General features: G+C 45.3%; 2 protein-coding genes across 2 annotated transcripts; one reads left to right on the top strand and one right to left on the bottom strand.

The window, feature by feature from the left end:
- Window positions 1-5,417: 5,417 nt before the first annotated feature.
- On the top strand, window positions 5,418-86,639 carry ADAM19 (ADAM metallopeptidase domain 19). Its single transcript, XM_042948327.1, has 23 exons — window positions 5,418-5,623; window positions 8,619-8,704; window positions 13,216-13,286; window positions 37,878-37,956; window positions 43,841-43,917; window positions 52,897-53,089; window positions 53,847-53,912; window positions 58,435-58,506; window positions 62,050-62,216; window positions 64,608-64,692; window positions 65,820-65,959; window positions 67,940-68,117; window positions 70,582-70,671; window positions 72,838-73,033; window positions 74,223-74,331; window positions 75,646-75,850; window positions 76,588-76,665; window positions 76,800-76,908; window positions 77,986-78,130; window positions 78,953-79,037; window positions 79,358-79,582; window positions 82,079-82,231; window positions 82,999-86,639. The coding sequence occupies exons 1-23, from the start codon at window positions 5,557-5,559 to the stop codon at window positions 83,050-83,052; spliced, it is 2,730 nt and encodes a 909-aa protein (XP_042804261.1). The 5' UTR covers window positions 5,418-5,556; the 3' UTR covers window positions 83,053-86,639.
- Window positions 86,640-88,357: 1,718 nt separating this feature from the next.
- NIPAL4 (NIPA like domain containing 4) lies at window positions 88,358-103,114 on the bottom strand. Its single transcript, XM_042948331.1, has 6 exons — window positions 102,904-103,114; window positions 99,297-99,536; window positions 96,044-96,100; window positions 94,785-94,875; window positions 92,086-92,246; window positions 88,358-91,036 (listed from the first exon to the last, which is right to left on the bottom strand). Exons 1-6 carry the CDS (start codon window positions 102,938-102,940, stop codon window positions 90,408-90,410), a joined length of 1,215 nt encoding a protein of 404 aa, XP_042804265.1. The 5' UTR covers window positions 102,941-103,114; the 3' UTR covers window positions 88,358-90,407.
- Between the last annotated feature and the right edge of the window lie 18,782 nt (window positions 103,115-121,896).

Raw genomic sequence — 121,896 nt, forward strand, 5'->3', positions numbered from 1 at the left:
AAGAATCAGTATATAATTAGACTCTTCACACATCACACAATTAAAAGCACAAGCTAAGCATTATACACTCCTCACCCCTGTACTTAATAGCAGTAGAATGAGGATAATAAAAACTAGCACTTATTGACTGCTTACTACGTGAGAGGTGTTATGGTAAGCAACCATTTAAGCCTCACAAAAATCCTGTGATCTAGGAACCATCATTATCACTGTCCTTTATAGATAAGGCAACAAGTCATAGGAAAGTTTATTTTCCCATGGTCACACAGTTGTAAAGGGTAGCACAGGGATTTAAATCCTGGTATGATGGTCACCTCCTAAACATGACAGTATACCGTAGCTACAGAGAAACAGTGACCTGGGTCACTTGGACTCCCAAAATTTGGAACCGGTTGCTCTAACTTTGCCTCAGTTTCCCTAACATTGGAGGAGAGAGTCAAGCATGCAAAACTCTCTGTGTAAGACACCAGGGTAAACCGCTATTCCTCTTGTGATCCTTTCCTGTGTTTACCATTTAACCCATCCACCCCCATTACTAAAATAATATGTAATTGTAAAAAATGGAAGAAGCAAAAAAAAAAAAAAAAAGATAAACAAAACGCAAAAAACAAACAAATAAACCTTCATCCACCCATAGTCTCACCACCTAGAGGCAATACTCTAGCATTGTAGCACATTTCCTTCTAGTCTTTTTAAGAAATGTCTTTTATTTACATAGCTGAGATCATACTTAAATGTAATTTTGGACCCTGCTTTTTTTCACTTAAAATCAGAGCATAAACTCTTTGTAAACGCTATTTTAAATGAATGTATAATAATCTATCATATAGATACTCTACAATTTATTAACTATTCCTTCACAGTTGGATATTTAGGTTATTTCCAATATTTTCACTATTATAAATAACACCACTATTAACATTCTAGTCCATAAATCTTGCAGATTATTTTTTTAGGATAGTTTCCCAGAAACGTAATTACTAGGTTAAATGTCAAGAATATTTTAAAGATTACATAGAGATGTAGTATTCTTTACAAATACAAACACATTCTTTACAAATAAATGGAAAGGCTTCCGTGGGGTCAAAAGTCATTTGTATGTTTGTTTCTGTGTATAAGTATGGAGTTGAGGGGGTGATGAGAGACAGAATTGGGAACTTTCTCAGTACTTGGTCAGTGCAGTAACCACTTGACTTTTTCTTTTATGAGCTACTTTCCAATTGTCAGGGGCCCATGATGGTTAAATATTGATCACTGAGTGCCAGCAAATGGAAGCAAATTTCATGTACAGAGTTTGTATACCTTTTGCAAGTATATTGTCCATAGAATCAGTGAGACTTGGCACCTCAGTGTTTTTCACTGGGCAGCACCTTCACCACCATTTCGTCAACCGTTCTCATAGCTCCTGGGTGAAATGGGTTGGAACAGCCATTACCATTCTCAGGTCATTGGTTAGAAACTGAGGCCCAGAAAGAAGTGACTTACCCAAAGTTACAGAGCTGGTTGGAGAGAGCTGGGACTAGAATTCTACTCTCATGCTTCTAGGGTAAAAGCCCCTGTTACAAACTGAATTATGTCTCCCCACCCCCCAAACCCACATCACCCATTCATATGTTGGAGCCCTGACCTGCAATGTTACTATATTTGGAGACAGGGCCTATAAGGGGGTAATAAAACCCCCTTATATATATATATAAGGGGGTTAAAAGAAGTCATAAGGGTAGGGCCCTGATCTGCTAGGATTAGTGCCCTTATAAGAAGAGGAAGACCAGAGCTCTCTGCACACACAAGAGAAGTAGCCATGGCAGGACACAGCAGAAGGGGGTTGTCTACAAGCAAGGAAAAGAGACCTCACCAGAAACCAACCTTGCTGACACACTGATTGTGGACTTCCAGCTTCCAGAACTGTGAGAAAATAAATTTGTGTTGTTTAAGTCACTGCATTTGTGGTATTCTGCTATGGCAGCCCTAGCAGACTAATACAGATTCTGGTATCAAGAAGTGTGTGTGTGTGTGTGGTGGGGGGGGGGGGGGGGAAGTGTGGGGAGGGGGGTGGTTTGCCTAAAAAATGTGGAAATTGTTTCTGGAACTGGGTAATAGGGAGAGACTGGATAAGCTGTGGGGTGCATGCTAGAAAAAAAAATCCTAGGTTGTCTTGAAGGGACGGTTGGTAGAAATTGAATGTTAAAGGCAATTCTGGTGAGGGCTGAGGAAGGAACGAGAAGAGCTATTAAAGAAAGCATCTCTTATTTTAGAGAAGACATATCATCATGGACAGAATGTTGGTAGAACTGTGAACATTAAAGGTGATTCTGGTGAGGCTTCAGATGGAAATGCAAAACATGGGAATGGAAACTGGGAGAAAGATGATCCTTATCAGGAAGCAGCAAAGAACTTGGCTAAATCGTGTTCTAGTGTTTCATGGAAAGTAGAAATTGCAAGTGATGAACTTGGAAATTTAGCTAAAGAGATTCCTAAGCAAAGTGTTGAAGGTGTGGCCTGGTTTCTCCTTGCTGTTTATAGTAAAACATGAGGCAAATGAGAGAGGCAAATGGAAGGGATTGGTAAGCAAAAACAAACCAGAGTGTGAAGATTTGCAAAATTCTCAGCCCATCCATGTTGCACAAAACAAGAGTGCATGTTCTAGGGTGTGTCTGGCAAATCACTCTATAAGGAGGTCAACCCATGCAGTGTATCAGCCATCTCAGCAGAAACCAAGAATAGAGATGGATTTATACCAGCACAGACATTGCCAGTTTGGACCAAAGGGAACAGAGATGGGATAAGATAAAGGAAGGCTATTGGATTTCTGGGATTCTACAGGACAGGATAATAAAGCTATTTGGCTGTGAATATGCTTTATCCTTTAAGAAAAGAGGATTGACCCTGAAGGTGATTCACAGATCATCAGGGCTGCCATTCCCACTATATGCCTAAAGCATACAGCCCAGAGAGCAAGACTATTTCCTTCTGGGTTTCAGAGGGTAGGGCCTCCTCTTGGTTTCAGGGCTCTGGGCTGTCCCTGCTTAGTGCCTCAGGGGCAGGGCTACAGCAGAAAGCCACAGGGTGGGGCTCTGCCCCCAGCGGAGGAGGCAAGGCTACTGCCTAGTGAGGATGACACTACTGACCAAGTGGGTCCAGAAGGCAGAGCATTCCTCGAGAGGATTATTCTAGAGCTTTAAGACTTAGTAGAATTTTCCTTGCTAGGTTTTGAATTTGTCTGGGACCTATCACCCCTTCCTTCCTGTTGATTTCTCCCTTTTGGAATGGGAATATCTATCCTATACCTGTATTTTGGAAGCATGTAACTTGTCTGGTATCTAGGTAGAGAAGAATTTTGCCTCAGGATAGGTCATACTTGGAGCCTCACCCATATCTGATTTAGGTGATACTTCGATAAGACTTTGAACTTGGAACTGATGCTTGAATGGGTTAAGACTTTGGGGATTGTTGGGATGGTTTGAATGTATTTTGTGTACAATGAGCACATGGATTTTGGAGGGGTCAAAGGAAAGAATATTAAGGACTGAACTGTGTCTCTGTCAAATTCATATGCTGAAGCCCAACTATCAGAGTGACTGTCTTTGCAGACAGGGCCTATAAAGAGGTAATAAAGATTAAGTGAGATCATAAGGATGGGGCTCTGACCTGATGGGATTAGTGTCCTTATAAGAAGGAGAAGAGAGAAGAGCTTGGTTTCTTCACACAAGGAGAGAAGACACCATGTGAGGACTCAGTGAGAAGGTGGCCTTCTACAGGCTGGGAAGAAAGATCTTATGGAAAACAACCCAGCCAGCACCTTTATCTTGAACTTCTAGCCCCCAGAACTGTTGAAAAAGTGTTAATCCACCCAGTCTGAGGTATTTTGTTACGGCAGCTCAAGCAGATGATTATAGCCTCTAAATACATCAATGGCTGGGGTGCTTGGGTGGCTCAGTCAGTTAAGCATCTGACTCTTGATTTTGGCTTGGGTCCTGATCTGGCCTTTCAGTTCATGGGATCAAGTCTGGAGTGGGGCTCCACACTGACAGTGTAAAGCCTGCTTGGGATTCTCTCTCTCTCCCTCTCTCTCTCTGCCCCTACCCTGCTCTCATTCTCTCTCACTCAATAATTAAATAAACTTAAAAAATACATCAATGGCAAGACCATATACTTTATTTATCCCACGGGTACCTAATGGTTTTGATAGACCTACCTACTCATCACCTTCCCAATACAGAGTATTTTGTTGAGTTGTACAAACCTGGGTCTGAAGAAAGAGGTGCTGTCAAGGAACAGATGACAAGAGGTCTGAGGCTTGGTTTCTAGAACCAGGCTTTGCCAAACCTTGCCAAGGGATCTTGGGCAAGCCACTTCCCTCTGGTTATCAGTTACCCATCTATAAAATAAGGTATGCTGCATCAGACTCTGGAGTTATACTCATGTGGGCTTGAATCCAGACTCTGACATTAGCTGTGTGACCTTGCACACATTACTTGTCCCCTCAGATTTAGTTTTCCCATCTCTAAAACAGGATAAGCATTAGCCCAGGGTATTACTGGGCTAACTGAAAGATGATGTGCAGAGTCCCTGGCACATTTTAAAGGACAATACAAGTAGTTCTCTTCCTAGATTAGTTAATTAATTAATTAAGTTAATGTATGTAAAGTGGTGAGGACAGTGTCTGGCACTTAGTGAGGGCTGTATCCAGTTTAGTTACTTTTTTTTTTTTCTTCTTACTTGAACAGAGAGTAGGTCCTCAGTAAGTGAGGTCCTTATTATTTTGGAGGCTCATCTCCCTTCATTTCCGTCCAAAGGCCTAACTCCTAACTATAGCTAATTTCGGTTTTTCCCCAAATACAGCCTGTGGGCTTTCCCGCCCTAGTACATTTGTCTATTCCGTTTTCTCTGCGTGGTGCTCCATTTCTCCTCCTCCGGAGCTCAGATGTCTTCTCTTCTGGGAATCCTCTCTCCGACACCCGCCTCCTCCCAGTCAGAGGAATGGCTCCTAGATTTGTGTCCTGCTAAGAAAACAACTCCATATAGCACTTAGTTCTTTGTGCTCGGTGATTCGGTTAACTCTTTCAGAGCCTGCCTCCAAGAGTGGCGGCCTCTAGGGCACGGTGCTGGGTGAGTAGCCTCTGGGTGTCACCCAAGACGTCTTAGCACAGTGTGGGACAGAGGAAACGGACCCTTGTGCAGACAGGGGTCCAGTTTTAACTCCTAGAAGCCCGAGCCCCCCGACCCTCCCTAGGCCTTGCGCACCGTGAAGCCTGCCCCTCCTCGGGCTCCGACCCTCCCTCCCCCGGTCCCCATTACCTGAGCCGACTGGGCTGCCCAGGGGTCCCCCAGGCTCCTCCTCCGCGGTCCCTCCGCCCCCTCCTGTTGGGCGCGTCCCCTCCTCCACCCCGCGGCGGAGCCCTGCGGAGCTGAGGGCGGAGCGTCGTCGCCGATGGCTGGGAGCCGGGCTGGGAGGCGCTGGGAGAGCAGTGGGATCCTGACGCGCCGCCGCCTGGCCGGGGGGCTGGCATGGCCGCGTGCTTGTGAGCGCGGAGCGCGCAAGGGGCCGCTGCCACCATGCCCGGGGGCGTGGGCGCCGTCCGGCTCTGCCTGCTGGCGCTCGCCCTGCCGGCGTGGACCAGAAGTAAGTGGCGGGGTGCGAGGGCGCTGGGTGAGGATGGAGATGGGTGGGCTGGGTGGCCGGAGGACGTGGGAGTCGCCCCCTGCAACTCCGCGGGGCTGTTCCCCCGCGGTCCCCCAGCCTGGGAGCCCGGGCTTTGTTCCCACGTTGTGCACCCCGGGAGGTGGTGGGGGTCCGGGAGACCCAGAGCAGGCAGAAAACAGCCGGTCCTCTCCCTGGCTTGCCTCCCTCTCCCTCTTTCTCTTTTCCCACTGTTTTTCTGCTTTTGGCTTCTTTCCGCTGCTTTCCTAGTCTCTCCTCCTTTCTCCAGTCTTTGTGTGTGTGTTCCTATAAATATATATCGATAAAATTGGAACCGTACCATATGCACAGTTTTGTGTCTTGCATTCTTCACTTTACAGTGTGAGCGTTTGCCACATCGTTACATTCTGCAAAAACATGACTTTAATGACTATAGATTAAATCAAGAAATCGCAGAAGTGTAATCTTCAAAAAGTTAAAAACATGACTCATACAAATATAGGATGAATGGGTGGCAAAGATTCCTTCAATTCATTAACGAGGCTGCGAGTAGGGTGGTGTAGCTGGTTGAAAGCATTAGAGGAACAGGGATGGTGCAGGTATCCAGGAATTGTTGAAATTATGTGCTGGGACAGATGTGAAAGTGGTCAGTGCCCCATCCGGGGAAACAACCATAATCCTTAGTTATCTTTCTCCCATACTAAAGTCATTTGCCTCTCTACCAGACAAAAATTTACAGTTAACATGTTAAGTTCACAGAGTATGGTTTTTTAATTCGTTGTAAATTAAAAAAAAAGTCAAACAAATGTACATTCCCCTAGAAAAATTTGGTGATGTATGAGAGGGCTTGTTAAATAGTGCTCCAGTGTGACATTGAAAGGACATCCTGCTTGCTTTTTGCCTCATTTGCAAGTTTTGAACAATTTTTCTTAAGATATACTGTGTTCCTCTATTATTTAGACTTGCTTTCAGCATTTTTTTTTTTTTGCGATCATAAAGATAATTTCATTCCTTTAAATATTCCATTAAATGTCGTATAATTCCTTTTTGTTGCAAAGAATCCAGACTTCTGAGAGCCACTGGAGCAGGGACTATGCCTCTCTGGTTTCCCCATGAATATCAAGCACCTAGCATAGTACTTGGTAAATAGTTAAGCATTCAGAAAACATGAGTAAATGGATGCACTGCTTCTGATTTTTACCAGTATGATGATTCTAATGCTAGTCTAATGAGATTATTTTTTCAGATATATTTTGATTGAGAATACATTATATCAGTAATCTGAAAGGAACATCAATCACTCATAATTTTGCCACTCTAACAGAACAGCTGTGGCTATCTTTCATATCACTCATTGTATTCTATGTGATTGATGTGGTTGGTTTAGAAAGAATAGATTTTTGGAGTCTCCCTAAATCTAGGTCCCCCACCCCAGGAGTCCTATGGATTTAACCTATTCTTGTGGAGACTAATTTGTTTAGGTTTTGGGAAACTACCAGTTTATTGAGGTTATCTGCAAGAGTGAGGTCTGCAGTGCCTAGAACAAATCTCTCCTCAAACAAGTTTCAACTCACCTTTTTTTTGCAAAATGGGAATCCTGCTGCTTATCTTGTCTTGAGGATGAAGGAGAACCAAGTGGTGATAGTGATTTGGAAAGTAGGAAGTGATCTGCAAATGCAAACTTGCCATTAGGAAGCTCAAGGTAATGCCAGGATGCTTTGTGGTTCTGGGAGCACTTTCACTGTGACTCTCCCCAGCAACGCTGTGACATAGGCAGGTGGGTATCATGGTCTTCATTTTACAGATGAGCAAGCTGAAGCTCAGTGGGAATCACCCATGGGCCTGAATCTGACCCATGATTCTGAACATACCCAGAATCCGACCACTTCATTCTTCTCCACTGAGGTCATTTTAGTCTGAGCCACCATCATCACTCACCAGGTCTCCAGCCTGGCCATCTTGCTTCTACTCTCACTCCCACACCCTCCCCCACCATACCCCCCATCTCCACCCAGCCGGCAGGATGATCTTTTAAAAACTGAATACAGAGCATATTGCTCTGTGTCTAAACACTCCAGTGCCTACTGATCTGTTTATTTTGAGAGAGAGACGGACAGAGAGAGAGAGAGAGAGAGCGTGAGTGCACGTGTGAGTTGGGGAGGGGCAGAGAGAGAAGGAGAGAGAGAAATCCCAAGCAGGCTCTGCACTGTCAGTGCAGAGCCCCATTAGGGACTCCATCTTGTGAACCATGAGATCATGATCTGAGCTGAAATCAAGAGTTGGATGCTTAACCCAGGGCCACCCAGGTGCCCCTCCAAGTCTATTTATAATAAAATCCAGACACTTTCCATGGCTTCTGTGATACAGACCTGTGGCTCTCTTGCTGACCACATCTCCTACCAACTTTGCTACTCATTGACTAGATTCTACCTAGTAAATCTCCTACCAATCAACCACATCTCCTACCAACTTCCCCACTCATTTACTAGATTCTACCTCTACCTTCTGCTTGCTCCTTAAATGGGCCAAGTCCACTTCTGCTCACCCATGACCATTGATTGCTCTTGCTAGCGCCTCTCCCTGGGGCACTCTTCCCCCAGATCTTTGCATGGCTACCTTCTGGTCTCTCAGATCTTAAATGCCATCTTTGCTGATCATCCTGTCTAAAATAGGTACTTCCTCTTCAGTGTCTCTTTATTCTATGACCCTGTTGGACCATTTGAGAATATTTGTGGATTGTGCATCTCTCACCTCTAGAAAGTAAACTGTGGGGAGTACAGAGACCTTGGTAAGCCCTGTGTACCACTATATGGCCAACAACTAGCAGAGTGCTTGACTCAGGAAGTGCCAAGAGCCTGGCATCCAGCAGGTCTCCTAATGACCCAATAAGGTGTTCTTTCCAGTTGGCAATGCATGCCTAGCTTAGCTAGGGTGCAAACTCCTGGGATACCAATGGTTGTGCATCCTGTATTGGCAGGAGAAAACGGGGAAGGCAGCCCCCAGCTGCAGCATGAACTAATAATACCTCAGTGGAAGGTTGCAGAAAACCCCACGAAAGAAAAGGTAAGACCCCAAAATATCTTATTTTCAAAGGCAGGAGCTGACAGCTCCATTCTGTGAAGTGGCAGGCCACCTTCTTAATCTTCCTGGAAGCCCAGTTATCATTATAAGTTCTGTTTCTGACTCACTCTACATCCTCTCTGTGTATTAGTTTTGAAAATCCCAGATGGGACTTGCCTTCATTGTATGACAAACTTGTAGAACACTTTCAAATGCTATTAGTTGAGGAAATGAAAATTATTGATGCTGACACAAGCTAAGTGCAAATAGTCACAAAAATCACCATCTCTCAAATGGAATTGATTAAATATTGTCATTGCTATATTTTGTCTATATATACATGCTTTATTTTATTGATGACATAATTTACTTGAAGAGAAAAATAATAATTCAAGCTATTTTTAAGAGTCAGGGAGGGATCTAGTACTGGGAAATACATCTTAAAATGCAGTAGGGCTCCTTGGGCCATAACACCAGAAAAATGCACAGGCTTTCTCAAGGCGATTGGGAGCAAGACAGAAAATATTATCCTGTTATGCAGAGAGGACCTGTACATCTAGGATATTCTTTGTGGTTCTGGTCTTTATAGTTCAAGTGAGTCATGAAAGGGCTAGAAAGTAAGACATGATTGCTGCGTGCCAGTAACCAGCTATGGGACTTTCTACTTTCTGAACTTCGGTTTCCTCATTTATAAAATAGGGCTTAGAGGGGATAGGAAGAAAGAGGACTGTGGAGAAGGGAGAGTTAATAAGGTCCTTTGGGCTCATGATTTATTGGGCAGCATATAAAAGCAGGAAAGACTTCAGACTTTGTGGCTTTTGAGTCTGGAAAGGTAAATGGGGGCTGGGGGTGGAGAAATGCTTGGAATCCTTGAAGTTATGGCTAGAGTAATACAGACATGTCCAAAAATGCTTCAGTTTGAATTTATTAAGGGAACTTCCTGCAAAAATTTTAGGAGAAATGAAAGTAAGTAACATTTTATCCTAAAGACAATAAATGCATGGAATTCATTTCATCAAAAAGTAGGAAAGGCTAAAAATAGCTTCAGGGAAAGTCTAGACAGATTGATGGATGGCTATCCTAGAGCAGGTTATTTTTAAAAAACAGGATCTTGGATAGTCCAATTTATCCATTATTGCTCAAGGAAGGGATCTGATACTTTTTGTAGAGGTTCTGTGTTCCTTTTAGATGTGGGATGCCTAGCATCCTCAGGAAGGGCCTGAGAAACAAAGTGGAGCTCTAGATCCTGTCTTTATTCCTAGCCGTTGTCTGCCCTGAATCTGGGTCAAAATATTTTGTAGGATTAGTCGGCACAGTGCCCTGTGCCATAAGTATCCATTGAATGAACAAATGAATGAATGTCAGAGAGAGAGAGAGTATAAGGTAGGTTTCACTCAGGCCTCTTATTCTCATTTATGTAATTAATTCATTCATCAAACATTCATTGAACATTCACTGTATACTAAATATCGTACCAGATCGTATGGGGGCTGCACATACACAGGACAGATTTCTGATACCCTATGGAGCTGAAGATATATTTACTTATTTATTTATTTGTTTATTTATTTATTTATATTTATTTTATTTATTAAAAAAATTTTTTTTTTAACATTTTATTTATTTTTGAGACAGAGAGAGACAGAGCATGAACGGGGGAGGGGCAGAGAGAGAGGGAGACACAGAATCGGAAGCAGGCTCCAGGCTCTGAGCCATCAGCCCAGAGCCCGACACGGGGCTCGAACTCACGGACTGTGAGATCGTGACCTGAGCCGAAGTCGGACGTTTAACCGACTGAACCACCCAGGCACCCCTATTTTATTTATTTAATCTACCTCTAAAGAGAAAGGAATTTTAACCCTTTCCTGCAGGAAGTATAAATATCAGTGTCTGAGCATCTTCCACACCAGAGGGAAATATTTTTGGAGTGCCCACTTATAAATACTCATACTCATGTTGCAGCTTGTGTCTCTTTGGAGATGTGGCAGTGCTTAGATGTGTGTCAACTTGCCTTTTTTGTCTGGACTGTCACATGGCCGTCTACTCCTTGAATGAGGGAATTGCTACAGCTCTGTTGGTGTGTACTTTTCCTCAAATGCCCACTTGGGACTGTGTCCTGATGCTTAGTGTCATTGGGTAGGGTTCTTGCTCTGGAACATCCCAGAGTAAAGTGGCAAAGGATCAGCAACCAGAATGGGTGTTAACAGAGCTGCATCAGGGCATCAGAAACAGAGATGTGGATCCCGTAGTGAAGTTATTGTGCAAACATCCACCTAGCTTCCTCTCCCCATGATTTTGAAATGTCCCTTTTTAAGAGAAGTCAATAGGATGAATTAGTGCAAAAATAGCAAAGGACAGGGTTGCCCAAGCTTCCTGTATCAGAACGTTCAGATCTCATCAGAGCCCTTGGTGGTGTGACTGTCCCAGGGATGCCCAGGACCCTAACGGCAGATGCAGTTTGGGGCAAATGAGAAGAGGAATGTACTTGGCAGAGGAAGGTCCCCAACCAGAGGTGGCAAAGCAGTTGGCCCACTTTCTCAGATGCTGAAACTAAGCTTTGAGATCAACCTTAAAAGGGACAGAAGCTCCACTCTATCAAGAGCTTCTGTGGATTGAAAAAAGACTTCAAGAGTTTCTCAGTTCCTTGGTCCCAACTTAGAGAATGTGCATTTAAAGCACACCAAAGAATTGATCCTTTTTTTTTTTTTTTTAAGTTTATTTAATTTTGAGAGAGAGAGAGAGCGAGAGCATATGCATGAGTGGGGGAAGGGCAGAAAGAGTGAGAGAGGACAGGGAGAGAGAATCCTAAGCAGGTTCCATGTGGTCAGCGTGAAGCTTGACTCAGGGCTTGATCTCACAACTGTGAGATCGTGAGTTGGACGCTTAACTGCTTAACTGACTGAGCTACTCAGGTGCCCTTGGTCCTGTTTTTGATATGTTTAAATATGTAAATATCTCATTTCAAATAAATAATTTTTTCCTTTGAAATAAGTTCAACCACCTTAAGTTGAATTGTTGAAGCATGGAAGTTTATTATGACTTGAATTTTTAATTTCTTTGAAATTTTCCATGATAATAAGGTAAAAAGAGATTAAAAGCCCATCACGTAAAATATAAAAGCAATTCTAAAAACATAGAAAGATGCGCAAAGAAAATAAAATTAACCCATGATCCTATTGCTGAGAAGTAACTGTGGTAACCTTTTGATACATTTCTCTCTACAAAAGCATATTTAAATAAAATAAAATAAACAGTGTTGTTTTGAGCCTTTGTGTACTTAATAATTATCATGTGTACTTTCTTGATAGTTTAACAATTATTTAAAGTCATTTTTAATGACTGTCTAGTGTTTTGCCATATGATTGATTATAATTTATTTAACCATTCTATTATTGGACATTCAAGTCATATTTCATTAATCATTATTGTAGGTAATGAGCATCCTTGCATATAAAACTTTACTTGTGTTTCCATTTGCTCTTTTAATATAGAATTTTACTGAGTCAGAGGGTCTAAACATTCAAAAACTCTTGGTCCAACTTTCAAATTATTTCCCAGTGAGTTTGTATCAATTTAAATTCTCACTGGTAGGGTATGAGAGTGCCCATTTTTCATTATGCCCCACTGCCTTGTGATTTATGGGTCCTAAAAAATATTTGTCACTGTGATTTTTTAAAATGTATCTTTAAAAAATTTTATTTTTTGGCGGGAGCAGTTACCAGTGATGTTGAACATGTTTGTGTGTGTGTGTGTGTGTGTGTGCGCGCTTATTGGCCATGATATCTCAAATAATTTATTCTGGGTGTGTTGCTAATTTGGCTATCTGTAAGTTCTTATGTGCTTCAAATGTATCTTATAAAACCTTAGTTAGAGGCTCTTCTAGTTGTCTCCTCTGAAATGGGTGGGTGAGTGGGGCATCCAAACCAAGAGCCAAAATAACATAAAATAAGAACTCACTATGAAGAGAGTTCTCCTGGTATTTTAGATAATAGCCAACATGTATCAGGGGCTTTCAGTGTGCCAGGCCCTGAGACAAAGTTTTTACATTTACTATGTCACTTTATCCCTACAAGGTTCCCATAAGGATGACTATTATTATCTCTATTTTATAAATGAGGAAACTGAGCTAGTGGGAGGTTCAGGAACACGCCCAGGTTGGCACAACTACAGTGTCAGAGCTCAGAGCTAGCACTTGAATCCAGATGTGAAGATTGTGAGCCACACTGAAGATTGTGTTGTTGTGTGTTTGCCTTTCCCAGACCTGTACGTGAGCACTTCCATCACATCTCAGCTTGAAGTTTCTTTCCTTTGTGTTTGAAGAGAGGTGGATGGGGGAGGGGAATTGGGTCCTGCGGGGATTGAAGTAATTTCATGTTTGGGCTGGAAGTGCAATTGACCCTTTCTCGTTCACTTCCTGTGGATCAATGTGAGAGCACTGTGCTGGATCTTGTGTCTCTTCCTGGGAGCCTTGTCCCTGCTTTTAGGAACTGACATTCTTTTGTTGTTGCTTCTAGCATCCACTCAAAGCTGAGCTCAGGGTAATGGCTGAGGGGCAAGAATTGATCGTGGACCTAAAGAAGAATGAGTAAGTGGACTCTTCCTTGTCTAAAATGAAACAATTCACTTCCCTGTCAACGCCGGATGCAGGTGCCATTGTTTTGGAAAGAAGCAGTTTGTTAAATGACCCAGGCTCTCAATCTGTGGTTCCTTTGTAGGGAATGTCTTGCAAAGACAGCATATCCACAGTCTCTTGATTTGCTGTGAAATTACTGGACCGTTTAACGTCTTCCTTGAATTTCCTCTGGTTGTATTTCCGGGGCTCTTAGAGTTCACTGCAGGCTCACAGGGGTGTGTGTGTGTGTGTGTGTGTTGTGTGTGTGTGTGTGTGTGTGTGTGTGTGTGTGAGAGAGAGAGAGAGAGAGAGAGAGAGAGAGAGAGACAAAGGGAGGGATGGACTGGAGGACTTTGGCAGCTGTCTTACTAGCTCCAGCACAGCGCATGGCAGGAAGTGAAGGAGATTAGAGGAAAACAGCAGAGAGCAGAGAGGCAGGGTGGAGTGTTCTGGGATTTTGCACCTCACACGCGGGCTGCTCCATCTGTTCTGGGTCAGCTAAGTCTGAGATTCTGCCAATAAGGGCATGGTCAGCAGTCCCCTGGCTTAATCAGGCTGATTCTTCCATCTTCCTAACCTCATTCATCTTGGGTGGCTGCCTGGCTCAGGAGTATTTCCACATTGATTTGCCATCAAGTGCAGTTGTATCTTGATTCATGTTATTGAGCAGGTGAATAGACATAAAGCATGGCTGCTTTTTCACCATTCCCAATCTGCTTGAACACTGGAGAGCTCTGCTCACTTGGCTGGGGGATGCTGAGGCCTTTGGTGTTTTCCCACTAACCAGTTCTGCCTCACAGACCTCACAGATAAGGCTGCATGGCTCAGGGAACTGCCTGCCTCCTCTTGGCAGCCTCTTAAGTCCCCTAGAAGCAGATGAGTAATCAAACGCATCACTGCCAAGAAAGGGATGGATAGGGACCTTCCCGTATCCAGAAGGATGGGAATGGCTGCTGAGCTTGGGTGGAAAGCAAGAATATAAATTATTCCAAATTTGGGCTTTGGACACTTGCAAAGAAGGGTGAGTGGTGTTGGAAGTGTGGCAAATGTATGCCTTAAGCAGCATGTACAGTAATGGACTTCATCCACACCTTTCCTCTGTCTCCAGTATATATATATGGTGGCCTTCGGGAAGCTAAACAGATGGGCATCTCAAACATTTTTGCTACTTTCCTCCTACAGTGAAACCACCCCAAGAATGGGTTCCTTTTGTCCCATTTTCCTGGAGCAGATTTGGCTGGCTGTGTCCTCAGAAGGCATAGGCTCTGCATGACTGGGATTTCTCCTTGCATTGTCTTCCTTTCGTCCTGCAGGAAATGCCTTCAGAGGGTCTGTTCTTGACTGTCTCTCAGGAGCCTGCTTTAGCTTCCCATGACCCCAGCCTTCCAGCTCTAGTCTGAATATTTGCTATTGCCACCTGAGCCTCATCTGTCCTATTTGGCCCCAAGTGAAGCATTTGGGCCTTCAACTTCCTCTGGGTAGTACAAGTGATGGGGGTGATGTCATGGGTAAATGGGATCCCAGGAGTCATCCTTCCCTCATGTTTTGGAACCTGTGCAAGAGGTCATTGGAAGTTAGAGCAGAAAGACATCTTAGAAAAACACCGAGTGCAACCGTCTTATGTGTGGTTGTAGAAACTTTGAATCAGAGAGGGTTAGGCACTTGTCTAAGGTCACACAGCAAGTAAATGAGAGAGGTGAAAGTAGGATAATTTGTGTTCTTGGCTTGGTTCTAGAGTCACAGAAATCCAGGTTCGGCTTACGAGCTGTGTAACCTGGGGCAAATTGTTGCCACTTTTGGAAACTCAGTGCCCTTATCTATAAAATGCAGAATGTGACGCTGACTAACTTCATAGGGTGATTGTGAGGACTGAATGAGGTGGTGCTCGTGAAGTGCTTATAAAACACATGGTGATCAACCACTGTTGTGATTTTTATTGTCCCACACTGAGAGGTTCCAGAGGAGAGCCTGGCACACAGCTCTACTGTCTGCTGCTCCAGGCATCTCTTTGGTTTCCCAGTGAACAGCAGGGGTGGGGGCGGGGGGGGTGCTGGATGTGGTTCCTGGCCTCCTTGAGTTGGCAGAAGGCAGGAGGCTTGACAAAAATGGAAGCAGCAGAGCCAAACAATATGACCTCACCAGGTATCCCTAGGGGACAGCTTCCTGCTATTTTCGTCCAAATTGGGTTTTTTGTTTTTGAACATGTGTTAGCAAGCGGAACTCTAACTGCACACGACTTCCTAGTGTGTTTATTTCCCAAAGCCTTCTCATTCATGGTGCTTGTGAATCTGGATTCAAAACAGCTGGGAGGGGGAGGGGAGCTGGGGGAAGTGGGGGAATGATGCTTTTCTGATTTTTCAAATTGCTGTGTTAAAGTTTTTGTAATCCTGTGATATTTGAGGGGAAGCTAGGCCCTATGCCTGGTGACTTCTCAGTCTCTGGTTCTTCATTTCCCCCACCGATTCATTCACTGTCATGCATCTATTATGTACCTGCAGCATTGCAGGCACCGGTGTTGGTACTGGGGACATGGCTGGGTGAACAGAACAGTTCTGCCCTACGGAGCTTATATTCTAGTGGCAAGAACAGTACACAAGTAAACAAGTAAACTGTGGTATGTCCGATGACAAGTGCTATGGAGGAAACAAAGTTGGGGGAGGCAGGAGGGGTCAGGAGGGAGGTGCTTTTCAGAATGGCGGTCAGAAAAGGCTTTGGTAGTGTTTTGATATTGGGGTGAAGACCTAAAGGAGGTGAGGAAGTGAGCCATGTGGACAGCTAAGAGATGACAATTCCAAGGAGAAGCAACACCCAAGTTTAAATCCTGATAGGTTATGAAGGCTTCCTCCATCCCCATACATTTCCCCACATATTGGATTCTGAGGCCTCCCAGGGCAAGGACTGTGGGCAAGGGCTTCTGGGATTCTGAGGGAAGGGAGAGGACATTTCTAATTTATTTTTCATCATCCTGAGGTGTCTGGCCTTCTCCCATCAAATCAAAGCCCATGTGCTAATGCATGGCCCAAAATAGCAGTGAGCAGGCCTTTAATGGAATTCACACATGGAGAGATTTCCAAGAATGGTGGGGATGGAGGAGCAGGGGGTGGGCCGGGAGAGTCGGGGTGTAGCAAACAGTCTTTCAGCTCAGACACTGCGAGTTGCCTTAGTTCAATAACGTCACAACTGGCAGCCTTTTCCTGCTGTGAAGCAACTCAGGATAAATGGCTGTATGCCCATGGGAGACACACATCTTTTATAGAGTGCAGGTGAAAAGGAGTGACATTGTAGGGCTAACCACAATATGGGTTTCGTGTTCGACAGTTCTGGGTTCAGATCCTGGCTCTGCTACTTAACTAACTGCGTATTCTCTTTAAGTCTCAGTTTCCCTATCCAGGGTATAATGATAGTGCTGTGCCATGAGCCATAGGGAGGATGAAATGAGATGGTATGTGTAAAGGGCCCAGCATTGTGCCTGGCTTATATTCCATACTCAGTAAATGGCAGCTACTATTATTTCTTGCTCATGGTTTTTTAATTGCAAAAGCAATACGTGCTCATTGTAAAACATTTAGCAATACCAAAATATGGTAAGTTAAGGAACGAGAGCCTCACAGGCTCAAGGTGAATCCACTCTTTGGTGGGCCTACCCAGGACCTTTTCTGTGTGTGTGAGAACACGCGCACAGATATGCATAAACACAGTTGCACAGAAGCACATATACCGGCTGCTATTTTTGTTGGGGAGGGAGGAGCAGAAATGAGATTATACTATATACATTGTTCCATGCTTGTTTATTTAGATTTAACTGTATGTCTGAAGTAGTACTCTACTCCAATAAAGTGTATATTATGTTCTTTTACATTAACTCACACATGATTTGCAAATGTTGGTGCATAGCTGTTATTAAGAGAATCTTACTTGCGATTAAGGCATAGTGGTCCGGTGGAGAGAGTACTGAGCTCAGAGACACATGATGTAGAGGTGAACAACAAGCCAATTGGCTCTCCTGGGCCTCAATTTTCTCATCTGTAAAATGGGGATTTTGTCCCCATTGGGCTCTAAGAGCTTTTTCCTTCACTGCATATTTAAAGGATGTGGTGTAAGTAGAAAAATGGAAAATGAGTCCCTTCCTTAGGGAGTTTGCTCTCCAGTTAAAGAAACATCCTTGAAAATAAGGCAGTGGGATAAAAGCAAGTGCCCCAAAACCACAGACCTTGGAGTAGAGTTTGAACTTCTAGCTCAGGACTCACCGTTTAGGCAACATAAACAGGAAAAGGGAAACAACAGGGAAGAAATTATAGGCTGTTATTTTCACAACCCAAAATTTTGAGTCATAAATCCGTAATATTTTTTCTGCATATAATTTCCCCCATACCCTGAGGACTGCCTCATCAACCCAGAAACTGTATTGGACAAAAATCTGTTTGCTGAAATCAAATGGACTCTTCCTTAGCTGTAAGCATCAAGGGAGATGAACACCTCCAGGACATGTAGGCTTTGGTTCACCCCCTTCTCCTTTCTGCACTTTTTCCCAAGAGGAGAGCCCACTGAACTGTTGAATCAGCTTGCAGGATGCTCGATGCTCATTGGGTTGCACCCAAGGGCAAGATCACTAGGTTACAAGGTCACCTTCAAAAACACATGAGTAGCTCAACTAGTGGGCACTCTGCCCAGAGGACCTTTGGCCATGTACGTCTCCCTGCTGGTCTCTTGAGCACATTCTGGAACTCTTAATTTCCTCGGTATACTGTCTTTCCTTGAGTCCAAATGATGATAAGATTTAGATTTTGGCTTGGGAAAGAGGTGACAACCTGGAAAATTAACATTCACTGCTAATGGAGTGATCTAGTGCCCTAGTTTTCTCCTTTTTCCCCTCAATTCTATTTGAATTATATAATACTGGAGGGTTGGAGAAGGGGAGAATTAGCAATCAGGAAAGGAGTTTTTCAGTAAGAGACAGGCTGGATTAGTTAAGAACCTCTTAGTGCCACACTTCCCTTCCAAGGAGGCCTGGGAGAGATATATAGCTGATCCAGACCAAAACCCTGAATACACCTAAGCCACTGTGCTCTCTGCTCTCTCCACCTTCCCAGCTTCCTCTTGAGTTGAGAGTAGACTTTAACATCTTATCTAGGATAAAGGACAGCTCTGTCTGACCCTCTATTGTCATGAGCTTCATTTGTTGTTGGCAAACTTCAATTTCCCTGGATCAAAGACCAGCTTAAGAAAGGCTTAGATGCTATCCCAGTCCGCTTGGTAAACCATGCTTCACTGAGTTGCATTTAAATGAGTCAACAGACATATGGATTACATTTCACTTAAAATACACATGGCTTAAGAAATTAGAGGATATCGTTCTTTAACCAAGTATTTGGCAGATCTAAAGTATTCAAAATGTTTTTCCAAACTCGGCATGCAGCTGGGCTCCCCATTCCCCACAGCTGAGACTGAATAACTGAAGGAAGCTGGTGCCGAGGAAATGGTTGAGTGGATGGGCGGGGACACCAGAATTTGATGAGAGCTGCCTGTAAGTGTCTGCAGTCTTCTTCAAATGTTTTCTGAAGTACCAGGAACTCAATTAACCCTGCTGCGTTGACTCTGAGGCAGCGAAGGCAGAAGCGGATACAAATTCCAAGTACTACACTAGGAACCTTGCCCCAGAGACACCTGTGGTCCTGCTGGAGATGTAGTTTCCAGTTGTAGCTTTGTAGATGGAGATGGATTTCATCTACAAGTCCCACGTTGCCCAGAACCCCTAGAGTTGCAGACCGAATGGATCGCCAGCCAATCTGATGTGATCTTTTTGCAAGCCAAATTCTCACATAAGCAGCGTCTTTATTATTTCTAAATCACTGGAGACTTGATACCGCTTTCTTAGGGTCCGTTGCATAAATTCAGTTTCAGTAATTAGGAGAGCTGATCTGAAGGGAGGTAGCTATACAGTTGCCAGAAGAGAGTATTGGGTAGCATCTGGAATTGAAATAACCTAGAAGTGTTGATTCTGAAGGCCGCGAGTGAGCCCATACACCCAGAACATCATAATCCATAGAGTAGAACAGACTCAGGCTTTGGTGCCACAGAGACCCAGATTCAGTTCCAGGCACTGACACTTCCCGGTTAGGTGGCCTTTGGCAAGTCACCTGCCTTCTGAATATTTTCTTTATCTATATTCATAATAATACTCAGTCCTTGGTGAGCATGTGCTGAGAGCCAGTCACTGTGCAGAGACACTTCACACACTGTTTTATTTAATCCTCATGGCAACCCTTTGAAGGAGGTATTATTGTTATTCATATTTTATGAATAAGGAAACTCAAGTGTAAGGATGTTTAAGTAATTTACCCAATGTCAGGCAGAGCCAGGAACCAAACTCAGAACCATCTGCCTCTTACTATATTCTACCACATGCATAGAAAATAGATATTAATACCTTCATTGCAGGGTGGGGTAAATTGAAAATTGCTCCCCACCCCAAGATATTCACATTCTAATCCTGGGAACGTGAGACTATGTTACTTTATATGGCAAAAAAAGAGTCTTTGTAAATGCGATTAAGTTAAAGATCTTGAGAAGGGGAGATTATCCTGGATTATCTAGGGGGCCCTCAGTGAAATCACAAATACATTTATAAGAGGGAGGCAGAGGGAGACTTGATCGTAGACAGGAGAAGGCAGTGTATAACCATGGAGGTAGAGACTGGAGTAACGTGGCCACAAGCCATGGAATGCAGGCAGCCACTGGAAGCTTGATGGGGCAAGGAATGGAATCTCCCAGGGGGAGTGCAGTCCTGTTGTCACCTTGATTTTGGCTCAGTGGTCCTGTTGGAGATGTTGTTTCCAACTGTAGCTTTGTAGACTGAGATGGATTTCCTCTACAGTTCCCATGTAAGATGCATTTCATTCTTCTGGCCTCCAGAATCGGGAAAGAAAAATTTCCTGTAATGTTTAAAGCCACCAAGTTTATGGTAATATACAGCAACCACAGGAAATGAATACCCAGGGCTCATGAGGTTTAGTGGTAATGTATTAGGAGGTGCTCAATACAGTGCCTAGCACATAACAAGCAGGTTTCAATACACACTAACTTTCATTCATGCAAAATCAAGAACAAATGTTTTCTAAAGTGCCTTGATAAGGCATAGCATTGCACATGGCCCCTGTGACTGTCTTCATGCATGAAGCAACAAGAGAAAAACATATTGAGAAATAGTGTTGTGTGGTTATTACTTATCAGCATTTCCTAAGTTCCAGGTCATGTCCTCTGATGCTCAGTCTGCCTTCAGGTAACTTCTGGCTGAGGAATGATGGTCAGATATTAATAATGGTGTCAACAACCATGGTAATTATAGCTGTTACCATGTAAAAGATGCTTACATAGCAGGCACTGTTCAGAGGTCTCTATATGGTTCATCTAAGTGAATCCTCACAACTCTGAGGTGTAGGTACCTATATTAGCCTTATTTGGCAGATGGAGACCTTGAGACACGGAACAGTGTGACTTGCTCAAGGTCACCTGGGTTGGAAGGGCAGAGCCAGGATGTGAAGCTAGATCTGTTTGATTTCAAAGCCCAGGCTCTTAGCCATGGCCTTGTATTGCTTCTCAGATGCCTTGCCCTTGCTCGATATGCTCTATCTCAGTTAGAACTGGCATTACTTCCCCATTCTACCTTCCCTCTTCCCTTTCCTTCTGTCTGTCCTAGGCCTTGATTAGGATCTGGATTTCAGTGTATGGTATGGATTTAGAGCTTGGCTCTTTGCACCCACTGATGACGTAAGCTTGTTGAGTCTCAGTTTTCTCATCCACTTAATGGGGCTAATAATAGTGGCCACCTCGCTGGATGTTGTGTGAGTTCAATAACGTAATGCTCTTAGAGGATGTGCACAAGGCCTGGTGCACCATGAAAGTGTAATAAATAGTCGCTATTATTTGTAATTCTCAGGGTCGGAAAAACAGTTAAGAATGAAGTAAGAGGGAATTCCCCTGGGTTGGTTTCCAAATGTAATTTGGAGGAGTTGACCTTAGAACCCAGTGCCCCTGAGAGGAAATTCACTTCTGCTCTCCAGGCATGCCCAGTTTGACCTAACTGTGTCTCAAGAATACAGCTTTGTAGGGTTCTCTAGCCAGCCAAACTGTACCTCTTTTCTGTGCCTGCAGAATCAGTGCCCAGCCACTCCCTTGGCAAAACCCTGAACTGTCCGATACGGAGGTCAGGATTTGTTTGCCGGTTCCGGCTCTATCTCCTTCCAGGGATCCACAGCCAGGGCTGCCTGTGTAGCCAGGAAGGATGTCCATGGTTTTCTTTTGTCTCAAGCTTATTTCTCCTGGCGGCCCTTCAGCAGGAGCACGGGGTAAAATGAATGGGAGGAAGCTGTCAGCTGCCCTGTTGGCCTTAGATGGACCCTTGTCAGAGCAAAGGGAAGTACTGCACTTGGAGGAAGTCAGGAGTTGATTCTTGAGTCTAAGGATCCCTTTACCATCAGGCTGTTTACCTTAAGGTCACAACGATAGCCGGCATCCAGCGTGTGCACATTGATGCTGAACTTAGTATCTTACATAGATTTTTTTTAAAGCCCTTTGTAAATTTCCATGTAAATTTACCCAAGTAGGGTTATACGACATCCTCAGTTTTATAAATTTTTTTCAGTTGGAAATATAACATGGACAATCATCAAATCATTAAAAAAATTTACACAAGCAAGTTTTGGAGTGTTTGAAAACGTTGATAATAAAATTCTAGAAAAAAATTACACAAGAAATAGAGTTTCAAAATAAATGAGATCATACTCTATATATTATTCTGTAATTTGCTTTTTTATTATTTATCTTCAGTATCTTTTCATATTAGCATATTTATAGGTCTGTCTCATTCTTTTTAATGGTGACATAGGATTCCACTAAATGGATAGATCAAAATTAATATCCTTATTAATGGACAGTTAGGTTTCCAATTCTTGCTATTTCAAGTAATGCTGCAGTAATTAGCTTACACATTATCTTTAAGAATACTTGCTAGCATTTCTGTAGGATTGATACCTACAGGTAGAGTTGCAAGGTCATTTAGCATATACGTTTAAAATGGTTTGGATTTTGATCAGTTGTACCTCTCACTCCACAGCTTCTACCCCCGAAGGCTGTACCTTTTTATAGTCATGCAGCAGAATATGAGAGCATATTATAGACACATTTCCATGTAAATTTATCAGATGATTTTTTATCAGGTAATTTTTAATGGCTATGTGATATTAAATTGTATATATATGGCGTAATTGTAAATTTCTTATAATGAAAAGTTATCAAATGCATACAGAAGTAGAATAATATAATGAATCCCCATATGCCCATCGTCCAGATTCAATAATGATAAAGATGCCACGATTAATTAATTACCTCATATGGATAGGAGTTCATGCTGTTTCTTCTTTTTTTTCATTTTTACAAACAGTGCTGAAGTGAACGCCCCTGTATTCTTTGGAAGGTACTTCTAGAGGATCACCTTCTAGGTTTCAATCACTGGATCAGGGGACTTTATGTAGAACACGTGGATAAACGCACATTGCCTTTGACTTCCCTCTAAGTTACATCCTACAGCCCTTGTGGAGCCAACTTTTCACACACTGTCACCAGTGGGTCGAGTTTTGAGTTTGGGCACACTCTTCAAACCCAACTCTCCTTCCATTTTTTAAAAAAAGCTTTATTGATAAATAACTCATAAACCATATAGTTTATCTATTTAAAATATACAACTGAATGTTTTTTAGAGTTGTATAACCCCACATGTCCTAGCTTTTGAACATTTCATCACTCCAAAAAGAAGCCATTAGCAGTGTTACGGGTTGAATGTGTCCCCGAAATTCACATGTTGAAGTCCTAGCCCCCAGGACCTCAGAACAACCTTATTTGGAAATACAGTCATTGTGGATTTAATCAGTTAAAATGAAATCATATGGGACAATCCAATATGACTGGTGTCCTTATAAAAATGGGAAATTTGGCCACAGGCATGCACACAGGGAGAACGCTGTGTGAAGATTGAGGTCATGGAATAAACCAAGGAACTACCAGAAGCTGGGAGAGAGGCCTGGAGCAGATCCTTCCTTAAAACTTTCAGAGGAAGCATGGCTCAGCCAACCCCTTGATCTTAGACTTCTAGCCTCCAGAACTGTGAGATAATAAATTTGTTTTTTAAGCCATTCAGTTTGTGGTACTTTGTGAAGGCAGCGCTTGCACACTGATGTGAGCAGGCGCTCCTTTTTCCCCACCCCCCTCAGCAATAGGCAACCACTACTCTGCTCTCTGTCTCTATAGTTTTCTGCTTTTGAGATATTTCATGTAAAGGAGATTATACAACATGTGTTGTTTTGGTGTTTTTGTTTTTTGCTTTTTTTTTTTTTTTGTGACTGGCCTTTTTCACTTAGCATAATATCTGTGAGTTTTATCCATGTTGAATAGCATGTATCAGTACTTTATTCCTTTTTATTCCTATATAGTAGTCCATTGTATGGATATACCACATTTTGTTTATTCATTCATCAGCTGATGGATCTCCTGCATTTAAAAAAAGTGTTCTTTTAATGTTTATTTATTTTTGAGAGAGAGACAGAGACAGAATGCAAGCAGGGGAGGAGCAGAGAGAGAGGGAGACACAGAATCCAAAGCAGGCTCCAGGCTCCAAGCTGTGAACACGGAGCCTGATACGGGACTTAAACTCATGAACTGTGAGATCATGACCAGAGCCGAAGTCAGACGCTTAACCGACGGAGCCACCCACGCGCCCCGGATCTCTTGCATTTTAAGCCAGAACTAACTTGTCTCCATTCCACAAGGTTGATTTCGGCAAATGTTATAGAGCATGTATGTGTAAAATACTATGCAAGTGCTGTAGGGAATAGATGTAAACACAGTGTCCTTGCCCTCTGGCAGTTTACTGTCTGTGGGAGAGAAAACATGCAAACAGCATACATAATTCAAAGCAGATTACAAACTTAATAATAGGGTTGCAAGTACAGTGCTGAGGAAGCAGGTGGGAATAGAGACTTTCTGACTGGGGCATAGAGAAAACTTCCCTAAGGACGGTTACTTGGAGCTCTGTCTTGCAGGAGCAAGGAGAAAAGGCTGTGGGTTGTTGTTGTTGTTGTTTTTTTATTGAAGTATAATTGACAGACAATATCCTATTAATTTCAGGGGTACATGATTTGATACATTTTATACGTTATGAAATGATCCCCATGATAAGTTTAGTTACCATCTGTCACCATGCAAAGTTATGTTGATATTGCTGACTATATTCCCTATGCTGTACCTTACATCCCCATGACTTATTTATTTTGTAACTGGAAGTTTGTACCTCTTAATCCCCTTCACTTATTTCATGCCCCCCGCCCCACTCTGTCCCTCCTCCAATAACCAATAATTTGTTTCTTATATCTATGAGTCTTATCCTGTTTATTCGTTTGTTTTGGTTTTTAGATTCCACATATAAGTGAGATCACACAGTATTTATCTTTCTCTGTCCGATTTATTTCATTTAGCATTATGCTTTCTGGGTCCATCCAAAGGAGGGGAGGCTTTGGATGAGGGAGGGAGGAGAGGTGTGTGGAAAAAATGAGAAAGGAATTCAGACTGAAATTAATATATAAATATTTGGTCTGGATCAAGGGGCACCAGGGCTGTAGTGCTAATAATCTCTTAGGAATTCAGTATTCCAACGAGCCAGATCATTTTGACTCAGATGGGTATTATGTGGGGACTAGGGAAAGGGTTTATTTTCCTTCCACAGCTTGCTACCCCAGGATTTCAGTGCCCTAAAGCTCAATTTTTTATTCTCTCTCTTTTTAATTTTATTGTTATTATTAATTTTTTTTTACTTTGAGTTGGGCTCTCTTCCCTCAGGTAAAACCATGTGGTCAGGGAGGTAGATGGGGTACCTCTAGGAAAGATCCTTGAGGTACACTCCAAAGCTAGGCTGCATTTTTTTTTAACACATCGGATGAGAAGAAGCTCTTGCCCCACCCCTCCCCATTGAAGGGAACTTTGGTCTGAGTCTAGTGGATCAAAGTGTACCTGGTGGAGGGAGCCATAGACTGATTGCAAGAGGCTGAGCATAAGGCAGAGGGTGGCTTCTTCACAACTTAGGGAGGCAAAGAAAGCCTCCTGAGAAGCAGGGCATGCTGGGTGGGATGCAGAAGGATATGTGGATATACTTTTGGATTTGGGAGATGTGTGGAAGTGCCACCTTCAGGACCTCTGTTTTCTCCCTAGCTTCTAGGATGTGTTGAGGCTCTTCATCTAGACTCCCTAGAAGGTGGAGGATGTTTCCACTCCACAGCCTTTGTGTTTGTGCCCTGTTGCATGACTAGCTCAGGAAAAATCTAAGGGAGGAGGAGGTCAATACTAGAGCCTCTGGACTGGTTCTGTTCTGAGAATGAAACTGTGTTTACATTTCACCCAGGAAATATTTTGATTTTAAGAAAATGAGCTTACTCTTTCTCTATGTAGAATTTAGTGCCATACACAGACCTTTAGCTGACACCTTGAATACTAAATAAATAGGCTCTTGGGCACCCTGGAGCACATCATAGATCTTGTTCAAACTCAGCTGGAGGTGGACATTGGGTCAGAGAATCCCTGGCTTTTTTTTCTTTTTTCTTTTTTTTAAGTAGGCTCTATGCCCAGCTTGGGGCTTGAACGCATGACCCTGAGATCAAGAGTCACATGTTCTACTGACTGAGCCAGCCAGGCACCCTGAATCTCTGGCTTTACTGATGGGAATCTCTATTGTATTGGGCCTGAGCTCTGGTCTACTCATTGGTAACTCTTCACTTCTTGTCTTTCCTTCCTTCTCTTCTTTCATTCAACAGATATTGCGAGTGCCAACCACGTGGCAGGTACTGGGCTAGGTCCTGGGTGTTCCTTGGAGAGCAGTGGCAGGCAAAGCACAGTCTCTGCCATGGTGGGGCTTAGAGCTTAGTGAAGGAGCCAGGGAATGAAACTTTTCTGGAACAACGTAGGGCTGTAATGGAGGACGTAGAGGCTACTGTGGGAGCATGGGGAGGGGGAGCCTACCCTGGACTGGAGGTAAGGGAAGGCTTCTGGGAGGAAGTGAAGGAAGGAAGGAAGGAGTAGGAGGAGGGTGGTAGAGATGGCCTATTCAAGCTGCAGTGGTAGAAGAAACAAAGTCCTGAAGGTAAGAGTAACATGTGGAGATGAAAACAAGTTCTTTGTGGTTATAGCAGAGGGAGGAGGGCAGGAGGAAATGGTGAGAGAGGAAGTTGGCTAGGTAAGCAGGGGTGAATCTTTGAAGAGCCTTTTAGGCTCCTTAAGGGGGTTGGCCATTTATCTTTAGGGCAATGGGGAGCTGAGGAAGAATATTTTAAAAGCCAGATAGTAACAGCCTCCCACATGCATTTGACAAGGACTACTTCAACTGAAGTGTAGGATGGGTTGGAAGGGGCAAGACCAGAGAGGTACTAAGACCCATTCAAGAGTTTTATTATAACTGAGTGAGAAATTAAGGTGATTGAATTTAGGGAAGAAGTAGCTGATAAGGAGAGAAGGGGATGCGTTACAGGCATGTTTATAGGGTGGAATCGTGGAGACTGGGAGGTGGGTAGACTAAGCGCTGAGGAAGGGGATGGAGTCAAAGACCAATGTGAGTTTCCTGCATGTGTAGGTAGTGGGACAGGGCTGCCGGCCCCTGGGTTTGTCCTTAGCTTGCAATAGGACCTCAGACAAGTCACTTCTTTTTTCAATCTTTAGTTTTCTCATTAGATGAAGGTAATAATCCCCAGGCACCAACTTGGCAGGATCATGGTGGAGATTCACTGATAAAATCCAAGTGTAAAGTAGTGTCCTGTTCTCTTTCCATGACCCTAAAAGGCTGGGCAGAAGCAAAGTCTGTCCTTACCCTGGTTATCTTTGTAATTTGGGCTTTTACATGGTTTCCCCCCTTATCTGCAATTCTAAGTACTTAATCTCCCAGGAACTGGTGAGCCTTCTGCCTGGTCCAGCAGCTGAGGCCTCACTCGGAGCCTCTCTGGGGGGGTTGGGGGGGGTGGTCTCAAACCAGCTTTTGTTGAAAACAATGATATCATTGAGTGGGTGGAGCTGGGTTAGGCTTTTCTTAGCCAGTTTCAGGAGAAATGGGGTCTTTATGACTTCTGTACTTATGGCTCTTTTCCAGTCCCTTCCATAGCTCCCATGTACCCCACTGCCCCCTTTTCTTCTCTCTCCCCTGAGGTTACAGATTTGTGGAAAACTGGCAGCCTCCACATTTTCTCCTCTTGCATCAGCCTCCCTGGAGAGAAGTCCAGATGGGCCAAGGGGCTATAATGGCTGCATTATATCAGGCATGGTTTCTTTTTCCAAGCCCCCTCCTCCACTGAAAGGAAAGGCAAGTCACACAGAAAGGAAGGGATTCTTTTGAAGGGAGACTGGAATGCTAGGGAAAAAAGGTGATCTAAGTGTTGGGAAAGATATCAGGCTCCTGGTATGCTAGAAGCACTTTATCTCCTGACTTCTTGATGCTAAATATGGGGCTTGGGTAAGAGTGCAAAGATTAAGCAAGCCTTTCAGTTATGCGGTGATAGGAATATGGCTGGGGAAAAGGAGATCAGCAATGTTGAGTAAGGACCCTTAGTTCCTATTCTCTACGCCATTCTTCCTGTTTGTCCTCAACACACACACACACACACACACACACACACACACACACTCACACATATGCACACACACACCTAAATACTGATGCACCCTTCCTCCATAGCTATGTAAGCAGCTTGTTACGGGTACTTGCTAGTTGTTGCCTGACTGGTTTGCAAAAGTTCTAGGAAGGAAGGAAGATGGGCTGTTTAACAGTGATTTGGCCTCCTGGGACCAGATGGTCATACCCGCCTTCTGTGTGGCCTGGTTTGCAAAGTGCTTTCACAGCTGACCTTGTAGGGGAGGAAAAATAATTTACCCTCTACCTTTCTAAGTTCTCAGCTGGGAACCCTGTAAACAAAGGCAGATTAACAAGAGGAAAACAGACAGAAGTTTATTAACATGTATACATAAGAGATAGCCAGGGAAAAATGAGGAGTAACTCAAAGAGTTAGAATTCAGGCTTATGTAGCATCTTTCCCAAAGAACAATAAATTTGTAGAGAAATGACAGGACAGAGGAAAACAGTTACACTTCCAAAGATGGCAAGCTGTGGGAAGGTAATATATGGCAAACTAATGGGAGACAAAAGCTAGTCAGTAAAAGTTGTTGTGTAGATTCCTCTGGTGCCTTCACCAGGTGGATAGGGTCTGAAGTTGTCTCCGGTGATTAACTTTTGTCCTTCCTGGTAGAGAGGGGAGGAGGGACGCCTTTGAAAATTTTTGTCCTGATTTTAGGCAAATAGGTAGAGGGCAGAGAGCATGTTTTTTGTATCTGTTTCTTTTCAATTGCCTTTGGTGCAAAATTATCTGTATGCTTACTTGGCACATTCCGCCACCCTTCAGCCTACTCTGATCTTCATAATAGAGATGCAGGTGCTGGGGAGGGCAGGAAAACTGTGCTTGTGCCACTCACTCAACTCCCTTAGCATCCTAGCACAGTGCCTGGCACACCACGGTCTCAGTCAATATTTGTGGAATGAGTAAACAGGTTTGCAGAGGCAGAGCCTGAGCTTCAGAAGAGGTACTGCAGCTTGGCTGAGGACCCAGAACAAATACATGATGGATTCAAGCCAGGAGGAACTTGGTCTCCCTGATGCCATGTGCCCCACAGTTTGTACTATATGATGCTGCTTAATAAGCAGTTATTGACAAGATTACACGAACATCCTTCCTCTCTGCCTTCTGGGAGTATCTGGATGGCCTAACTCTTGGATTATCTACCACTGACATTTAGCTTATTTTTGTTTATTTAGACTGATGAGTTTAGAAGCAAAATATAACTATGTGATGTTGGGTAAGTTGCTTTTGCTCTTTTTCAAATTTTTCATCTATAAAAGTGGATTGAGGGGCTTCTGGGTGGCTCAGTCAGTTAAGTGTCTGACTCTTGATTTTGGCTCAGGTCATGATCTCATGGTTTGTGAGATCGAGACCCATGTCGGGCTCTGCACTGACAGTGTGGAGCCTGCTTGGGATACTCTCTTTCTCTCTCTGCCCCTCCTCCACCTTCCCCTCAAAATAAATACATAAACATTAAAAAAATATAAAAGTGGATCAAGGGTTGGTGTGCCTGGGTGGCTCAGTCGGTTAAGCGTCTGTCTTTGACTCAGGCCATGATCTCACAGTTTGTGGGTTTGAGCCCTACATCAGGCTCTGTGCTGACAGCTCAGAGCTTGGAGCCTGCTTGACATTCTGTGTCTCCCTCTCTCTCTGCCCCTCCCCCACTCACGCTCTACCTGTCTCTCTCTCTCAAAAATAAATAAACTTAAAAAAAGTGGATTGAGGAGAAGCATTAGACAGATAGGGTGGCATAAAAAGATTCTTTTGTTGCAGTCAACTCTGCAATTTGTATACTGATCTCCCCCCCTGCCCCCCCCCCAAAAAAAAAAAACTTTACGGAAGGATATGGGACAACAGATAGAATGTGTTGGGGAAAACAAAACAAAAAAAAAAACAGCTGAAGAACTAGGGCTTGAACAGGAAGGATTTAGGAATTCATAGTTAGTCTTTTCAGGTGCCACCACTGGGGTGACTCTGCTCCAGCCATTTTCACCAGATGTCACCCATCATGGAATTTGGCGAAATGAGATTTGATTGTCTTGGCTTGTCACTACTGACTCCAGGTGCCCACAGTCAGTATGCAGGGACAGGGGAGCATTTGTCTGAATGCAAATCAGGGCAATCTTACTCCAAGAAGGTGGCAAAGATGCTAGAGGCTGGGACAGTTGTTGTCCATTACGATCTAGAAGGGCTCGCCAACATCCGACCTTCTTGACTGCGTCATAGCTGTGATTTGTGCTTTAGGATGTTAAAAAACCTGGGGCAGAGTTATTGGGATATTTAATCAGAGTCTAAAAGGGACGAAGCACCCACATTTAAGGTGGGTTGGTTTCTTGTCTTCACCCACCTGCTTTTTGTTTGTATGTTTTTTTTCATAGGAAAAATGAAATGGTCCTCTTTCCTAACATATTTTTGTAGGCCCAGTGATCTTAGAGGTTCCTTTTCTTCCCTTCCCCTTTGTCTTATTCACCAAGTAGATCTCTGAAATATGCCTGGTACCTCTTGTTTTGGCCCTTCCCTTCAGGTTGATCTGTTAAACAAACACTGTGGTTGTTTATCAAAATCTGGTTGCCAGAGAGACTGCTATCAGGTAATGTTTTCATTTTTAAAAATTTTCTGAGAAGTGGTAGAGATAGTACCCCATTTCTTTTAACTATTCTTATCCAGCTCCAATAAATACTCATAACAGGCTCTTCAGGACACTGTAGAACAAATCTCTAGACTCTTGGGTGACACATTTTGAGGTCCCTTATCTCAGGTCTCTAACACTTAAGCTCCCTGATCTCAAGAAATCAGCCATGTTTGCACAGAGAAGTTACTCGTTTTTGTGGAGTTAGCCAAGAGGGAGGCATGGAGAGGATTAAAGAAATACCCTGCTGGTCAAAGGAGTAAACAGTGCTCATCCAAACATCCTTTGGTATATAAAAGCAAAACATAGAACCAGGAGCTGGTGGGAAGGATGCCAGGTCTTATAGGGACTGGGAGAAGATGTAATGGGAAGTGGTTGGTGAAAAAGAGTGTTGATTTAATGCATTGTTGGGAAACTTCCTTAATAAAAGGCTAAAGAAAACATGCCATGTAGCTTTGGCTTTTTGCCAGGATTATGGGTAGCGCCATCTTGCTTCAAAGTGTTGCTTCTGGAGCTGGTCCTCTGGCAGTAATGATACTTGTTCAAGAAAGTCCTTGGGGTAGGAGGGGATCCCCACTCTTTAGATTAGGAATGATGTTTAAAGTCCCTCCTTCCTTGGCCTTTCTGTTCCCTCAAAAAGGAATGCCTCTGCCTGTGGGCCCCTGGACTTGTCAATCCTTATTTGGCTTTAGGGCCGTGCCTTTGGCATGTTGGTTTGTTTCCATTCCTTTGGAGTCAGAGGTGGAATGAGCACTGGTTTAGAAATCTTGGTTCTGAGACAGCTGTCTCTTCTCCCCTTTACTTTCTCCTTCTTCGAAAACAAAAGAAAACAAAACAATACTTACTGAGTTTGTTATTTTGTCCCAAATATGGGTAAACATAGGCTATTACATTAGAATAGCACTCTCTGCTTTTCAGAAACCCTTCCAGTGTCTGCCTGTCCTGGGCATCACTATTTCCATTTGGTAGAAAGGGAGACTAAGGCCAAGTAGCTTGTAACTGGCATAATGTCCCCTTGCTAGTTAAAAAATATTAATACCCGAAAAGAGTATTATGAACCCTCAGATACTCATTATCTGGATTTACCAATTATCAAGATTTTGCCACATGTGCACATAGCTGTTCCCAGAGAAAATTATAACAGTGAATTGTAGAACACAAAACGGTATACTTTAAGAAGAGTTCTTTCACATTTGTTGATTTTACTTAACAAAATTTCATAGGCATTTGACAACAGCCCTGTGAAGTAGATTCTAAAATTCTTCCCATTTTATAGATAAGAAAACAGGCACAGAGAGTTTAACTGACTTGCCCAAGCTCACCGGAACTTGAAGTATCAGTGTTTGAATGTATGTTTCTCATTTGGTCCTTTCAGTGATGCTGTGAGGTAGTAATTATTACTCTGTTATTTGTGGTCTAGGAAACGGAGGGTAAAGGTTTCGGTGGCTCAAGTGAAGTAGTTCTCATACAAATACTGGTGAGCACATGTCAAAGTTCGATTTATCTCATTAATGTATTAATGGGGGAACCAGCAAGATGATAACTGGCTTAAAAGTTGGATAAGGGAAATATGTATGTATGTATTTTTTTAATAGTGAAAAAAATGAATGTTGAGATAAGATTGCTAAGTTAGACATAAAACTGGTTAATATCATCCTAGGGATGATGAAACCATAACGTTTGGAGTTATCTTTTCTACTGGGTGGAAATCATTTGCATTTCCTCTATTGTATCTTATTAGCATTTTACAAGTTAACATCTCATTTTACAGACTTGTACAAGAGCTGCCTTAATTAATTGTAAATAGTCTTTCAAAGCTACATCTCCCCCCTACAGAGTCCGAAGACCCTTAGCCTGGCCTCCCCGAGCCTGCCACGCCATGGTGCTCTTGTACGAAATTGAAAAAAAAACATACTCATCTTTTTCCTCATTTCTGGGGTTTGAAAGAACAGTTACCTAGAGAGTAGTGCAGCTGGTACTTGAAGTGAAGCTTTCTGAGCCCTGGCCTTTTCTTCTGTGCTGTGCTGTGCATCTTTAGGTTTGGGAGGGTGATTAGGAGGCTAGAAATGAGAAAAAGAATTTAAAATGTTAAAATTGATCCAGTGGAATAGGAGAATTCCCAGAACCTGAAAATCCCAGTATCACCTGGAAAAACTATTTAAAATACAGATTTCTTAGTCCTTCTCTAGAGAATATAATTCTCATTGGGGCTGGGCTGGGGCTTGAGATTTTATATTTTTTCAGTGTTTCCGGGTGTTGTGCAGTTACTCGGCTAAGTCCCATGGCTACGGCATTGGGAATATGAGCGAGAAATGACAGAGGCTTGCATGATCATCAGCATGGGTGGGCATGGTGAAGGTCTTCCAGGGGAAATAAGAGGGCTCAGCAAGGCTATACCTCCCCAAGCATCACTGGTGCTTAAGAGCTAGGATACTCTTTCTTGAAGGACCTAGAGGGAGCAAGATCTGGGGGAGGAGGTGTCAGTAAAAATAGCCACTGTGGCATGAGCTAAGTAACGTTTACTTATACTGAGCATGGCTGCATTGGTTGTTTTTCAAGGTAGTTTGGAAATTATTATCACTTTATCTTCACCACGTGCTTATCTGAAGCAGAGGAAGGAGGACTGAACTCAGAGACGTTTTGCAAATTTGTTTTAGCCCGGCTGCTTCTCTTTCCAGAGGGAGTTTTAGAGATTGAAGTTTAGAGAGGCATTTGAAATTTGTCTGATAGTAAATAGTCCTTAAAGGGATTGTTCCGGTTTTGAAGGCACTAGGCTCTAGCAGAGGTGGGTCAGGGCTGTTTCAGACTGCAGTGTGCTTTTGGGGTCTGGCTGCACGTACAAACAGGGCCCTGGCCACCACAGGCAGCTCTATTGTCCTTCCCTGGAGAGCGGCCTTATGTCTAGTATTTGAGAAAAAGCTTATTTTCCCAGGTGGGATTCAGTAGATGCAGGTTTTGGTAGAGGACATGGGGGTCTGAGCGACCTGGGTTTTGCCCACAGTGAGCATTTCTGTGCTAGCTGCTGTTAGTATAGGAATACTGTCTACCTGCTTTGTGGGCTTGTGAGCCTGGACGGTGTGTGTATGGGGTGGGGGAACACTTTGTAGAAACTGCTTTTCCATCAAAGCCAGTAAAAGGAGGGGGTGGGGTGGGAAATCTTGGACAGTCCTTCTCTCTTCCTGGACTCACATCACTCACAACTTGTTTCCTGAAAATCCTAATACACTCCAGTGGTGAGAGATGGCTTCCTGCTGATATGCTGAGCCAGCCCCTTGTCAGGGAGGAGATGAGAACAAGATGTGGCTGAAGAAGGGGCGGGTGGGCCAAGCCATGCTGCTCAGTGGCCCTGTGGCCCTCTCTCTGAGTCCTGAGAACACTGCCAGGGCACCCCATGGGCACGCAGGCATAGATAGGCCTGGCTCGGGGCAATGGAGAGGATTTGGAAGTTGTGTTTTGTCTATCGGTAGAATTGCACAGATGGTGGTGATGAAACATGACCCTTCCTTTTGCTTCTAGAAAGAAAGACCTTCCTGGCCAACATCTGTAACCCTATTTGGAGAAAAGGTTGTTGTTTCAAAAAACTAGCCCTGAAGTTCTTAACATACCCATCCCCTTTCTCCTGCCATGTGCTTTGCTTACTATATTTTTCTTGCATATATTCGCATCTAACAGTTCATGACATTTTTGTGACATCCCGTGTGTCTGCAAGGCAACTATCATTACCATCAAATTGTGGTTTGGACTGCTGGTTCTTGGAAGCGCTTTATTTTTATGCTTCTGCCTTCTAAGGGAGACAGAGCAGAAAAGTGCTTAAGAAGCATAGTCAGGGCCAACAGACCTGGGTCTGAAACCTGGCCCTGACATCATGCCATGAGAACTTGGACAAGTTAAATGTCTGAATTCCCAGTGTCCTCAATTACAAAACGGGGAAACAATTAGGACCTACCTCATAGGCATGTTGTACATAGGTGTGTTAAATGGTTTAACACTTCAATATGTGTGAACTGTTGTGATGCAACTTATCTGGTTTTTTCAAACTCAGAATGATCCAGGATGTGGTAGAGGCAGGAAGGTGATAGGGGCTTGGAGAATGAGACACTTTGATGTTTCTGAAGTTCTCCTACCTTAAAAATATTTTGAGGACTTGTGGTCTAGGGCGGTGGTTCTGCATCAGAATCACTGAGAGTTATTACAATGGATAGTTGGGCCCTAACCCCAGAGTTTCTATCCGCCCCAGTACATTTGGGCTGGGGTCCAGCAGTCTGCATTTTTAACGAATTCCTAGGTGATGCTGATGCTGCTGGTCTTGAAATGGCAGTTAGGTAGAAGAGGAAGCAGATTGTTCCATGTAGATTCAGAAGACGGAATGAAGCCAGTGGGTGCCAGTGACAGAGATAGATTTTGGTTCATTGTAAGAATGTTAACTGTTGTATGTAGTCTAAAATGGAGTGGGTGGTCTCATGAGTTCCCTGTCACTGGAGATGTCCAATCCTGAAGGGCCATCTGGCAGATTCCTACGCTAGGTAGAAGGTTCATTTGTTCATTCGTTCCTTCGCTTATTCCTTCTCCCACTTACTCACAGAATAAACATGTACTGCCTGCCTGGTACGTGCTGGGAGCTGGGGAGAAGCCCTGAATGAAGCACTTGTGCCCTTGCTCTTAGGGAGCCCACAGTTTAGTGAGTTTGGCTAAATGATTACGAAAGTCCCTTTCAACCCTGAGGCTCTGGGAGTCCTATGATAATGGTGTCAGATCCTCAGAATAAGAAGCTGCAGAAAGATGCTTACCCTTCTGAAGGTATGGCTGGGGACTGACCATAATGTGGACACCTATGAGGTTCAATCTGGAATGTTCTCTTTGGAGCATCTTAATGTCACTGAATGAATGATTTTTTTTTCCCCCTGAGACCCAGACTAGGCTGAGAATGTATTTACCAGGGGTGCATTTCCTCTGGGAAAATTCACATCTCCCCACTGGCACTGGGAACGGACCATTAAACTCTGAACCCTTTTCTAGCTGTCCATGATGCCATCTGTGAAGGCAGATCTAGGGAGTGGGCCTGCGAGAATAAGCTAATTGCCTTTTCATCTCTCTCAAGTGATAAACTGGAACATTAATGGCTGGGGAGAGTTAGGGGAAAATGGGTAGATTATATCAGTTTTTCTGGGTTCTTCCATCATAATCCCTGGTGAAAGCAATAATGATAATTGCTGACCTTTACAGAGCTTACTCTATGCCAGGCCTGGTGTTAAGCCCTTTTTGTGCATTTTGTTATGATACTCTTAATATAGCCCTATCAAGTAGGCATATTATCCTCATATTTGCAGGAGAGGAAACAAAGGTTCAGAGAGGTAAAGTAACTCACTCATGGCCATGGAGACAGTAGATGTCAGAGCTGGAATGTAAACTTCATTCTCTCAGACTCCAGACCATGCTCCAAGCTCCTAATGCTGAAAACAACTCATTCATTCAATTACTAGTTAAGTCATTCTTTCATTAAATAAATGTTAAGCACTGGTATGTACTGGTGCACTAAACAGCTTGGCCTCAGTGCTCCTGGGACCTATGGTTTATCTCCCGCAGACAAATGGGTGACTCCTTCCTTGGATCCTTGGCTTATTAGGTGCTAAGGAGAAAGACATAGGGCTGGGAGACAGACCCTGCCAAGTGAGCTACAGACCCAGAGTTTTCATGTGAATGAGAGTTTCTCTACACAAGCTGGGTTTTGTACTTCGCTTTATTTTTACATTTTTCTGTTGGGTTTCTTTTCTTCTTGTCCAAGCCTTGATGTTGAAGGGCTTGATGTAGTAGAAGAGACAGTTCTTGTGACATTTGCCTTCTGGCTGCACTCTGGGAGTGGAGAGGAATCTCAGTCAGGAGTCCCAGAACTTACAGCCAGAAGTGACTCTGGAGACCCTCTTCAACGGACCTCGTCTTGCTGGGAAATGTCCCCTCTTCCAAAACCAGGGTTGTCTCTGCACATTCCTTTGGCTCTCTGTGCTGGCCTCAGTCTGTACTTCCTTCTTCTTAAAAGCAGTTTCAAATTAGGTTTTCAGGTTTCAAAATAAATAATTATTTTTAAAAAAAATCAACCAGTTTTTAGAAATATGCAACTTAGATTGTGAACATCTGCAATGCCCTGAGATAACCACCATTAACAATGGGCATTTGCTTCTCCATGTGTTCTCAATGCCTACACTTGTGTGTATTGTTATCAGTTTTTCATTAGGAGGGATTTTTAAAATGTGTATTTTCCTGAAATATATTGTTTTGATCTAACTCCATTTTTAAACACTTTTTTCCATGTTAGTACATCTAGATCCTCTTAATTCTTGTTTTGTTAGACTTCAATTTCTCTTCCATGAGACACCTTTTTGCCCTTAGACTTCAAGATGCATTTTGCTTTTAATGTGGCTGAGCTAGTTGAAATGTCCATTTGGCTCTTTTATTTTTCTTTTAACTTTTAGAGAAATGCTAAGAACCTTGTTTGGTGTTGCCTTGCCTTTGATGAGGGATTCTTAACTTCAGCTTCAAGGGGTCTGTGGCAAGAGAGAAACCAATGTGAAGTTTTAGAAAAGAAAAGAAAATAAGAATTTGTTGTAAGGGTAACACAGAACTACCAGGTCTCAGGACATCTGAACCACTAGGTCTCAGCAAAGGCAGACAAAGGCAACTCTGGGAATCGAGGCAGCAGGAACAAAGGAACAGATGAATTGCTTCCATCTGTTTGGTTTTTGCAACATCACTCCATTGGCTTAGCTTGGAACATGGGCCACTCTTGGCCAGGGCCAGGTAGGACACCTTGATTGGCAGTCTCAGCAGAACATGCAACAGGAAGGAAGGATTCCCATGAAGAAAAATTGGCGAGCCAATACTGCAAGTTGGTGGATGCAGTGCTGGCATAATTATAGGTACAAAAGAGTGTCCAAAGACCCTGGGAAATTTTAATATGGGTTTGCTTGTGTGTATTCCCAGGACCCAGAAAAAGTTGCGACCACTGCTGTCGTTTTGTCTCCTTCATCTGGTTGTGTTCATACTAAGTGATGATCCCATTAAGAACAAAATTAATAAACTTCCTCCTGGTTTTCTTTTTGTTCCGTAGGCCCTTAGGGCTGCTCATTTTCTTCTGCACAGAGATGCTTGGGTGGTTCTTCCTGGGTCATTTAGAATGACTGGCCACTGTTTCCAGGAGGGTGGAGGCCAACACCTAAAGAGACAAATGTCTATGTTTATTCTTTGCAGGTACCTTTTTGCTCCAGCCTACACAGAAACCCATTATACTCCAAGTGGCAACGCTCAAACCACCATGCTGAAATCTGAGGTGAGTTCAGGTCAGCAGGAATCTGTCAAGCAGCTGGCCTGTCCTCGTGCCACCCCCGGGAAGTGAGGAGATATGTGGTGGGCACAGTCCCTCCTCTGGAGGGATTGTTTGCCCTGACCCCAGACCCAGGGCATGAGCAGGAAAAGCAAAATGTGAATTTGTTGTTTCATAAGGGCTCCCTCTCCTCTGCTGACTAAAATGATCAGGCAAACAGAATATTTTAGGGTAAGTGCCTCTGACTACAATTGGCATAAATCATTACAAAGCATACATTTTCTCTGTTGTATGTTAATCACCCACATATTAACAAAAGTTTAAGTAAAAGGAATGATTTACTGGTAATCCTGCCATTGCACTTAATTAGATGTTTAATTGAGACTTTTCCATATGGATGTATAAGGTTTTGTAGTCTGCCTTTTTTAATGGGATTTTAGGTTTCATAGATTTTCTTGTTTTGCTGCCATCTTCATATTGGATATTTTCCCCCTCAAAAGTGTTTTTGAGTTTGGCTATTTGCAAAAAGATTTGTCACTTAAAAAATGGTCTTTCAAATGGTTTCTCAGAAGGATGAATTTTAGTCTGCTTCACCACACCCCACTGGTGGGCACTTAAGGTAGTGAATTGTCCACGTTTCATGGTCTGCTAGCTTTTCCTACTGAGGTACCTGCTAATATTCATGGGGTCAGATCAGTGGTTCTCAGCTGGGAGTGATTTTGTTTAAAGTGTTTCTTTTATTTAAACTTTTGTTAACATGTGGGCAACTCACATAATGCAAAGAAAATAGGATTCGGGATGATTTATATCAATTTTAATCAGATGCAGTTACCCTAAAATATTCTATTTGTTTCTTTGACCATTTTGGCCAGCAAAGGCTTGGGGGACACTTGGCAATGTCTGGAGCCAGTTTTTGACTGTCATGACTGGGAGGTGGACGCTACCAGCATCTGGTGGGTAGAAGCCAGGGATCCTGCTAAGTGTCCTACAGTGCATAAGGCAGCCTCTCCACAACAGAGGATTATCTGGCCCCAAATGTCAACAGTGCCCAAGGTGAGACACTCTGGATTAGAGTGACCCTTCTCAGACCGTGCAGATGAGATGGGGTGAAGAAGGGAAGATGGAACCAGTGGTCTTCTGCCTTTGGGGCAGGACATCACACACTTTTGTGGCATATAGATGTGGAGGTGTGGTGTATAGGGCCAGAGGGTAGGTCCCTCTGCCTCAGTGCTCCTCTGGCAGCTTCCCGTGGAATCTTAGATTCCTGCATGGCTCATCTTTAAAATATCGCTGTTAGAGTGTAGATGTCCAAAAGGCCATGGCAGCCACCATCAGTCAGTAAAAGCTCAGATTAGTTTATCAGCTTAGCCTTGGATGGGGAAAGGGACTCAGGACAGCTAAGTTTTAATAGATCTAAGAGGTCTGGAGCACAGTAATCAGGTGGCTGAGGTGCTGTGTTGGATTGCTGCATGTGAAGATTAATGCAATCTTACTCACCAAGACCTTCCTGGATAGGGAAGGAATTGGCAGTGTGGCCACTACCCGCAACAGGCAAGTTGGCTATGTCTTCTCATCTCTGGGGAGGCTATCCAGCTGTGGCTCCCCACCTTCTTCAGTATCCCTGGTCAAAACCTCTTCCATCATTGAGACTAAAGTTCTGTGCCTCCAGGGAGGGAGGGAGAGGGCAGGCACGCCTCGAAAGCCCCTACACATAAGGACCTCACAAAGCACGGTCCTCTCAGTTTGGCTCCTGCACTTCTCTACCCACAGCTCAAGAATGGGTCTCAGTGCACAAGTTTGCCATGAGCTCATACTTCCTGCTATGAAAGCCCCCTTGGGTGGCCCCCTCAGGCCGAGAAGCTGAGAAGGAATGCGATGACTTCATGACTGTTCATTTACTTGTTCTTTGTGCTCTCAGAGTCAGGCAGAGATGCTGTGAGGGCCTTTCAGATGGAAGAGAACTTCCCCTCATTCCCAGAACTCTCCTTCTTACGGAAGGTCTTGTTGACCAAAGCACATCCTAGCTGAAGTATGGGATAACCCATTGTTTTCTTATATCCCCTCCTGCAGGACTCTTGCAAAGCCCCCACCCGGCCTCAGGGAGCTCCTAGTCAGCTTTCTTATCTGGGAGCTGAGGGCTTCAAAGAGAAATGAGAACAGAATAAACCATTTGGCTGTGCTTGACCCCAGTGTTGAGAGCCATGCCCTGCTACCAGCCTGGGCCTGGGATAGTGGGAGCTCTGGAGCTCTGGGAACTTCCTCAAACTCATCAGCCAGGCCTGTAGGAGTTAGAGTTTGGGGTCTAAAGCCAGGGTTGTAGCCTTGGCTTTAACTAGCTATGTGACCTTCAGCAACCCTTTTGACCACACTAGTATTGAGTTTCTTCATCAGAAAACTGGATACGCTAACATCTGACTCTCAGAGCTGTAGAAGGGTACAATGAATCACTGGTTTTATGAGAATTTATAAACATCTCTCCCAACACCACATTTTATTCATGAGGAAATGGAGAGAAGAGAAAAAGTTAACATGCTTACCTTCAGATAACCAGTAAATGGCAAGGCTTAGACTAGAGCTCAGTCCTCCTTGGTGCTAGAAGAGAGAAGAGCTATAACAAATGAAGCCCTGTGCACTTTCCTGGGGCTGCTTTTGCCAGGGGTGGCTATGGAGTCTGGAGTCAGGCTGCTATCATTCCAGTCTCCACCTGGGTGTGTGACCTTGGGAAAGACTTGAAACCTCTCCAACCTTTAGTTTCCCCCCACCTCCTTTTTTTTTTTTTTTTAAATTAATTTATTTATTTTGAGAGAGACAGAGCATGAGTGGGAGAGGGGCAGAGAGGGAGAGAGAGAGAATACCAAGCAAGCTCCACACTGTCAGCACAGAGCCTGACGTGGGGCTTGAACCCACAAAACCGTGAAATCATGACCCGAGCTGAAATCAGGACTCAGGTGCTTAACTGACTGAGCTACCCAGGTGCCCCTAGTTTCCCTTTTTAGAAAATGGGAATAATAATATCTACCTCCTAAGGCTGTGAGATTGTCAGAATTAAAAGGAAAAAATCGACATCAGTTTTTTTATCCAGTAGTAAGGGCTGGATAGATGTTAGCCCTTATTGTTTGTAACAGGAAATGGTGGGATCATTATCACACACGATGATGTGTGTGAAAGCCCCTGGTAAATTTAAAGCATGTTACAAAAGTCAGTTGTTAATGCTATTTCAGAGAGCACTCAGTGAACACATCAGTCCAAAGATGTACAAAGAGGTACAGGGATCCTTCACTCCTCTCCCTGGATCTGAATTCTCTTTATCTGTAGAGGTACTTAGATTTTTGAAACTAGCTGACCCCCATTCTGAACTTCTTGACTCCCCGTCATTCCAACATCTGCTAACCCCTTTTACTCCGTAAAAGCCAGGCCCCCTCTTCCACTTGTGAATGATCCTGGGCCGTGGAGTTCATGGCCCTGTAGCTTCTAAGGATCAGGTTCAGAATCTGAGCATTTGATGATGCGTCTCCAGGTCTTGGAATCTGGGGATGGGGGGAGAAACCATGTGATAGTCTGGCATTTGCAAGCAGATGTAATCATGGCTGGAAAAAAAGGTTGTCCCTGCCTCACCTTGTCTCATAGGTGCAACACAGTGGCTTTCCTTTGTGCACCTCTGGTCAGGATCTGACTTGTTTGATGTTCAGGAGAGTTTGATGCAGAGAGGGGCTGCTGCCTGTCCCTCCTCCAGAGGGCCTGAGCCCAAATGGGTGGAGGAGCCGCACTGCTGGCCAGTGGGTTGTCGCCAGGTGGAAGGGCATCCACCAGTGGTCTGGGGACTGACCCTGAACTGAGTGCCAGCCTGGCCCATGTCCTGTGATCTGACGGCATGGCTCAGCTGCATGGGACATAGAATTGGTGTGGCGATGACTGAGGATTCAGGCTCTTGGTTGGCTTCCAGCTCTCTCGAGGCCACATTTTGCCTTTGACAAGGAGAATTTAACGCCTATAACATGATCACTAAGGTTTATTGCCGGCCACTCTGGGCCAGGCACCCTGCACTAGGTCCTTGATGTACTGTATTCTCACAGCCACCTCGTGAGGTAGAGACTGAAGACACTGGAGGTCTGAGAGACGTTGTGAACTGTTTGCATCGCTGGCAGGTGTGGGAGCTTGTGTTTAAATCTGGCCTGGCTGTGCCAAAATGCTTGAATTTAATTATTGGGCTGTCCTGCCTCGAGGTGGGTGGAAGGTGGAGCCAGAGAATATGCAGGAATGGGTTAGCTGTCTCCTGGGTCACATCCTTGCCAGCTGGGGATCAAAGAACAACTACAAGCAAGTGTGGTCCTGGTGATGGATCACTTGGATTGTTCTATAGGCTGATGCCCGAGATTTCTTTTTTTTTAAAGATTCTATCTACGCCCAACGTGGGGCTCAAACCCACAACCCCAAGATCAAATGTCACGCGCTTCACTGACTGAGTCAGCATGGCATCCCGTGATGCCCGAGATTTCTGATTGGCCCCGCTCTGCTTTGGGGGGGAAAGAGAGAGCTCCTGGGTCTGCAGCTACATAGCTTATACCCTTCCTAAGACCTTTGTGGAACCTGGCTCTGCCCTGGGGATTTTCCCTTCTCTCTGTTCTGACCAGCTTCTCTCTCTTGAACTATCGGGGAAGAGGCTTGGAGGAGCGCGTCCCTCGTTATCACCCTGTAGGGGAAAGTCGTGGTTTGTGCTTCAGTGCTCCCACAGCTGTGTTGGCCTCGTAGATGCTCTGGTGCGCCTACTTATGAAACACTCTGCTGGCACCTCCCAACTTTTACTTCAAGCCTCTCTTCACAGTTTGTAATTAAATCTTTGTATGGCTTTTTAATTAAGATTGGCTATCACAAGCCTGTAAGCCCCAGGAAGGCTGGAGCTGTGTCTGTTCACTCCTTGCTGTGTCTCCCGGGCCTGGCTGGGGGGCCTGGCGCATGGCGCGGTGCTCAGCAGCTGTCTGTAGTCACGAGGAGTCCAGCCAGGTCGGGACGGCCAGATGGCTGTGAGACACAGCAGTGAGAGAAGAGCATCAGAGCTCCATGCATCCATGGATACAGGTGCCAAGTCAAGTCTGATCCAGACACACAGGGACTCAGGGGAGGTGGGGAAGAAGGGGGGCTGTTGGATTCCCAGGGCTGCCATAGCAAAGCAGTGTGAACCCGGGAGTGTAAAACGCAGTTCCGGAGGCTGCAAGTCCAAAATCACAGTGTCAGCAGGGGCCAGGCTTCCGCTGTAGTCCCTTGGGAGGAATGCTTCCTTGCCTTTTCTAGCTTCTGGTGGCTCCTGGCAGAGTCTGTGGTGCTGCTTGGCTTATAGCTGCATCTCTCTAATCTCTGCCACTGTCTTCCAATGGCCTCTTCTCTGTCTGTCTGTCTGTCTGTCTCTCTGTGTCCTCTCCTCTTTTTCTAATAAAGAAAAATGATAAAGTCCAGTGTGACTTCATCTTAATTTAATGACATCTATAAAGACCCCATTCCAAATAAGATCACACTCAGGTTCTGGGTGGACACACATTTCAACTCTGCGGGGCAGCCACGTGACCCCAGCCAGTGTTTCCTGTGGTCACATGTCCTGGAAAGAGCTCTGAACTAGACCTGAAGTCCTGGCTTCTCTGACTAGCAGGGAAACCTTTGGAAAATCTTTTTGCTTCTCTGAATCTCAGCTGCTTCATCTGTTCAGTCGGGATGATGACATCTGCCCTGTCCCACCTCCCAGGACTATTATGAGGATCAAATAAAATTGTGGCTTGGAAAGCTCTTTGCAGAGTGTAAGTTAAGATCTATATAATCATCCCTGACCTTCACGAGACATTAACATCGCCATGCTCATCAGTGTCCTTTGGCCTGACCACCCCCCTTTTCTCCTTGCTAGGACCACTGCTTTTACCACGGGACAGTGAGGAAGGCAGAACAGTCCAGTGTCACACTCAGCACCTGCCGGGGAATAAGGTAAGAGGCCCTGACAGTGCTGGCGGAGCACCTGGCACTCTCTCTAGAAATGTGGTAGGGCTGGCCCTGGGCAGGGTCCTTGAGAAGCTGTCCGTTGAGAGTGTATGCCAGCCAGTTCTAAGAAGGGCTGAGCTTGGGAGAGAAGAGGGGAATCCTTGATGATCCACATTTTCACTTGGATTGAGCTCTCTCTTTCTTGAGGAACTTGAATTTATTATTATTTAGGGATGGTGAAGCCAACAGGCCAGGAGATGACTGCCATTGAAAAAATAGTTTATTGTACTCAAGATCCCAAGAGGAGGGGCACACCACATAGGGAAGCATACGGGTCAGTCAGGGGGCAGGGTGTGGGAGATGGGAGGATGTGGGCAAGAGTCTTTACTGTGGTTTCTACAGGAAGAAACAGGCAAAGCAGGGTAAGTATGTTTAGCATTGGCTACTTGGAATAATTCAGTGGGATCTGAGGCACAGGGGCTCTTCCCAGTTGTCTGGAACCTGGCCCTGGGGTGACCAGGGTAGGGGGACAGGGGCCCAGAGGGTGAGAGCCTGAATTTGAAACTTGTTTACCATCCTGGGAATGGGCCGATCCTGAGAAGGGCAAGTCCTCAGCTGTCAAAGAATCAGAATATGGAAAATAAAAGACAGGGTTCATACACTTGAAATGAGTGTGAGCACTTATTCCCACTTCTCCTTTGCTCTTCTCTGGTAGAAGTACTTGTAGGCGGTAAGAAAGGAAATGGAAGAGGAGAGGAGAAGAGAAAGGGAAAACAAGGTCATTTTCAAGAAGGTCCAACTAGGTCCTTGTAAAGGTCCACTGGAAAGAGAATGGCTCTTCATTCTCTGAGCCAGACTCCCTGGGTTTGAGCCAGGAGCAGTTGACCAGCTGGGTGACCCTGGGCCTCAGTGGTCTCCTGTGTAACATGTGGATAAGGGGGAAATGTCCCTAGTGTCACAAGGATTGAATGTGTTAATAGATCTCTAACGTTCAGAACTGGCTGGCATAAAGTAGCACTCAACAGCCTCCTGGCCCCTTGCTTCCTAGGTGCCCCGTTAGAGGGGCGATATTGACACCACCTGGGAGCCTCTTCAAAATGCAGTATCTCAGGTCCCACCCAGAACAAGTGGATCACAATCTACATTTTACCAAGATCCCCAGGGGATTCGTGTTCACATTACAGTTTGTACCTGAGAATACATGTTTCATAAATACTTGTTTCTCTCCTCCAGCCTATGCTAGTGCTTTGCATATAGCAGGATCTACACATGTATGTTGAAGTAATAAATATCATTCATTTAGACTCTTCCCACTCTCTCCTTCTTTTTGGAAAAGAGATGAGGATCTGAAAAACCTGTATTCTAATTGCCAATACTACGGGTTTTACAATTGGGTTTTAATTGCCTATACTACGTGGCACCTATACCCAATGTGTTGATGAATTGGCACTATGGGGGAAAAAGGGGGCAAAAAAGCCCTGAGTTGTAGTATCTGCCAATATGCTGGTAGAACTACTCCCACCATAACCAATTTAAAGCTATGAACGTGACGTTACTGAAGGCAGCTTTGGGAGGTATGCACACGATGGGCTCCCATGAATTAGTAGGAGGTGTTTCCACTGTGTACCCTTCCTCTCTGTTGGTCAGTTCATTCAGTGACTGTTTCTTTCATTCAAATTAATATCGGGTGCCTACTCTAAGCCCATGTCCTACACAGGTAGAGGAAAGACAGACATTGAAAAGTAATTTTCTGGGCCCTCAGTTTCCTAATCTGTAAAATGGGCGTTGATGATAGGCATGGTAGACCATGTTAAGTGCTATGTTAGCTCTATAGCACTCTACAGACATACGGGATTATTATCATTTTATAACAGGGAAGCCATGCTAACTAAGACTTAACCCAGGCTCACATGCAAGTGCAAGGCCCCTCATGCTGCAGATCCCATGTGTTTGTTTATAAATTGGACCATGTCTCCTCTGTAAGGCCTCGTGTTGAGTCTGCCGGAGGGAATTAGGCAGGAAACAAGCTTTGGCTGGGAGACCATAACTGTGGCTCCAGATCCCCTGCTCAGATGACCTGGTTGAGCCAAACCAACTGGTCTCCCAGTGGTGTTTACAGGCCCAGCCACCACCACCTGCAGTCTGCAAGTAAACAATGTGTCTCCCAAGAAGGAAGAAAGGGAACATGCAGGTGTGACTTGCTTCTCTCTTCCTCTGTCTCCATGGTCTGGAGCAGTGGGAACTTGGCTTGGACTCTTGCAAATCATTCCCGCAGCCGTGCTGACAGGGGGAAACCGGGTGAGCCGTCCATGTGTTTCTATTTTGCATGCTTCCCTCTGGTGCAGTCCACCCATCTGACTTTTCCAGCCTTCTCACTACGCACCTTAAGAACTTATGGGTGTCTGTGGGCCCGGCTGACCTCAGAGCCAGAGACACATGCCAGATGTCTCGATTCAGACTCTAGAGAAGGAGAGGCTGCAGCAGCCTTCTAACCCACGTAACCCCCAAGTCACTCCCCAGGCTCATAAAACGATGCTGCCATGGAAAAAATCTCCATCGTGATTGTGCTTCCCTCCCGGGAACATGCCCCTCGTGATTGGAGAAAATAGGTAGGACTTATACCAAATGGAACCTTCAGGCTGATAATAGAAATACAGAGGAGTTCACCTGAGTTTCCAGATTGTTGCTGGGCCCCCTCGTCTCTCCAAAACAGTACTTCGGGTGACTTTAATTGAAGCAGTAATACATGATCATAGTAAAAACAAATTCGAATAGTACAAAAGAGGGTATAATGAAGGACAGGTTTCTTTTTCACCCAGGATTTTCAGGTTCCTCCCTCCCCAGAGGCAGCCATTGTTACCAGTTATCTTATTTATCCTTTTAGAAATACTTTTTTCAAAAAAAGAACATTGATATGTAATATAGTGTTTTGTAATCCCATTTGGGCCACTGACACCTTTGAGAATCACGTGGCAGCTGTGGATACTCATAAAATACACAAGTGAAATACCATTTCACTAGGGATGCTGGGTGTCCATGCCCCCGAAGCCTGTCTCTGATCAACGACTCATCCTCTAGATGTCTACCTGACTTTTCACATGTACAAATGCTTTGCAAAGTAACACAGTATAAATGTGAGGAGGGATGATTATTTGTGAAGAAATCTAGAGAGTACTGAGATGAAGTGATCATGAGTGAGTCTGTGGGTTCTGGGAGATACACTGTGTGTGTATGTGTGTGTGTGTGTGTGTGTGTGTGTGTGTGTGTGTGTGTCCCTAGCTCACTGTCATCAAGAGAGGTATTGATTGCAAAAAAACATTTTTTTAAGTTTATTTATTTATTTTGAGAGTGAAAGCGAGGGGTGCAGAGAGCGAGGGAGAGTCTTAAGCAGGCTCCGTGTGGGGCTCGATCACACCAATTGTGAGATCACGACCAGAGCCAAGATCAGGAGTTGGACACTCAATCGACTGAGTCACCCAGGCACCCCAAAACAATTTTTTTCCTCAGTGGTAAGTTATTTCTTTTTAAAGAAAATGCTTATTAAAAATTATTATTGTACAACTAGTGTGTTAAACATTCAAACAATCCAGAAGTATCAAGTTAAAAGAACTGCAAGTTCTGTATCCTGTTCCACGGTTCCATCCAATTGCATCTCCATGTATAATCACTGTTGGGGGTGTACATAAATGCAAGGCACACCCGTGTGCATACCTGGTGTTTCTTAATCCAAATGAGGTTACCCGTGTGCATAACATTCTGTAATTGTTTTCCAACTTAACATTATATCTTAGACACATATAGATCTACCTCATTCTTTGCATGGCTGCATAGTGTCTTATGTACGTGTGTCTGGCAAGTTCATATACAGAGAAGGATATACAATAAATCATCTGTGGTTTTTATTTGATGCTTCACTCCTACAGTGGCTCTGTCCTCAAAACTCTGGGGCCCCCACTGACTGTGGTTATACCTTACTCCTGCCCAGGACTCAAGTCTGTGAGAGAGGCCAGGGAGAAAGAATATGAGATTAAAAGTGAATGCAAGATTATGTGTGCATGATGGCCTGGAAGGAGCTCAGAACTTAGAGTCAAGGAACCTGTGTTTGAGACCTACCTCCATGCCTCCTGGCTGTGTGATCTCAAGCTTTCCCCTCCCCAAATCATTTTCTCCTTGGCTTTACCTTGGCTGGGCTGGCACCTCCCATGGGCCTTACTCAGTTTTACAGACGTTGCTCATGGTGCAAGGGCTGCGGGTGGGCGGTGGGGGTGGGGGCTGGTGTCAGGATCCCACTGGGGAGTGAGGAGCCTGTTGATCACAAGACTGGGCTCTTCCCCCTGGCTTTAGCTACTGACCTTGACAAGTTCCTTCTCCTCTGGGCTTTGGTTCCTCTCATCTGAAAAAGGAAGGTAGATCAGATTACGCAAAGGGCTCTTCCGTGTTGGAAGTTCTGTGTTGCAGAGAGAGTGGACAGTCTCAGGGAGCTGGGCACCTGGGGCAGGAGGAGGTGGCTCATAAGTACATGGCAGTCCATCCTTGTCTTCGCTTTGCCAAGGAGTGGCATGGCCTTTCCCTTTTGAATATCTGGCCTTCCTTCTGAAGAACAGACAATAAATGCTACCTGTGTATCAGGCACAGAGTAAGTCTTCACAGGGCAGTACCGTTCAGTCATGACAGGTGTAGATTCCGGACTCAAGCCATTCCTGTTTTAAAACCTGACAACTCGGGGGACCTGGGTGACTCAGTCAGTTAAGTGTCCAACTTTGGCTCAGGTCATGATCTCACGGTTTGTGAGTTCAAGCTCTGCATTGGGCTCTCTGCTGTCAGCACGGAGTCTGCTTCAGATCCTCTGTCTCCCTCTCTGTCTGCCCTTCCCCCACTATCTTTCTCTCTTGATCTCTCTCTCTCAAAAATAAATAAACATTAAAAAATTTTTTTTAAAAACCTGACAACTCACTTTAATTCTCTAGTGTCAGTTTTCTCGCTTATAAAATGGGAATAATCATGACATCATTGGTGGATTTACATTAGGTGATGAGTGCAAGCTCCTTGAGAGCAGGGACTCTCTGATCATGTTGCATCCTCAGCACCTAAAACAGCTCCTGGCACATAGTAGGTTCAATATACCTGCGTTGAAGGGCTACCGAATGGCTGCCTATTCGTTCAGTCAATTATCCCAGCCACAGTGTGAGCCAGCCAGCATTATTGACTTAGCATAATGCTAGTAGACAGCAGAGCCAGAATTCAAATCCAGATGTGTCTCCCTCCTGAGCCCACACTCTCCACTTGTGCCTTGCCACCCTATCCCGGAGGGCGCACGTCACCTATATGCCTTCTGCCTCCTGTGCTGCCTTTGATGTTCCCAGTAACTTTTTCTCCTTGGACGGAGACTGGGGAGGGAAGAAGGAAAGCAGGGTAACAGGGTGGTTACCTCTTAGAGCAGCTCTGGATGTAAGGACATGGGATGTGTCCCCTTGGGTTTAGCTCCGAATGGACACGTTCCCAGGAAGCAGTTTGTGCCTGGTTCCTTCAAGGGTGCATTTGGGTAAGTCCTGTGGTTGTTCAGGAGTTAAACATGAATCGTTCGCTGCTGCCTGCCTGTCCTGCCCTGCCTGGGTTCCTCTGTATAATTTCATTTATATCAAGCTCCTAACAATGAGAAATAGGCTGGAGAATGGAATGGAGGATAGCGTGTGAGGTCCCAGCCACCCAGCCTCCTGGGCCCCCCTCCCGTGCCCTCTGGCTAAGCTCTGCTAGTGCTTACATTTAGCAAATTAGATCAACTGAGGCTCCTGGAAAGATAAATGACCCATAGGTGCTCAGGGGAGAGCAGCTAGCAGGATTTGAGGGTGGTGATAGGGGAGGCCCCAGAAACTAGAGTCTCAGAACCCACCCCCCCCCCCCCCCCCACCATCTTCAAAGCTGGTGCTCACTATAAAGTGCTCGGGCTTGGGCCAGCTTCTCCTCCAAACCAGGCAGTCTGGGAGGATTGCAACCGTGCCACAGGGTGAGTTACCAAGGAACACAGTAGGGAGGGGAGGGAAGTGGCCTGGAGTCTTACTGCTGGAAGGACCTTTGGTGTCCTTCTGAGCCTGTGTTTCTCAAAGTGTAATCTGCTCACTCCCTGAAGCAGAATCGCCTGGGGCTTTGTGAAAAGACAGGCTCCTGCCCCCAAGCCTGGGCTGCGGGCCAAACTTCCTGAGTGTAACTGCACAGGGAATTACCGGGGGACTTGTTTACAGTGCAGAAGCTCTGGCCTACAGAATCTGAGTCTCCTCCATCTGTATTTTTAATACACTCTGTAGAATATTCTAGTAGATAGCTCTGAGAGCTCTGATCCTTGAGGTCTCTGACCCATAGGTTTGGAACTTGCTGATGGAGGCAGACGATGGAGGCAGACGGCATAGAGGTTAAGGGCATGGGGTCCAGAGTCTGCCAGACCTGGCTATCTAACTTCCCTGGGACTCAGTTTCCTCATCTATAAAATGGGACTCATGATGGTACCTTATAACACTGATGAAATGAAAGTGATGATTGTATGCACAATGCCTGGCATATGGTTAACTCTCAAAAAATGGCATCTAAAAATGAAAACTAGACTAAATGCCTCCTTTGTCTTCTTATCTCCCAGCAGACTGATATCTTACTTCAGACAGGCCAAGCACACCTCAGGGAGAGTTTCTGGTGCCTGTTACTTAACTGGGAATATCTTTCTGATCCACTCTACAAGGCTGTTGTGACAGAGGCAGTGTGAGATTATGGTTAAGGTTGTGGGAACCAGACTGCTTAGGTTCTTACTACCTGTGTGACTTTGGGTCGGTTTATTATCCTCACCTAGCCTTAGTTTCTTATTTGTACAACAGGGATAACATTTGTAAAGATCAGAAATGTTGGTGTGAATAATAAAATACTCAGCACAGTGCCTGGACTATAGCAAAGCCTCTATATAGCCACCATGATTATTATTATTCACCATGCACCAATCTTTGACTTGATCTCTGTTCTATTTGGCCCAGAGACTTGTTCAAATGATGCCTGGTCAACTACACTGGAACTTTCACTGGTTCCTGTGTGGAACTTTCCACTCACTGGGTATTATCTTCATAGCCACAAACTGATGCACACAAAACCATCATCTGATTTGCGGTCAAGCCCTCTGTTTCCAATGTTTGGAGCCATTGGGAGAAACTGAGGTGACGGGAGGGGCCTTGGTCAGTTGAGATGAGAAGAAAGCTTGGGAACAGGATGCCCGCAGTGGCTCTGCCCTCTGCCCTTTCCTGTCTGGACTCAAGAGCGGATGTGACCCTTGCTCTTCACCCCACTCCCACCCCCAGCTGTTCAGGGGGCACCTTGGGTGTCCTGCTGTGGGGCTGGTCCAGGATTGCTGCGTCAGCCTGGGTGAGGCCGACGGGAAGTCATCAGGCTCCCTGGCACCGGAGTGAGGTCAGCCAGGGATGGATTCCAGGAAGGCTGCTGCTGATCAGAGGCTGGCTCTATCTCTCCCACAAGCATCGCGGGCTCTTCCCAAAGGGCAAGACCTGGGCAGGGCTTTGATGGGGTGGAGGCGGAGGTGGAAGCCAGGACAGCCAGAGAGAGGTCCTGCCAGTTTGGAGTGGCAAAGACTGACTTGGAGATACTTTAGCTTTTGAACATTCTGGAGAGAGGAGGGCCTGAGGTTTTGGAGCTCGTGAAATGCTGCTGATGCCTCAGGACCTCTTGCTGAGCTTCTTCCTCCCCCAGAGTCCTGACGGAGTGCATTCTCTTGCTATAGTAGTCATCTCACTGCATCAAGGATAGCAAATACCTGCTATGTGGGCCTCTACTCACCCTTCCATTGATTATTTGTGATAGTGATTGATAATAAGTCATGGCACTCTTTCTCCCCTTGTGGAGATAAAGCTCTCAGAAGCCTCATTGACGTAGCAGTCCCAGGCAGCTGTGTCTAATCCATCAGTGTTAGGAACGATGAAATCTTTTTGCGCTCTCTGTTATATACTCTAGTGATTTATTCCCATGTTTAGAATCTAAGCTCCGTGGGGGCAAGCACTTTGTCTGTCTTGTTCACTTTTCCATCCTCATCAACTAGTCTGATGCCTGGCACATAGCAGGAGCTCAGGAAATACTTGTGGAATGAATGACTGCCCTCCAGTGAGCTGTGAATTACTCAAGGACAGGGATTATATCCAAATCACATCTAGTACAGATTAAGGATTCATTGAGTGAAAGAATATAATGAATGAACACATGTCCTTATTCTGAGTTCAATCGTTGTTTCTCTAACCAAGAGAAAAGAGTAATCACATGTCCTTGGTTGTGGACATCACTTCACTAAAGAGTGGCTTTGTTGTGGCTAGTAGGAATGCCATTGGTAATGCCTCTAGCTTTGGTTTCTGTACACAGAAATTTAATCCATTTAATCATCTGGAGTCCTGTTAAATTAGTAAATTATTTGCATTTACACATGGGGAAACTGAGGCTTGGAGTGATTTTATTTTTTTAAGAGGTTTGTTGAAGTCCATCTGACAGCTTAATGTTGGTGCTGAGACCAGAACTTGGGCCTCCTCACCCCTAGACCAGTGTTTCTTTTCCGGTCACCATACCATTTTTTTCTGAGTCTATAAAGTTTTGACTTTTGATTTGTCATATGCCATGTTTGAGTTTGGGAGGCTTTTGGGAATCCTGGTCTCACCATCCTTTCTATTATTAACTGTCCCAGGTGAGCCTTTTTGGAATCTTTGAGCTTTTTCATAATAAGCTTTTAAAACCTGAAATTGTGTGCCACCTTTCATATGCATGTGCATTTCTCTGGAGAGGAAGTCTAAGTTTGCATCAGATTCTCACCAGAAGTCATTATGCATGACCCATAATAAGGTTAAAAACCAACGATCAAAACCAACATGTCATTTTGCATATGGGGAAACAGGCCTGAGCAAGAGACTTTTCCAGACCATAATCTTTGACCAGAGATTCTATTTCTCCCATTGACAGAGGACTGATTATGGTGAGAAGTAACCTCAGCTACATCATCGAGCCCCTTCCTGGCAGTGAGGGCCACCACCTCATTTACAGATCTGAACATCTCAAGCTGCCCCTGGGGAACTGTGGGTTTGAGCACTACAAGTCCACCACCAGGGACTGGGTCCTTGAGTTTACGAACCAGACCAAGAAAAGACCTCGCAGGGTGAGTCTCAGTGCAAGAGTCAACCTGGGGGTAGGCTTGTCCCCTCTGAGGATCCTTACTTTGGATCCAGGGGTATTTCTAAATTAAAAGAGATGGCCAAGAAGGAGGAAATTACCTTTCTTTTATAGTCTAAGTTATCATCTTGTTCACTGCTGTGAGATACTCTTGTATTGGATGGGATGAATTGGATGGGAAAAACACTATGACATTTAAAATACCCTGAGATGCTGATTTCAGAAACTTTAAAATGTGAGAAAAGAATTTATGCCTCCCTTTTTGGAATAGCCACTTAACCATATGCACAAAATGCTTGTATTTATGTATACTGAAAATAGAGCTATGTGGTTTAAATGCTTTTTGGGAACTTGACTTTCAGCATGTTCCCTCACAGTATGTTGGCCTATGTACTAGCAAGCCCAGCTCATTACTTTTTGAATATAAAGGACTGGACTGATAGTCTCAGAGCAGCCCCAATGATAACCAAGATGGCAGGCAGAAGGTGTAGTGAGAGTAATGGCGACTGCAGCCAGAATGGCTCTAGTGCCAGGTGTAAAGTTAGTAACCAGCACTGCTTATTAACTAGCACTATTTCTTAGTAGTTTTTTTTTCAATATATGAGATTTATTGTCAAATTGGTTTCCATACAACACCCAGTGCTCATCCCAAAAGGTGCCCTCCTCAATATCTTAGTAGTTTTTCAAAATGAGGAAACGCTCATCATTTCTACAGCTCTGATCTGCATATATCTCTTTCTTAGATGAAAAGGGAAGATTTACACTCCATGAAGTACGTGGAACTTTACCTTGTGGCTGATTATGCAGAGGTAAGGGGGAGACAGGGGTTTTTGTTTTTGTTTTTGTTTTTTTACAGAAAAGCACTCTTTTGATAGCTTCCATTCCAGGCTTCAAACTACTTTGGGGGAAATGCTGAAACATTGATCTTTCCCCAGTTTGTCATGTGATTTTGGCCTTAAATCTGACCAACGGCTGTTTTCGCTATTTTGAACAGTTGGGGGGCTGGGGGGAAACAAGGAAAAATCTCTTCTGGCTCCATACATTAATCAGATAGAAAATCAGGCAACTAGTGTTATTTAGATAAACATTTCTTAAACTGAGTCTGAAGATCTTTAGGTTTTGGTGCTTAATCTTAGGGAGTCCATAAATTCTCTATAGAAATTAAAAAAAAAATTTTTTTTTTTTGCAAAGACAAAAAGTGTATTTGCAATCATCTGATTGAATATAATTTTCCAGCCCATGTGTGGGTCCGTTTTTGTAATCGTGTTCGTGCCAAATGAGAACCATGGTTCTCAAAGCATCAGCAGCATCTGGGAACTTGTGAGGTGCTAATTCTTGGGCCCCACCCCAGACCTGCTGAGTCCTAATCTATGGGACTGGGGTCCAGGAATCCAATGTTTTAACAAGCCCCCTGGGTGACTCTGTACACAGGCAAGTTTGAGAACTACTGACCTAAGGAAAAGCTGTCTGCCTAATTCTATATTTCTCAAATCATGCCAGGTTTTCATGAGCCTTGGCTTCTAAGATTTGGTGAACACTTGTCTCTCTCACTCTTTCATTTCATTTGTTCATCAGCGATATCATGATTTTCTCTTATATGTCAAGCACAGTGCTTGGCCCCAGGAGATTAAGACAGACCTGCCCCTGACATCAGAGTTTATGGTAGGAGCACAAGAACTCTATAGTTTCAAGTGTGGTAACTGCCAGGATCGGTCTTTATAGTGGATCAGAGCCAAGATAATGAGAAGTGCCCCATGGTGTGGGAATTGGGGTAAGCTCCCACGTGGTGATGTTGAAGCTGACACCTGAAGAGTGGTTTTCAGGTTTTAGAACCCATATTTGCCTAAATTCGTCATATTTCACCCCCAGTTCTCAGTTCATGTAGTGACTCACCCACAACTAAGCACATCTGGGTATGGAAAGGCACGACGAGCTGAGTACTCCCCATGTTCTAACACTGCCGCCTTGCCTGGGGATCCCCCAGAGCTCTGTCTGTCTCATTCCCCATCCAGATGGTACAGTTACCAGCTCCCCGGAAAGAACTCATCCCAAGGTGGCTTTACCTAGTCCATAATCCCAGAGCACAGATTGTGGAGCAGTGCAGGTTATGGGAAGAACACTAGGCTTCGGGCCTGAAGAGCCACCTTCAAGAGTATTAGTGGCAGGAGCAGGTGGCCTTGCACTGCCTTAAAGGACAAGGAGTTGTTAATGGGGCAGACAAGTGGAGGTGAAGGGCATTCCAGGCCAAGGGGACATCATGTTCTGCTTTGAGAAGAATTTAGCTTTGTAACTGATGTCAGTATTGGTTTCTCCAGCAGCCTTTCCTTTTTTTTTTTTTTTTTTTCTTTTCTTTTTGTTTTCCTTTCCAAAGACTGGTGTATGTGTAGGGTAGGAGAGCAGTGTGGGGAGAAAAATCTAAAGCTGATTTAAAAACCGAGGCTCCGCCGTCATGGGGAGAGGTAACAGATGCTGGCCCCTGCCCAGCAGGACTGCCTTATAGTGAGAGGGCTGCTGGAAAAGAGCTGAGTTCCTCTGACTCCAGGACATTTTTCCATTTAAGCTTTTATTAGATGATCTGAGATCATCTAATACAGTGGTCTTGAAACTTTTTTTTTTTTAGCCACAGAATCTTTTGTTCAGATGAAAGCTCCTGGTACCCTGCTGCTCTAATGTAAAGGTGGGGTGATCCTCCCCTCTGGCCCTGCACTCGCCACAGTGGAATCTTGCTTCAGGGTTCTAAAACCTACTAGGTGCGAAACTCTGGAAGCTGAAGAAGTGGGGGTGGGGTAGGTATTGGGTGGGCACCTTTAGTCTCTTGACCTTCAGGGTCACAGCAAACCCCCAAGAGGAAAAGTGGCTCCCAAGGTGCATCTAGGACTGGGGTGTGGTCTAGAGCCATCTTCCTGTTCCAGAGTAGAGAGCCTCCAGCACCAGCCTCATAGGCATTGATGATAGGCGGTGATTCGTGCAGCCTGTGGATCGGGAATATGCTCATTTCTCAGCGTCCTGGGCTTTGAATGATTCACTGGAGTGGGACGTAATCAGCCAGGCTGGGTTCACAGCCTCACAAACCCCCCGCCTCCCCACACCACTCCTTCCTGACTCCCTTTTCAAGTGATCTCTCACCCTCTGCAGGCAGAAATGTATCCCTGACAATTAATTAATCTGAGAGGTTGGGAAGACAAGGCAGGGCAGGGCTGCCTTATCTGTGATTTACAACCTGATGCTGAGACAGGCCAGGCTCCTTCTCTGGGCTCTGAACTCAGTGCAGGGAGCAGAGCCGCAGAGAGAGAGAGTTGTTGCAGTAAAAATGACCAGGCAGCTGCTCACTCCCTGGGCCTAGGTGGGAGGGCCTGGGGTGGTTCTCTGTTTATTCAGTCCTCAAGTGAAATGGGAAATCTAGGCGGGGAAAGTGCAAGATAGGATGTTGCAAGATGATGCAGGATAGTTGTAAAAACAGGCATGCAAAGTGCTTTCATATTCTGGTCAGAATGTGGGGTAGTTGGGAAAGGCCAAGTGATGATCCTGTTTTACTTCCTGTGTCACCCTAGAAAGTATTGAGATATTTCTTTCTTTAGATCAGGGGTCCGCAAATTATAGCCTATTGCCAAAACCAGCCCACCACATATTTTTGTAAATAGAGTTCTACTGGAGCAAATGCTCCCTGCTGTGTGTATTGTCCATGGCTGCTTTTGAACTGCAGTGGCACAATGGAGTAGTTGAGATGACACAGTGTGTCTGCAAAGCCTCAAATATTTACAATCTGGCCATTTGCAAAAAGTTTGCTATTCCTGCTTGAGACTTTTAGACAACATGGTACATTACTTAAACTACCGTGGTAACATCAGGCAGCTGTTTGAAGATAGGATTAATATATTTGAATATTAATATATGTGAAAAACAATGAAATCTGATGTTCAAATAAATATTCGGTAAATGCTACAACACTTTCTCTGCAGGAAGACCAATTTAGAAATGGGAAGACTCCATAAAGAGAAACTTCAGGATTCACAAGTCATAGGTCCAAGTCATGGGGCTTTGCATTAAATTTATCTCTGTAGAAGGCAACGGTGAGGTGAGATGATTGACTGTTCTGATGAGTAACAGTCCTAAGGAAGCCCAGGAAAGTCCAAAAGCAGTGGGAGAATAAGAAATGGTGGGTTTCTCCCCTGTATCATGGCTGGGACACACGCCCGTGCCAAGAAATACCCCAGAGTGTTTTATCTGGCTGTTCTTTGTGTTTTTTGCTTGGATATTTTTGCAGGATGGGGTGGAGGAAGGATGTGAAGGGTTGGAATTGAAGTAACGTATATAAGTGTGTATATAAGATAAATCACATAGGTTTTTATACAACAATAGCAGTGTACAGGACATGCCCATAATTTGCAAATTTAGGTTGCAATTGTAGCAAATTTTATCTTTACACTGTGAAGCTTTCCTTCATCATTGCAGCTGAAAGAGATCTATCCCATTCAGGCAGGAATGATAAATGCGAGGCTACACACTGAAATGTCTCCCTCCTGGTACCCATGGCAGACATTTATAATCGAGCACAGCACTCTTTCCTACTGAACCCCATGCAGTCTCAGAATTTTTGTAGAAAGGCACTGCCATCAGTCTGAGTGGCATGCCAGATGAAACCTGTTTTCCAAGGGCTTATAGTCCTGGTTGCCAGCACCCATGTGTGTCGTTCATGTGGCCTCATGCAGTATTTATGTACCCATTTTAATTGTGTACTCCTTAAATACAGAATCTGCCATTGTTGTTATTTCTGGCTCTCTTTCTGTTTTAATTTAAGGTCCTCTAGACCAGTACCAGGATCTCACACACTGTGTCCTACCTCATCCCAAACACAATGCCTTGTCATCAAAGACATTCAGCAGCTATTTGATCAGTGTTGATTGATCACATGTAGGGAGCCCTCATGAGATCCCTGTGATGGTGGCTTCATGTTGGGGTGATGACCAAAGCAAGGATCAGATTGGTCCCACTTCTAAGCCCCAATGAGAGTTTGCAGGAGACCTGGTAATTTGGAGGACAGAAGAACAGATTTGATTTCAAGGGCTGGAGGAAGATAATTCAGTTCACTACACAACTATTACATGCCTACTGTGTGCCTGGCACTGAACTGATAGTTGGGGATACCAAGATGAATGTGACCCAGGTTCTACCATCCCTGAGCTGAAACTGTATGTAGGGGCAGGGAGGAGGAAGTCATATAAAAATAACTGCTCATAGAAGACTGGAGAAAATAAAAGCTAATTGAAAGACAAGAAATGGGGCACAGGAAGGGGTCCTGGGGTCTCACCTAGCTCTGCTTATTCCATTTAGTTTCAGAAGAATCGCCGAGACCAGGATGCCACCAAACACAAGCTCATGGAGATCGCCAATTACGTTGATAAGGTGAGACCAGGTGTGTACTTTGTGGGAAAGGTGCCAGCACCTTAGAGGTGCTGCAGGGTAGGAGATCACACGGCCCCTGAGCTGCCTCGTGGATTGGTCACCCAGCCAGTTTCTGAGAGGCAATAGCAATGGTATAGAGGCTCAGGGTGGTCATGACAAAGCCCTCAACTATGTGACCTTAGCCAGGTAACTTACCTTCTTTGGTTTGCAGTTTTGTTTTGTTATGTTTTTAATTTGCAAAGTAGAGGGCGTGGCTTAAACCAATGGCCTGCAATTATTTTTGTTTTTCTGGTGGAATCCTTCTTTTAAATGAAATCTTAGGACGATGTCTAATATAAAAGTCAGACGAAAACAGACTGCTCTAAACCAAAGCAAGGGTGAGGATCTGAAGTGATGTCCTCTCGATTCTTCCCCTCACCCCTGCAATGGTTGCTGGGTAACCTAGTTTAAGAATGCTTTAAGGTTCAAAAAAAAAAAAAAAAAAAAAAAAAAAGACTGCTTTAAGGTTCTCTGAGGTTCCTTCCAGGTATAAAGCCCAGAAATTTTCTGACTTAGGGGGAGAATTGAGGTAGGTCAGCATGGGAAAAGTACAGGGCCTTAAAAGTTGAGTGGGTTGTTTTGGGCAAGCTGTATAGTCTCCATCTGTAAAATGATTCTAAAATTATTTGTCTCTTAGAAAGTCTTTGTGAATGGTTAACTTTCCTTGATCAGGCCCTTTTAAACATGTCCTTAGGAAATACCCAAATTCTTGAATTTTCCTAGAGCAGTCTGGTCGGGGACTTGGAAATACTTTATGTGAAACTGCAAACTGCAGTGGAAAAGATAAACCTCTTGATAGGCTAGTAGTAAATAGTTTTTAAAAGTAGATTTTAATATGTTTGAGGTCACAGGTCTCTCGAGAATCTGAAAACATTTATTGTATGGTTTCAGGGCACTCATAGCACTTCTGAAGCTTAATTCTGAGCCTGTTAGGGATTCATGGATCCCAAGTCTACAGGGGAAATTATTATTACTATTTTTTTGCCCACTAATAGATAAAGAAGATAACTTAAATTTTTTTTATGGATTTTCAAGCAAATTTGCTAGTGTTCTGAAGTCATCAGGTGAGAGGGTCTGGGGTCTGTGTTTTTGTTTTGGCCTAGATGGCTCCAAAAACACTGGTCAGTGACAGGTGAAAGTCAAACATCAGCATTTCCTGGAAGGAAGGACTCCAGGGACACAGTTCAGTCCTCTTTCTAGCTCTTAATTCACTCAACAATAACATTCAAGTGATTCTACATCCCAAACACTCAACATCTGGGAAAACAAGAAAAGCTTGTTTCCTGGGGGGGATACCAAGGAGGCAGATCCTGCTGTCACTCACATGACATCTATTGTTCTGGAGACTCAGCAGGTGGGAGGCCTGGCTGGGTCTCCCCTTCATGGACTCCAGCTGGTCTGGGTGGTAGAACCAGGGTTGCAGATGAAAAGTGGAAGAGAGGGGACACCAAGCCCCAGCCCTTACTCAAAGCCCCTAGCCTTGCTAGCTGGTCCCTTCCGTTGAGCACTCTTGGTTTTCTCCTCAGCAGCTGACTTTAGTCACTCCAACTGGGGTGAGGGAAGGCAAACCTACTTCTCTGAGGCTTGCTGACCCAGCTACTTGAACTGAACTGTTGTTGAACTAAAACTGGAATGAATCACACTAATTTGCTGAATCATGAACCCAGTCCAAAATGTTTTTTCCTTAACTGTGAAAAAGCCAAGTTTAAGTCCTTAAAAGCTCCCTCACGAAGCAAGTTCAAATTGGAATCCAAACCCTTTGTTTTCTGTAATGATCAACCTGGCACAAAACTGGAAAATCAAAATTTCCTTTGAAATCTACTGATATTTCACTGAATCTGGAGCCCATCTTACAGCACAACTTCCGGCGGGGGGCAAGATGATTCTCTGGATGTGTTAATATGCCAGCACTTAACCAGTGAGGGTCTTGAGTGACTCTGAGACCTGATCTGATAACCTGGGCCTTAATCCTGGCTCCACCGTCCTCCCTCTGAGACTTTGGGCAAGTTACTGACTTTTTCTAAGCTTCTGTGCTTGGTACATAGAATGTGCTTGATAAACATTGGTGTTAGGATTGTTTTTAGTTGCTGCAGCCCCCACGGGTTTTGGATTAAGATAGTATCTTCTGTTCATGTGATCCGGGTTTACATGCATTGTTTTTATTTTTTTCAAAGTTACTGCCTCAAGTGATCTCTAGGGTAGGCCAAAGAATCCCTTGAACATACGCCTTCCAGTAGCGCTTAGCTTTAAAGAAAACCCTCTTCCTGTTTACGTACGTGAGATGAAAGACACTGTGTCACAAAGGTAAGGTGTAGCTCTAATCTGAAGGATCCTGAGAGTCAGGTCTCATTTATAGACTCTCAGGCTCTTTGGGTTGGTCAGAACTCTGAAGGTTATCTGGACTTTTGCGGACCAATGCTGGCAACCTGTTTGTGGTATTGTTGACAAAGCCTGAACACCTCCAGTGATGGGAAAGGAAACTTTTGAGAATAAGCGTTCTCTCTCTACTTGTATATCATTTATACCCATTCACTTCCAAAAGGAGTGGGAGACATCACACAATAATCCATATACAATTTGGCATATCCATACAGCGAAATACTATTTAGCAATTTAAAAGAATGATAAACTGATACAGGCCATGAGATGGATGAATCTCAAAAACATGCTAAGCGAAAGAAGCCGCAGACACAAAAGACCACATATTCTGTAATTCTGTTTATAGGAAATGTCTAGAAAAGGTAGATCTATAGAGACAGAAAATAGGTTTGTGATTGTTTGGTTCTGAGGGTGAAAATGGGAAATTACTATAAATAGGCATGAGGGGCCTTATTGGTATGATGAAAATACTCTCAAATTGGATTATGGTAATCACTTTACTTCTTGGTAAATAAACTAAAAATATTGAGCTGTATACCCCCAAATGGGTGGATTTGATGGTATTTAAATTATACCTCTGCATACAAGAGGAATTTGGTATGAGAGAACTTTCTAGACACATATAAAACAGGTAAGTACCAAGTAAGGAATTGGGAGAGATGACTCCCAGGCAGCTGGACCATAGGTGCTTATTTACAGACAATGGCAGAGCTTAGCTCTGAGCTTACTCGTGACTAACTTCATTTAAAAGCTTTTTTCCTATTTTAAAATGAAAGGGGTCTTACGTGTTTTACCTACTGGATGAGCCCCACTGTAGGACTGAGTGAAACAGCGCTGATCCTATCTGTGCGTGAAAGCCCTGTACATGTTTGAAAGCAAGTCTGTGTCCTGTCCTGTCTCTAAGCTAAGTCACCCCAGCTCTGCCACCAGAATGTTGCGCATTGTGCTCGGGATCTCACTAATCCCTCCTGAAAAAATGTGAATAGCCACACCTGTTGCCTCCCTGTCCTTAGAGGAATGTGCAGAAGAGGAATCTGGTATCTGAGTGCTTAGGCTAGGAAGGGGCTTATAAATCTCAGGTGGTGCTGACGGAGGAGGCTGTGGCTTTTCTGTGTGTGTTTTCAGTTTTACCGATCCTTGAACATCCGGATTGCCCTTGTGGGCTTGGAAGTATGGACTCATGGGAATATGTGTGAAGTTTCGGAGAACCCCTACTCTACTCTCTGGTCATTTCTCAGTTGGAGGCGCAAGCTGCTCGCCCAGAAGAACCACGACAATGCACAGTTAATCACGTGAGTAGCCCTTTTCCATATAGGTTGCCTCAGCCCCGGCTGCACCCCCCTGCCTGCGGGGTGTGTGTGTGTGTGTGTGTGTGTGTGTGTGTGTGTGTGTGTATGCTGTCTGCCCTCCCCCTCCCCCCAGTGCTGAGTACTGGGAGTACTGGCCATTTTGCGTCTCTGGTCCAAATAATTACTTATTTCTCAGACCTGTGCTCTGCCCCCAGCACACCCAGCAAAATATTAAAACCCTGAGAGGCATAACAACCCCAAGAAGTGTTTACAATCTAGATGAAAAAAATTAGATTTACACATATTCAGTTGAACATCAGAACCGATTGGGTGTGTATTTGGGAGGTGACTGACTCTCATTGGCTGCTCTCAAACAGATTTTCTAAGGGGCTCACTGTGGTCTTCTTGGTGCTTTGTTTTAGTATGCATACTAATCTCCCAAAGCAGTAGCAGGAGGGAGCCTTCCTTAGGTCGTCCTACACTTTGTTCCCAGTGGCCCAGGGCTGACAGCCTGAACTCATGCAAGTGGCAGACAGTGCAGGAGCTGTGCGATTGGTGGGAGGGAGACATTGGGGTGGGGTGGGGGAGTTGTGTCAGAATATCTTCAATCCCCGAAAGAATAGACACTGTACAGGGGTCGTGGTGATACCTGATGTCCCCCTGGGGGTGATTATACGGTATTTTTAGTGTTGGCATCCAAAGGTATTCTGACACCATTATAACAAAAGGCACATACATAATAAAACTATTTTCCTTTCGTTCCCTAAAAAATCTCTCTGAATCAACAATCATTTAAACATTTGTTCACTCTTAAAAAGAAATGGAGAAATAACTACCAAAAATCTGGACTCTGATTATTCACAATGATACATTCACCTAGGAAGTTTTTGGGTTTTGCCTGAATTTTGGAAGCCTGATGTCCTGCTTTGGGAAAGATCTTGAATCCAGTAGGACTTCCTTAGAGCTATGTCTAAGTTTATAAAATAACCTGTGGGGTTTCATATAAATTTGCATGTATTTTATGTATTCTTTTCTTATAATCTTTATTTTTAATTTTTTAAGTTTATTTATTTATTGTAAGAGAGAGACAGAAAGAGGGAGAGAGAGAGGGAGACAGAGGATTCAAAGCAGGCTTTGCTCTGACAGCAGAGAGCCCAATGTGGGGCTTGAACTCACAAACAGTGAGGTCATGACCTGAGCTGAAATGGGATGCTCAACTGACTGAGCCACCGAGGCACCCCTCTTTAATTTTGTTTAATGTGTATTTATTTTGAGAGAGAGAGTGGCTGGAGGGGTAGAGAGAGGGAGAGAATCCCAAGCAGGCTTCATGCTGTCAGCTCAAAGTCCAAGTTGGGGCTTGATCCCACAAACCATGGGATCATGACCTGAGCCAAGACCAAGAGTGGGATGCTCAACCAACTGAGCCACCCAGGCACCCCTATTTTATGTATTCTTTTGCAGATTGTTTCTCTGAAGAAGAATTTGGCTTCAATACAGCAGACAGTTATTAAGTACACCCTATGTGTCAGATTCTATGCTAAGTTCTGGTGACCCCAAAATAAATAAGGCCATCTTGGCTCTCAAAGATATCATGGTCTAGATGAGAAGACAAACATGACAATATGAAAGTACCACATAATGAATTTCTCTGTAGACCTTTAAATAAATTACATATTTATAGCATGCATGAGAATACCAGTGTTTTATTCATCCCTTCTCCCCTGCCCTGGATGGATACAGCTGAGAGAGGGATGTATTGAACTGGGGGAATGTAGCTGGCTGTTGGAAGATTAGGATCACAAATTGCAAAACAAAGGCAGAAACAGCTCATCTTTGCACCCAGCTGCACTTTGTGAGGCTCCTGATGGGACACATCTGTTTCCTTGGCTCGAAGTGATGTGGAAATGAAGCATCAGCCCCCACAGCTGCTGCCCAATCCCCCCACCCTACCCCCATATGCATACCACAGAGCCGGGGATATGGCACAGGACCCTGGCAGCTGGCGGAAGTGGTCATGAGTCACTTCAGCATCAGAACCTGTGCCACTCTTCCTTCAACCCCTCCCTCTGACCTTTTCCTCTGCAGCAGGAATGGGATGCAGCTTTACAAGACCTGCCCATTTCCTTCCAGGGAATGGGCATATTTGTGGGAAAAAGGGACCTTTTGCTCTTTCCACTTCTCTAGAGCAGTAAGAGAATAGGTGAGAGGAAGCAAGAGGTGTGGTGACCTGGAAGTTGTCCAGTTGGCTTAGAATACCAGGATCTCTCTCCTTGGGAGTGATCTGGAGATGTCAGCAGGGCCAAGGAACAACCGTGATGGCCACCTGCTCCTGGGCACAGTGGAACAGCCCTCTCAACTCCCATCTGAATGGCCTTCTCTTGTTCCCTCGTCCAGGGGTATGTCCTTCCACGGCACCACCATTGGGCTGGCCCCCCTCATGGCCATGTGCTCCGTGTACCAGTCTGGAGGAGTCAACATGGTGAGTTGATCAGCCAATATATTGATGCTGCAGAAGGCAGAAAACTGCCTCATAGGATAGGAGGTCATCTTGTGAAAAAAAATTTATATTTATTATTTCAGGAAAAACAGTTGATCAAGTAGGGAAGTTACTTAAAATTTTTTTAAAATGTTTTATTTATTTTTGAGAGAAAGAGAGAGACAAACTATGAGCAGGGGAGGGGGAGAGAGAGACACACACAGAATCCGAAGCAGGCTCCAGGCTCCGAGCTGTCAGCCTAGAGCCTGACACGGGACTCAAACTCATGAACTGTGAGATCATGACCTGAGCCAAAGTCGGACGCTTAAGTGACTGAGCCACCTAGGTGCCCCTAGTAAGGCAATTGTTTAAAATGAAGTCATTAAGTTCTAAGAGATGGAGGTACCCAAGGATGAATTTTCATTTACTTATTTTTTTTAGTCAATTTTTTATTAGAGTGAGAGTGGGGTGTGAGTGGTGGAAGGGAACAGAGGGAGAGAGAGAACCCCAAGCAGGCTCCACACTGTCAGCAGAGCCTGCATGAGACTTGATCTCACAACCCTGAGATCATAACCTCAGGTGAAATCAAGGGTCAGATGTTTAACCAACTGAGCCACCCTTGTGCCCCTGAATTTTCGTTTATTATACTTTATCCCCAATTTTCAAACTCAAGAAAAAACTGTAAGTGATTATGTTACATCCGGTGATGTCACTAGATCCCTCATGTGTTCCAAACCAGGGGCTGGAGAATAGTAAGATAATGGAGATAAATATTATTTATCCTAGGTCTTGTGTTTTTATGCCTGTCATTATGAAACAAGAGCTTGTCTCAAAGTCCTGGTTAGGAAATTACTGCCTTCTTTTGAAATTCCCTCTGGCTTTGTGGGACTGTTTTGAATATTCATTTCTAACCTGTGGGGAGTTTGTCCACCCATCTGTTTGTCCACCCCTTTATCCATCCCGTATTTATACACAGATGTAGCATGACAGTTAAAAGCACAGGCTTTCATAACCAAGCTTGTATGTGCTGATCGTGGCATCAGTGGAGAGCTTTGAGGCCCGGCTAAGAAAAGACAGGAATAGGGAGTAAGGAGAGCTGTCTTCTTGACCTGAACTCTCCCCTTGGGCAGGACCACTCTGAGAATGCCATTGGCGTGGCTGCCACCATGGCCCACGAGATGGGCCACAACTTCGGCATGAGCCATGATTCTGCGGATTGCTGCTCGGCCAGCGCAGCTGATGGCGGGTGCATCATGGCAGCTGCCACTGGGTGAGTCAAGCAGCAAGGTGAGGAGAGCAAGAGCGTGTGAGGATGGTACAACACAAGTGTTCCTCCCAGTTGGCCCTAAGAGCCTCTGTTATACCTCTTGTGGGGGCCTTGGAGAGAAGTGCGGTTGACAACAAAGACCTTGGAAGAGAACCAGGAAAGTAAATGTGTGCGAGGAGCACTAGGTCTGTAGCAGGCGATTTGGTGCTGGTGAAACCCTAGACAGACTTCATTTCTGTCTTAGGGTCTTTAGCTGTAAAATTGGCTCGACCACATGTGTCTTTTTCACTTCATGAATTTTTGAAGAGGACCCATTTTGAACAGCCCCAAAACTTAAGTCCCTCTGTCCCAAGGGAATTTGGGCAGTGGTGACTGAAAGTTCTGAGGTAGCCTCCACAACAAGAGAAAGGAAGGGGAGCATCCATGCCCACATAATGACTCCTCAGGGAATTTACAGACTGCATGTACCATGAGGAAGAAGAACAAGCCAGCTCTGTCTCCCTGTATTTTACAGTGAAGGATTTTTTTAACCCAAGCCTTTGAGAGAGAATTCTGGTAGCAGCCACAACTCTTAGTCACAACTCTTAATATTTAGTATCTGGGCTCATACGATGGAGAGCACTGGGTTCTTCTAAGACCTGAGTCACTCTTTGGAAGGCATCATGATGGGAGTTTGTGCTCTCTGTACCCCAAACCATTAGAGCCTGCTTGTGCTTCTTAGAGAACGGTGTTCCAGTGTCTCCAAGAGGAAATGCAGTTTTCTTGGAGTTTCATTGCCAGTGTTTGTCCGTCACTTCTTAGCTGTGACATACAAAGGATGATGTTGACATGCAGGATACAACTCCATGGGTCATGCTCAAATCCCTAAGAGCTCATGGTTAAGTTTATCCCGTTCTCAATCTAAAAAGCATATTTGTAGTCATATGGTTGAGAGTTATATTAATTATGACTCTAATTCATTTTTAAACTATATGCAAATATACTACTAAAGTAGTTTAAAAACTACTAAAGTAGTTTAAAAACTGTTGGCAACAAATTCCTTGTGACACAGCTGACAACTGAAGGGGACCCTCCACTGTTTAACTTTTTTTTTTTTTTTTTTAATGTTTTTATTTATTTTGAGACAGAGAGAGGCAGAGCATGAACAGGCGAGGGTCAGAGAGAGAGGGAGACACAGAATCCAAAGCAGGCTCCAGGCTCTGAGCTGTCAGCACAGAGCCTGACGCGGGGCTCGAACTCACAGACCGTGAGATCATGACCTGAGCCAAAGTCGGACGCCTAACTGACTGAGCCACCCAGGCGCCCCAAGCTTTTAATTGGTTTGGAGAATTAGATAACTCTTCCTTTAGACTCACATTGCGGTACTGACCTGCCACTAGAGAATATATGACTTCTGATTCTTTTTTTCCAATAGCAGGACTCAGAACCTTTCATGATCTTGTGGTAAAAACTATCCATTTGTGGATTGGCTGGTTGAGTTTGGAGTGTTGCCCTGCATCCTTAGAATAGAGGTCATCAGATCACTGACCTAATGAAGAAATCTAACCCATGATCTTGGCCTTTTTTGGTTTGGTCTTTTGTCCCAAGAAAATCTCCGGTTAATATCAGCTTTAGGAAAAATTTGAGTTGGCTAGTATTTTATTCAGCTCTAAGGCTCGGACCTATTGTAACACATTCATAACCCTTTATTTATTTCAACCCCTTCCTACAAAGGGCAGAAATCGCTGCTTCTGATTCTCAAATACCTCCTCCATGCACAGTGAGGGGGAAAAAAAAGAACATTATGGGGTGGTTAATATTTCTTAATGCTTAGAAAAAATTGTAAGATAATGTATCAGTGATGTTCTGAGGGAACAGAATGCATGTAGGAGACTATAGGGGTCTGAGTCTAGGTGGAATCAGCCTTATGGGCAGCAGGATTAACACTGTTCTGGCTGCTTGATGCCCAGATTCCCAACTAACTCCACCCTTATTCTCTGCCAGGCACCCCTTTCCAAGAGTGTTCAATAGATGCAACAGGAAGGAGCTGGACAGGTATCTACAGTCAGGCGGTGGGATGTGTCTCTCCAATATGCCAGACACCAGGACGCTGTATGGAGGCCGGAGGTGTGGGAATGGGTACCTGGAAGATGGGGAAGAATGTGACTGTGGGGAGGAAGAGGTAAGGTGTCTTCGTAGTGCTAGTGGGAAGGGAAGAATGTTCATTGGTTTTAAATCTTAAAGTCAAAGAGAATGCAACTGAACACTTCTTAGTCATAGGCATCTCCCACATACACATGGCTATCAAAGACCCTATCACAAATAAGATGTGGAAAGTAAGCTTTCAATAGGGACCATTTATGTAGACTCTCTCAGTTTGAGGTTGGCACTGTTGGTGTCCAAGTCAGGGTGGAGTTCTTCCTGTGAGAGTGTGGTCTAACCAAAACCCATAATCTCCCCAGTAGAGTTACAGATGGCCTCCTTGGTCCTCCAGCTGCACGGAATTTCTTCTGGAGGCCACATAGCTGGATATATGAACTTGAACCTGGGCTTTGAGGTTGCTTAAAATAACAAGCTTGCACTTGCTAAATTCTCATTATGTACTGTGTATCCTGAAGAAGAGGTAATTGAAAGGAGCTGTAGGAAGTACCGTTAGGTCTGGAAAGGGCTTCTAGGAGGAAGAAGGAACAGAACTGTTTGTGTATGGGCTCGTTCCTTCCTTCTGATCTTCCAGATGAGTCGAGGGCATGCAGCATAGCTCTATCATTTTTGGCAGATGTGTGTTGTTCTGCAAAAAGCAGAACTGGATACTTTCATGTCTATTTTTTGAAGGATGAAATATGTACGTTAACATATGCAAAACAGTAAAGTGTGGAGGGGAGACTGAGGGTGTGTGTAAGACTGATTTTATAGCCTTCTCTATGGTTTGATTTTTGTTCTTAACGTCAGCACGTAACTTTCATAATAAATCAAGAATTATTTAAAGGCTCTGCCACTTTCACCACCATAGTTCAAAGAGATCAGTCCAGACCCATCAGAAAGGAGGGAGTTGCCCCTCTCCATCATCATGGAGGGTCTAGTGGGGTTGAGGAACAGTCCATGAGTGTGCTCAGCCACTTGGCTTATATTCAGAGCAGCTGCTTATTCAGCAAATATTTACTGAGTGTGGGATACTATGTTGGGTGCTAGGGATAGGATGGATAGCAAAAATAGATGTGGTTCCTGTCCTTGTGGAACACATCGTCTATTGGAGGAAACACACACTGACCAAATAATTGCGAAAGTGTATGAGTACAATCCGTGCTAAGGGCTTAGGAGGGCCAATGCCATTGTGCTGTGAGCACTTGCAGTATGAGAGGAGCTGCTCTACTCAGGTAGGAGTGTGACTTCTGGAGTTACTAAGGAGGACAAGGAGAGAAGGCACATTTCAGCTAGAGGAGGAAGCATGCCCTGAAGCGGGAGAAGCACAGTCTGCCTGGGGCCCAGGATGGTAGGAGATTAATGGAAGGAAAGTGTCCTTATTCCTTCTCCTAGGGAAACAAGCAGATGGGCCTTGTAGTCAGGCATGGGATGCATGCCTCCAACATGCTACACCTGGACCATTATGGTTATGATATGGTTCATAAGCATGGGACAAACCCCAGGCAGACATGGCTTGAATTCAGCTTCAGCACTTGCCGGGTGTGTGCCTTGACCAGCCATAGGACCTGTCTGAGCTGCATTTCCCCGTCTATGAATTGGGAGCAATCCTGCCTCACAAGGCTGTGATGGACCTGTGCATATGGAGCCTGGCACATTGTCAAGAAATGGTTTAGAATAGGCCTATGAACATAGTAGGAGTGGGATAAGGACACTTAGAGTCATTGGGGTGTCTCATCATCTTTTTAAGTCTCATGCTATACATCAGCAAATCAGGACCCATAAGGCAAGAAGGAAGAGAGGAGAACATGGAACCCCTGGAGATCTTCTTTCCCAGAAAGGTCTGGGCCAGTGCGGGTTGAGGAAGAGCTGCAGATAGTGAGAGAAGTCTGAGGAAGCAGGCCCCAGGACTGACATAAACTGTGTTCGGAAGTTGTTCCCGCATGCCCTTGCTTTTGATGGCCATTTTTTAAATGGGATTAAAGCCCCTGGGAATGTGTGGGGACACAGGGGGCAGCAATAGAAGACAGGGTCTCTGACTGTTCTATTGGGGATGAGAAAAATCTCAGTATTCCTATGTAGTATAAGTTTATGCTACAAATCATGTTTTTGAAGATTATAGGATTTTAGGAAGAAATGTACATATTGTATTACGTTAAAAAGCAGTATGGATACTAGGATTTTGCAAAATAAGTATGTATCTATATATGTGAAAGGGAAAAGGCCTGGGTAAATATTCACACTCAAAATGTAGTTGTGTCTGAGTTGTGATGTTATTGATGATTATGCATTTGTGTATTTTCTGTGATCAGTATACATTGCCTTAATGATAAACTTATAAAGTGAAATTATTGGTAAAGACTTTCTGGGGAGCTTGGGCCCCAGGGGCATATGGGGGAGGGGTGAGGAAATGTGGGAGGTGGGTGAGAGGCCTCACCCCACCCTGACCCCTGTTTCCCTGCCCTGCTGTCCCCGAGGCTCATGGCCACTCCCCTTTGCCTCCTTAGGAATGTAACAACCCTTGCTGCAATGCCTCTAATTGCACCCTGAGAGAAGGCGCGGAGTGTGCCCACGGTGCCTGCTGTCACCAGTGTAAGGTAGGAGGTCCTCCCCACTGCCCCCTGCCCGGGGTTCTGACCGGACAGCCCAGTGCTCTGCTGGGAGCTGGTGGCCAGAATTCAGCCTCCATGGTGGGGAAGTGATGGCATCAAAGTTTCAGAAACATGGAGCTGGGATGCCACTTGGTCCAAGTTTACCATTTCCTATGCCATGCCTCACTGGGTTCAAATCAGCTCAGAGGGCTGTACCACCTGGAAGATGGGAGATTTTTCTTCAAAAAATAAGTGTCCAGGGGGTACCTGCGTGGCTCAGTTGGTTAAGTGTCTGACCCTTGATTTCAGCTCAGGTCATGATCTCTCGGTGAGATCAAGCCCTGGCTCAAGCTCTGCACTGGCAATGTGGAGCCTGCTTGGGATTGTCTATCTCCCTCTCTCTCTGCCTCTCTCTCTCAAAATAAGTAAACTTAAGAAAAAAGACACACTTAATATTTATAATGTCGCAGAAATATTAATGTGTTTGGTTATAAAGTATAACCCCAGGCCCTGCTGGAGGTTATATAATATACATATGTAATGAAGGCATGTATATACATATACTTACATGTGTATGTACATATGTGTTATGTCTGCTTTCTGAAATCTGAGGAGTCTGAGCCCATCTGGCCCCAAAGTTTTGGCTAGGAATTGTGGACTTAATGTTTCCACTTACCAGTTGCTAAGTGCTCATTATGTGCTAGATGCTGTTCAAGTGCTCTATTTGAATGCATTCATTCTAACAATCCCATGAGAAAGTTATTATCCCCATTTACTCTGTCCTAGCCCAGAGAGGTTAAGTAGCTGCCCCAGGTCCCACTGCTGATTAAGGAGCTGGTATTTGAATCTAGGCAGGCTGGCTCCAGGTGGGTCCTCTCCATCTCCATCCTGCTCCTTGGTGGTAGAGATTTGTCCTGCGTCTTCCTCCTCCACACACGGCCAGTGCCGACCCTTGCAGCTGAGGCTCCATGCTTTTGCCAAGCTGCTCAGCTGGGCCCATTCTCTGCCTTCTCTCTCCCCTGTGTGGGGTCGCCTGGAAGTAGGGAGGGCATTATTCTCAGATGCACCTTTCCTTGCAGGCCTGGGGAAACTCACCATTAGGTTTGACTCTAGAGTAGACCTGGTGTCTCCCCATGGAGGTTGTGCTGGGCGGGGCCCTTTGAGTCTTGGACGTTGGCTTGAAGAATAAGTATGTATGGACAGTGCCCATTCAGTTTGAGTCTCAGAAAGGATTCTCTGGAGAGAAGCGTGTGCAGAAAGATGAGGCTTAGAGTCTGAGACCTTCAGTCCAAGCTCTGGTAATGCAATTTGGTGGCAGCCTACTAACCATCTGAGTCTAGGCACATTATCTGACCACCCAGTGGAAGGGAAGCTGAAAAATTCAAAGGGAAGCTGGAAACTTAGTCTTTACCATTTGCCCAAGGTGTGCTATTGATTGGGTTATTTTATCTTCAGAAAGAGGCAAATAGCAGCTTCTGCCTCATGGATATTGTGAGGATCACATAGGATAAGTATGTGTAACTTAGCCCAGTGCTTGGCTCCATAATGGGGATATATTATTGCTAAAGTGCTTTGTAAACTCAGAGATGTTGTGAATACTAGCTTAGTGTATGTATGTGCATGTGTGGACACACATTTGTGTGTATATATTAGTGGGCCTGGCTCTTCAGCCACTTACTACCCATGAGACTTTTGATACATTGCTTAACCTCATCTGCCTCAGGTTTCATCATCTGTAAAATAGGGATAATTATATCATATTACCTAGGACTCTCATGAAAAGTAAATGAGGGAATATTTGTACTGGGCACTTACATGGGAGCTCCATAAAAGTAGCTGTTATTAGTAAAGCAGTTTACTTAGTAAACTGTAAATTGTCGCATATATATTATTCTTATCTACTTCTTTTTTTTTTTCTTACCTACTTCTTAAAACTTAGAAGAGAAAATGAGCTAGCATTTGTGAAAACACCATGAAAACTCTGAGTCGTTATTCATATTGTAAGGCTGATGATGATGATTTGAGCTAACGAGGTCATGCAAAATAACGGTCTCTGGAATAATGGAAATGGGGAATTGTGTTCCACAAAAGTGATGCTCACGAATCCTTTGCTGTAGGGTTGAGGGCCTGTGGGAAATTGACTGTTTTTTCCCCTCTCCTTCCTCGGTCCAGCTGCTGGCCCCTGGGACCCTGTGCCGTGAACAGGCACGGCAGTGTGATCTCCCAGAATTCTGCACGGGCAAGTCTCCCCAATGCCCCACCAACTTCTACCAGATGGACGGCACTCCCTGTGAGGGCGGCCAGGCCTACTGCTACAATGGCATGTGCCTCACCTACCAGGAGCAGTGCCAGCAGTTGTGGGGGCCTGGTAAGGACTCTCCTACAGAGAATGTCCCTCCTCCTGCCTCACCACTTCCAAGCCAGCCTCCCCCTTCATGCCCTCAGCATAGCTTAGATCCTTGGTTTCAAAATCGCATCTCTAGATACTCCCTTTTTATTTCCCCTTGACTCAGGGTAGGCTTTCAGAGAGAGACAGTGGACAGTGTTCTTCCTAGTTCCTTGATGCTTTAAATTCTCATAGTGGGTAAATGCGTAAGAACAAACCAACAGAAGAATGCGCAGATCATGGAGACAGAAAAGGAAATGCAAATGACCCTTAGCTATGAAAAGATATTTAACCTCACTCATATTAAGCAGATTATAACTACTATGAAATGAGATTTTTCATATATCAGATTGACAAAGACTGAAAAATTAACATAATTATTTAATTAATTAAATTAATTTAATAATTATTATGTACCATACAACCGGACCAATCTATTCTGCTACTTAAGAGTATATCCTACACTTCTATTTGCACATGTATGTGAAGATAAGTTTATAAGGATATTCACTGCAACATTGTTAGTAATAGCAATAGCAACCTATATATCCTCCAGTAGGGACCAATTAAGTCTGGTACATCCCTGTAGTGGAACCCTATGCAGCTGAATGAAAGAAAGAGGCAACTCTGTATGTACTGAATAAACCCATTTCGTACAATAGGTTAAGTGAAAAAAACATTGCTGCCATTTTTAATTAGATAGATATCTCTGGAAGATACACAAGATAGATACAAGATAGAAGATACATTGTTAATTGTGATGGCTTCTCCAGGTTGTGGGGAAGTAGGAGCTGGAATGGCTAGTTAGAAATATCAAGACATGCTTTATTTCTTTATAATTTTGTACGTATATTACCTATTTTAAAATCTAAAATGGAACAGGGCTTTTTAATTAGTCAGTAGGTTTAGCACACAAACCGCCCACAGGTATACAATCTCAGTAAGGTATAAAGAATTGATATAACATCCTTTTCTATGAGTAGGTCTTGATGAGAAGTTGGGGGTGGAATAATCTGATGGGGATACAGGAAGAAAAAGCTCAACATTCCCTCCCCCCCAAAAAATGTTCTTAACTTCATGATTTTACCAAGGGCTAGCTTTTTACCTTAAGGGGCTTCTGACTTCTCCTAAAGTTGGCTAGTGTGCTGATAAATGTTTCTTGCCCACCCAGGAGCCCGGCCCGCTCCCGATCTCTGCTTTGAGAAGGTGAATGTGGCAGGGGACACCTTTGGAAACTGCGGGAAGGACATGAATGGGGAACACAAGAAGTGCAACATGAGGTGATGACCATAGGGCTGACCCCATAAGATGAGGAGTGACAGAGCAGTTTCTGTTCTGTCCTCACTCCTGTCCACCTCAGCCACTTGGGTCTTTAAGTAAATTGTCAGAGTCAGACAGCTGTTCCAGGCCTGTTCTTGGATGATATACCATTCAGCCTAAGGAAGTCAAAGGGAGGGTATCAATGGCAGTGCTTCCTAGAAAGCTGGTCAGACTTCCTTTTGGGTCCTTCTTACAGTTGAGCAGGGAATCAGCTCTCTTGGGTCATTTCTGTGGAATGCTAATAATACCCTCATCTGAATACCCTGTCATTCATTTCCTTCCTTCCTTCCTTCCTTCCTTCCTTCCTTCCTTCCTTCCACCAACTATCCACCCAATCCTCCATCCATCCATCCATCCATCTGTTGAAGGTTTGCTGTGTACCAGATACTATGCTGAGTACATGGAACTTTTAATAAATGATACTGTATGATAATGGAATGTGGAGAGAGCCACCCAATCTGGTCTTAGTAGGTCAAGGTGGTGTCCCAAGGGAAACTGTGCTTAAGCTGAGATCTGGAGAAATTATCCAGTTGAACAAGATAAGGATTTGTGCTGGTACGAGGGAGAGTAGATAGATGAGTAGAGGAAAACTGGTGTGAAAAGCAGCTGATAACAGTTTGTTATAGTTCAAGTACAATGTTGGGGTACAGTGGAGAGGGAGCTACTGAGAAACAAACCTGGACAGTTGAGCAGGGAGACCAGATCATGAAAAGCCTTGAATGCATGACTAGGGGAATTTGTGGACTTTAGCTTGAGAGGAGTTTGGAAATTAGACACCAGTGGAGGCAAGGCTGAAAGCAGGGAGATCAGTTTCTTGCTGTCCAGGTGACAAAAGGATGGAGGTGTGATTTGGGGTAAATAAATATGAGGGAGGATTGACAGGGCTTGGGAATTACTTGAATGCAGGAGTGAGGGAGAATGGGGAGTGGGAATGACACCAGGCTTCTGGCTGTAGCTCCTGGATGCAGGGGGGTGGGTGGAGCATAAGGGGCAGGTTGCTCAGGTAAGGCAGTTGTCCTTGCAGTAAAGAGGACTTCCCAAGGCCAGCTCTCTGGCACAGATCTGCTTGGGGACAAGGATCTAATTTTCTATCCTTAGTCTAAGTTCACATGCGATCTCTCCTGCTGGGTCCCTAGGGCACACTCATTGCTCCTCGGCCCCTCCCCTATCCATACCTGCTCTCCTGAGCAATGAAAGATTGAAGCTCTTCTGTCCCCCAGTTCTTCCCCTCCTCTGATTCTACCTCCTTCCCTCCCCCTCTCTCTTGGGCTCAGAGATGCCAAGTGTGGGAAGATCCAGTGTCAGAGTTCTGAGGCCCGGCCCCTGGAGTCCAATGCAGTGCCCATTGACACCACCATCATCTTGAACGGGAGGCAGATCCGATGCCGGGGCACCCATGTCTACCGTGGTCCTGAGGAGGAGGGGGACATGCTGGACCCGGGCCTGGTGATGACCGGGACCAAGTGTGGCTACAACCATGTGAGTCCCAGTCTCACTCAAGGGAGAGGGGAGTGACTGAGAGATGTGAGCTCTGGAGGAAAGGTGCCTGGGCTCAAATCCCAGCTTCCCAGCCTCTCTGTGTCTCCATGGCTTCCATTATAAGACATGTCAGTAATAGCATGACCCACCCCAGAGAACTGTTGTAAGGATTAAATGAGATAATCCCTGTAAACCACTTAGAAGGGCTAGCTGTTATCACTTTTGTCCTCATCATGAATTATTATATGACTTAAGAAATGGACTTGACTCTAATCCAGGAGCCTTGGGAAGATAAAGGCACCTATCTCAGAGTTAACTGAGAAGGAAATTAGAAAAAACACGTGAAGCATTTATTTGGTATAGCACAGAGTAGACTGCTGTCACCATCATTATTTTTAAGGACAATACTAAAATTAATGCATATTAATATACACTTAAGTAATTAACATATAACCAACATATTAATATAGAATGTAATAACATCTATTTGTTATATTAAATATAATGTCTTAATATAATGTTTATTATTTTCTCCCTCATCATAAAACTAATAGCAGAATTTAGTTAACTATCATCCTGTCCTTGGTTTTTAGGTCATTTTCAATTTTTCAGTGTAATAACCTAAAGTGAGTTGCATTTTCGAGTCCCATATGTCCTAAGTGTAAAACCCCCATCTCCTGATTGCTAACCAGTGTCCCTTCTGTGGCACTGACAGTTTGGTTTCCTCCTCAATACAGATTTGCTTCGAGGGGCAGTGCAGGAACACCTCCTTCTTTGAAACGGAAGGCTGTGGGAAGAAGTGCAATGGCCATGGGGTGCGTGTGCCCCGGGGGATTCCTGGGTTCCCCTGCACTGATGTCCACTGGGGCGGGGTGGGGGTGGGGGGCAGGCCCTAGGGGAGGCTGAACCTCTCCAGGGTGCTGACACCTGTGCCCTTCCCTCGCTTCAGGTTTGCAACAACAACCAGAACTGCCACTGCTTCCGAGGCTGGGCCCCACCCTTCTGCAACACCCCCGGCCAGGGGGGCAGCATCGACAGTGGGCCCATGCCCCCTGAGAGTGAGTGCCTGGCCTGCTCAGAGCCTCTGCCCATTTTTGTGAGGTTGGGTGGGTGGCCTGTTGTAGAGAAAGAATGAGTCAGCTCCATTATCCTGATTTTGTAGACGAAGGAACACAAAAGAAGAGCCAAGTGGGAGAGTGGCTGAGGCTGGCAGCCTGCTGTCTCTCATGTCAGGGGCTCATGTCAGTTGCTCTTTCTCTATCATTTCTACTGAGGAGAGCAACACTGCTTGGTTGAAAGAGAGATTGAGACAGATCAGAGGTTATTGAATGATCTCATCTAGTTTTGGATAGTGGAGTGACAACCTGTCCTTCTCAGCCACATAAAAACAATCATGAACCTGGGGCACATTATAATGGTTCAGATTCCCTGGATGAATAAGCTTCAAATGGAGAAACAGACAACCAGAAAAATGTACTACAGTTTTTAGTGTAAACCACAGAGATTCTAGCCCTTTGGTTTTCAAGCTTTTTTTTTTTTTTTTTTTTTTAATACCAAAGTACTTTTGTGTGAACAAAATCTCTTAGAGAAGAAACTCTAGTTTATAAAACAGACAAAAGTAGTGTGTCTGTACATTTAAATTGTACATTTAAATGTACATTGTACATTTAAATTTGTAATTTGTGACAATTGAGGCAGCTTTGATGAAACCAAATATGAAATTGTGGATTATCCATGAGACTTTTAGTCCTAGGTTGGTCTCAGCTTCTCAGCATCTGGGGTTGGTTGCTTTGTGTCCAGAAAAACCATGATTCAGGCTAAAAGCTAGTGGTAAATAATAATAGAACTTGAACTCCTTGCCTCAAAAGGAACTTTTAAATTAAACAGAAGTGTCTGGAGAAGCTTCACTATGAGGTCTGCACAAAGCAAGTTGACCTGGCTGTTTAAGCTAATATTAGCGGTTTCCTAGGGGTACATAATGTGTGTGTGTTTATTATACTTCTTAAGTTAAAATAAATAATACAAATTAAGTGCAAATAAAATATCTGAAGAAGAATCAGGAATACAGTGTTTGAATTCCACTGCTGCAGCCCAAATAGCTTCTAAATTTCTAATTTGGGTTCTCTTTCTGGAAGGTGCTGGTCCTGTGATAGCCGGAGTGTTCACGGCCGTATTTGTGCTGGCATTCCTTATGCTGATGTACCACTACTGTAAACAGAACAACAAACTGGGCCAGCTCAAGCCTCTAGCCCTCCCTTCCAAGTTGAGGCAACAGTTCAGGTATGATGGGGTGCCATGAAGGACTTGGGTCCATTGATGGACCATAAAGCTTTCTGTAAGCAGAACCAGGTAAAAACAACTGGTGGTAGTGGGTCTAAATCAGGGAAGGCAAATGAGCAGTACATGCCGCCATCTTCCCTTCTGCCTTGCTTCGCCAATGTGGCAAACATTACTAATTGATCTTACTCTAAGTATTCTCTACTGGTTGTCACTTCAGAATCCTTTTCATCAGACTGCCCCTAACCAATTCAAGTTGAAATGTAAAATGAAGTCTGTTTGCCATCTTTTTTTTAATTGATTTGATTTCCATTTTAAAGAGCAGGAAACTGAGGCAATACAGGTGGACTAACCTAAGTCAGTCCCGGCGGGAGGGGGGGGCGGTGCTGGATATCGACTCAAGACAAAGGCTTTCTTTTCCTCCCAGTGATTCATTCTTTTGGATCCTGGGGATGTGTAGTTTTTGAGTCCCCTATTAAATTATACTTTTCATGGAAGGATTTAAAATCCCAAGTCTTTCTGGATCTATGCCTGAAGGGAATTGGTTGATGGCTGGTGACATCCTTGTGTCTCCTTGAGGGAGCAAGTTCTTAAAAGGGTAAAGAGAAGGTGATGAGGAAAACTCTGTTTTGTAAGGGGCAACTCTTTACATGAGAGTTCTCCACTGGCCACACAGTGTCTCCATATGTAGGGAGTCTTCACTTCTCCAGAGAAGACTTGGGGAGATTTAGCTGCTTGCTGGACTATTCTGGGCCAGAGGGAACTCAGGCAGTGACCCTTGATGAACATTTCCCCTTTTCCTTCTCCCCCATTCCTTGTTACCAGTTGTCCCTTCAGGGTGTCTCAGAACAGTGGAACTGGCCATGCTAACCCAACGTTTAAGTTGCAGACTCCCCAGGGCAAGCGAAAGGTAAGGGCTCTGTACCATTGAATTTTGCCGCTTTTCCTTTATCCTTCAGTACCCTGCTGGATTTTCCTAAGGCTCTGTGGGCCTGTGGGATTGGTAAAAAAGCCAAACTTGGCTTGAGAGAGATTCAGTTGGTTCCGACATCCCCTAATGACTTTAAAGATTGTACCTGACCTCTGGGAACCTGGAGATTTGGCAGGTCAGCATGTCCTTCCTTTGGTCTCTGGTCTTCTCAGTGAGACACACAGGGACACCCTTCCTTGAGTTTTTTCAGTATCTTGAGGGCTCCTGTTTCTCAGACATTCCTTGTCTTATGCATACAGGTGACCAACACCCCTGAAACCCCACGGAAGCCCTCCCAACCTCCTCCTCGGCCCCCTCCAGACTATCTTCATGGTGGATCCCCACCTGCACCATTGCCAATGCACCTCAGCAGGGCTGCTAGGAGCTCCCCAGGGGCCGGGTCCCAAGTAGAGAGGAAAGAGTCATCCAGGAGGCCTCCTCCCAGCCGGCCAGTTCCCCCGGCACCAAATTGCATCCTCTCCCAGGTAAGCAGATTCTCAGCAATGCTGTTTTCAAGGCCACCGGCAGCAAGGAATGACAGAGGCTGTGAAGACGGAGCTCACTGAGTCGTGAGCGACCACTTCCCCTGCATCCTGGTGAATGCAGGGGCACACAGAGGGTGAGAGAGGTGACCTTGGGGAAGTTTACTCCTCAGGAAGCCCCTGAACTGCAGAGGATTTCCTTCCTGGTTGGCTTGTTTTCTGACACGCCACTACCTACCCAATGCCCTCAATGAACTTCTTTCAGTTTGCTGTGCTTTTTCTCTCCTCTAGGCCTTTGGGAATGCTTTGTCTTCTGACTGGCACACTCTTTCCTCCTTTTGCATGGCCAGCCCTGTTCATCCTCAGATCTCCTCCTACTTGTCACTCCCCCTCCCCAGAAGCCCTCTCTGACCCCCAAGCCTGAGTTTCGTGCCCCTGTACCTCTCTCATCACAGTACTTATTCCACCAAATTGAACTTTCCACTAGTCGGGAAGTCTTAACTGAGGGATGCTAATTCGAGGGCAGTCAAGGACAGAGGCCCCTGGAAGGTGTGAGTCATCCTGCCAGCAGCCTGTTCACCTGGCCTGTCTGTGCCTGTCTTACAGGAGTTCCCACGGCATAGGCACAAATCTTTCCCAGGCAGTGTCCCAGCACGGTACCTTCCAGAGCTGTCCTGTGTGTTCTGGTGTGACCCTTCAAGTGGGGCAGAGGACCTGTTTATTTTCCTTCTGGGACTGCTTTCCTTGGGCTTCACTGGGACCCCGGCTGACCCCATCCGTGGGTTTGGCACCAGCTCTGGGAGGTTCCCTGGAACACAGGGCAGGATCATGGTTCGGCAGAGTTGAGAGCATCAGGTTTGGGTCGCCAATGATGTGAATCTGCCTGTCTCCCATTTTTCTCATCTGAGTCAAGGGTGGGATGGAAAATATACATGCAGAAAGGGAGGGGGAGGACAGGCAGCAAGAGGAGAGGGAAGAAGGGAGAAGAGCCAGAGGTCAGAAATCACGAGCAGAGGCGGCAAGTGCATTCGTCAGCTGGAGAGACCCTGAGTCCCACTGACCCCCTGAGCAAGGGCTTAAACAGCCGAAAGTTATTTTCCCACAGTTCTGGAGGCTAGAAATCCAAGATCGGGGGTCTGTAGGGTTGGTTGGTTCTGGTCTGCAGATGACCCCCTTCTCCCATGCCCTCTATTGGTCCTTCCTTTGGGCCCCAGTGTCTCTGTGTCCAAATTTCCTCTTGTCACAAGGACACCAGTCAGATTGGATTAGGTCCCATACTAACAGCTTCATTTTAACTTAATTGCCTCTTTAAAGTTCCTGTCTCCAAATATAGTCACATTCTGAGGTCCTGGGGCTTAGGGCTGCAACATATGAATTTGTAAGTGGAAGAGCCAGGCTTCAAACCCGGTTCTAACTCCAAACCCTTCACCACCCTGTGTGCCAGGTCCTGGCTTAGGCCCTGGGATCCCCCAAGCTGAAGGGAGCATCATCTTTTCTTGGGGGCATTCGCAGTCCAGATCTCAGCTGCACCATTCCTAGCTAGGTAATCACCCTGGAGGTCTCTAGGGACCACCCTTTGAGAGGTAGTGGTGAAACTTTGTAGCCTCCTCTATCCCCTACAAATATTTAGGAGCTTCTAATCTATACCAGGCCCTGGAGGGCAAAACAGATGCCATCCGTGCCTCCCAGGGCCCATATTCTGCTAGGGAAGAGACTCAGACATGTGTAGTTACAGTGGTGATCAGTGCTATAAAGGAGAGCTCCAGGGTGCTCAGAAGGAACTACAGCAAGAGTTGATCTACTCTAAGAAATCTAGGAAAGTTTCCCTGAGGAGGTGACATTTGAAGTGAGAGCTGAAGGATGAGCAGGAGTTGGCAGACCGTGAGGGTTGAGAGAGGAGAGAGTTTTCCTGGTCCAAGGACCTGCTGATAGGAGGTTTTATGATGGCAGAGAGTCCCGCAGAAGGAAGGAGCATCAAGGTCATGGCTCTGGGGCCTGAGGAGTTAGATGAGGCTAGAGAATCAGGAGGGGCCAGACTGTGCCACAGGCTTTGGTCAAGGCTTTGCTCTGCATTCCGTGGGAAGGGGGCAGTGGTGGAGGCATGGTGACATGATCCACTTTGCCATTTACAAGGATTCCCTTTGGGCTACCTTTAGGCAGGAGGGGAGTGCAATGCCTGGGAGGGGCCTGTAGATGCTTCTGGGGCTGTTAATCTTCTATTTCATGCCCCAGGTAGGGATTATAAAAGTGTGCTCACTTTGTGATTATTCATCTAGTTGTATATTTATGATTCACATTTTTGTATGTATATTACACTCCACTTTACAAAACTGGTTTAAGAAAATGAAAGGTTTAATATTTTAAAAAATTAAAAAAAAAATAAGACCATAAAGTATATCCTTTTTTTCTCATCTGATTTTGATCTGTAATATATCGGGAGCATTTTCTTTCAAACAGGCCCCTCCGGCCTTTGAGTAAGACTTGTGACTTTCTCCCCAGGATGTTTCTAGGCCGCGGCCGCCGCAGAAGGCACTGCCGGCTAACCCTGTGCCAGGCCGTAAGAGCCTCCCCAGGCCAGGTGGCGCCTCCGTGCTGCGGCCCACTGCCACTACCCCTCTTCAGTCCCGGCCTCTGGCAGCACCTGTCCCAAAGGTGAGTCTGTGGAAACCCTCAAGGTATCAGCTGGAGTCAGAGGGCTCCAAGAGGCAAGAATGTGGTTGAGAAAACAGACCAATTCATGCTCCTTTTTGCAGGGATGAATTTCCGGAGCAAAAGCCAAGGACCAAACCTTAGTGTTTCCTGGTGCCTGCATGACTATCCCTTAAATTAGGGTTAGAGTTTTTTTCTTTCATATGAAAGGTGATGCTTAGGAGTCTGAACTGTGGTGCCTTCAAACCTGGATCTGCAACTGGCCAGCCAAATAGCCCTGAGCAAATCATTCTTGAGTCTCAGCTTCCTTCTCTGGAAAGAGGCAATAAGAAGCAGCAGTAGTCTGCCCCATCAGGCTGCTGCGAAGGTCAAGGCAGTTAGTTTATATACACTGCTGGCTAGTGAAAGGCTATTTACAAATGGCCCATCTTCTTCCCTCTCCCCTGGGGCTGACATGTTCTCAGGCTGCCAGTCCTGGAAGTTGGGGCAAAGGGGAGGAGGCGAGGAAGCTGGCCGACTGCCCTCTGTTCCCACCAGGCCTGGGAAATGTGTAAACTGAACTGCAGCTCAGGTTGGGGGCATCACCTCACCTCTCACTGGAGGGTTGATAGTCTGGATGCACAGGCACGGCGACACATTTCTACGGGAAACCATTCCTAGCTGACGGTCTATCCTCCTGACCTGTCAAAAGCAAGAGGACAGATCCCATTGACCCCATTGGTCAACATTTAGCTGATCTCTCTCTCCCTCCCCTTTCTTTGTTTCCACAGTTTCCTGAATACAGATCACAGAGGGCTGGGGGGATGATTGGCCCGAAGATCTAACCCCTCTAAAGGGGTTTCTGCCTTTCCTTGAGGACTCTGAACCCCACCTCATCCCAAAGGATCCGTGGCCATGGAACCTGGAAAAAGCATGTCTGGCCACCTCCAAGCTCCTCCTCCCCTCTTTCCTTCCTCCCAGAACCACCGCATCTCCAAAAATCTCCTTCTTGACTCAGTGCCTCCTTGGCTTCCTGGGAGGCCCAGAGAGACTACTGTCCAGTGGCATCAAAATGTTGTTTTGTGCAATATACTGCCCCAGGGAAGGGAGGAGAGAACACAGATGAAGACAAATGGAAGCTTCTCCTCCAACTTCCCTTGGGTTGGCCTGTCACCTCAGAGGTGCCAGTGGGGATGGTCTGGGCTGTATCACCATACAGGCCCAGCTGGGAAAAGTCCTGTTCAGCCCTTCAGCCCACAACTTGGCTTGGAGAAGCCATTCATCCACATCCTGTGGTGGAGGGTATACATGAGAGCTTTCCATTTCTTCTATCTCTCTTAAAGGTCCCAGGCTTGACAGAGGCTGGGCAGTTACTCATCCCTTTTAGCTCTGAGATCGAGAGGGGTCAGGCCAGCCTCCACCGTGGCCCTGTTCAGGGCCTGGTCGAGGCCACCACTCCTGGCTCTGTGGCCACATGTGAGCAAGTGAAGTTTGCTCCCCTCCCACCCCTCTAAACCCCCACCTCCCCTTATTCACACGGGTCGCCCTGACTCCAACAGGTACTATTTGTGGGCAGTATAGACAGCAGAGGGAGCACCAGGCTTGGGCCTCCTCTGAGCCAATGCCAAAGTTGTGGCTCTCACCTCGGGATCATTCTTGGTTGCCTTTTGTTTCCTTGTCTTAATAAGTGCCCAGCGCTTTTGATTTCTCCCTTCAGAAATTTCTCCTTCCCCACTCAGATCTACCTAAGGTGTGGTGCTGCGGTGAGTGGGTCTTCAGCAGTCCCAGCCTCCCAGAGACCTGGTGCTTGTGAGTTACAAGTGAGGGTCCTGCTGCAAGGGTTGGCCACTGGATTTCCTATGTGGTTCTCACGGCTCTTGACCAGAGGACACTCAGGCCATGGCTGTGGGGGTCGAAGCTTTTTTTTCCCATTGGGTTTTGTGACCTCAGCAGAGTGAGGGTGTCTTACCCTCTACTCCCTGGTGGAAATCTAAGTAAGGTCCTCAGGGAGGGCAGCAAAGGGGGCAGAACCCCAGCCTCTCCCTAGGTCTGGTTACTGATTGGAGTCATGGTTGTTGCCCTCTAAGCAAAGAGCTGACCTGTCCCTAGAGATCTGTAGAGAAGTAGCAGTCAGCAGTCTTGATGGAACAGAGTCAGAGCTGGAGCCACCAGGCTTTTTATCACCCACTTCCTCGTGTTCTTTCTTCTGGTCACTGCCTTTATCTGACTTTTATAAAAAGAACTCGAAGCAGCTGGGAAAATGCCACTGCATTGGGTACTGCCCTCCCCAGAGCAGGAAAGGAAGGCTTTGTGGTGCTCTGCTAAATTGGACAACTTGTCACTGGAGATGTTCTCTGGTGGCGGTCTCCACCCCCAGAAGGGTGCTGTGCTGTCCCCACCTCCTGCAGTGAGCCGTTGTTCACGCTTGAAAACCTCAGTACAAGGAAGAAGCTTGAGCTTTTACTCCCCAGCCACCAACCCAGGGCCCCCTTACAGTTCTCTGCACACAACAGGTGCTCGATATGTGTTCTCGGGTTTTAGACAAGTGGGAGATTTGGAATGTACCCCTGGGACACACATGAGGTAGATTTAGAAAGATCTCAGGAAAATGAGTTTCCTTTCCCTCAGGTAGTCTGATATTCATGCGTCTGTCTCCCAGACAAGGGCCCTGGTTGATCCCCATAGCCAGTTTCCACCTTCCTTGCTGCCTGATTAGGTCAGGGGACAGCCTTCCATGTAATTGTGCTACTCCAAATGCCCCAGGCCTCAAGGTTGGGTCCCAGAAAAGTAAAGGTGAAGACACTCTGGCAAAAAAAAAAAAAAAAAAAAAAAAAAAAAGTCACCCTTATGCCCACCTGCATGCTTCACAGACGTTCCTGTGGTATGTCTAGCTTTTTTTCCCACATACCAGGAGGTCGAAGGCTCTGAAGTGAAAATGCCACAGCCATTGTGGCTGCATGAGCCTTTTGAACCTGAAATCCACTCTCCCTGGAGCCATACCAGAAAGAGTCCTGGGTTGTGTTTTCTTTTTTTTCTGTTTTTGTTTTCCGTTATTTTAATACCACCTCTATCCCATAAAATTGTACTGTGAACTGGAAGAAGGTCGAATTTTTTATATTTGATGGAGACTTTTGGTGGCCGGTTCTATTTACTGTTTCACTTCTGGCTGTGTCCAGGGACTGGGAGTCACCGTATTGGCAGGCTGAGCAGGCTGCCCAAGAGTGAGACTGACCACTGCGTGCTCCCTTTTCCTTCCTGTGCCCTGTGCTGCTTTGAGGTGACAAATAAAAACAAATATGGCCTTAGGTTAAAAGGGATTTTATTTGAAAGGATTACTGCAAGACAAGGAAAGGGAACTTGCATTCGGGGCAGGGTGCTGGCAGTGGGGGGAATGCTCAAGTGAGCTCTTGTAAGATCTGCAAGTATCTCAAAGCTCATAAAGGGGCCTTTTATTTGATAGGATGGAGTGGATGTGACTAGAAAGAACTGCAGTAGGAGCATCCTTGCACTCAGCCTCCTTGTGGGGGGCTGCTACAGAAGGGCCGTAGGTTGGCTCAGGCTGAGGGTGGGCCCAAGTTCAGAGTCTGGTGGGGAGACGAGCCTAGGTAAAGCTGGTGGAGTTAACCAGTCCTTTGTTCAGATGGAGCTGTATGGAAATCTTTTTAAAAGCTAACTTAACCTGCCAGTTTTATAGCCCTGTAAATGTTTTTCTTAAGAACCTGGGAGCCATCTCTGAAAAGTAAACCTCAAGGGACCGCAAGGGAGCTAGCATCCCCATCCGCCTGTCTCAGTGGGAGTTTTACCCAGGGACCGACTTGCTGTCGGTTGTTTTTAGCGTTGTTTACTTCTCCCTGTAAAAGCCCTTTTCTGCCCCAGCTCTGAGATGCCTGCAGATCCTATAGTATTGTGAGAGCCCCTTCTCCATACTACAGTAGCTCCTTGCTGTCTCTTGCCATAATCCTTTTGAATAAAACCTCCCCTTACCTATGTTCAAATTTGTTCTTTTTTGGCAAAGGGTATGGAAGACTTGTGTATTTTAAATGGGGGACCAGCTCTAAAGTCAGGATTGTGTTAAATGTGTATATAACAGCTCTGCTGGCCACCCAAGAAAGCCAAGGGAACGCCAACTGGAAAGGTGCCCCATCCCTAGGGAAGCTTGCTAAGAGGGGTTCTGCAGAATCCAAGCCAGTGTCCCCAGAGCCACCCTTCTGCTCATCCTCTCACACCATCTGCTGTGTGTATGTGTCTGGGATCTAGGGCATGTGAATTTTCTTTTTATTTGGAGATTGTTCACGGAAAACAGATCCTCTTCTCTCTTGTCCACCTATTAATTGTTTACAATATTTGTACATCTATGCAAAATACTTGAATGGGCCATGGTGCCTTTTCCCCCCCTTGTTTGTATTTAATTAAAATAAATTGTCATTCGAAATGTCTGGTTTGGCAGTTCTTTTTTTTTGGTGTTAATCTCCCACTGCTCAGCCTGGATAGGGTCCATCTCATGAGGACTCCTCAGAAGAGTTCCCACAGAGACAACCAGTCCATCTGTGAGGCCACAATGAAAGACCCCAAGCCACAGCAAAGGGTTTTCCCATGACCAGTTGAGAAGGGCTGCTTACCTTTGTACCTGGACACAGGCTAGTCTAGTTTAATTAGGTTTGGGGTCACTAGAGGCACGAAAGAATGATCCTGGGATCGTCTGCTGTGTTTCTCCTCAGGCTACACTATTGTGCTTGGAGACAGCGAGGACCCTTGGTCAGCCTCCACATCTTATTGCTAGGTAACACGCACTTCCAAATGGGGAGAGTCTTGCTCAAGGTCTGTTGGGCTGGGTGGGCAGGTGCAGAGCCAAGGCTAGGGTTGAGTATGCTTTCTGATTCCAGAGCCCTATGTGATAACAACTGCCATCCATTAGTGCCCCTGAGTCCGCAGAAAGATCCCACCCTTATTCTCTCATTTGATCCCTGCCTTGGTTTTGAGGTTCTCTAAGAGAGAATCATAATAACCATGCTAGGAGGTAACATTTACCGAGTACTTAAATTATGCTAGGCATTGTATGTTACTGTCTTTCTGTACATTACCTCATTTAATCTTCACAAAAGCCCTGGGAGGTCTTTGGTATCTGATATTTTTCTAACTTCTCAGGATTTTGAGACTGTCTGAGGATATCAAATGCTTTGACTACTAAAATGCTTCCTCATGAAATCAGCCCCCACCCAAACACCCCTGCCTGTTTAACATCCATCATCTAAACTACCCACTGTGTCTACTCTGCCAGCCGATCTCTGGGTTGATAGTCATAGATTGATAAGCAATGCAATACGCAAAGCCTGGTTGGACAGACCTGGTTCAAATCCCAGCTCTGCTGCTTACTAGATGTGTGGAAATGGATAAATTCCAGAACCCGGGGCCTTTTTTTGCTACATGGCGGGAGTAATACATACCTCAAAAGTGTGATCATACGCGAAGTGCTCCGTGTGAAAGCACCCACCTGTGCCTAGCCTGGGCTAAGTGCTCAGAGACTGCTGACTACATCAGTTTTTGAGTTGCCCTGATGAACATGCCAGGGTTTTATTTATATCTGCTCTGGATTGAGAGTTGGCTCCCAAGACAGTTTGGGCAAAGGAACAGTATTGCTCCTTTATTCAACAGATGATTTTTATGAGTGCCAACTATGTGTTCGGCATTGAAAACAAGCAGCAAATAAAGACCAGCTCCCATGAGGCTTATACCCAGACAGGGGAAACAGCACGGATCACAGGAAAAGGAATGAGCAAAGTAGTGCCAGACTTAGTTTAGTGCTTCGGAGAGACGCATTGCCTGGTGGGTAAGACTATAGACCCAGAGCCAGATATCAACTTGGACTCTTCCTGGCTGTGTGACCTTGGGTGATTACATAACCTCCCTGAGACACTTTCCTCAAAAATGGGGCTTAAAAATATATCTACCTTGGGGTGCCTGGGTGGCTCAGTCGGCAAAGCGTCTGACTTCGGCTCAGGTCATGATCTCACGGTTCGTGGGTTTGATCCCCGCATTGGGCTCCATGCTAACAGCGCAGGGCCTGGAGTGTGCTTCAGATTCTGGGTCTCCTCCTCTCTCTCTGCCCCTCTCTGTTCATGCTCTCTCTCTCTCTCTCTCTCCCTCTCTCTCTCTCAAAAATAAATAAACATTAAAAGTTAAAAAAAAAATCTACCTGGGGGATTTGTGAGGACTTAATCCACATAAAGCTGTTCATACTGTGCCTGGCTCCCAGTATGGGCTCAGGTATTAACAAGGGATAAATATTTTCAACCGACTATTGCCCAAACAGCCTTTCCCACTGTAGTGAGTGTGCCTGTGAAAGTTACTGTAGGGACTTACTTGGCAGTCACAACCCTCCAGAGATCAGAGACCAGCCCCCCAGCATTAGACAAACCAATTTAATTGTTCTGTGTCCGATGAAGGCCAAGACACAAGTATCAAGTAAACATACCCAGAGGTCTTTTTTCTTGACCCTGTAAACCACGCTCTCAGGGCCCTTAGATTACTGCCACTCTCAAGATCCAACATGTTGCACTGATTTTAGTTACAGAAATCCACATTCATTGAAAACTGGAGATTTGAGCCTGGAGGTGCAGGAAGCTAGTATATTGGTCAGCCGAGCCTTTAGAGCTTCAAGGCCAGCAAGAGTCTGGGCCAGGCTTGGCTGTGCTTAGGGCATGGGACATCAACGCAGGACACAGGTACGGGGTTATACAGGGGAGGCTCTGCACCCACTTGGGGGCTGAGGATCAAGCCTTCCCTCTGTATAGATATACTGGCTCTCTTACTTCCCTTTCAATGGCCCTTCTACCAACTCCCACACTCTTGCAGCTAGAAAGAAGACAGGAAGAGAATTATCTCTCTCCCTCTCTCCAGCTGCTCTTGTTTTTTAAATGCGTCTGGCCAAATGCAAGGGGATCAAAGGCAGTCCCCAAAGTAGATGGTGTTGGAGCAGCCACGACCTGCTGCTTCCCAAGGTGGGTAGCTCATCAATGGCATTGAGGACTTGGTGGCCATCTGATCAACAGCCAGAAAACACCCATGCCAAGCCTACACCCCACTCGGTCACGGAAGTTCAAAGCTGATCCCACTGCTCAAGCCTCTAAGGCTGTAGCCCAGAAAGTACTCAGAGCCCTTTCCATCGGGGTTCTTGGTTGGGCACCAGAGTAAACACAAAAGTCATCCCTGGTTTCTAGAGGGCCTGTGGCCGCTTTCTGCCAAATTCTGACATTGCTCCTAATTCTCCCCATCTCCCCAAATCATATTTTGGTTTACTCCTTGAGGAAAAGGAAAGTGCATTCTGCCAAATGCTATTTTGACAGCCAGACTACTTTTAAGAGCAGTGCAAATGCTGTTCTCTTTCCAGAGGGAGGCAAAATGAAACACTGGGTTGGGCCAGCAGAGCTTGGCTGTAGAGGATCATTGTCCTTGTCATTTTGTTTTTTGAGTTCTAAGGTAATTGCCTGAATGTCTCAGTGACAACTCCTTAGGACAGAGAGAGAGACGGAAGGGGCAGGGATGGGGGTAGAGTGGACGGAAGCGAAGATGCTGACCTCCCGGCTGGAGTGCTCCGGGAATGGGGCTGGTGGAAATGTTCCCTGAGACATCAGGTGGTTTTCACAGTAAGAAGGTCAGCTGAGGTCATGCTGTTGTCTCCGAAGAGGAAGTAGCAAAAGCAGCAAGACGTCTCACATTAGTTGTCAGCTCTGGATGGGAGGCATGACGAATTGCTCTCGGGGCCTCCAGGAGCCAGCTGCACTTTGTCCTTGGGCTGAGGAATGGGATTCAGTCTCAGGAGAACCAGTGCTAAGTATTTCCTGATGACCAGCATCTCAGGGAAGTTCTTGGCCTGTGCTACATTCAACGGGTCAAATTCTATCTTCTTCCCAACAACACAGAGATGACACTGAGGAAACAAGTGGGAAGGGAGGTCCAGGGGACCTGCTGGCACCAACATCAAGTAGGGTATTTGGTCACTGAGGCTGTTTCCACGAAGTTCTGCAACCACCGCTCACTGGGTAGGGATTTTCCTTCTGGAAACAATGATGAGGTATAAGTGAACATCTCAAGAAAAGAGAGCCCATCGGTAACAGTTGTTCTGAAAATAACCAGGTGGCTCTGGAATTGAGAAGTCAGGCTGTACTGTAGTGCTCATCTTCTCACTCTCGTATTCCACACTTTAAGAATGGATTATAAATACTTTGGGCTTCTCTTCTGGTGATGGGGTGCTGGAGAGTTCTATATTGTCCACAAGGACATTCTTGTCTTCTAGTCTAATGACAGTGGGCTCAGGGGTGGGAGATGGGGTTGGGTTTTTGTGCATGTGGGGCAAGCTGGTCTGGCTGATGTCCAGGTCTTTGAAAGCATGAAGCATGAACACACCCAGAATGATGGTGACAAAGCCAGAGAGGGTGCCCACAATGTCCACTACAGACATGCTGTACCATTCCTTGAAGAGGATGACGGAGGAAGTAACCACCACCGTCGTGAAGAACACATAGTAGATGGGGAACACCAGGGAAGTATTAAAAATGTCCAGTGCCCTGTTCAGGAAGTTGACCTGAGTGCTGAGAGAAAGTGCCAGGATGAGGGACAGGATGTAGGGGAGGGGATGCCTCACAACTGGCATCCCCTGGAAGAAGTTCTTAATGGTGATGCCCAGACCCTTGACGGCAGACACGGAGAAGGACCCAATCACAGAGCAGATGATGATGTAAACGAGGATGTTCCTTTGTCCATAGCGTGGGGCGATGACGAAGATGAGGACGAGGCAGAACACCAGCAGAAGCACAGCAAACACGATGTACCCTTCAGGAGGGGAAGAGATAGATAATCTGAGCTACAGAGGATGCAATTAGTATCTAGAGCCCCTAACCATGGTGATGGGATGTAACACAGTAGGGTTCCAGTCCCATGACACAACTTTTGAATAATTTGGACAAGTTATTAATTAAACCGCAAGACCTCCATTTCCTCATTTGTAAAACAGGGCTAAGAATAGGACCTTTCTCGGGGTACCTGGGTGGCTCAGTCAGTTGAGTATCCGACTTTTGATTTTGGCTCAGGTCATGATCCCAGGGTCGTGGGATCAAGCACCATGATGGGCTCCATGCTAAGCATGGAGCCTGCTTGGGATTTGCTCTCTCTCTTTCTCTCCCTCCCTCTGCCCCTTTCCCCTGCTCTTGCTCTTTCTCTCAAATAAAATAAAATAAAATAAAATAAAATAAAATAAAATAAGATAAAATAAAATAAAATAATAAAAGAATGGGACCTTTCTCATAGAGCTTTTTTGGTGGGATTTAATAAGATAATGCATGCTACAAGACTATGTCCCTCCAAGTTCCTATGTTGAAACTTAATTCCCAGTGTGATGGTATTTGGACATTGGGCCTTTGGGAGGTGATTAGGTCATGAGGGTGGCAATTTCATAAATGGGATTAGTGTCCCTATAAAAGAGACCCCAGAGAGATCCTTCACCCCTTCCACCATGTAAGGGCACAGAGAGAAGATGGCCATTTATGAATCAAAATCTACCAGGGCTTTGATCTTGGATTTTCCAGCCTCCAGAACTGTGAGAAATAGATCTCCGTTGTTTATAAGCCACCCAGTCCATGACATTCTGTTACAGCAGCCTGAACATACTAAGACAATGCATGGAAAATATTTAGAACCATGCCCGGCACATAATAAACACATGATAAATGGCATCAGTACACATCAGGCTGGGAAGCCTGTGAGCTAACCCTAGGACCAGCCCCCCAGCTTTCTTTCTTTAGCTTCCCTCTCCTCCAGGTGGCAGCACCTGGCATGGTCAGCACTCAGCCAGACCTTCCCACTCACTGGGGCTCGGAGCCTACCTGTGTCTTTCATCTTGGCAGCCATCTCAATGACGGTGGAGACCTTCTCTTCCTCAGGAGCATGTATCACCATCACTGTGCTGCCGGCCACACAGATCACACAGCCCAGCTTCCCCAGCAGATTCAGACTCTCTCCCAGGAAGTATGAGGACAGGACAGCACTGCACATGGAAATGGGAGACAGAGATTAGAAGCCATACTTGTCCCAGTGTCCTGAAGGAAAATGGGGCCTGAGCAAGCGCTCATGGAGAACAGATCAGGGCTCACTGATCTCCTCCAAAAACATTTGAAATAGAAACTTATTTAGGGGAGGCTTATGGTGTGTGCTGGAGGAATCGACGTATGTGTGGAGTTCTTTCATTTTAGAGACTAAAAGATCCCCAAACACAAGAGTCGGAAAAGTCCTTCAAAGCACTCTTGTCTAACTTCCTACCAATGAGCACATCTTCTCTTAACATTACAGACTGCTTTCAGACATGGCTTGTAAACCACTGGTGGCAAGCAGCTCGCCCCTGCACAAGGCAAATGGATCTACTGTAGGTTCATTCTAATTGTCAAAAATATGGTAATTTCTACTCATTGTCCTATTCTATTCCATGAGCTATACAGAACAAATCTATTCCTTCTTCCGTTTGTATATGCCAATATAAACAACCACAATGACAATTATAGGCACTGTGTCTTGGGCATATATAATATGTACTAAGTATTAGGCTAGGAATTTTCTACTTATTATATCTCACTCACATCTCACAACTCTTTGAGAAGTAAAATATATTATCCCCATTTTATAGATAAGAAACTGAGTCTTATAGAAATTAAAATAACTTGGCAAGGTCATGCAACCGGTAAGTAGCAAGGCCAGGATTTTAGCTGAATTTCTGTCTAATTACAAAGCCTATGGTTTTTCCTCTATACTTCATTGAAGAGAATTCTTGTGACTTCCCTGAAGTGGGTAAAACACCTCCAGTTCCTTGCTATTCCTTGGTGATGTGATTTTCATTCCCCTCACATCCTCAGATGGCAGAGGTGAGGGAAGAAGGGAGGGAAATGGGGCAAGACAGGTATGATCTCATGGTAGGTTTCTATTTCCTTACAAAGGTAACATTAACTTAGGGTAAAAATCAGTGGCTGATCTAGGAATGAATTCCTCCCCCCAAATCCTAGTTAAAGATATGAAGGGAGAGGAGATTAATGTCCAAGCTCCTTTGAATGTCTTCTGTCTCTCCTTTAAAACTGCCCATAACATTTTACCCAGAATGTGTGTTCAAGAGAGTCTGGTGGCATTAGCACAGGCAGACGTCACGCGATGGAGTATTCCCCTCCTCCCCCAACTTCCTGGGAGTGGGAATTTGTAAGTTAATCAGATACGCAATAGAAGTATCACAACTACATCAGCCAACTGTACCATGTGAGTCACGGTTCTGTTTGTTTTTGATTGTGTAAACGTTACAAAATTGTCATCAAGATGGTAAAACAAAACAGGAAACTATGGGTGCTGGGTGTGGTCGGCAGGGCTCCCAGGTTAAGCCAATAATCACAGCCAGCTTCAAATGGGGCTTCAAGACCCCCACAGAGGAACTATGCTTATAGTTCAGGAGGAATGAGGCAATGCGAAGCACACATACTTAGTATCAGTTATTTTAAAAACTATTGGATGTCTGTCAGGCAACACGGCTTAGTGGCTTGAGCACATGGCCTTTGAAATCAGACTGCTTGGGTGGGAATCCTGGCCTAGCCCCTTAGGACCTGGCTGATCTTGACCAAATTGCTTAACCTGTCTTGGCTTCAGGTGTCTTCTACTTTCTAGTTAGTAGGGAGGCTGTGAGGATTAAATGAGTTAATACATGGGAAACATTTAGAACATTTAGCACATAGTAAGCCCTCATATGTGCTGGCTATGGTGATTCTTCACTGCCAGTTCTGTACTATGCTCTTTCTTTCTTTCTTTCTTTCTTTCTTTCTTTCTTTCTTTGTTTTTCTTTCTTTCTTTCGTAACATTTATTTTTGAGAGACAGAGCACGAGCTGGGGAGGGGCAGAGAGAGATGGAGACACAGAATCCGAATCAGGCTCCAGGCTCTGAGCTGTCACCACACAGCCTGACTCGACGTGGGGCTTGAACCCACACACCGTGAGATTGTGACCTGAGCCGCAGTTGGATGCTGAGCCAGCCAGGCGCCCCTGCACTATGTGCTTTCTGTGCATCATCTCATTTAGTCCTTGAAGCAATGCCTTCAGGTAGGTAGTATTAGCATCCCCACTGAGCAGACAGGGAAATTGAGGCTTAGAGAAGTTAAATGACTTGCCCATGGTAATGTAGTTACTACATTAGGCAGAGCTAAGGTCAGAACTCAGGGACAGCTAATACAGAGCTTATGCTTTTTAACTTGTATGCTGCTCCTACTGGAGCACGAAAGCATTGACATGAGACAGTCAGCTTGGTGGCAGTGGGAGCCCTTCCAGCTGATCTGGGTTTGGCCTGCCCTTCTATTGCCCCATCGTTCGAGGAGATGCTAGAGCAATCAGCAGCAAACAATCTACAGATCAGGAGCTCTGAACAGCACAGTGCCTCTTTCTGGGAGCTAATATCGACCCACGTCCCTGACTGCAAGTGGCAGTTGACCCCACTAGACAGTTCCAGACCTCAACAAACTGAAAATAGGAAGGAGGCAGAGACAGCAAGAGAGGAGACAATAACCTTATGAGGACGCTCAGTGCTCCCAGAGGCGTGACAACTGTTGCAGGAGCAAATGCGTAGGCCCCGAAGTTGGCAACCTCTCCAGCAGCCACTAGGAAATGAAGGGAGAAAACACGGTAGTGTGGCTTCGATGCATCCTCTCCAGCCCAACTGAACCTGGGCAGAGACAGCTTCATTCAGTGGTCAACCATTCACAGGATCCCAGACCATCATTCCTTAATGTCTTGATCCTTATGCTCTCCTCATGGCCAATCTGATCAGAAGGTCAGGCCCAGATTATCCTGATCAAATCCTTCCATCTTAGATGGGCAAGCTAGGCCCAGAGTCCAAGGTCACAGGACATGTTTGTGGAAGGATGCTTTCTTGTTCTTGAGGTCTCTTGGCTTCTAGTCCAGGCACAGCTAAATGTATCTCAGGGACTGTTGATGTTTCATCTGTATATATGAGGTGAGTTCTAGAAAATGTTAATCTATCAAATAAAGAAACATTTAATTATTGGTTCTCTAGGTACCTGTTGGTCATGAGGCCATCTCTCCCAGATTGACAGGCAGGTGGTTAGAAAGTCTGACATTCCCAAAGGGCCTAATTCTCTGCATTTGAGTTTCTAGTTTGCAGACTCCTGAAAGTGCCCTTTCTGTCTCTGCTGGTAGAGAATGACCTGGGTCTGCCCTTTGAAAGCAGATGATGAATGTTATAGCCCTGGCTATGACTAGGGTCAAAACCTGACTTATAAATGGAAAGCTGGATAATTTTCCATTCAAAAGAATTAGGGTTTGAAAGCCAGAGAGAGGGTGGGTGGAAAGCGGGGGAAACGTGTGAATGTGCAAATCTGGGCAAACTGCAAGTGGCAGACCAGCCATGTTCTAAAGTGAGCCAACACACGGCCTGTGGAATGGGAAAATTGGCTGAGGAGCCCCAGCCTCCCATGTAGAGATCCAACAGACTCCAGCCAGGAGTGATAACTCTCTATGTTTCAAGGGAAGTTGAGAAAAGACACCTTTATCATTACCAGCTCTCTACAAACCTCTCTGGGGTTAAATGTTTCATGGATGAAGGACTGACTTTGGGTTGAGAAAGAGATCTGAAATACAGGTAAAATGTTCAACCTGCAAAGATGGTCAAGATGTTCCCCTTGGGAATCTGGGTCTCAGATTCACACTTTGCACAATGGAGACAGAAAGGCCCCCCTCCGCCCCTCCTTTCATCTCCGCCTCTGCCATCAAAGGGTCACTGTTGTTAGTAAGAAAGAACCCACTTACTCGTGAGAAATCCAGCCCACCACATGGCATCCTTCAGGTAGCCATACCCTCCGTCCACTGTAGAAAGGAATGGACACAAAGTTAGCTTGGCCATGCTCTTTCAGGCACCTTTCCTATCTCTACCTTCACTCCCCAGTCTTGAAGGGTTCAATATATGTTAGCTGGTTAGTTCTCTGGGCTTGCTTCTGGGTGAACTTATCCATTCCCCAAGTTTTAAATACCATCTTTATGCAGGCATCCTTATTTCATACACGTATACTGATCCTTTCTTTGGATGTATGTATGTTCAATTGCTTAGTTGACATCTCTTGGATCTCCTATAGGCATCCCAAACTCTGTCTTAAATAGAACTCTTAATTTTAAATGCTCCCCACCCACCCACCTACCAAATGAAAGTCAGTAAATGGCACCTCTATGCACCCAGTTGCTTAAGCCACAAACCAGAGAATCACCCTTGACCCTCCCATTCCTCCACCTTCTGCATTCCATCCATTCTGCTAATTCCCTCTCCAAAGAGCATCGCACATATGTCCACTCCACTGCCACCACTCAACTCCAAGGCACTACCACCTCTGGCCTGGGCTGAGGCAATAGCCCTCTATGTTCATCTGATTCCACTGTCATCATCCCTTTATAACCCACTGCCTTCATAGCAGCCAATGAATTTTAAGAATGTAAATCATACAGTCACCCCTCAGCTTGAAGCAGGCCAATGGCTTCCAAATACTCAGAGGATAAAGCCCCAAATCCTAAATAAGCCAGTTTGTAGTTTTGTCCCTGTTCACCTCTCCAAAGGCATCTCCTACCACTCTTCTTACTAGTATCTACTCATTCAGGCTTTCTTTTAGTTCGTCCAAAATCACGAGCTCTTTTTGGCTTTAAAACCTTTGCATGTGCTTTTCCATGTTGGAAACAGTTTTCTTAACGATATTTGCTTACATATATTTGCTCACTCTACAGGACGTTGCTTGAATGTTTCTTCCTCTAAGATGTCCTCTGTGACCGCCTTATCTCTATTATTTCTCCTTGGGATTCTCTTTCATCACACCCAGCTTTTCTCCTTCATGACATTTATTTATAAATTGAATTAATGTATTTATTTTTTGGCATATCTCCCACTAAAATGGAAACACCAGGAAGTCAGGAATTGTGTCTGCCTTGTTCACATGGTGGACTCAGAGCCTGGCACATAGTCAATACTCAATAATAATAGTTATGATGATGATGGTTATGATGGTAATAGATGGGTTTTAGACAGTTATGTGAAAATCCAGAGATTGTGTATCGCTTTTTGTAAATGTCTATTTTTCTAAGAAGATCTTTAGATCTCATCAGGTTCCTAAAGGACTCAGGATCTTCCATAAAAGGAGCACTGAGAGCATTTTATGCTAAGGGTTGAAATCTCATTAGATAAGGAAATAGCAGATTGGAGGGAAAAAAGGATTCCAGAGAAGCTACCTTTCTGAATGGTATCAGTGATATTTACCCTGCTTTCTCCTGGCACACGCAAATCTTTTCCTGGCACTTTGGGAGGTCTCTGGCCTTCTGAACACTTGTCAGGAAGTGAAGGAGAGAGCAACAAAGACCATTGCTCCTGACTTCCTCCCCACATCTCACAGCTTTCCATTTCAGAGGGCACCTGGCTCTAGCTCTGGATATCCAACTGTCTGCCGGGCCGTCCCACTTAGAGAAGAGTAATACCAATACTCGTGCCAAGCATTTTTGTAAACACACTACCTATCTTCACAACAATACTAGAGGTTGGAACTGCTCTTATCCCCATTTTACAGATAAGGAAACTGAGGCACAGAGAAAGCACTTTCCTTGCCCAGGATCACATCACCAGGAACTGAAGAGCTGGAATTAGAGCCCCAGGAGTCTGCTTCCAAAGCACAGTGTCTTACAGAACACTAAACTGAACATGCCCAGACTTGAACCATCGTCTTCCCATAAACCCGCTCTTCCTGCCTTCTTTATCACAGAAAACAGCACCCTCATCTCCTCAGTTGCTCAAGTCAGAAAGCTGAGTCAGCCTCGACTCTGTTTTCACCATCCCCTGGGAGCCAGTTGACACCAAACCCAGAAAGCTCTCTTGGGACTCTACCACTGTCTCCATTCCCAGGCCCAAGTTATGCTGTCCCTCTCCCCTAACTGGTCTCCTGGGCACCAGTCTTGTCCCTAATCCACTGTCCACCCAGCAACCAGGAATTTTTTCAAATCGTAAATCGAACTATGTCATTCCCCTGCCCAAAACCTTTGTCACTTACAATTGCACCCAAACTCTGTAGCCCGGTTTGCAAGACCCTTCGCGATCTGGCCCTTCCCCCGTCTCTTACCCCTCAGTGCTCCAGCCATCCTGAACTACTTTCGGCTTCCAATGTCACTCATCCTCTCTCGCCTCTGAGCCTTTGCACTTGCTGTCCTTTCTGCCTGCATCACCATGTCTTCTTCTCTTCTCCTCCACCTTGCCATCTCATCGTTTAGGCCCCAGCTTCCAGATCACCTCTTGTAGAAAACCTCCCCTAACCTTCCAAGCCTGGGCTTTACATGCTCCTCCAAAATAGTCCCAAAGGATTCTGTATTTTCCCCATGACAGATAGCAAGTAACCTACTATGGAACGATTGCTTATTGACTTGCCTGTGTCTCCCACTCAACTCAATGCCCCACAGGGCACTGTGTCCCCGTGTCCAGCATGGTATCTGGCACCCAGCAGGTTTGCGGTGGATCATGAGCAAATAAATGAATTCCTTGACACATGATTCCTTTTCTCCAGAATGTTTTCACAGTAAGTCCCTTGTGGACAGAGATCCAGTAATTTTTCTGTAGCCTGTAGCGGGTTCAGTGTGAAGTTAATAGGGCACACCAGTGTGCGGCAATGCTCTGGGCAGAGGTATTTGTATGCCCATTTTGCATAGGGAAGTTGAGGGAAGTTGAGACTTGCCTATGATGACCTAGCTGGTAAGAAATAAAACTGGACTAGATCTGGGGTTCCTGATTCTCGGCTGTGAGACTTTTCCTTATCTGTACCCCCAATTAACTTATCTTGAAATTCTCCAGAAATGTTGGATTTTAAAGGAACGTCTCCTGCTGGTGGACTGGATTCCTGGTGGAGTTGACAATGAATCTTTTGTGACCATTTAAGCCAGGCTCTGAAACTGCTACAGTGGCCCCCCTATGAAGGGAGGTGCACAGGCCTGGCCCAGGGCCCAGTTGCCCGGCACCCCATGCCCACCCTCCCCCTCAGGACCCTACCAGCCCGTGTGGCCCCCGAGGCCACCAGTCGTTGAAGGCCTTTCTTCTTGAGGATGACACTGCTGCCGACGAGGAAGCTGGACAAGAAGGCCAGGCCCAGACCAATGTAGAAGCCGTAGCTCTGCCTGAACCTCTCCTTCCAGCTGGTAGAGGTGACATTGCTGGGCACCTGGGGGCTGAGGTCACTGACGATCTGGCACAGGACTTGTTGGGAGGAGCAGTAAAGGCTGATCAGGGAACCTGGACAGGAAGACCATGGTAAGTGAGTCACGCCGGGTACATTTGGGTGCTTTCAAGATACTGGAATTGGCGGCTCTTTCAGACCCCATACTTCAGCTTCCAAGGCCCACACAATGGGCCTGAACCTAACAATAATAATTAACATTCACTAAGTGCTTACTCCAGGCTAGGGGCTTTATTTGCATGAACTCATTCAATTTTCATAACCATCTGTCAGGTAAGTGCTGCTTTGAATTCCCATTTCATAGATGTAGAAATGGAGGCCATGAGAGGTCAGGCACCTTGCCTAAGAACACAGACTGTCTGACTCCAGAAGTCCAGCACATAACCCCTAAGGTGTACTGATGCTCCCCACACCCAGCAGGGTTCTCAGGCTCTCAAGCTGTCAGGCATCATTGACTCCAACTTCCCACCCTCCACAGGAATCTCCTCCCAGCCTCTGGACTTCCAATAGCTCAGGATCACACAGGGATTTTCTCCTCCAAGAGGCCTCTTCACTTCCATATCCCTACCTCCAGCCGCAGCAGAGATTCCTGACAGGTAACATGAGGGAGTGAGGCCTGCAGGTCCATAGCCCCTTCTAGGCCTGAAGATAACTAAATATAAGCACCCCGTTTGTTAGAACGGCCCATTTCCAAGCCAGATTTTAAGACCTCTGGTGCTGACAGTCAGTGGCTTGGGCCTCCTTCAGGCCTCAGAGACATTGGTGTCCCTGTCACTCCATGTGGAATCTCTTCAGTTTGCTTTCCAAGTGCTTGAGATCCTGAGAGTCTGAATCAGCCCTCATGCCCCAGAACCGGCCAACCCTTGCTTGCCTTTCTGGCACAAACACCAAGGACAATAGGACAAACTTGGGTGAGGGGCAGACCCTCAGTCAGAAGAGCTAAGCTGCCTAAGTTCAGTGAAACAATATAAAGCACAGCCAATAATCCTCCAGTTCCAGTGCCCACATGGTCCTCTACTCTGAGGCTTTTCAGGAACATTCCTACCACAGAAATGACACAGTGATCATGTGCAGGGTTTTGGCTGGAGAAACTGGGACCCTGATAAGTTTGGTAACCTGAGTAAGACTACACTCGTGGTAAGAAGAGAAGCCAAATTGTTCCCCAAGTCCCTGTGATGCCAAAGCCATGCTCTTAACCGCCACATGTACCCCACAGAGCAGGCAGCAAGGGTGGGGTGGGGTTTCCTTTGGCCTCTTGAGGGTTATTTTAAAATATGAACTTATTGCTAACATTTAAAAATCCTATTTCCCCGGGTGCCTGGGTGGCTCAGTCAGTTAAGTGTCTGACTTCACTCAGGTCATGATCTCGCAGTCTATGGGTTCGAGCCCCGTGTCAGGCTCTGTGCTGACAGCTCAGAACCTGGAGTCTCCTTCGGATTCTGTGACTCCCTCTCTCTCTCTCTCTGCCCCTCTCCTGCCTGCTTTTTCTCTCTCACTTTCTCTGTTTCTCAAAAGTAAATAAACATTAAAAAATTTTAATAAAAATCTGATTTCCCAAGAAAATTCAGCTTTTGAGCTGCCTGTGTTTACCTTGTTGAGTACACCGTCCCAACCGACAACTGGCTGCAGTTGAGAGTGGTTCCCCCTTAGGAAATGCACCTTGCAATTCCTCAGAGTCCATACCTGGCTCCCTTCAGTCATTCTGGTTATGTGCTCAGCCCCTGTAGGCATCTGAGTTTGTGACCTCTGGTGGTCAAAGGTCTTTTTCAAACCGTGGGTCACAAAGCTCCAGGCTGCTGTGCCAAGGATGTAAGCCTGGGCCGGGTTCTTCTCATACCAATTAGAACTACAGGCGAGCCACTAGATGGGCCCCAAAGCCCAAGGTCATGCAGCTCTGGCTTTGGTGTATCTGGAGGATAGAGCAGCATCTTGGTGGAATAAAATAAGGGCAATGTTGATCTTTCTTCCATGGCACAGAATGGCCTGTCTAACCCTCTTACTTGCAGCTGGGAAAACTGGGGCCTAGAGAAGGGGAAGGACTTGCTTGAGTCTCACAAAAACCTAGTGGCAGAGCTGGGCCTGGAACCCACCAGGGGACATCCATGTGTCTTTCACAGTGGGAGATCTCTCTTCCTGACACCTGTGTTGCAATCAAGAGAAGATGAGACATGAAGCCATTTCCATCCTTAATGAAATTTGGTCTGACCTCTTGCTCCTGTTCCTCAGCTCAGACAGTCTAGTCTGGAGAGTTCCCTGAACTCAGGAAATGAGCCAGAGCCTGGGAGGACATGGGCCAAGGAAGGTGACTCCCAAGAGGAAGGCCAAGCCCATCCCCACGCCCTTCACCTGCCCTCCTGAAGGTGCATCTCCAGGAGGTGGAGCCACGGGGTGAGCTTGCCTGTTCTGGGAAGCACCCTCTGCTGAATGAAGTTTTCCCAGGGGGACGAAAAGAAAATGAAAGAGGCTGAAGGCCAAAGGACATCCAGTTCTGAGAAGGATGCTCATTAGACAAGCGGGTGCTGGGCCCGGTGATTCTGGGTTCTTTTCCAGAATATGCTAGGACTGGGGAACATATTCTTCCCCAGGGGAAGGTGAGGCTGAAAATGGACTGCATTGTTGGTCAGGAGACCAAAGCCAGCCAACACCCAAAGAGCTGGCTTTGAACACTCACTGGAGAAGAGAAATTAGAGAAACAGGGCTATCGGACAAGTTACAATTGCAAGAGGCGGTAGGAAAATGGAGACATAGCAGGAAGAGAGCACAGTAGTCTGAGTACAGGTTGTAGGATCCAAGGGCTCTAGCTTTATATTCCACTTCCCCCAGCGGATTAGTTTGAGCAAATCATCAGGCTTTTCAGAACTTCAGTTTCTTTCTCTCCAGAAAGGAGACGGCGAGATGATCATATCTACCTGCCCTCTAGAGTTAAGGATAAATGAAGTAATGCAGGTAAAGGGCCTAGTCTACCACCCAGTTCCCAGCAAGAACTTAACATAAAGCTAAAGGTCTTTCCTATCCCTTCCTGGGTAGCTCTTTCCCTCCTTTCCTAAAAGGTGTGTGTGGGTTTGGGGGTGAAGAGTCTCTGCGCCCCTCTCCCTTGCCCCAGGGAGACAGGCAGACCCGGGCAGGTAGTAGAATCTGAAGCAACTGTATATGAGAAACAACCACGAGCCCCCCCTCCCCCTCTGGTTGACCAGTTGCAATCAGTGCTGCCCGCCTCCCGCCTCCGTCCCCACGCGTCCCCTTTCCTCCCAACCCCCCTCTCAGCTACCAGCTCCGAAGACGGGGAAGTCGGCCGGAACCCCGCTTCTCCCCAAGACTGGCCAGAGCGCGATCCACCCTTCCTCGGTTTGGGCCCCGGCCAGAGAGGACGCGAAGGAAAGGAGCGGCGGCGAAGGGAAGGCGCGAAGCGCGGCCCGCACGCACCGTTCTGGCAGCTGGTGTTGCTGGCCCGCAGCTCCATGGGCCCTGCGCGCACGGACCGACGCGCGGGCTGCTGGCGCCCCGGGTTCCCCGGTGCCGGAGCAGGTGGCCGAGACTCGTCCCCCGCGTGGCCGGCCTGCCAGAGGCTGCCGGGGTCGGCCCCAGGGGTGGAGAGAATGACGCGCCCCAGAGGGGGACGGTCCTCGGGGAGGAGTCACCCAGAGTCTTGGGCAACTCGTTGGGCCGGGGGCCCAGCGCTCGAGCAGCCGGCAGAGGGGCGCACGCCCTCCCGGGGTGCGGAGGCTGCAGCGCTCCCGGAGAGGGAGTCACCGCGTCGCGCCCCCGGCGGGAGGCAAGGGGGGCGGGTCCCCGGGCGCCGCCCCTCTGCGACGCCGGGACTGCACCCGGTGGTGTCCCCAGTGTCAGAGAGATGAGGGATCCTCAGACGGTGGGAGAGGGGGAAATTTTTCGGGCGGAGGAAGAAGTGGGGAAAGTGGTGGTTGGAAGAGGCACCGCTGCCAGATGGAGTCCTCCCGGGTCGGGAGGGGGTCCAAGACCCTGGGTTTCTCCCTTCCTGTCTGCCTTCTTGGCTTCCTCCTTCCCTGCCTCCCTGCCTGGTTCATTCATTCAACATAGGTCTGATCTGTGCTGGGCACTAGCACGCAATAGGCACACAATAAGTAGGTGCCCGATAAATGACCCATACTTGTCTGTGGAATGAATGGATGATAGAAGCTTGGTAAATTCAATGAAAGAAGTATATCTCTTCCTCCAAGTGACTGGGAACCAAAAGGAGGCAGACATATTCTCTGTCCCTGGAGAACCGTATGTATTAATGAGAGAAACAAAACGGGACTTACTACTACCTAGAAACTGGTGTCTTCCAAATCAGCATTTAAAAAAAACAAACTGGATGGGGTGCCTGGGGTAGCTTATTCGGTTGAGTGTCTGGCTCTCGATTTTGCTCAAGTCATGATCTCCCTGCTCCTGAGTTGGGGCTCCAAGCTGGGCTCTGTGCTGGCAGTGCAGAGCCTGCCTGGAATTCTTTCCCCCTCGGAATAAATAAATAAGCTTAAAAAAAAAAAAACCTCAAAAAACTGTGGTTATGGAAAGTATGCTTGTCATCCATGGGTAATAGTAAACATAAATTAGAGAAACACTGATTTGAACCATAAGAACACTTGTGCAGTGTTTGCCGCAGGGCAGGCAATGTTAATGCTGAAAAACTCCTGTTCATTCAGTCCTCATGACAGCCATATACAGGACATACTTTTATCACTTTCAGAAAGGAAACTGAAGCACAGAGTGATCAAGGAACTTGCTGGGGTTCCCAGCTAGAAAGTGGAAGAGCCCAGATCAAATACATGCTCCCAGTGGCCGCACGGACATGCTTGGCATTTTAGACTCAAATACACTCTGGCTCCTGAGAACTGAAGACGTGGGACCTCCAAGAAAGCAGGTGGTCAGTTCTGGCAATGTTGGTCACTGGCCTCCTGGAGTTGGTAGCTTTTAAAAATAGTTATGGAGTCTTCGCTATGGGACAGACCTCGGGGCTAATCCCTATCCAGATAATATCTTATTTGAGCCTCTTGTAAGGTAGGTATCATTACTATCTCCATGGTACAGATGAGAGAAAACTGTACTTAAAAATTTTTTTTTGGTTATAAGATAATTTTAGATTTACAGAAGAATTACAAAAATAGTCCAGAAAGTTCCCATATACCTGTCACCAGCTTCCCTTAATGTTAATATTTTGTATAGGAATAGAAGAAGCCATATTTTAAATACTGTGAGAAACTTGCCCCCAAGGTCCCACAACTAGTGAAGGCACCAGGAGTAAACAGAGCTGCCCCCCAGCCTGTCCTCTCCAACATCATTTTCTATATTCTACACGTGACCTTCTAGCTGGGCCCCAAGGGATGGGTTCTCCCAGCATGTGGCTTCCCCTAACTTTCAGGTGATTTTAAACAAATCACTTACTCTTGAGGAGAAATGGTTTCCTCATCTGTCAAATAAGACAGTCCTTCCAGCTTTCTGTGTGTGTGTGTGTGTGTGTGTGTGTGTGTGTGTGTCTGTATCATCATGGGGTTGGGGGCAAGGTGGTTAAGGTAGAGTGTAGAAGGGAGTGGGAAATCACAGGTATTGGTAACATTACACATCCGAGTTCAAGGTAATGCACCCAGACCTACCCCTCACCTTGGAGGGATGCGGCATCAGAGTTCAAATGGAGGTGAGTACCTCCAAGTCGAGAATAAATTGGAACACAGAGAAGCTGGAAACTGGATGATTGGTCCTACTAGGAAATGATAGTTCATTATACCAACATCTACACTACCTGAGAGGGAGGATTGGACAAGAAAATTTAACTGGTCTTTTCTCTTAGCTAAGCATTTCTGCTGCTTAGATTTAACGTGTGCTACTAAACAGTGCCCATTTCTGAGGCTGGTATAAATATGACCCTCAAACTCTCACTGCCTTCAAACCCTGATTGCATTTGTTCCAAGGACATGGAACAAGAGATTTGTGGTCTTTCTTTCTGACCTGGGCTTTTTTAATCACAAGAGAGGATATTTCAGTTATGGTCTCATTGTGCCAGAGCTGAACCCAGATCTTGAGAGGTAGGTACACACATATGTTCCCTAATACATATATTTTTGGATATGTTTGTGATTTGTGGAGCTGCTAAATTTTGTGGTCCAGGGCAGGGGCTCCCTTGCCCTGTGTTCACCCTGTGCTTTGAGACAAGGCTTTTCAGAGTTAGGTGAGTTTCATGTCTTAGGGCAGTGGGCTGAGGTGGAGGGAGCTGGGATCTACTGATGGTTCTTCTAAACCCTGTCAGGGCCTCAGGCTCCCCATTTGTTCTAGAAGGAGGCGTGGCTTCCCCAGGGCTGGCATCAGCATCCCGGGAGTGCAGATATAATGAGCCCCATTGAACCGCAGTCTCCCCGCCTGCTGTCCTGACAAAGCCCTTTTCTCCCTGAGCCACAATAGCACTGTCAGGCAGGTAGCAGGGCCTGTAGCATTGTCTCCCCAGAAAAGAACAACAGGGCTCACTGTCTGTCCCAGGCTCGTCTACCAGGGAAGGGCGGTGACTTTGGAAGGGTCTGACCAGCCAGAGACAGATGGGCTCTGTCCTTAGCCAGCCAGGCACTAGTGAACCAGTCACATCTCATTTGGCCAGTTATTCCAGGATGAACAGGAAGACTAATTTACGAAAACCCAAATCCCTAAAAATTTGGACCTTCTCAGTGCATGTCCAAATGTTCTGTTACAGAGCTGCACTGTCCAGTATGGTAGGCCCCAGCTCCATGTGACTATTGAGAATGTGGAAAGGGGCTAATGTGAAGTAGTCATGAAGTAGACACGTAAAACAGACACTGTTAACATTTCGGGACACATAATTGTTTGGCAGGGGAGGCCGTCCTACGCACTGTAGGATTTTCGGTAGTATCCTTGGTCTCATGCCAGTTGTATACACTGCTGCCCATCTCCGGGCTCCCCTAGTTGTGACAACCGGTTGCCAAAATCTCCCCAGGTTGCACCCCATCCAGATTTCAAAGACTCAGTAAGAAAAAAATGTAAACTATTAATAACTTTTGTTATTAGTTACATGTTGAAATGATAATATCTTGGATACGTTGGGTTAAATAAAATACGTTATCAAAATTAATTTTCTCTACTTCTTTTTGCTTTTTGTAAAGGTGGCTACAAAACGATTTAAAATGTAGTGGCTCACATTATATTTCTGCTGGACATTGTGATTTATAGAGGGCTTGCTATATGTTATATGCATGTTAGTTACCTATATGCATATATGTATATGCATGCTCGTTTAATCTTTGCAGCAATTCTGGGAAACAGGTTTTATTATTATCCCCATTTTCCAGATGAGGAATGAAGTTCAGTGAGGTCACTGAGCCTGTAAGTCAAGAAGCCAAGAATCAAAGACAGATACGCTTTCCAATACTGCATATACTAAGTGCCTTAGGTTTAGTAACATGCCATGACACTTGGGTAGGTCACTTCCCCTCCTGGCATCTTACCCCAGGTAGAAGGGTTGGGCAAGATGTAGCTTGTGGTCCTTTCTAACCCTGCAGAGCTGGTCTTCTTGGCAGGGTGGGGAAGGACTGATGGCTGTCGCTTCCTTCAGGCTGACCTGGAATCACGGGAATCTCAACTGTCGTCATGCAGAAACCGGCCAACTCCTCTTCTTTAGGTGGGTCCCCAGGATGGCTTCTATTCTCATAAAAAGATTTAATGCCACTAGAAATAATACTTGGAATGGACACAGGTGCACTCAGACTGGCTCTAAGAAGAGCGCCATGCCCAGGGATGAGTCCAATTGATGCAACTGGCATCAATAATGATTATTAAACAACACACCATTACTGACTTCTTGTGTGCCAAGCACTTTGTAGGCTTTGGCTCACATGGTCATTGAAGTCCCTTACTCTGGGTACCATTTCAGGTCCCATTTTACAGATGAAGGAACTAAGGCTCAGAGAGTGAAGTGACTTTACCAAGGTCACACACAATGGTAAGGACAGAACTTCAAGCTGGGCTTGTGTGTCCCCAGGGCAGCTCTCATAACCAAGGCCCTGGTTTGGGAAGGACAAAGCATTCTTTCCAGTAGTCTTCTTGGTCCTTCTCCATATGGGTATCTTGGAAGACTGAGACCATCCAGAAACCACATGGACAGCCATGCCACCTTCTCATCAGCTCTCCTTCGGAGTTAGAGCTGAACTAATCCAACCCTCTTAGTCTGCAGGTGGGGAAACTGAGGCCTGAAGAGGGGAAAGGTGCTAACTTGTGGCAGAATCAGAACTTTACCAATAGTCACTCAAACCCGGATCCACCACTTTTATCTCCTACAACACTTTCTTCATGAGCAGAAAAGGCTAAGCCTAGGGAATATAATACGAGCTATTATTTTTTGGCCACTTTTTAAGGACGAGCCAGGATTTCATATACATTGTCCCATTTGCTCCTCTCAATAAGCCTATGAGTCAGGTGCTGCTATGATTCCTGTTTTAGAGATGAGAAAATGGAGGCTCAGAAAGGCCAAGTTGTCTGCAGTTAAACAGTGGGGCCAAGATGAAACCCAGCATGCTGATTCTAGAGCCATTTCTTGACTGCTCTTCTCAGTCAAGGCTGGTCACACTGTGTTTATGGGATCCCATCTCAGCATATGCCTACAGGTGGAAGAGGTTTCAAATTCCTATATAGGGCAGAGCTCCCCATGAAGAATATATGTCGGAGTGCAGCATTGCTTGGCCTTGGTGTGGGTGCGCAGAGAGCATACTGCACTTAATTCATGGCAAAGAACTGCAGATCTTATCAAAATATAGTTAACATAATAATACTGAAATGAACTATTACTTGCTGCACAACTTCTATGTTGCAGGTTCTTTTCACGTATTTTTTTTATGTTACGCCTTGATTTTATTTTTATTTATTTGTTTGTTTGTTTTCTTATAATGTAATTTATTGTCAAGTTAGCCAACATACAGTGTATACAGTGTGCTCTTGGTTTCAGGGGTAGATTCCTGTGATTCATTGCTTACCTGCAACACCCAGTGCTCATCCCAACAAGTGCCCTCCTCAATGCCCATCACCCATTTTCCCCTTTCCCTCATTCCCCATCAACCCTCAGTTTGTTCTCTGTATTTAAGAGTCTCTTATGGTTTGCCTCCCTCTTTGTTTGAAACTATTTTTTCCCTTCCCTTCCCCCATGGTCTTCTGTTAAGTTTCTCAAGTTCCACATATGAGTGAAAACATATGGTGTCTGTCTTTCTCTGACTGACTTATTTCATTTAGCATAATACCCTCCAGTTCCATCTACATTGTTGCAAATGGCAGAATTTCATTCTTTCTCATTGCCAAGTAGAATTCCATTGCACGTATAAAGCACATCTTCTTTATACATTCATCAGTTGATGGACATTTGGGCTCTTTCCATAATTTGGCTATTGTTGATAGTGCTGCTATAAACATTGGGGTACAAGTGCCCCTATGCACCAGCACTCCTGTATCCCTTGGGTAAATTCCTAGTAATGCAATTTCTGGGTTGTAGGGTAGATCTATTTTTAATTTTTTGAGGAATCTCCACGCTGTTTTGCAGAGTGGCTGTACCAGTTTGCATTCCCACCAACAGTGCAAGAGGATTCCCACTTCTCCACATCCTCACCAACATCTGTTGTACAAATTAAGTCTAATCCTCATGGCAGCCCCACGAGGCAATGGAGCTATTGTAGTTTTGCACCTGATGACAGTGAGACACTGGGAGGTTTGGTAACTTGCTCAAGGTCATGCAGATAATAAGTGGCTAGGCTGGGATTTGAGCAGGTCCTCAAAGCTCTACTTCAGTCTCTTCCTCGTTCTCTGCCTTTTGATCCTCTGAGTCACTGCTCAGGCCAGCAACTCAAGGTAGGGGATGGGGGCAGGGGGACTGTAGTGATGCTTCTCTCCTGTGCCTGTTTGGACCCGCAGTGTTCGGTATGAGGGAACAGGGAGGACAAGGGCACAGAGGGAAAACTGCTTTTAAAGTGGGAAGAGCCAACTTGAAAAGGAAGGACAGACAGCCTCTGTTTTTCCTTTTGAGTTTTAATAAATTAACCCATCTCAGACTTTGATATCTGAGAGGTTAGGATTAAAGGGTCAGGTGATGTGAGTTCTAGACCCCATTCTGCCATGAATACACTGGGACCAGAGGCAGGTCCTTCCAATCTGGGTCTCCGTTTCCCCAATATGTGCAATGAAAATGATGGACTAGATCAGTGGTTTTTAAAGCTTTCATTTAGGGGTGCCTGGGTGACTCAGTCAGTTAAGTGTCCAAATTTGGCTCAGGTCATGATCTGAGTCTGAGGCCTGCATCAGGCTCTGTGCTGACAGCTCAGAGCCTGGAGCCTGCTTCGGATTCTGTGTCTCCCTCTCTCTCTGTCCCTTCCCCACTTGTGCTTGTGCTCACTCTCCCAAAATAAATAAATAAACTTAAAAAAATAAAAAAAAATGTAAAGCTTTTATTTAAAAGCTTATTTTTTTTTTAAACGAGATGGGGTGGGTACCAAACTTTTTTCCCCAACAGAAAGTTACATGGAAGGACAATATAAAAATGTCTCTCAAGAGGTGTTTCTTTCATTGATTCAGGGCAGGAGCCTGGAAACTTGTCACCTTGGCCTCTGTGTTGTCTCCCTGCTGCCCCCTCCCCTGTAGCAGCCACTGGGACACCCTCCACCCACGATAGGACTTGGAAGATCCCAGGTTGATGGGGGGGGGGGGAGGGGTGGCTGTGTGGCCTCTTGAGCACACAACGTTCACATCAGTCATTCTTCTCACGGAGGCTCCCACAGAACTGGTTTGGGGTTCAGAAGAAAGGCCAGAAGAGGCTCTTGTATGGGGAGGCTGTTGAAGGGATGCCTGTGGGCTCAGGACCCTAGTTCTCCAGGCTCCTTTGTAAGGATCCTGAGGCATAGTCACACTGTTGCAAGTGGGTCTGAATACTCCTGCATGGTGATACCATCTGTGTCCAAGGGGGAAACTCCCACACACTCCCGAGTGGCACTCCACGTGAGACGGCTGGCGGGAGAATGTTTTATTTGCAAGCCTGTGACTAGCTCAGCCTCTTTCAGGGGTTCTGGGGAGGAAAAGCAGATTTGGGCTGTATATGGGTCTCAACTTCCCCACACACAATGGTTGTGTGGCCTTAGGCAAGTTACTTACCTATCCTGGGCCTCATCTGTCTTATTTGTGAAACAGGGATAATGATGATGACAATGATAATAAAATTACCTCCTACTGAATACTTGCTATGTGCAGATACTATGTAAGTGCTTCTGTATGCTATAACAGCAGATCTTCACATTACCATATGAGGTAGGTGCTGTATTATCCGTTTTACAGCTACAGAAAGTGAGGCACAGAAAAGTTAGGTGGCTTGCACAAGTTTGCACAGCTCCAGCTATCAAATGGCAGAGCTAAGACACAAACTCTTGTTTATCCAAGCCCAAAGCCAACATTTTCACTTGCAACATTATACTGCCTTTAAAACAAAATTATTTATCTTGAGAGGGACAGCAAGAACAAGTGGAGAAGAGGCAGAGAGAGGAGGGGGACAGAAAATCTGAAGTGGGCTCTATGTTGACAGCAGAGAGCCCGATGTGGGGCTCGAACTCATGAACTACAAGATGGTGACCTGAGCCAAAGTCAGATACTTAGCTGACGGAGCCACCCAGATGCCCTTGCCTTCTTAAATTAAACTTACCTCGAAGGTCTGTTTTGAGAATCACAAGAGACAACCTAAGTCATAATCCCAGAGCTGACGTGTTGTAGGTGCTCAGTAAATGGGTTCATCTCCTGCTAAATGCCCCAAAGCTTCTCTACCAGCCTGAAGGAGTTGGTGAGTGTCTGTCTATAAGTCGCTTTCTTCCCACCTAGTACAAGTAGGGAAAGGAAAGAGAATTCTACCTTTCAGGAAAAATTACTTTTCTCCTGAAAAAATCTTCTTTAATCAGTGTTTCCCAAACTGTGATCCATGAAACACCACTCCACATTGTCTCGTGTTCAATAAACTTTGGGAAATGCCACATTCTCAACCCTCCTCTTGGAGATACTCATTGCATATTGACATGTTAAAGGCACTGAGAAGTCCTGCTGTAAAGAATCCTGCTCAATTTAGTTTAACCCATAGTGTTCCAAATCCCACTGATCATAGAATTCCCATGCCCCACCCCACATAACACCTGTTAACATCTAGTTCTAAAGAACACACTTGGGAAGGAAGCTGATTCTTTTCCATTTGTGCAGATAAGGTAACTGAAGACCAGAGACCTTATGTGGATTATGCAAAATCATACAGCTGTAAGGGTAGAAGCCTTATTCTCAAACTCCCCACTGAGACATAGGCAAGGTAGAGTGGTTAAAAGCAGAACCTGGAGTTGGGCAGACTGGGCTTATTTCCTGCCTCTACCATTCCCTAGTCAAGTGTCCTTGAGCAGGTTACTTAACCTCCCTGGGCCTCAATTTCCTCATCAGTATATGGGGACAACATGGCATATACCTCATCAGGCAAACTGGGGGATTCAGTGGGTTAATGTAAGAAAAGCATCTGGCATAAAGCAGGTAGTTAATTACCACTGTTCCTACTAGAATTTGCATAAATTGAGTTCACCCGGGTATTCATTGCACTGCAGGTGGGGTCTGCTACTTTAGAGAGACTGTTTCTGGCTGCCAGGACTGACCAGGGCCTTGCAGGAGGGAGGCCAGGGGTTGCAGCTCTTGGGAGCCCTTTCTCCAACTGAAGTTCCCAGAAGGTGTGAGTTGGGGTGGGGGGGTGCTCCTACCCACCTTCCCCTGAGGACAGTCCTCTTAGTGCTGCCCGACCCAACAGTCTCCACATGTCTGCCTTCTCTCCCTGTCTCATGTCTAAGCTCAGAGGAATCCTTGCTGGAATTGTCACTTTGGAAAGCTAAGACAGGTCCAGGAAGAAAAGCTGGGGTAAGCAGCAAGCTTCGTGCAATGGACACCGGCTTTTGAGCCAGATGATCCTTTTGAGTCAGGCTCTGACCCTTTCTACTTTCCTGATTTTAGCCACTTAACTCCTCTCAGACTGCATTTCTTCATTTGTAACATGGAGATAATAAGGGTGCCTACTTTCTGACTCTGTTGTGAGGTAGCAAGTAGTAATAACTAATGTTTGACAGGTGCTTACTACATATCAGGCATTGTTCTCACAGCCTGGGATAACTAATGTCATAATAGACAAGGTCCTGCTCTCGTGGAGCCTCCATTCCAGAAGGGCTAGACTTGCTACAAACAAGCAAACAAATAAATAACGAATCAGAGTATGATAATCAATATAAAGAAAATAGAGTAAGGGGCTGAGAATGATTGATAAAATGGTTGGGGAAGGCTTTACTGAGGTGGTGATATTTAAACTGAGATCCAATTGACAAAGAGTGAACCATTAAAAAATCTGGGGGAAGAGCCTTCCAGAGAGGGGTAACAGCTAGTGCAAAGGCCCCGAGGTGCAAGCAAGCTTGGCTTGTTTGAGGGACAGAAGGAAAGCCCTTTTGATGAGGAGGGGGGAGTGATACAAGATGAAATCATCCACTCCTGGTATATACCCAAGAGAAGTGAAAACACAAAAACTTGTCCCACAAAACTTGCCCCACAAAAACTTGTACACAGATGTTCATAGCAGCATTGTTCACAATGTCCCCAAAGTGGAAACACCCTATATGTCCACCAACTGATAAATAGACACAGTTTGGCACATTCATTCAATGGAGTATTATTTGGCCATACAGAGGAATAAGGTCATTAATCATGCCACAACATACATTAACTTTGAAAACGTTATGCTCAAACAGGTCAGACATAAAAGGCCACATAAGATATGAAAGATCCAGAATGGGTAAATCTATAGAAGCAAAAAGTATATTAATGGCTTCCAGAGGCTGGAGTGGTGGGGACTGAGTGGGGGCGGGTGGGGAGACAGAAATGTTGAGTGATTGTTAATGGATATGGGGTTTCTTTTTGGTGTGATGAAAATGTTCTAGAATTAGATGATGATTGTCACACAAATTTGTGAGTATAAGAAAAACTGCTAAATTGTATACTTGTAAAGGATGAATTTTATGGTAAATGGATTGTATCTCAATTTTCTAAAAAATCAGAAGTCTGGATAGGGGCTAGCTTGAAGCTACACTTGAGTTTAGGGTTGGTACTGCTGTTAAGCCCATTATTACAGAGGAGGGTCTTAACACATCCTGAAAGAGTACACAACTGGCCCAGGGCAACACAGCTACAACATGGCCAACCTGCTACTCACACCTCAGTTTTCTGGTTCAGATCCCAGTCTTTTATGTAAAGCTTTTGCATAGCCTAAGGCCTGGTAACATCCTATAAGCACTCAATATAGGCAACTGATGAATATATTTAGGGACTGAGGTTTCAGTTTCCAAATTCTTGCCACTTCAGGGCTCTCATTGCTGGCCTCCACTTACTGAGCCGCACCTCTCCCATCTGTCTCCTTCCAAGAGAAAGACCAATGACCAGGAGACTTGGCCTGTCCCCGTGGGCAGATCCATTGCAGTGAGCACCCAGGCCTCTGCCTCGGCTGCATGTTAACTTTCTGCCAACATAGTCACACTGGAAATTCTGGTTTGTGAGCCGGGACTGGATGAAGAGCCCTAAAGGAATCCAGAGCGTGGGTTAAGGTTTCTTCACTGCTTGTAAGGGGTCGGGGGTTGGAGGCTAAGTTACCCCTCCACCAGAGGACCTCTGCCCCATGGGGATGGGGATGGGGATGGGGATGGGGCTGGGGGTTGGGGCGTGGGCAGAGCCACTCGCCTCCGGATTGGCTGCAGACCAACGCGCTGGGCCAATAAAAAGCCACGCCTTTTTTTTTTTTTTTTTTCCCAGTTGAGCTAAAGATCTACTGGTGATAATTACCTGTATTTAGTTCCACAAAGAAATATGTAGATGTTTGTTTTGCGATCAATCCAATAAATATGTGTCTCTCCATCTCATGTCCTGCGTTCCCAGAAAACCTGGTCTGTACAGAGTGGTCAGACCTTTAGTCACACACCCTAGCAGAACCACCAGTGAGTGGTCCTCATTTTAGGGAAGGTTCTGACTGGTGATTTTTAACTTTTTAAAGGCCCCCACATCCTTTTAAGAATCTGACAAAAATTGTGAACACTTGCCTCAGAAAGACGCCCCCACCTATCTATACATACTCTTCACTGAATTTCACGGGGACTCAGGTTAATAAACCTTAGTTTTTGACTAAAGGGGGAAAAATCCTATTTTTTTTAATTGTACACTTTTATTGAGGCTGCCCTTCATAAAGAATAGTGAGCAAATGCTAAAATGTTGTGTGAAGATCAATGGATTTTTACATGTGCGTACAACCTTGAAGCTGTCATCCAGATACCACATAGAACGTTTCCAGCCTTCACAATGACCCAGGGAAATTTTGCCAAGACTCTCTGGAGTTCTTCACAATACCTTTCCTAACCAAGGCAGAGATAACTGCTCTCAATGTTACCACCATTGCGGACACACAATGTGGTCACACCTATTGCTTTGTATGGGAGCTATTTGTTTAGGTGGCCATCTCTCATACCACATGCAGGCAACTTGGAAACAGTCTTGTTTTATTAATTCTGGCACCCCCAATGCTGATGACATGAGGCACCAAGACACACAAGATGGGCACGCTGAACTAAACTGACGTCCCAGGGCTCCTGGGTATATCCGTTGGTTAAGCCTCCGACTCCTGATTTTGGTTCAAGTCATGATCTTGCGGTGGTGGGATTGTGCCCGGTGTCAGGCTCTATGCTAGCATGGAGCCTGCTCAAGGTTTTCTTTCTCTTTCCCTCTGACCCTCTCCCCTGCTCTCGCTCTCTCTCTTAAAAAAAAAAAAAAAGTCAAAAGATAAATTGAAGTCCTTTCTCTGGCTCTTACTGCCTTCTCTGATTAAGTCAGTCTTACTAATAATCACAGCTTCAAGTCTTTGAGTGCTAATCCCTGTGCTGCACTTAAAGACCTAACTTAACCTCTCGCATCAGCTCTATGAGGTTATTGGTACTAACATTGCACACAGAGGTTTACTTAGGCTAAGACCAAGACCACAAAGTTGGTCAGTGGAGGCACTGGAATGCAACCCTGGGCCTGTGTGACACCAAGGCTCCACCATTGTATACTAACTTTCCTTTTAGCTCCAGTAGCAGGAGAGGGTAGGGGCAGGAGGGGGATGGGAGTCGAAGTTACAGGAAGGGGGCATTGATTAGTGCTCTCTCTTATGCATCCTGATCCTAACTTCCTAAGGATGACCTCAGAGCTGTGACCCTGCTCCCACCCCCTTTTTTTTTTGCTCAAAGTGCTGAGTTTCAATTGACATGTATGTCGTTTTTTTTTTTTTTTTTCTTGAAAGATTTTATTTTTAAAAGTACTCTCTACACCCAATGTGGGGCTTGAACTTACAACCCTGAGGTCAAGAGTTGCATGTTCTACTGACGGAGCCAGCCAGGCACCCCACCCCTAAATGTATGGTTTTAAATTGTACAACTCATAATAACTTTTAATTTAAAAAAATTGCAGTTCAGAAGGGTATAAAATAAAGGATAAAAGTCCATTGGCTATTCTTTTTTCTTTCTTTACAAATTTTTTTAAAAATGTTTATTTATTTTTGAGAAAGAGAGAGAGACAGAACATGGGGAGGGGAGGGCAGAGAAAGAGGGAGACACAGAGTCCGATTCAGGATCCAGGCTCTGAGCTGTCAGCACAACGCCTGACGCGGGGCTCGAACTCACAAGCCATGAGCACATGATCTGAACCAAAGTCCCACACTTAACAGACTGAGCCACCCAGGTGCCCCCCTCTGGCTGTTCTGTAGTCAAGAGTCAGTCACCACCACTAACAGATTCTTCAGCATCTATCCAGAAATGACACGCACATACTCACAAACCCTTTTTTAAAAGGGGATCACATTATACAGATTGGATTTCAAGTTTCTGTTTTCACCTTACAATGTATCTGGCAGACTTTTCCTTATTAGTATATATGAATATACTTTATTATTTTTAAAATGCGGCTTTTTAGAATATCCTAATATATGAATATTTCATAACTTATTTAGTTACATTTTTACTGATTATCAGTAGGACAGGTTGCTTTCAGGTTTCAGTATTATAAACTCTGCTATAATAGACTTTCTTGAACATGGGGTTTTACACATGTGACAGTTACACCTGTAGGAGAAATTCTGGAAGTGAAATTGCTGGGGCAAAGGGTTCGATTATTTAAAATGTTTCCTCCTGGGGCGCCTGGGTGGTTCAGTCGGTTAAGCATCGGACTTCGGCTCAGGTCATGATCTCGGAGTTCGTGAGTTTGAGCCCCGTGTCGGGCTCTATGCTAACAAATCAGAGCCTGGAGCCTGCTTCAGATTCTGTGTCTCCCTCTCTCTCTGCCCCTCCCCTGCTCATGCTCTCTCTCTGTCTCAAAAATAAATAATAAAAGTGTTTAAAAAATTTAAATAAAATAAAATGTTTCCTCCCAAAGGGTTTGTGCTAGGCTGAATATTAATTTACCCCTCCTCCCATAGCCACATCTAATCTCTGGAATCTGTGAATTTGTTACCTTACATCATAAAAGGGACTTTACAGATGTGATTAATTTAAGAATCTTGAGGTGGGCAGATTATACTGGATTATCCGAGTAGGCCCGATGTAATTACTAGAGTCCTTTTAAGAGGGTGTAGGGGGGTAGAGTCAGAGGAGAAGGGCATGTGAGGAGGGAAGCAGAGATAGAAGTGATGTGGCTATGAGCTGCAGCCTCTAGAAGCTGCAAGAGGCAAGGATTGTTCTCTGCGGTCTCCAGGTGGAACTGGCTCTGCTGACATCTTGACTTGAGCCTAGTGACCATGCTGGAAGATGTTGGTCTTCTGAGGTCTGTAATTGTAAGATAACACATTTATATTGCTTTAAGCCATTAAATTGGTGGTAATCTGCTAAAGCAGCAATATGAGACTAATACAGGGCTGCATCCTCTTAGGCCAGAAGTTGTTAACCTGTTTAGATTCCTTTGAGAGTTTGAGGCTATCTATGAACCACTCTCTCTGAGAAGGAAAATAAAATGCACCTAGATGTGTGTCTACTATTTCAGGGCAACCATGAACCCCCAAAGCTTGTCCCTGAACTTCCTGAGGTTAGAGCAGTCCTTATAGAACCTCGGCATCCTCTTCCCTTGCTAGTTCCCCCAAGGCAGGCGGAGATTCCCATCTGTGGTCTCAGTTTGGAAAACATCAGATTGTTGGGGCAGGAGGAGTCCTTAGAGGTCATCTGGGGTATCATACTCATTTTAAAGATGGAGAAAATGAGGCCCGAGGTAGAAAAACTAAGACCAGACCCAGGTCTCATGATACCTGGTCCTATGTACTCTTTGGTCTGCATATTCTTTGTCAGCAAGGGAGGAGGAAGTATGGGAAGCATTCCTGGGCTTAGCTGGGGTGTTGGGAACACTTCAAGTTGCAGGTGACGACAGTTAACTAATCAACCGCAGACAGTAAAGGCCTCCCAAAGGCTGGCCTTCCCCTCTGTTGGGGTGGGAAATGGTCAATTCAGGGACCCCTGGCCACAGGCTCCAGGTCCTATGAATTAATTCTGGGTTTCTTTAAGTGAATGGGCCTTTCAAAAAAAGGGCTGGGATGGGAAAATAGGTCCTGCCTTCTCTCCTTTGGTTTTTAGGAATAACCCAGTCCGATTTCCTGGCTTCATGATTTCTGGGATAGTATCCTCCAACTGATTTTTTTCTCCCTCCTCTAGGTTTTTCGTTCTTGAATCTGTTGGAAAATAACGTTGGACTGAGTGAGGAGAAGGGGTAATGAGATCTTCCAAGAGATGCTTTGACCTTCCCTGGGGAGTCCTGAGTGGAAACCCAGGTTGGAGAGAGGGAAATAGGGCCCTGGCTACAGAGGAAAAAATGAATGACCCTGGCTGGCTGAGCCCTCTTTTCCGAATCAGTGCCAGTCTCTGAGCACTGACAATGTGCCAGGAGCTGTGCTAGTTGATTTGTGCATACAGCAGTCCCCCACTAACCACAGGGGACATGTTTCAAGACCCCCAGTGGATGCCTGAAACCACCGGTAGTACTGAACCCAGTATCTATATATATACACTATGTTTTCTCCTAGTACATACCTATGATAATGTTTAATTTATAAATCAAACAGTAAGAGAGTAACGATAATTAAATGTAACAATTATAACAATATACTATAATAAATATGGATGTGATCTCTCTCAAAATACCTTCTTGTATTGTACATACCCTTCTTCTTGTGATGATGTGAGATGATAACGTGCCTATGTGATGAGATGAAGTGGGGTGAATGACGTAGGCACTGTGGGGTAGTGTTAGGCTTCTATTGACTTCCTGACACTCATTTGCTTCCAGACCATAGTTGACCACAGGTAGCTGAAACCATGGAAAACAAAATGGCAGATAAGGGGGAAATACTGTAATATTATTCTATCCTTGCAACAACGACAGAAGTAGGTATTACCATTGTTACTATTCTTAATCCATAGGGAAACTAATATTTAGAGAGATTAAGAATCTGCTAGTTCCTGGCAGAGCTGGGTTTTCAACCACTGAGCTTTTTTTTTTTTTAATGTTTATATGATTTTTGAGAGACAGAGAGAGAGTGAACGAGGAAAGGACAGAGAAAAGAGAAGGAGACAGAAAATCCCAAGCAGGCTGTGCTCTGTCAGCGCAGAGACTGATGTGGGGTTCGAACTCATGAACTGTGAGATCATGACCTGAGCCGAAATCAAAAGTCAGACACTTAACCGACTGAGCCGCCCAGGCACCCCTCAACAACCAAAATTTAACTAGTCTCTTTCATCCTCATTCTTGGCTGAGAAGGGAGAAAGAGGGAGAAAATAACCACCAGCAGGTTCTGCCTGCAGGCTATGCCCTACGCCTCATGCCCATCCACTACTCTGTTTCTTTCTTGTGTTTGTCCCTGTCCGCCCTGCTTCTAGTCCACCTCCACAGTCGACGCTACGACCCTGTATAGGACAACTATAATGCTTACCGCCCACACCAGACAATTAGTGCTTTATTCTCTTCCATTTTACCATAGTTGCTGTCTTAAGGCGGGCTAACCTGTTGACACCGATTACATGGCAAGCTTTTCTGAGGGGGCAGGGGAATTGAGTCATTCATCAGACAAAGATGCCACACGTTCAATGTGTCTGTCGCCTGCTGTGAAAAGCACAGGCATCATGAGGGTGAGCAAGACTGACTCAATCCCCCCACTCATGGACCGTATTCATTAAATGGTCACGCAGTTCACATTGAATCACAATTTTGATAAATGGCAAGAAGATCAAGTACAGAATGCACAGAGAGTATCTAACAGAGCACCTGGGACTTAGGTTTCCAAGAGGAAAGGCATGTGAAGCCTGACTTGAAGGATGACAGAGAGCCTTAGTCTGGGAAGACAGGGAGGCGGGGTGGGGAAGGGGCAAGCATTCCTGGCAGGCAGGGGCAGTGTGAGCATCGGGAGGACAAGGGAGAGCCTGAGTCCAGGATGAACTGAAAAAGGCCAGTGGTGTGGTTAACTTCTATTGTTTTCTGAGTCTGAGTCCTCACGTATAAAATGGGAATGCCGATTAAATGAGAGTATGTGGTAGCCAGGGATGGGTGCACCCTAGGCCGTCCTGCTGAGAGCCAGCCCCTTGCCCAGGGCAGCCACCTACGGGTCCAGCTCAGGGTCTGGCTCCTTGGTAGAAAGTGTTTGAGAAAAGCCCCAAGCCCCAGTGAGGAGGCTCTTTGATTTGCCCCTTTTTCGTTGGTCTGAAACTCCAGAAGGCAGAAATCCCTGGGTTTTATTCTGACTAATGAAGGCGGAGCTTAAGGCCTGCATATTTTTAGCTCTGATAGCATCTCACAGCATATTTTCCCAGGGAAACCCTCCACTCTCCCCATTCTGCCGGAAGCTCAAGTGAGACAGTGCCACATCTGGGAGCGAGGGGGTGGGCTGAGAGGGGAGTGGACCGAGGAAATCAGGGTAAATCAAACCAGATGGGGATGTGGGGACTGGTTTGGGGGGCTGGTTATTCTCCTCCTTGCCTAGAGGGAAGCAAATGGGTCTTTGTCCCTTTCTCCCTCCGTCTTTATTCACATTAGGCGAACTGAAGGGAGAGTCAGAACTGACTGCCTCCAAACATCTGCAGGGTCTGGGTCAAAAGTGCCAAATATCATATGTCTCTAAATAATTAAAAGTTCTAAATCACACTATTGAACTATTAGAAAATATGCTCTCTCTTTCTAACAATGAAATATACTTTTATAACACAAAAGAAGTTATATGTCACATCGTGGGTTTTATACGACTGGAAGCTGGCACAACTATCTAAGATTACTGAATTATCATTTTCATATTCCTGGGTGTTTTGTTGTTGGGCCAATGATGTGTGAACGGATAAAACAAATAGGTCATCCATAAGTCAATATGCATTTATGCTAGAAATTTTACCTTTCTTGCCTTCATTTTAGCAACATTGTATATTATGATCAAGATCCCCACCACCTGGCTTTCTTGAGATATAATTGACAAATAAAAATTGTATATATTTAAGGTGTACGATGTGATGTGTGGATATATGTGTACACTGTGAAATAATTGTCACAACCAAGTTAATTGACTCATTCATCACTTCACATAGTTACCTTTCCATTTTGGTGTGGTGAGAACACTATGATCAAGATTTTCAAATTAGACCACCTTTCTTAAGTCACTATAACTCTTTGTTTTTTTATTAATTTCAATTTGAAGAAATTCTGCTCTGATAAGGGGTGGCACCTGAAATCATCAATGGGATTTTTTTAGGGTGTGGCTTCTTTTATTTTTTTTAAGTTTATTTATTTATTTGAGAGAGAGAGAGAGAGAGAGAGACAGAGAGAGAGAGAGAGAGAGAGAGAGAGAGAGAGCACACAGGAAGAGGGGCACAGGGAGAGAGGGAATCCCAAGCAGGCTCCACACAGCCAGTGGAGAGCCTGATGCAGGGCTCAAACCCACAGACCTGGGATTGTGACCTGAGCCAAGCGAAGTTGGAAGCTTAACTGACTGATCTGGGGCACCATCCAGGTGCCCCCATCAGTAGGATTTTTAAAGCAATACTTAGATGAAAAATTAGGCCAGGTATTTTACATATTACATTCAACTACTGTAAATAGGGGGTCACGTATAATTATTGTAACAGAAAATATTGCAAAACATTTTCATTTTATTATATAAATTTTATTATATAAGCGTTCCTTATGAAATGATTTTCACTGTCTCTTAAAGCAACTTCTGGAGCATATAGTATTTCTGTTATTTCAAGTTTTTCAGTTCTGGGATATTATAAGGAAACCTCCCTAAAAGCAGTATGTGGCTCAGTTTGTTCTGATCTTCCTCAGGACTATACTCTGACCTATAATGGC

Source organism: Panthera leo, chromosome A1 (genome assembly GCF_018350215.1).
Source record: "Panthera leo isolate Ple1 chromosome A1, P.leo_Ple1_pat1.1, whole genome shotgun sequence".
In the NCBI taxonomy this organism is placed as follows: Eukaryota; Metazoa; Chordata; class Mammalia; order Carnivora; family Felidae; genus Panthera; species Panthera leo.

Coding starts and splice junctions, on each gene's coding strand:
- NIPAL4 (XM_042948331.1), bottom strand. CDS start 102,940: ATGGAGCTGCGGGCCAGCAACACCAGCTGCCAGAACG. Junction 99,537..102,903: donor CAACACCAGCTGCCAGAACG/GTGCGTGCGGGC, acceptor CTTCCTGTCCAG/GTTCCCTGATCAGCCTTTAC. Junction 91,037..92,085: donor TGCCAAGATGAAAGACACAG/GTAGGCTCCGAG, acceptor CCCCTCCTGAAG/GGTACATCGTGTTTGCTGTG.
- ADAM19 (XM_042948327.1), top strand. CDS start 5,557: ATGCCCGGGGGCGTGGGCGCCGTCCGGCTCTGCCTGCTGGCGCTCGCC. Junction 43,918..52,896: donor AGCACCTGCCGGGGAATAAG/GTAAGAGGCCCT, acceptor TCCCATTGACAG/AGGACTGATTATGGTGAGAA. Junction 78,131..78,952: donor AAGTTGAGGCAACAGTTCAG/GTATGATGGGGT, acceptor CCTTGTTACCAG/TTGTCCCTTCAGGGTGTCTC.